The sequence below is a fragment of the Scyliorhinus torazame genome, chromosome 3 (genome assembly GCF_047496885.1).
Source record: "Scyliorhinus torazame isolate Kashiwa2021f chromosome 3, sScyTor2.1, whole genome shotgun sequence".
NCBI classification, from domain to species: domain Eukaryota; kingdom Metazoa; phylum Chordata; class Chondrichthyes; order Carcharhiniformes; family Scyliorhinidae; genus Scyliorhinus; species Scyliorhinus torazame.
This window is the reverse complement of record NC_092709.1, coordinates 45,864,052-46,008,230: the sequence shown is the minus strand read 5'-3', so window position 1 is coordinate 46,008,230 and position 144,179 is coordinate 45,864,052. Positions and strand designations below refer to the sequence as shown.

Below are 144,179 nucleotides of genomic sequence, written 5' to 3'. Positions count from 1 at the left end.
CCATCTCCACCTCCTGGGAAACAATCTGGTCTGAGAGTGCCACCTCCACCCTTCGTATCACCCCGCCTTGCTCCTTTACCTTCCGATCTGCCTTCCCCAAGGCCGCACGGATTGGAACTAGACTTGCCTTAGCAAGGTCCTCAGAGACCGCCTGCTGCTGCTTCTTGAATTCATCCGCCAAGAAGCTTGCCAGCATCCCGGCCATCTACAGAAAGGCCAAAGTCACAGCGGGAGCCTCTGCCATTTTCTCCACCAACAAGGCTTGAGGGACTTCTGAGTCCAATGACAATTCTTTGCCCCTCTGCTGCCTTGTATTATACTTACTGGGAATTGCTTTTCTGTGGGGACCTTATCCCATTGAACTACTCAAATCTGCTCCCAAACATCACCCATACACTTGGCAAAAATTATCCATAACTTCCCTGAATAACTTCGACATTTCTTTTGGTAGTCCGTATCTGGTAAAAAGAATTAGTTAACTCCTCTACAGCCCTCATTAGGTGTGATACTTAGTAATGGAATGGCCTCAGGAAATCTAGTAGACTCTTCTATTATGGTCAACAAAACTGATTCCCACTTTTCATTTTAGGAAGGGGTCCCACACAATCAATTAGGACCCTAGTAAAAGGTTCCTCAAATGCCGCAATGGCTATTAAGAGTGCTGGTTTGATTACCACTTGAGGTTTTCCTATTACCTGACAGTAGTGATAATTGCAGCAAAATTCAATGACATCTTTATGCCATCCAGGCTAATAAAAATGTTTTTTTTATTTTTGCTTTAAATGACCCACTACTGGAACCTCATGTACCATCTGAAAAACCTCCTTCTATCTCCACTGGTAATGCCACTTGATAAATTGCCCACTTCTCATTTGTCTGAATATGTAGATGTCTCTACTTCCTCATTAATACATCATTTCAAATGCAATAACATTCAGTAGTGTTACGACCCCCGGGGTAGTGAGTGGTCAATTCCAGTCCCATTTGACCTGGAGTCGCAACACAATTGAAATTAACAAATAATCCTTAGAAAAACACCTAAGTCTTTGGTCCTTGGCTGCCCAATAACTACAGTCACAGGCTTGTAAATTTAAACACAATTTTATTAATAACAATAACTTTAATTAAATATGTAGCAAATATGACTGGATAACTATTATCTAATTACTAACCCCCCACCCTTAACTCCCCACACCTTCTACACACATATAAACACGCAAGACAGACAAACAAACACAGAGGGGAAAAGAGTGTAACAATAATGATGAAAGTAAAAGAAGAAGAGTCTTTGTTTCAGATGGTTGTCTTCTGGCACTTCTTCTTTCAGTGTAGGTTTTCAATTCGAGGTTTCTGCTTTCTACCTGTAATGGTTTTCACTGTAGATTCATCTAGGTTCTCTGTAGATTTCGAAATACAGCAGCTACGCAGCTTTTCTGGAGAAAGATAGAGAGAGAGACTCACAGCTTCTTCTCTGAGAATCCAGGACCCGACTGTCCTTTCCTTGGCTCTCAGAGAACCATCCCAATTGGTCAGAACCCAATCACCATATGTCATCAGGCAGAATTCCGGCCTTTTGGCCAATTTATTGGCCACCAGCCAACCAATCGAATCAAATCCCTACAATCTCTCGGGTGCCAAAAAGCCTGAGTTCTGTAGTACGAAAGCTCGCACAATGTACTGTTTTGTAACTTTTGAGTTCCTCACTTCTCTGTTCGGCTTAAAGGTATATGTCTATTAAACATCCATGGATCAAAAATGGTAACAGCAAAATAAAAGAAATGGGAAATAAGGGAATCAACAGGAAGGGTCCTTACAGTATATTCTCAGATTCTACTTCTGTGTATGCTTTCTGATACAGATACTTTATCTCTGAATACTTCTGTTGTAATTCAATCACCTTTCTTGAACTAAATACATCCGCTTCATCCTCCAGTTGCTCTTATTCTTTATCAACTATCTGGTCAAAGATTCTTTTTGATAACTGAACCTAAGTTCTTTTAATAATATGACTGCAACAGACATATAATATAATATATGTAAAAGATTCCTGCATTCATCACAGACCCATCTTCTCTCCGTCAAACTAAATGTAAAATTCAATCATATTATGATCACTGTTACCAGGGGTGGCCTAATTAATCCTATCTCATTGGTTAATATCAGGTATGGTATAGCCTCTCTCTGGTTGTTGCCAGAACATGCCAAGAACCTATCCCAAAAACATTCAATAAATTTCTCATTTAGGCAGCCTTTGCACATCTGATTTTTCCAGTCTACATGTAGATTAAGATCCCCATGATAATCGCCATACCCTTCTGACAAGCTCCCAATATTTATTCTTTGATATACCATCCTACCATGTGGTTACTGTTAGGTGGCCTCTACCACCTCCACAAGTGACTTCTTGCCTTTATGTTCATTTTTACCCAACCCCTTTTATCTCCTGGTTTCTTGAACTTGGGTCATTCCTCTCCAATATGCTAATATCACCTTAAATTAACTGAACCACCCCTCCAAATTTCCTATCCTTCCTAAATGCCACTATAATAACTGTAAGGCTCAACAACTACTCAGCAGGGTAGGGCTAATACTATTTCTTGTGGCACTGTGGGTGGTGCTATGGTTCAAGACAATAAAAGTCGACTCAGGGCACCTGTGTTTGAGATTTAGGCATCTGGTCTGTGTTGGAACATGTAGTTGTAAGCTGCTAGAAGTAAAACCCACTGCTGGACTCTGACTGTTGCAATATGAGGAATAAACTTGTCCTCCCAAAATAACCCGAATAATGGCGTGTGATCGGTAATAATCACGAATTGCCACTCGTACAAATATTGGTGGAATTTTTAGCCCGTAAATGATGGCTAGGCCCTCTTCCTGAATTTGTGAGTATTTTCTCTTGGCATCAGTTAAGGTTCGTGACTTAAAAGTGTTGGGTCGTTTTATGCCATCTTCCATCCTATGAGATAACACTGCCCCCTATGCCAAAGGACAAAACACTGCATATTTTTCTCTTTGGGTTGAAATGGACTAGCAAGTCTGAAGATTGTTAACTCTCAAAGGCTTCTTTTCGTGGCTCGCTCCAATTAACTTTCATATTTCTTTAAAAGCAGGTGTAATGGTGCCAGTAATGTTGAGAGACTTGGTATAACAGGCTGTAGTAATTAACCATGCCCCAAAAATATTTCATTTCTGACACATTCCAAGGTGCTAATGCTTCCTTGATAGCTTTAACTTTTTCTTCGAGAGACTGTAGCCCCTTGGCGCGACGTTAAATAATAATAATCTTTTTTTATAATAAGGTAGTTACATCATGGGCATGAAAAGTACATTCCTCTCATTTAAGTTGCACCCCTGCCTCAATGAATCACTTAACCACCTCTTCAAGGTTGCCAAATGGGTATCAGGGGGGACAGAGGGGGCAGGGGGGGAAAGGGGAGTACAATGGGAATACAAGGATAAGAAAGGAATGGTTCTCAGATTGGCTTCAGTAGGTAAGGAGAAGGCTAAGGGAACAAGATGGCGCCACAAGCAGCCACTTTGGGGGGGTCTCTGGACAAAGGGAAACCCCAGAGTGCCGGGACACACCTACGTTGCTTACACACAGTTGGCGGCCATGTTGGGTGCCCCTTGAACAAATGGGAAACCCCGGAAAGCAGGAGGCACGTCCACCAGGTAAGTATGGTTGATCCCACAGGAAGGGGATCAAAACACCCCCACCAGGATTATCACCTGGAACGTCAGTGGATTTAACAGCCCAGTGAAAAGATTCAGAGTCTTTGCCCATTTGGGAAGTTTGAAAGCCGACAGTTTTCCTCCACGAGGTGCACCTGAGGGAGAAGGACTGACTGCGGGTAAGGAAGGGCTGGGTGGGACAGACGTACCTTTCATGTTATGGGACAAGGACTAGGGGGGTAGCTATCCTGATTAGCAAGAGGACGGTGTTTACGGTGAAAAGGACGGTCACCGACCCAGGGAGTTGGTACGTCATGGTCAGCGGTTTCCTGGATGGGGCACTGGTAGTCCTGATGAACGCGTATGCGCCCAAATGAGATGACACAGATTTTATGAAGAAAATCATGACAGATACCCCGACATCGACACCCACCGACTGATCATGGTGGGGAGTTTAACTGTGTACAGGACCCATTGACAGATCGATCAAACCCTCAGAACGGGGAAGTGACAGGCATGACTACGGGCTGCGCCTAACGTCCCGCATGGAGGTTGGACACGGACCTCAAGGTCTTCTGCCAGAAAACATCACAGGCTGTCAGCAGCAGCAGCAACCCAGGGAGGGAGGGGGAGGGAGGGGGGGGGGGGGGGGGTGGGGGGCACTTGAAAAAGGAAAAACATAAACATATGGGGGAGTCAATGTATGCGGGAGGAACCCATTGTACAAGTTCTGTATTATGTTGGATTGATATGTTTATGTTTTGTTCTGTTCCTTCTCTTTTTCTTTTCTGTTACGGTGGAGGGGGGGGTTTAATTGGTTTAAAATTTTTGTTGTAAAACTTTGAATAAACAAAATTTTTAAAAATTAAAAAAAACAAAAGAAAACATCACAGGCCGTAGGCAAGTACATCACTAACAGCCAAAATGGGGAAGTCTCACCGTCCACGTTCTGGGAGATACTGAAGGCAGTGATTAGGGGAGAATTTATAGCCTACAAGGTTCATAGAGACAGGGAAGAGAAGGCGGCTAGGCAGCAACTGATCAACTCCTGGAGGTCGACAGCAAGTATTCCGAAGCCCCAAACACAGAGCTTCTGGCGGAGAGGAAAAAGCTACAAATGGACTTTAACCTGCTATCCACCAGGCAGGCAGTGCACCAACTCCACCAGACACGGAGTACCTTGTATGAACACGAGAGAAGGCTAGCCGCTTGTTGGCTCACCAGCTGAGAAAGCAGGTAGTCATGAGGGAGATAATCCAAGTAAAGGATAACAGAGGCGGACTGGTAACTGAACCAAAAAAGGTCAACCATTTGAGTCCTTCTACCGGGGACAGTACATCTCTGAGCCCCCCGACTGGGGCTTGGGGTTGAAACGGATCCTCGATGGACTGGACAGTCCAGTTGCAAGGGACGATTGATGGAGGGACTGGAAGAGGTCATGGAGAACATCAACTTCATGCAGGCAGAGAAGGCACCGGGACCCGATGGGTTCCCGGCGGACCTCTATAAAAAATTTGCACCAGCTCTGGCCCCACACCTATGGGAGATATTCGCAGACTCGCCAGCAAGGGGCACTCTGCCTCATACGCGAACACAGGCCACCATATCGCTGATACCCAAGAACGACAAAGACTCAACGGAATGCGGATCTTGTAGACCCATTTCACTTCTTAACGTAGATGCAAAAATACTCGCAAAATTCCTGGCCAGGAGACTGGAAGACAGTGCAGCCGAAGTGGTTGCAGAAGACCAGACGGGCATTGTCGAGGGTTGACAGCTAATTGCAAACATCAGACGGCTGCTGAATGTGATACTGACCCCATCTGGGGACAGAACACCAGAAGTGATTGTCTCCCTGGATGCAGAAAAGGCCTTTGACAGAGTTAAATGGAAGTATCTCATATAGGTATTGGAGCGGTATGGGCTAGGGACGGGTTCAACTCGTGGGTGAAACTCCTGTACAACACCCCCAAGGCGAGCGTTCGGACCAACACTACGAGCTCTGAATACTTCCAGTTGCACAGAGGCACCAGGCAGGGATGCCCGCTGTCCCCGCTTCTGTTCCCCTTGACAATTGAACTCCTGGCGATCGCCCTGCGAGATGCGAGAGGCTGGAAGGATATCCGAAGAAGAGGCAGACAGCAGAGTCTTACTCTGTATGGGTGACCTGCTCTTCTACATCACGGACCCGCAGAATGGCTTGAAGGAAATCATGATGCTCCTGGAAGAGTTTGGGGCCTTCTCAACCTGAGCAGGACGACCAGTTACAACCCCCGGGGTAACGGACAGGTAGAGAGGGAGAACGGAACGGTCTGGAAGACCGTCCTACTGGCCCTATGGTCCAGGAATCTCCCAGTCTCCCACTGGCAGGAAGTCCTCCCGGATGCCCTCCACTCCATCCGGTCACTGCTTTGTACGACAACCAACCAAACACCTCACGAACGTCTCCTTGTCTTCCCCAGGAAGTCCTCCTCTGGGAACTTGGTCCCGACCCAGCTGGCAGCTCCCGGACCCATCCTGCTCCGAAAACACGTGCGGGCGCACAAGTCGGGCCCGTTGGTCGAGAGGGTCCATCTTCTCCACGCTAATCCCCAGTACGCCTACGTGGCGTACCCTGATGGCTGACAAGATACAGTCTCCCTACAAGACCTGGTGCCCGCTGGAGCCCCACGCACACCCCAGCCACCAGTCCCACCCTCCCTCCCACCAGTGCACCTTACAGGAGGATCGGTCCTTCCGCCGGCCCCGTCTAGGCCCCCCCACCCACCGACACACCCCGCAGACGCTCCCTTCCCAGGTCAACCGGCTTCCCCACCAGCGCGTCTCGGGGTGTCGAAGCTGCCACAGAGATCGAGGCCACGCCCACAGAGTCACAGACGCCCGAGCCTCCACCGGAGTCGCCACCGAAGCTTCGACGATCACAGAGGATGACCAGGGCTCCCTATCGACTGATTGCTGCATTTTAAAGTGTATCGTTAATAATGAATCATAAATTGTAAATAGTAAATAGAACTGTAAATAGTTACAAAACGCTGTACGGAGGTATTACGGTACCTCCATAACTATAATTTCTACCACGTTACCATGTTGTAATATCAGGCCACCACCCCCGCTGGACTTTATTTTAACAGGGGGTGAATGTGGTAGTCTGTGTAGTGGTATTACGGTACCTGGTAATGCTGGAACACCATTGGTAGATATTGTATGTTTCCTATTTATCAAGCTGTATGGTAGCTCCGCCCTGCAAGGCGGGGTATAAGAGCTCGTGCTGCCCCAGCAGCCTTCATTCTGTACCTGAGCTGCTGGGGGAAACATCTTGCTTATTAAAGCCTTCAGTTGGACTACAACCTCGCTTTAGTGGTCATTGATCGTGCATCAATCCCCAAGGTCTTTTTCCAAGGAATAAATGAAATGATTATGGCGTTTATGTGTGAGTGGGGGGAAGAAGCCAAGAATCCCCAAGACTACACTGTGGGAAAAGGAGCTTGTTTTTGCTTCCTTAATCGCATGCCTGAGAATCCTGCTCAGCTGGCGATCAACAGCACCACCAAGAGCTGTGGACTGGCTGGCAGACCTGTCGGAATTTCTCCACCAGGAGAAGATCAAATACACCATCCAAGGGTTGGATGAGGGCTTCCACAAAGCATGGGGGCTATTAATCAGCCTGTTCCAAGACCTGTTCAAGGCCAATAGCAGATAAGAAGGGAGGTGGGCCTCCCTTCTCTGGGAAGCTAGGGAGGAGATTGCTGAACCTTTGGCTTTGATCTTTAAGTCATCTTTGTCTACAGGAATAGTGCCAGAAGACTGGAGGATAGCAAATGTTGTCGCCTTGTTCAAGAAGGGAAGTAGAGACAACCCCAGTAACTATAGACCAGTGAGCCTTACTTCTGTTGTGGGCAAAATCTTGGAAAGGTTTATAAGAGATAGGATGTATAATCATCTGGAAAGGAATAATTTGATTAGAGATAGTCAACACGGTTTTGTGAAGGGTAGGTCGTGCCTCACAAACCTTATTGAGTTCTTTGAGAAGGTGACCAAACAGGTGGATGAGGGTAAAGCAGTTGATGTGGTGTATATGGATTTCAGTAAAGCGTTTGATAAGGTTCCCCACGGTAGGCTACTGCAGAAAATACGGAGGCATGGGATTCAGGGTGATTTAGCAGTTTGGATCAGAAATTGGCTAGCTGGAAAAAGACAAAGGGTGGTGGTTGATGGGAAATGTTCAGACTGGAGTCCAGTTACTAGTGGTGTACCACAAGGATCTGTTTTGGGGCCACTGCTGTTTGTCATTTTTATAAATGACCTGGACGAGGGCGTAGAAGGATGGGTGAGTAAATTTGCAGATGACACTAAAGTTGGTGGAGTTGTGGACAGTGCGGAAGGATGTTACAAGTTACAGAGGGACATAGATAAGCTGCAGCGCTGGGCTGAGAGGTGGCAAATGGAGTTTAATGCAGAAAAGTGTGAGGTGATACATTTTGAAAGGAATAACAGGAAGACAGAGTACTGGGCTAATGGTAAGATTCTTGGCAGTGTGGAGGAGCAGAGAGATCTCGGTGTCCATGTACATAGATCCCTGAAAGTTGCCACCCAGGTTGAGAGGGTTGTTAAGAAGGTGTACGGTGTGTTAGCTTTTATTGGCAGAGGGATTGAGTTTCAGAGCCATGAGGTCATGTTGCAGCTGTACAAAACTCTGGTGCGGCTGCATTTGGAGTATTGCATGCAATTCTGGTCGCCGCATTATAGGAAGGATGTGGAAGCATTGGAAAGGGTGCAGAGGAGATTTACCAGAATGTTGCCTGGTATGGAGGGAAGATCTTATGAGGAAAGGCTGAGGGACTTGAGGCTGTTTTCGTTAGAGAGAAGAAGGTTAAGAGGTGACTTAATTGAGGCATACAAGATGATCAGAGGATTGGATAGGGTGGACAGTGAGAGCCTTCTTCCTCGGATGGTGATGTCTAGAACGAGGGGACATAGCTTTAAATTGAGGGGAGATAGATATAGGACAGATGTCAGAGGTAGGTTCTTTACTCAGAGAGTAATAAGGGCGTGGAATGCCCTGCCTGCAACAGTAGTGGACTCACCAACACTAAGGACATTCAAATGGTCATTGGATAGACATATGGACGATAAGGGAATAGTGTAGATGGGCTTTAGATTGGTTTCACAGGTCGGCGCAACATCGAGGGCCGAAGGGCCTGTACTGCGCTGTAATGTTCTGTGTTCTATGGGCGGGGGGGGGGGGGGGGGGGGGGCGCAATAAGGGCAGACAGGACCACACAGAGCAAAAAGGAAAAAAGGGAGAGCAGCAAGCAAGGAACCCAGGTCAATATCAGGAGGGGACATGGGAAACGACCGAGGAGGGGGCCAGAAGACCCCCACCAACGAAACCATAGGGCAACAGCAACAAATGCAACTGAAGAAAGGACCCAAGCTGCAGCCTGAACAACAAAAAGGGGAGGAGAGGGGAAGATAGGGGGAGCAAGGGAGGGGGGGAAAGGCCGATGAAAGGGGAACATGTAAATTGTACATCAGAACCGTCTTACTCACCTGGTGTATTGTACAGATGTAAATGTCAATGAAAATATTTTTTTAAATAGAAACGCAAGACCTTTATGACTAATGCAATTGGACTAATAGAATGTAATTATTTTTTCCACTTTCTTTCTGTGAACACGTGTTGATGTATTTAAGAAAATTAACCTGATACAGTTTTAACAATATGGCTGAAAATGGGTTTAAGCATAAAAAGCGTTTTTGGCAAGTGTGCCAAATTCTCCACCAGTGAATAATTTGATTCAAAATCATTAACAACGATTTAAATTTTTTTAAAAAGCAGATGGCACTGCGATAAAAGGCGTGGAGGCAGCTCTCTAAAGGCAGATTGCCTATCTGGAAGCTGAGATGCCCCTGATGGCCAGTGTGAATAAAGAACTGAGTGCCAAAGTGTATGATCTGAAGAATCACTCCAGGAGGCAGGAACGTGTGGTTGCCAGAGAGAATGGAAAGCCTAACTCCCACAGAATATTTTCGAAGATGTTTGGGAAGATGGTGAGGGAAGGCAGATTCATGTCCCCTCCCGAGCTGGATTGGGCCCACCAGACACTCCAGCAGAAGCCCCATCTCAACAAACCATCACAAGCTGTTATTATGAAGTTCCACAGTTTCCAGGAAAATGAATGAGTCCTGAGGTAAGCTAAGGAAGATTGTGACTATAAATGGGAAAGCCACACTATCAGGATTTATCAGGGCGTTGGTGTGGAGCTGGCAAGGAAGTGGGCAACGTTTAATAAGGGTAAGGCCGCACTGTATAAGAGTGAAGTTCGATTTGGGGTGGTGGACCCGGCACAGCTCAGAGTGCCTTTTGAGTCAAAATACCTATGCGCCAGAGGATGCAGTAATGTTTGTAAAATACATGGGCTGGGTGCGAGTTGAAGTCTCTATGAGGCATTTGGATGTTGGGGATGGGGATGTGGATATGGGGAGTTGTTAGAGTTCTTTGTACATGTTCGCATTTCTTTGTTCTTGGGCAGGACGATAGTTTTGAAGGTTGGATTTGGGTGGGGGGGCTTAATTTTATGGAATGTTTTGTTATTTTTGCTGTAATTGTCATGGGAAATATATGGCTCCCTGTTGGAATACAATGTTTTGAGGGGCTTTGTTCTACTTTATGTCCCTTTTGTTGCTGTAGTTTTCTTCACTCTGGGCGGGGGCCACCCTGCTCGCCGAAAGGTTTGCTAACAGAGTAGAGAAGTTGATGTGGCTGCAACTCATTATATTAGTTTAGATTTGGATTAGTATTTTTGTTCTGTTTGGGGTTTGGGTTAGTAGAAGAAGGGTTTTGGGGTTTTGGTTCACCTTACTGTTATTTGAATGTACACTTGGGTGTGGTATTATTTGGGGTCAGGATAGTTTGCTGACGGTGACCACAGATTTTTCTTTGTTTTGCCTTGTCGTTGGGTTTGGCAGGCATCTTGGGTAAGCCTGGTGCCTATATTCTCTAAGTAGTTGTTGGATGACTCCTCTTGATGGAAATGGCTGACTCCGGTTTGAGGGAGAGTGGGAAGTCCCCAATTTGGTTGGTCAGCACACTGTAATTGGTCAACACAAGGTGTGGGTTCCAGAGGAGTAGCAAGACTCCATGATAATGTGCTCTGGATCAAATTGCCATCCTGCAGCATGAGACACAATAAAAGGATCTTGGTTTGGACAGGTCAAAGTGTTTGGTGAGTTCTTCGTAATAGTACAAGGGACCAAACACAACATGGTACCAGGTGTGCTGAAGATTTGAGGTTGGCAATGGCAGTGACAACGTTAGGCATTCGGCTTGAAGACCGGTCTGGTGAACTGGAACCTGAGGCGGCCCAACGCGTAAAAAAAGAATGTTGAAGTTCGGGATGGATGGACTGAAGCTTGCGATGGATGGACTGAGGCCACCCCCTCCCTCAAAAAGCTTCAGATTTACGGTAACATAGGTGAGAACTGGCGGCTATTCAAACTGCAGTTCGAACTTTATGTTTCGGCCTTGAGCCTGCAGGCCCAGCCTGATGAAAGATGAATCGCAGCCACACAAGCACTCAAACTATATAACTCATTTGTCTTTGAAAGTGAGGGGGATCAGAAGAACTTTGATGAAGTGATAAACGCTTCATGGCGGGGTTTTTGGATGGGTTATCATTTCCATTGGTGGAGAGGGAAAGGCAGGAGTTGAAATCTCTTTTGGGCCCTGAGGAAATTATGAAATGCATTGGACTATTGCAGATGGGTAATGCTATCAGCCCTGATGGATTCAAAATGGGTTTTACAAGAGGTTGCAGGGTATTTAAACCCGTTGACATTTGGATATGTTCAATGATTCTTTGTCCCGCGGTTTATTGCCCATTACACTTATGCAGGCCTCTATTTCTTTGATCCTGAAGGACAGGGATCTGACAGAATGTGGGTCATTTGCTACATTTCTCGCAAAGATGCTGCCGCTGCCGTTGGAGCCTACCTCCCCGAGATGATCGTGGAGGACCAGACAAGTTTCATCAAGGGTCGGCAATTGTCGGTCAATATACGACGGCTGTTAAATATTATCCTTTCCTCTTCTCCTGTGCCAGAACCGGAGGTAAATGTATCTATGGTCGCTTTAAAAGCGTTTAATAGGGTGGATAGGGAATATCTTTTTGAGATTCTCAGGTTTGGTTTTGGGCAAAAATTCATATCTTGCATTATTTACTATTTAGGGCCCCTACTGCTAGTGTTCGCACTAACGCCTTGAGCTTGGGTTATTTCCCGCTGAATAGGGGTACGAGGCAGGGATGTCCATTGTCTCCGCTTGTTTTTGGTTTAGCAATTGCACTGCTGGCCATAGCGTTAAGATCTTCCAGTAAGTGGAAGGTGATAAATTGGGAAGGGACGGAGCATACAGTGTCCTTGTGTGCAGATGATCTGCTTCTTTATATCACGGACCAAATTTCCACTATGGATGAGATAAATAAGCTGCTTAGGATATTTGGCTCCTTCTCTGGGTCTAAGTTGAATTTAGACAAGAGCGAATACTTTCTGATTAATTGTCCGGGTAGAGGAGTCTGTCTCGGGGTGTTGGTTTTTTGCCTGGTCAGATCTAGCCTTCGTTATTTGGGAATCCGGGTGGCCCACAATTGGGCCTTTCTCCATAAATTTAATTTTGCTGTTCTGGTGAATAGATTCAAATCTAACTTGCAGAAGGGAGATAACCTCCCATTGTCCTTGGCGGGCAGGGTTCAGACTATTGAAATGAATGTCCTCCTAAGGTTTTATTTCTCCCCATTTTTAATGTCTCCTCATTTTTCTCCCCAGATCCTTTTTTGTCAGTTAACAAATTAGTGTCCTCTTTTATTTGGGCGGGCAAGACCCCAAGGAATCCGTAGGGCGTTTCTCCAGAGGTTTGGACAATCAGGTGGTTTAGTTTTAATTTGTTATTTTATTATTGGGCAGCCAAAATTGAGAAAGTGCTGGGGTGGCTCAATGACCTGAGTTCCATGTGAGGGAAAATTGAGGTGAGTTCTTGTAGAGGCTCTAGTTTAGGTGTGTTAGTTACTGCCTCCCTTCCGTTCTCTCCTGTGAGATTTTCTTTGAATCCAGTGGTGGTGTCCACCGTGAGAATCTGGAAGCAGTTCAGACAGCACTTTAAATTTAGCTCCATGTCGATGTTGGCCCTTGTCAATTTTAATCATCCCTTTGTGCCGGCAGACTTGATGTTTCGATCGTGGGAGTTGAATGATCTGGAGAGGTTTGGGGACTTGTTCATGGAGGGAAAGTGGTGTCGGAAAAATTTCAACTCCCTGGGACTAATCTGTTTAGAAATTTCCAGATTCACGATTTTTTGCTGAAGGCTTTTCCTTCATTTCCTGTGGCACCACCGTCCTACCTGTTGGAAAGGATTTTATCTTTGCCTGGGTCTAGTGGGGGCAGTATTTCAAGCATTTATGACCAGATTCTGTTAGCGAAGTCGCTCCATTGAAGGAGGGGAAGGTAAAATAGGGGGCTGAATTGGCTCCTCAGGTTCTTTGAAGGCTAAACTCCATGTCCTCCTGTGCCCGTCTTAGTTTGATGCAGTTCAAGATGGTGCACAGGGCTCATCTGACCAAGACGAGTATGAGTGGGGGTTTTTCGGGGGTGGTGATGGCTGTGAGAGGTGTTCTCGGGGGCTGGCTAACCATATTCATATGTTCTGGTCGTGTCCCAGGTTGTTAAGCTTTTGAGTCTCCTTCTTCAACAGCATGGGCAGCACAGCAACACAGTGGTTAGCTGTTGCTTCACAGCTCCAGGGTCCCAGGTTCGATTCCCGGCTTAGGTCACTGTCTGTGCGGAGTCTGCACGTTCTCCCCGTGTCTGCGTGGGTTTCCTCCGGGTGCTCCGGTTTCCTTCCGCAGTCCAAAGATGTGTAGGTTAGGTGGATTGGCCATGCTATCATTCGCACCCGAGTCATATGCACCCTGTGCACCACCTTAAACTGTATCAGGCTCATCCTTGCACAGGAGGTCCCGTTTACCCTACGCAGTGCCTCACTCCATGCTCCCCAATTGATCTCCCCTCCCAACTCCGCTTCTCATTTCTCCTTGATCTTCACCACCCGCTCGCCTCCCTATCCCCCCCAGCCACTTGTATATATCCCCAATTCTTCCCTCCCCTTCCACATCCGGGAGCAGCAGTCGCTCCAGCAGGGCGTATCCCGGCAGCCGAGGGAACTCCCTCCAGACCTTACGCGCAAAGTCCCTAAACTGCAGATACTTGAATTCACTCCCCCTCAGCAGCTCTACCCTCTCCCTTTGTTCCTCCAGACAGGCGAACCCTTCCTCCAAATGCAGATCCCTCACCTTGGCCAGCCCCACTTCCTCCATCTCCTCTATACACTCTCCATCCCCCTACCCTGGACCAAACCCATGCTTCACGCACAGTGGCGTTAACACCGATATCCCTTCCACGCTAAATGCCTCTCAACTGATTCCATATCTTCACCGTGTACTGCACCACCGGGCTCCCCTAATACCTACTCAGAGTCATTGGCAACGCTGTCGTCACCATAGCCCTCAAACCCGACCCCTTACAAAATTCCTCCTCTATCCTAACTAATTCTACCCCTTCTCCTTCCCACCACCACCGCACCTTATCCACGTTTGCCGCCCAATAATAATGAAGCAGGTTCGACAACGCCAACCCCCCCTGCTGCCTCTCCCTCTGTAGCAGGATCCTCCTGACCCTCGGCACTTTCCCCGCCCATGCAAAGTCCAAAATGATCGTCTCCAATTTTTGAAAAAATGGCCTTTGGCATAAAGATCGGGAGAGCCTGAAAAATAAACAAGAACCTCAGCAGAATATTCATTTTCACCGCTTGGACCCTCCCGCCAACGTTAACTGCAGTGTATCCCACCTCGTAAGATCCTCCCTGGCTTTCTCCAGCAGCTTTGTTAAGTTCCACCTATGGAGCCCCGTCCATTCCCTCGCTCCCTTAATCCCCAAATACCTAAACCTATCCCTTGCTACCATAAAAGGCATCGCCCCTAGATTTGCCCGCGTCCCAGCTCATTCACCCCAAGAACCCTGCAAACCTCCCAGCAGGCCTTTAATCCTTCCCATACGCTCTCCCATACTATCCAGCAGATCCGAAACATACAGCAGCAGGTCATCAGCATAGAACGACACCCGATGTTCCCTTTGTCCCCTCATAATCCCCTGCCACTCCGCCGACCCCCTGACAGCCATCGCCAATGGCTCTATGATCAGCGTAAACAGTAAGGGCGACAGCGGGAACTCCTGCCTCGTATCCCTGTGTGAAGTGCCGCAAACTCATATTATTCGTCCTCACACTCGCCTTTGGTGCCACATACAGCAACCGCACCCATGTCACAAATCTCGGCCCAAACCCAAACCTTCCCAAAACCTCGAACAAATACCACCACTCCACCCGATCAAATGCTTTTCCGCATCTATGGACACCTCTGGTACCAGAACCCCCGATGGAATCATCACTACGTTCAAAAGCCGCCTTATATTACTCACGAGCTGCCTACTCTTCACGAAGGCGGTTTGATCTTCTGCAACCACCCCTGGAACATAATCATCCATCCACTCCACCAACAACTTAGCCAATACTTTCACATCCTTGTTCAATAGTGATATGGGCCTATACGACCCACATTCCACCAGGTCCTTCCCCTTTTTCGGGTTTAGAGTGATTACTGACTGTGTCATCATCTCCGGCAGCTCCCCCTTCTCCAACGCTTCATTAAATGCCCCCAACAGATGTGGTGCCAGGTCCGTAGCAAATTCCTTAGAAAATTCCGCCGGTTACCCTCCAGCCATGGGGCCTTTCCCGACTTCATACCCCTGATACTATCCAGCACCCACTCAGACCCAGGGGTTCCTCCAAAGCCTGCCTCTTTGCTTCCTCCACCTGGGGAAATTCCAGCTCGTCCAGAAACCGCCCCATGTTCCCCTCCTCTGTCCCCGGGTCCGCCTCGTACAGTACCTGGTAGTTCTCCCTAAATGCCTTGTTTATCTTCCCTGGCTCTGACACTACACCCCCAGCCCACATCTGCAATATTTCGCTGGACGTGGCCTGCCTCCGCAGCTGGTGCGCCAGCATGCAGCTTGCATTCTCCCCACTCATATTGCACCCTTCTTTCCCTACGCAGTTGCCCTACCACCCTCCCTGTTGTCAACCTGCCCCTGTAACTTTTTACTCGTCGTCAATCCCTCTGCAGTAGGCACCCTCGAATACTCCCTGTCCACCTCCACTATCTGGCTCACTAGACAGTCATGTACCTCCCTCATTTCCTTATCCGCACGAGCCTTAAAGAAAATAATTTCCCCCCCCTGGACCACTGCCTGCAGTGCTACCCAAAAAATGGCCGCCGACACCTCCCTATTCTGATTCAACTCCACATACTCCTTAATCGCCGCCCGCACCTCATCACAAAAACCTCCATCGCCCAACAACCCCGAATCAAACCTCCACCCCGGCCTCTGCTCTCGTCCCAACCGAACCCTAATCTCCAGCCAGTGGGGCGCATGGTCCGAGATAACTATCCCCGCATACTCTGCCGCCTCCACCCCAACCAAAATCTGCCGACTCACTACAAAGAAATCAATCCTCGAATACACCTTCTCGACGTGTGAAAAAGAGGAATACTCCCTTTCCCCGGGTTCTGAAAACGCCATGGATCCACCATACCTATGCTCTCCATGGACCCCCCCAGCTCCCTCGCCATTCGTACCCTACACATTGACCTGGGGCTCGACTTTCCACCTCGGTTCTAGGACACAGTTAAAATCTCCTCCCATGATTAACTGGTGCGTAGCCAAAACCGGGATCGCTGCCAGAACCCCCTCATAAAACCCACATCATCCCAATTTGGGACATACACATTTACCAACACCACCGGCTCCCCTTCCAATACCCCACTCACAATCACATATCTCCTACCTGGATCCCTCACCTCCTTCGCACTCACAAATCCCATGTTTTTGCTCATTAAAATCGCCACACCCCACGATTTCGAATGAAATCCCGAGTGGAAAACTTGCCCGACCCATCCCTTCCTAACCTAACCTGGTCCTTCATATTAATCTAACCTGGTCCTTTACACACTCCTGCCATTGCTGTCCCACTGTCTTCCCTGCTAGGGTCTCCTTCCAAACAACTCCAGAGTCTTGACAACATGCTCTCCAACCCTTCTCCACAAACTCCGTCTTCAATGTCTGGGGACGTCAGGCTACAGAATATGACAGACATGGATGATGTGGAGGCATACTTATCTATATCCAGATCTAAGGATGTGCTGGCCTTGGAAAGGGTCCAGAGGAGGTTCACAAGAATGATCCCTGGAATGAAGAACTTGTCGTATGAGGAACGTTCGAGGACTCTGGGTCTGTACTCTTTGGGGTTTGGAAGGATGAGAGGAATCTTATTGAAACGTACAAGATACTGAGAGGCCTGGATAGAGTGGACGTGGAGAGAATGTTTCCTCTTGCAAGAAAAACTAGAAACAGAGGACTCAGATTAAAGGGACGATCCTTTAAAACAGAGATGAGGAGTAATTTTTTCAGCCAGAGGGTGGTGAATCTGTGGAACTCTTTGCCGCAGAAGGCTGTGGAGGCCAATTCACTGAGTGTCTTTAAGGCAGAGATAGATAGGTTCTTGATTAATCAAGGGGATCAGGGGTTATGGGATGAAGGCAGGGGAATGGGGATGAGAAAAATATCAGCCATGATTGAATGACGGAGCAGACTCGATGGGCCAAGTGGCCTAATTCTGCTCCAATGTCTTATGGTCTTATGGCTTATACTTAAGGATCTTTGAGAGAACTGCTAACCGGAAAGCCTGGTTGAAAATAGTGTGCTGGCACCATTATTCCTTATCTGACTGGGAAGCACAGAAGGCCAACTAAGATTTGGAGGATGCTACTGCTGAAGATTACGCTGGGGGTTACCATGCTGTGAGAACTCAACACTTTCATGCTTGTGCCCATCATTCTGACCGATCTTCTCATTTGATTCATCTGGCTGACAAATGGCTCCAGCATGAGACCTTGAACTCAGCCCAGGTGGTGGAGGGGGTCTTGCTTGAATTTTTCCTGAGATGTCATCAGAGACATCAAACAGTGAGTCAGGGTAACCCCCAGATGGTGATCCAAGCAGTGGACAGATGGTGATCCAAGCAGTGGACTTTGTCGAGTGACATCTGGCTACCGAAGTGCTAATGAAGTTAGGGAAATCAGAGGGAATGACGCCAGAATGCACTTGAAGTAAACTTCACCCCCCCCCCCCCCCCCCCCACCACCACCACCACCACCACCATCAAACCCAGAGACCCCAAAAGGCTGAAGTTCCAAATTAGAAGTCCACCAATGGTACCTGTGCCGGAAAATGGGGCACCTTGCTTGACAATGCCCATACCAGAGAACAGAATATAGCAAGAGGGGACTACAACCTAATTTCTGTATTCAGCCAGGCAAAGGTTGGCGTACGTAGGGCCTGGAAGATCCAAGTGGAACATTAGAGCATGGATGTTTTACTGGATTCAGATAGTGTGGTCACATTGGCCACCTCAGTAATAGTTCCTGGAGATAAAATCTGTTTTCCTGGAATGAAAACTATATAGGCAACCTGCATACATGGGGATACCTAGTTACCCTGTTGCTTTACTCCAGTTCCATACCCCAAGAGGATGTTATCAGGCCAAGATGGGAGTCATTGAGCTTCTCCCATACCCAGTGCTGAGCCTGTCCATTGTTCCATGAGTTATTGGAGCAAGAGGCACCCAAACTGTGTTTGGGAGAGACAGAGGACTCCTGAGGAACCACTGAAGCTGAGACAAGTGGGGAGGAGGAAGGAGATGGTTTACCAGGAATTGAACTGCTGCAACTGGAGGCAAGGGAACGGCAGGGTGAATTTAGGACAGCACAGTTGGAGGACCCAAACCTTAACCAGGCTGGGGCGCTAATGCAAATGAGTGACACCTCTAACCCTCCCTTATTTTGAAATAAAGAACCAGTTACTACATAGAATTCAGAAGAAGGGAGAAAGAGAGGTGGAACATCTGTTGATACCCTGGTCTTACCAAAACACTGTGCTGAACCTCGCCCATAGTCATTTACGAGGGGGACACCTGGGAGTGCAGAAGGTAAAGTAGCGATTGTTGAACTGAGTTTACGGGCTAGGAGTGTGCAACAGTTTAGTAGAGCCTGTAGAGAATGCTAGACCACTGCCCGCCAGCCAGACTACCAGAGTCCATTCATTTCACTTCCCATTATAGACACCCCCTTTGACTGCTTGAATGCATCAGAATGGATCTGGTAGAACCCTCAATCAAGTCAGTCAAGGAATACCAACACATCTTAGTGACAGTCGGTTATGCCACAAGGTATCCTGAAGCAATCCTGCTTCATACTGCTACGACCAATAATATAACATGTGAACTTATCTCTTCTCCCTCCCCCACAAAGTAGGTCTACCAAAGGAGATCCAGGGGACCCTATTCACGCCTCAGATCATGAGAGAAGTGTGTCGTCTCTTCAGAATCCAGCAGGTGAGGACCTCTGTATGTCATCCATGGGCAGATGGCCTAGTGGAAAGATTTAATAAAACCGTGAAACAGGTGTAAAGGAAAGCATTGGAAAAGGTGAGAGAAATTTAGAATAGCTATTGCCATTTTTATTATTTGCTATACGTGAAGATGCTCAGACTTCTACAGGTTTCGCGCCATTTGAGCTTCGACATTCCAGAAGACCGCAAGGCCTACTGGACATCACTTAGGAGTCTTGGGAGAATCAGCCATATTCTCATAGCATGGTCATTGAACACGTTGATCAAATGAGAACACGGATAAATGCGATCCTCCCAAAATGAAAGGAATTTATGGAGAAAACCAGGCCAGGGCTTACAACAGAGGTGCCATACCCTGGGTGTTCCAGATGGAAAATCATGTTCTGGTGTCAACAACAGAGTGCAAGTTTCTCACGAAGTGGATGGGGCCTTATGAAATCCTTGAAAATGTAGGTCTGGTTACCTGCAAAATAAGACAACCAGATCACACAAAACCAGAGCTGATTTACCTTGTAAATTTACTGAAAAAATTGAATGAAGCTTTATTAGCCTCCCTGAACCCCGATCCAGTAGAGGTGGCGTGTGATAGAACTACTACTGGGGAATTTGACCCCACAATAGAAACAACAGGTGCGTGAATTCTTGTTGCAAAATAAAGATGTATTCTCTAATCTCCCTGGAAAAACGGCATGGTACAACCCAAAATCACGACCCAGCCCAAACCGAAAGCGAGACTCTGGCCTTATCAATTACCCGAAGACCAACGAGAGGTCATCGACAGGAAGTGCAGATAGCACAGGAGATAGGAATTATTGAGGAGTCTCAGAGTGAGTGGGCCAGTTCGATAGTCCTCATGCCAAAACCTGATGGGCCTATTCAGTGTTGCAATGGGTTTTGTAAACCCAGTGCCATCTCCTCTTTGATGCATACCACATGGCTCAGGTTGATGAACTATTGAGTGGCTAGGCACCTCTAGGTTCATCAGCACTCTGTATTTAACAAAAGGATATTGGCGGGTCGCTCTGGCAAAGAGGCCAGGAGGAAAACTGCCTTTGCGACCCCTGATGGCCTATACCAATACTGCATGCTACCCTTTGGTTTGCACTGAGCTCCTGCCACTTTCCAAACACTGATGGACCAGGTTCTATGTCCCCATCATCAGTTTGTCGCTACATACTTGGATGATCTGGTCATTCACGCTGCAATTTGAAAGGAACATATGCGACAGCTGAAGCGGGTGGTTGATGCCCTACAGGATACATAACTCACTGCCAACCCTAAGAAGGGTCATCTGGGGTTTTGTGAGGCAAACAGAACTCACTGCCAACCCTAAGAAGGGTCATCTGCGGTATGTGAGGCAAACAGAACTCACTGCCAACCCTAAGAAGGGTCACCGGGGGGTAAATGAGGCAAATTATTTAAGATACACCATTGGGAAGGGATTAATTATGCCACAGGATAAAAAAGTGAAAGCTTTTAGGGACTGGCCCACCCCACTGGGTGAGGAAATAGGGTGCTGGTGGGTGAGGGATGACAGTGGCAGGTAAGTGGGTGAGGAGTTTGTGTCGGTCTCCAGTAGAGAGTCAGGGCCGTCAGTAGTATAGTTACCCAGAGGTTACAATTGGTTTTAATCCTTATAATGTTTCCTGAGTATCTATTATGGTAAATAAGTCAGAACCATCTGAAGTCTCTGACTATAACTCAGAGATTTGGAGACTTCCAGATGGAGGGGAATTGCTCATCATAAATCCAATTCCAGTGTAGTCAGTGTGTGGGAACGTCCAAGGGATCCCCCAGTGAAATTTGGATGGGGAATCACCAGGTATGGCCATCTGGAGATCGAGGTTCTGAGCCAATGAATTACAGAGTGATGTAGTTTTACATTTAAAGAAGCCAATTACAGGAACATGGGGACAGGGAGCTGGAGTGGCTCAGTGGGTAGCTATCCTACCTCTGAGCTGGAAGGCCTTGGGTTCAGGTCCCACTCCAATATTTACTGGCTGTGAAAAAAACTCAGACCCTGATGCCAGCAAGTCAGTGTGCATCAGTGCCAGTTACCATCCCTGATAAATGGGGAGAGTTAGCAGCAGGAAGGGCATCCAACAGTAAAATCACCTGCCAAATCAAAAAAATGGTTGATAGGAAGGAGTGATTGCGGCAAAGGGCAAGGTAGTGCAAAGTAGATTGGGAAATTAGGCTTTAAAGGTTTTAACAGTAGAAAAACAATTTTGAATGTAAAAAAACACTTGCTGATCCTCTCTAAATGCCGTTGAGCAGATGACAGAGTGTCCTTTTTGAACTGGTATAGGTAGTTCCACAGGGTTTTTCGGAAGAGTTCCAGGATTTTGACCCAGCAAGATAATTCCAAGTCAGGATGGTGTCTGGCTTGGAGGGGAATTTGAAGTGGCCGTTCTCATGCATCTTCTGCTCTTGTTCTTCTCGATGGTAAAGGTTGCAGGTTTGGAAGGTACTGTCGATGGAGGCTTGGTAAGTTGCTGCAGTGCATCTTGTAGATGGTACCCACTGCTGACATTGTGCATCGATGATGGACTTACAATGGGCAGTGGGGTGTTGATCAAGCAGGCTGCTTTATCCTGGATGGCATTGAGTTTTGAGTATTGTTGGAGCTGCACTCATCCAGGTAAGTGGAGCGCATTCCATCATACTCCTAATTAACTCCTGTATATGGTGGACAAGTTTGGGGGGTCAGGAGATGAATTCTCAACCAGTGCCCTGCGGTTGTAGCCAAAGCATTTATATGGCTGGTCCAGTTAAATTGCTAGTCAATGGTGAATCCCCCTGTATGTTGATGGTGGGGGAATTCGACAATGGTGATGCCATTGAATATCTACAGGAAGACAGTTAGATTCTCTCTTGTTGGGGATGGAGAAGGTCATTTCCTGGAACTGAGTGCCACGAACGTTACTTGCCATATATCGGTTAAGTCTGAATGTTGCCCAAGTCTTGCTGCAATTGGATACAAACCGCTTCATGATCAGAGGATTCCCTCGGGATAACCAAAATATCCCCTATGGCCCCCATCTGCAGCAATCACAGATTCCCCCCAGCCATGTTAGATACCGCCTTCAAAAGATGGAGGCGGGACGGGGGCACATTGACGGTCGGGGACTTCTACGTAGGGCGCAGATTGGCGACACTGGACGAACTGACGAGGAAGTGGAAATTAGCAAAAGGACAGGAATTGAGACACCTCCAATTAAAGCACTTCCTCCGCAAAGAGACAGTAGGGGCCCCAGAAAGCACACTACGAGAGGAACTGATAGGCACCCTGCTTGTGCCTATGTGGGAAAATATGCGGACAGCTACTGGACAGAGCCCGAACACCACTGGATGGGACCAGACAAAAATGGGAGGACGAACTGGGGACAGAGATAGGATGGGGTCTCTGGAGCGAATCACTGAGCAGGGTGAACTCCATTTTGAGTGCTATAGTAAGAGTTTGGTGACCGAGGGAGTATCAGGCTTCATTTTTATCTAAAGTTTAGTCTTTCTTTTATTTGGTTAATTAACTTAAAAGTTGCTGTTTGGTTTAGAAGAAGGTGAATTTTCAATCAGCTTTAAACAGGCTTCTACTTGTAGGCACTTGCAGCTGGAGCTTGTTAATTAGTTAATTGGATTAGGCCAGTTTTCAGAGGCTAGATTCACAGTATAAAAGTGATCCCCTACAGTGCAGACTTTGTTTGCACTGAGTGCTGAATTTGGTGCATTTGAGTGCTATAGTGAGAGTTTGGTGACTGAGGGAGTGCTGAATTTGGTGCATTTGAGTGCTATAATAAGAGTTTGGTGACCGAGGGAGTGCTGAATTTGGTGCATTTGAGTGCTATAGTGAGAGTTTGGTGACTGAGGGAGTGCTGAATTTGGTGCATTTGAGTGCTATAGTGAGAGTTTGGTGACTGAGGGAGTGCTGGATTTGGTGCATTTTGAGTGCTATAGTAAGAGTTTGGTGACCGAGGGAGTGCTGAATTTGGTGCATTTTGAGTGCTATAGTATGAGTTTGGTGACTGAGGGAGTTAGGTGAGGGAGTAAGGTGCTCCTTTCATTTTGTTTCCGACATTTCCGCAAAGAGTGAGAAGAGAGCCAGGAGTTTACAGAAAGTGTAGCTGACTGGGAGCAGAGTCGGAGGGCGGAGATCTAGTTAGTCCACAGGGCAGCTATATTCTGTCAGGTAAGAGGGGATGGAGGCTAGGCCAGTTGCATGCTCCTCCTGTAGGATGTGGGTGGTGAGGGATACCACCGGTGTCCCCGCTGACTATACCTGCGGGAAGTGCACCCAACTTCAGCTCCTCAAAGACCGTGTTAGGGAACTGGAGCTGAAGATGGATGAACTTCGGATCATCCGGGAGGCAGAGGGGGTGATTGAGAAGAGTTACAGGGAGGTAACCACACCCAAGGTACAGGAGAAGAATAGCTGGGTGACCGTCAGGGGGAAAAAAACAAACAGGCAGACAGTGCAGGGATCCCTCGTGGCCATTCCCCTTCAAAACAAGTATACCGTTTTGGATGCTGTTGGGGGTGATGACCTACCGGGGGAAGGCCCTAGCGGCCAGGTCTCTGGCACTGAGTCTGGCTCTGGGGCTCAGAAGGGAAGGGGGGAGAATAGAAAAGCAATAGTTGTAGGAGATTCAATGGTTAGGGGAATAGATAGGAGATTCTGTGGTCGCGAGCGAGACTCCCGGAAGGTATGTTGCCGCCCGGGTGCCAGGGTCAGGGATGTCTCGGATCGTGTCTTCAGGATCCTTAAGGGGGAGGGGGAGCAGCCAGAAGTCGTGGTGCACATTGGTACCAACGACATAGGTAGGAAAAGGGGTGTGGAGGTAATAAACAAGTTTAGGGAGTTAGGCTGGAAGTTAAAAGCCAGGACAGACAGAGTTGTCATCTCTGGTTTGTTGCCGGTGCCACGTGATAGCGAGGCTAGGAATAGGGAGAGAGTGCAGTTGAACACGTGGCTGCAGGAATGGTGTAGGAGGGAGGACTTCAGGTATTTGGATAATTGGAGCGCATTCTGGGGAAGGTGGGACCTGTACAAGCAGGACGGGTTGCATCTGAACCAGAGGGGCACCAAGATCCTGGGAGGGAGGTTTTCTAGTACTCTTCGGGAGGGTTTAAACTAATTTGGCAGGGGAATGGGAACCGGATTTGTAGTCCAGCAACTAAGGTAGCCGATATTCAGGACGCCAAAGCGTGTAATGAGGCAGTGGGGAAGGGAACACTGACAAAGGAGAGTACTTGCAGGCACGGAGATGGGTTGAAGTGTGTATACTTCAACGCAAGAAGCATCAGGAATAAGGTGGGTGAACTTAAGGCATGGATCGGTACTTGGGACTACGATGTGGTGGCCATCACGGAAACTTGGATAGAAGAGGGGCAGAAATGGTTGTTGGAGGTCCCTGGTTATAGATGTTTCAATAAGATTAGGGAGGGTGGTAAAAGAGGTAGGGGGGTGGCATTGTTAATTAGAGATAGTATAACAGCTGCAGAAAGGCAGTTCGAGGAGTATCACCCTAATGAGGTATGGGTTGAAGTCAGAAATAGGAAAGGAGCAGTCACCTTGTTAGGAGTTTTCTATAGGCCCCCCAATAGTAGCAGAGATGCGGAGGAACAGATTGGGAAACAGATTTTGGAAAGGTGCAGAAGTCACAGGGTGACTTTAACTTCCCAAATATTGAGTGGAAACTCTTTTGATCAAATAGTTTGGATGGGGTGGTGTTTGTGCAGTGTGTCCAGGAAGCTTTTCTAACACAGTATGTAGATTGTCCGACCAGAGGAGGGGCAATATTGGATTTAGTACTGGGTAATGAACCAGGGCAAGTGATAGATTTGTTAGTGGGGGAGCATTTTGGAGATAGTGACCACAGTTCTGTGACTTTCACTTTAGTAATGGAGAGGGATAGGTGCGTGCAACAGGGCAAGGTTTACAATTGGGGGAAGGGTAAATACGATGTTGTCAGACAAGAATTGAAGTGCATAAGTTGGGAACATAGGCTGTCAGGGAAGGACACAAGTGAAATGTGGAACTTGTTCAAGGAACAGGTACTACGTGTCCTTGATATGTATGTCCCTGTCAGGCAGGGAAGAGATGGTCGAGTGAGGGAACCATGGTTGACAAGAGAGGTTGAATGTCTTGTTAAGAGGAAAAAGGAGACTTATGTAAGGCTGAGGAAACAAGGTTCAGACAGGGCATTGGAGGGATACAAGATAGCCAGGAGGGAACTGAAGAAAGGGATTAGGAGAGCTGAGAGAGGGCATGAACAATCTTTGGCGGGTAGGATCAAGGAAAACCCCAAGGCCTTTTACACATATGTGAGAAATATGAGAATGACTAGAGCGAGGGTAGGTCCAATCAAGAACAGTAGCGGGAGATTGTGTATTGAGTCTGAAGAGATAGGAGAGGTCTTGAACGAGTACTTTTCTTCTGTATTTACAAATGAGAGGGGCGATATTGTTGGAGAGGACAGTGCGAAACAGACTGGTAAGCTCGAGGAAATACTTGTTAGGAAGGAAGATGTGTTGGGCATTTTGAAAAACTTGAGGATAGACAAGTCCCCCGGGCCTGACGGGATATATCCAAGGATTCTATGGGAAGCAAGGGATGAAATTGCAGAGCCATTGTCAATGATCTTTTTGTCCTCACTGTCAACAGGGGTGGTACCAGGGGATTGGAGAGTGGCAAATGTCGTGCCCCTGTTAAAAAAAGGGACTAGGGATAACCCTGGGAATTACAGGCCAGTTAGTCTTACTTCAGTGGTAGGCAAAGTAATGGAAAGGGTACTGAAGGATAGGATTTCTGAGCATCTGGAAAGACACTGCTTGATTAGGGATAGTCAGCACGGATTTGTGAGGGGTAGGTCTTGCCTTACAAATCTTATTGAATTCTTTGAGGAGGTGACCAAGCATGTGGATGAAGGTAAAGCAGTGGATGTAGTGTACATGGATTTTAGTAAGGCATTTGATAAGGTTCCCCATGGTAGGCTCCTGCAGAAAGTAAGGAGGCATGGGATAGTGGGAAATTTGGCCAGTTGGATAACGAACTGGCTAACCGATAGAAGTCAGAGAGTGGTGGTGGATGGCAAATATTCAGCCTGGATCCCAGTTACCAGTGGCGTACCGCAGGGATCAGGTCTGGGTCCTCTGCTGTTTGTGATTTTCATTAATGACTTGGATGAGGGAGTTGAAGGGTGGGTCAGTAAATTTGCAGACGATACGAAGATTGGTGGAGTTGTGGATAGTAAGGAGGGCTGTTGTCGGCTGCAAAGAGACATAGATAGGATGCAGAGCTGGGCTGAGAAGTGGCAGATGGAGTTTAACCCTGAAAAGTGTGAGGTTGTCCATTTTGGAAGGACAAATATGAATGCGGAATACAGGGTTAACGGTAGAGTTCTTGGCAATGTGGAGGAGCAGAGAGATCTTGGGGTCTATGTTCATACATCTTTGAAAGTTGCCACTCAAGTGGATAGAGCTGTGAAGAAGGCCTATGGTGTGCTCGCGTTCATTAACAGAGGGATTGAATTTAAGAGCCGTGAGGTGATGATGCAGCTGTACAAAACTTTGGTAAGGCCACATTTGGAGTACTGTGTACAGTTCTGGTCACCTAATTTTAGGAAGGATGTGGAAGCTTTGGAAAAGGTGCAAAGAAGATTTACCAGGATGTTACCTGGAATGGAGAGTAGGTCTTACGAGGAAAGGTTGAGGGTGCTAGGCCTTTTCTCATTAGAACGGAGAAGGATGAGGGGCGACTTGATAGAGGTTTATAAGATGATCAGGGGAATAGATAGAGTAGACAGTCAGAGACTTTTTCCCCGGGTGGAACAAACCATTACAAGGCGACATAAATTTAAGGTGAAAGATGAAAGATATAGGAGGGATATCAGAGGTCGGTTCTTTACCCAGATCGTAGTGGGGGCATGGAATGCACTGCCTGTGGAAGTAGTTGAGTCGGAAACATTAGGGACCTTCAAGCAGCTATTGGATAGGTACATGGATTACGGTAAAATGATGTAGTGTAGATTTATTTGTTCTTAAGGGCAGCACGGTAGCATTGTGGATAGCACAATTGCTTCACAGCTCCAGGGTCCCAGGTTCGATTCCAGCTTGGGTCACTGTCTGTGCGGAGTCTGCACGTCCTCCCCGTGTCTGCGTGGGTTTCCTCCGGGTGCTCCGGTTTCCTCCCACAGTCCAAAGATGTGCAGGGTAGGTGGATTGGCCATGATAAATTGCCCTTCGTGTCCAAAATTGCCCTTGGTGTTGGGTGGAGGTGTTGAGTTTGGGTGGGGTGCTCTTTCCAAGAGCCGGTGCAGACTCAGGGGGCCGAATGGCCTCCTTCTGCACTGTAAATTCAATGATAATCTATGATTAATCTAGGACAAAGGTTCGGCACAACATCGTGGGCCGAAGGGCCTGTTTTGTGCTGTATTTTCTATGTTCTATGTTCTATGAAACCAATGGGGGGTGAGGGAAATGTAATTGATGAAGCAACTGATTCCCATTGACTTCAACTTTGCTAGGGCTCCTTGATGCCATGAGTCAAAGAACAAAGAAAAATACAGCACAGGAACAGATCTTTCGGCCCTCCAAGCCTGCGCCGATCACGTGTCCTAACTAGACCTGATTCCTTCTATACCCCATCTGTTCATGTATCCAGATCAGTCTTAAAGGTCGCTAACGTCTCTGCCTCAACCACCTTACCTGGCAGTGCATTCCAGACCACTACCACACTCTGTGTAAAAAAAACTTGCCTCGCATATCTCCACTGAACCTCCCCCCCCCCCCCTCCCCCCCCCCCCCTCCCCACACCTCACCATTAACTTGTGCCCCCTTGTCATTGTCATTTCCACCCTGGGAAAAAGCGTCAAACTGTCAAAAGCTGTCTTAATGTCAAGAGCAGTCACTCTCACCTCTTGAATTCAGCTCTTTTGCTCATGTTTGGAGCATAAGGTCATTGGCCAGATCGTCTTGGCAGAACCTAAATTGAGCTTCGTTGAGCAGCATGCTTACTGGGTAGATGCCACTTGATAGTACCGTCAACAACACCTTCCACCATCTTGCTGATGTTTGAGGGCAGACTGGTGGGGCAGTAATTGGCCAGATTTGATTTGTCTTGCTTTTTATGGACAGGACAACTTTCCACATTGTCAAGTAGAGGTCAGTGTTGTAGCTGTACTGGAACAATGTGGTGGATTCCGAAGCACATGTCTTCGGTACTACCCCACGGATATTGTCAGCATCCTTCGCCTTTGATGTATCCAGCGCTTTCTGCATTTCTTGATATCACACAGAGCGAATCTTATTGGCTGAAGCATAGCATCTGTGATTTTAGAAGGGTGAGACTGATCATTCACCCAGTAAAATATTTGTTTCAGTTCTTCTATTTCCTTACTCGCCATTAAGGGGCTGGTTTAGCACAGGGCTACATCGCTGGTTTTTAAAGCAGGCCAGCAGCACGGTTTAATTCCCGTACCAGCCTCCTCAAACAGGCGCCGGAATGTGGCGACTAGGGGCTTTTCACAGTAACTTCATTTGAAGCCTACTTGTGCCAATAAGCGATTTTCATTTCATCATTTCATAATTTTTCCTGTCCAAACATCTAAGACACCAATATCTACCTTTGCTACTTTCTTTTTTTCCATACTTGTAAAAACTCTTGTATTTCTTGCTAGTTTACTGTCATGTTCTGTGTTCTTCAGTTTTCTATTGTTTTCTCAATATTTTAGTCATCCACTGCTGGTTTGTAAAAATCACCCAATTTTCAGCTTTACTACTGTTGACAACATTTTAAGACTCTTCTTCTTTGAGTCAAATATTATCCTTAACTTCTTTTGTTAGCGACACTCACATCCCATGAAAGAATGTTTTCAAATTCTATTAATCGTAGGTAACACAAAAAAGCCAGAAGAACCAAGGATCTAATGAAATTGAGAACTTAAAAATATTTAAGAAAAAGTACTGGAGAAATTAATGGGACTAAAGGCCAACAAATCACCTGAACCAGATGGGCTGCATCCTAGAGCCTAACAGAGGTGGCTGCAGCGACAAGAGAATGCATCCATCGTGACATTCCAAAATGCCCTGGATTCTGGAACAGTCATAGTGGATTGGAAGGTAGCAAATGTAACATTATTCAAGAAAGTAGGGTGTAAACAGTCCAGTCATCAGGAAAATAGAATCTATTTTTAAATAAATTGAATAATGCATTAAGGACATCATAATATGATTAGGCTGAGTCAACATGTTTTATGAAAAGAAAACTACAAAGGAATATAGACACATTATATGAGTGGGCAAGAAGGTAGACGATGGTGCACAAGTAGGGAGATACGAGTTTATTCCATATAGCTGAATAGAAAATCAGATTTTTAAAAAATTGCGAGTAACTATTAAATATTGGTGTTCAGAGGGATGTTAGTGTCCTTGCACACAAAGAACAGAAACTTGGCTTTCCTTGAAGGGGGTTGGAGTACAAGAGGAAAGACGTCTTGTTGCAGTTGCAGAGGATTTTAGTGAGACAACTCCAGTGCTCAGTTTGGATCTCCATAAAGGAAAGATATACTTCTTAGATGCTGCAATGAAGGTTCATTAGACCGAGTCCTGGAAAAAGGGGATTGTCCCAAGAGGAAAGACTTAGCAGACTAAGCTAATGTTCCGTAGAGTTTAGAATAAGAAGTGATCTCATTGTAACATATGCAGTTCTTACGGGGATTGACTGAGTAGTTGCTTGGGAGAGGTTGTTTTCCTGGCTGGGGGGCATAGAACTAGCAATCATAGCCTTGGAATAAAGGGTTCCCTATTTAGCACTTAGATGAGAAGAAACGTATTTAACCAAAGGGCTGTGAATCTTTAGAATTCTCTACCTCAGAGAGATGTGGATGCTCAGTCGTGAGTGCTTTGAAGAAAGCAATCAATATTTTTGAATGCAAGGGGATCAAAAGATATATGTTTATTGTGGGAAGGTGAAGTTGGAGTACAGAATCAACCGTGATCTTTTTAAATAGTATAGCAAGCTCAAAGGACTGGATGGTCTACACTTGCATCTATTTTTATGTTCTCATATAATTTCCTCCACTGCCCATTCCATGTTATGTACCCTAACCACCCCCCGCACAGTCCATTATGAATTTTCCTCCTCTGCCCTGTTATGTGTCTTTCTCCTTTGACCATCCAATTATGAACTCTCCTACGTGATTGATCCAGATACTCTTCTGCTTCCTCCCTAGGTATCCTTTTCTGCCCAAGCTCTATCATATACCCACTTCTCCTGTCCAGTCCTTTATTTACTCCCGTGCCCTGCTGCCCACTCCATTATGTACCCTCATCACCTGTCCATTCCCTATTATATACCTTACACCCTTGTCCATTCCATTGTTTACCCTCCTCCCCTGCCCATTCCTTGTTATATATACCCTCCAACCATTCCCACTCCACAATGTACTCTCCTATTATTTTTTTTTTTTTTAAATTTAGAGTACCCTATTCTTATTTTTTTCCAATTAAGGGGCAATTTAGCATGACCAATCCACCTAATCTGCACATCTTTGGGCTGTGGGGGTGAAACGCACATAAGCATGGGGAGAATGTGCAAATTGCACACAGACAGTGACCCAGGGCCGGGATTCGAACCCAGGTCCTCAGCGCTATAGTCCCAGTGCTAACCACTGCACCACATGCCGCCCCTCCTCTCCTATTATTTACCCTTCCCATCTCCCTGGTGTCAGGGTCTGGGATATCACAGAGCGGCTGCAGGGCATTCTGGGGAGGGAAGGTGAATAACCAGTGGTCGTGGTACACATTAGTGCCACCAACATAGGTAAACTAAGGGATGAGGACCTGCAACATAGTGACAAGAGTTGATGAAGGTAGTGCAGTGGATGTTGTGTACATAGATTTTAGCAAGGCATTTGGCAAAGTCCTACATGGCATCAAGAAAATGAGAGCCCATGGGATACAGGCCAACGGGCGAACTGGATAAAAAGTTGGCTTAGTAACAGGAATCAAAATGTACAGGGCTCGGTATTGGGACCCTTACTGTTTGTGTTATTATATTAATGATTTGGAAGTAAATGTGGGGAGCACAATTGGGAAATTTGCAGGTGACACGAAGATTGGACAGTGTAGAGGATAGCTACAATCTCCAGAATGATATAGATGGATTTGTGGAGTGGTTAATAAAGTGGCAGATGGAATTTAACACAAAAGTGTGAGGTCATGCATTTAGGGAGGTCAAACAGTTGTAAGGATTACGCAATAAATGGGAATATATTAAGAGGGGTAGATGAAGTGAGAGATCTTGCATTGAAGTACACAAGTCCCTAGACAATAGTTCAAATAGACATGGTTAAGAAAGCATATGGAATAGTCTCCTTAATTGGCAGAGGTATAAAATATTAAAGTAAGGATATAATGTTGGAATTGTATAAAACACTGGTGAGGCCACAACTGGAGTATTGTGTACAGTTCTGGTCACATTACAGGAAAGGACATAATTGCTGTGGAGAGTGCAATGGGGGTTTACAGAAATGTTGCCAGGGCTAGAAAAGTGTAGCTATGAGGAGATTAGATAGATTGGGGTTATTTTCCTTGGAACTGGGAAGGCTGAGGGGTGACTGGACTAGGTGTATAAAATGATGAGAGGAAGAGATAGAATGGTCAGGATAAAACTGTTTCACTTGGTGGAGAATTCTAGAACCAGGGGACATAGATAGATTCAAGGTAAGTGGCAGAAGATGTAGAGGGACATGAGGAAAAACCTTTTTAGGCAGTGGGAATCTGGAATTCTCTGCCCGAATTGGTGATGGAAGCAGAGACCCTAACTAAACTCTTTTATACAGTAAGAAGTCTTATAACACCAGGTTAAAGTCCAACAGGTTTGTTTCGAAACACTAGCTTTCGGAGCACAGCTCCTTCCTCAGGTGAAAAAAAGTACCTGGGTCAGTACCTCAAGTGCTGTAAACTACAGGGCTATGGACCAGGTGCGGGAAGGTGGGATCAGAAAGGGCACCTGTGTGTCATGGAGCTAGAATGGACAAGATGGGCCGAGCGGCCTCCTTCTGTGCCGTAACCTTCCGATGATCCAACTTATTCCGCTCCTTCACCTCACACTCTTCCCGTTCAAACTCTCCTTATTCGATCTGCTGCTTCCCGTAACACTAAGTCTTCTCCATTACTCGCCTCCCTCCTCCATTTGCCGAGCCTCGAGCAACAATTACCATCACTCCGCGCCACACTGCCCGGCCTGGGAGTGACCCGCGCTTGCGCCCAGCCTCCTAACGGCAACCCCCCCACCCCCTCTTTGGGTACATAGAATTTACAGTGCAGAAGGAGGCCATTCGGCCCATCGACTCTTGGAAAGAGCACCCTACCCAAGGTCAACACCATCCACCCTATCCCCATAACCCAGTAACCCCACCCAGCACTAAGGGCAATTTTGGACACTAAGGGCAATTTAGCATGGCCAATCCACCTAACCTGCACATCTTTGGACTGTGGGAGGAAACCGGAGCACCCGGAGGAAACCCACGCAGACGCGGGGAGGATGTGCAGACTCCGCACAGACAGAGACCCAAGCCGGAATCGAACCTGGGACCCTGGAGCTGTGAAGCAATTGTGCTATCCACAATGCTACCGTGCTGCCCTCGAGCCGCCTCTTCGGCTGCCGATTCCACCCCAGCACCTCGCGCTCAGACCCCGCCCCCTCCCCACTTTGGGGGTGGCCGGAGTCGCTCGAGCTCCAGGTTCGGCCGCCGATTCCAATCTCCGCCCCCCCCCCCCCGCCCCCCAGTTGACGGTTTGAATCCTGACGGCCGGAGCACGTTGCGAGGCGACGCCGCCACCCGCTGCCCAGGCGTCGGCACGGCGCATGCGCAGACAGGTCTGGCGGTTATAAATGTGAGCCGGCGAGTATAACGGGAGGAAGGAGAGCAAGCGACCGAAGGGGGGTGAGAGAGGAAAAAAAGAGAACGGCGCAGGTCAGCCGGTGTCAGACGGTATAAGCTCCCAGACAATCCAACGCCAGACCGTGTGCGTAAAATAGGGAAGACCGGAGGACAATTAATAAAATCAACCCTGAGCAGAGGGGATCTTGAGGTAAATGGTCTCGCTGAGTATTTTCTGCAGTAGATCCGCAGTTACTCCATCTCCATTCATTACAGGACTGGATTGTGCAAAAGGTATAAGCTGAACTGTACAAAACAAATCCCATCGTGTTTAAGATCGCTTTTCCTCCTTGCACGGTTTTGAGATATTATAGTTGCAAGTAATATTGCTAATTCATTGTTAGTGATGTGCACGTTTTTAAAAAAAAAAATAATCCAGGTGTTGACTAGTGTTTATCATTTATTGCAGGGACATTTCTACACAATTCTAAGAATTTTTTCGAGTGAGGCCAGTGTAACCAGGGTAAAAGTTAATGTTACTCAATGTTTCATTAATGTAAAAACAGATCTTCAGGCGACTATTGTCAAAGGCCTTAGGCCTCTTTATGCTGTATTTCCTTTCGCAGCCTTCAGTAGCTCTATCTATATTAAAACAGAAATGCCAGGAAATACAAATTAAACGTGGTTTGTGATTAAGATTAAGACAGTAGAGTCAATATGATTGGTCAAATTATGTTCCTTCATCCTACTGGTGATTAAATCCAAGTGAGCTAGTTAATGTTTTTCATTAATCTGTGGGTGGTAATATTACCCATCAAATTGACAAAATTAACATTTTCAGTGCACTAATAAATTAATGGAAGACACTTTGTTAGGTATGCTTTAGTTTTTTGCTCTTGTATGCTTAACAAATGGCTGCTGTGATCTGTAAACAGAAAATGCTGGAAATACCCAGTCAAATCTGTTGAAAGAGAGAGTGAGAGAGAGACAAACCGTTAACATTTCAGGTCAAGACCACACTGTTTCTCTCTCCTGATGTTACCTGACCTGCTTAGTATTTCCAACATTTTCTGTTCGTACTTCAGATATTCTGCATCCCTGTATTTTGCCTTTGTGGTACTACGATCTATATATTTATTTTATGTATGAGACTTTTGAATCTACTTATTGGATTTGGTGTACTTGTTTATGTGCATTATTAATTGAACATTTTTGTTGAGACTTCTCATCAACCCTGATGCTAATTTAATGTTTCCTAGATTATGCATTCAAAGAATGGTCACCCCACTGGATTCGGTGTACTTGTTTATGTGCAATATTAATTTAAATTTTTTGTTCAAACTGCTCATCAACTCTGATGCTAATTTCATGTTTCCTGGATTATGCATTCGAAGAGTAAGAGCAGTAAGCAAAGCCGAAAAGTTTGGGGTTGTAGATGGTAAGACATGCTGAAGAATAGGAAGAAGATGGAAATGCAGGAGTATTTGGGGTGTGTGCAACTCTCAAACATGTGTTCCATATTGAAGATCTGACAATGGGAAGTTCTGAAGAACAAAGGGACCTTGGCGTGTTTGTCCGTAGATCTCTGAAGGCAGAAGGACAAGTGAATAGGGTGGTGAAAAAGGCATGAGGGACACTCGTTTTTATCAATCGGGGCATTGATTACAAAAGAAGGGAGGTCATGATGGAGCAGTGTAGAACTTTGGTGATGCCACAGCTGCAGTACTGTGTGTAATTCTGGTCACCACATTATAGGAAGGATGTAATTGCACTGGAGAGGGTACAGAGAAGATTCACCAGAATGTTGCCTGGGATGGAACATTTAAGTTATAAAAAGAGGTTGGATAAGCTTGGTTGTTTACAAGGGGTGGGAAAAACCTTTTAACCCAGAGAGTTGTGACAATGCACTGCCTGGTATGTTGGAAGAGGTGGGATGTCTCATCCTTTAAAAAGTACCTGGACGAATACCTGGCACGCCATAACATCGCTGGTGCCAGAGTAAAGAATATTGTGGAGAGGGTGCAAAATATTCTGGGAGTGAGTTAGAAGTTGTGGTGTACGTTGGTACCAACAACATAGAGAGTGTGGGTACCAACAACATAGAGAGTGTGGGTACTGAGGTCCAATGGTCATATGAGTTTGGGAGGAAGTTTAAAAAGTAGGACCTCCAGGTAATAATCTCTGGATTACTCAAAGTGGCATGCACTAATGAGGGTATTAAACAAAAGGTAGGGAGGATCAATGTGTGGCTTGAGACTTGGTACATGAGGGAGGACTTTAAATTTTTAGGGCATTGGGACCACTTCCAGGACAGGAGACATCTATTCAAAAGGGATGGGTTGCACTTAACAAGCCTACGGTTACTGACCTTGCTGAGAGGTTCACTAGTGTGCTTGGTTGGAGAGGGTTTAAATTAAATTTGTCAGTGGTTGGCTCCAGCCTACAGAAATTGAAGAGAGAAACTGGGTGTATCGAGGTGAGTATTGGGTATTAAGAGAGAAGGAAGAAGTACCATATTAGATAGGAGAAGGATTACAAGAAATGCAAGACAAGTTTAGAATAAATATACATATACATAACAGTGTAGTGAATAAGGATGCTGATCTGCAAGCCCAAATACCTGTGTACGAGTATGATGTAATGGTAACAACAGAAACAGGCTTAAAAATGGTGAGAACTGAACACTTAATATACAAGCATATAAAGTGTTCAAAAATGATGAGAAATGGAAAAAGGGAGGTGGAGTGGCATGACTGATTGGGAAGATATTTTAATGTTGAAAAGAGAGGGAGGTAGAGTGGAAATAATAATCTTTATTGTCACAAGTAGGCTTACATTAACACTGCAATGAAGTAACTGTGAAAAGGCCTTAGTCGCCACATTCCGGCACCTGTTCCGGTACACACACGGAGGATTCAGAATATCCAATTCACTTAACAGCACATCTTTCAGGACTTGTGGGAGGAAACCGGAGCACCCGGAGGAAACCCACGCAGACACACGGAGAACGTGTGGACTCCACAGAGACAGCGACCCAAGCCGGGAATCAAACCTGGAACCCTGGAGCTGTGAAGCAACCGTGGTACCCACTGTGCTATCAATCAGATGTGTAAGAGTGGTGTGATTAGAGGACTTTATCCCAGTCGATCTTTGGGTAATTAATTTTAGAGGGAGGAATTTTTGATGTGTTCGGAAAATCTCCATTGACCAGTATATTCAATCCGACTCAGAAGAGTGTATTGCTGGATCTAGTGTTGGGGAATGGGTGGTCCTATTGCCTGTGGGTAGAGTGATCACCTTATCATAAGGTTTAGATTAATAATTGAGAAGAACAAGGCACAAATTGAAGTTGAACGTCTAAATTAGAAGAGGGCTAACTCCAATAGCATGAGAGGGGATCTAGCCAGAGTAAAAAGGAACGGATATTTGATAGGAAAAACTGTAACAAGGAGTGATCTTTTAAGGAGAAGATGTTTCAGAAACAAGCTATGTACACTCCAACAAGAAGGGAAGGCAGGGGAGCAAAAGCTTATTGGATGATGAGGAAGAAACAAAATTAAGAGGGTAAATGAAGAATGTTAGATTAATTCTACAAGCTAGAGCCAGGCCAAACACAATACGTTGAGAGGAAGTGAAGAGGAAAATAGGACTGGTAAAGGAAAAATATAATATAAGAATGGCAGCTAATATAAAGAGAACCATAAGATTTAAAAATAGGAGCAGTAGATCATCGACCTGTCAAGCCTACACTGCCATTCAGTACGATCATGGCTGCTCATCGGCTTCAACTCTGCTTTCCTACTTGCTCCCCATATTCCTTGATTCAAAGCCAACCAAAAATCTGTCTATCGCAGCCTTGTATGTATTCAGTGGTGGAGCGTTCACAACCATCTTGGGTAGAGGATGCCAAAGATTCGCAACCCTTTGAGTGAAAAGATTCTCCTCATCAGTCCGAAGTGATCAGCCACTTTTATTGAGACTGTGCCCTCATGTTCTAGATTCCCTGCGTACTAGTTTTCTGCAATTCATTCACAAGGACACCCAGATCCACGAGGCCACCAAGATCCCTTTGCACCAAAGCACTCTGATGTTTCTCTTCACTTGGATAATAAGTTGCCTTTCTATTTTTCTGTGGTAACCTCGCACTTGCCCATGTGAAATTAAATCTGCCAAATTTTGGCCCACTTGCCTAACTTTACCATTTGTAAATTTCTTTATTGCAACTTATTATCCCAGTTATTTTAGTGCCATCTTCAAATTTGGCTAGTACCTTCTGTTCCTGCATGCAGGTCATGAATATATATTGTAAGTAGTTGGAGCCTGAGGACGGAACCTTGTGGCACCCCACTAGTTACATCTTGCCAACAATAAAAGGAGGAGGAGGTTTGGAGTGAGACACTGAGGAGGATGAACTCAATCTCGTCCTGTGCGAAGCTGCATCTCATCCAGCTGAAAGTGGTGTTCAAAGCACACTTTATAAAGACCAGAAGGAGTCAATTTTTTTGAAGGGATGGAACGATGCGATCAATGTCTGAGGGGGGCCAGGCACATCATGCACACGTTCGGGTTGTGCACAAAGCGGGCGGATTTCTGAAGGTGCTTTCTTGAGACTGTCAGCAACCCTGAACATTGGGTTGGACCCTTGCCCATTGATGCCGATATTTGGGGTTTCGGTCTCTGTCACTCTCGAGCGCTCTGTCACTCTCGAGCGCTCTGTCACTCTCGAGCGCTCTGTCACTCTCGAGCGCTCTGTCACTCTCGAGCGCTCTGTCACTCTCGAGCGCTCTGTCACTCTCGAGCGCTCTGTCACTCTCGAGCGCTCTGTCACTCTCGCGCGCTCTCACTCGCGCGCGCTCTGTCTCTCTGTCACTCGCGCGCTCTGTCTCTGTCGCGCGCGCGCTCTGTCTCTCTGTCACTCGCGCGCGTCCGCTCTGTCTCTCTGTCACTTGCGCGCGCGCGCTCTGTCTCTCTGTCACTCGCGCGCGCTCTCTCTCTGTCACTCGCGCGCGCGCGCTCTGTCTCTCTGTCACTCGCGCGCAGCGCGCGCTCTGTCTCTCTGTCACTCGCGCGCGCGCGCTCTGTCTCTCTGGCGCGCGCTCTCTGTCACTCTGGTGCGCGCGCGCGCTCTGTCACTCTGGTGCGCGCGCGCGCTCTGTCACTCTGGTGCGCGCGCGCGCTCTGTCACTGGTGCGCGCGCGCGCTCTGTCACTCTGGCGCGCGCGCGCGCTCTGTCACTCTGGCGCGCGCGCGCGCTCTGTCACTCTGGCGCGCGCTCGCGCGCGGTCTCTATGTCGCGCGCGCGCGCGCACTCTGTCTCTCTGTCGCGCGCGCGCTCTGTCTCTCTGTCGCGCACGCGCGCTCTGTCTCTCTGTCGCGCGCGCGCGCTCTGTCTGTCGCGCGCGCGCTCTGTCTCTCTGTCTGTCGCGCGCGCGCGCTCTGTCTCTCTGTCGCGCGCGCTCTGTCTCTCTGTCGCGCGCGCTCTGTCTCTCTGTCGCGTCGCGCGCGCGCTCTGTCTCTGTCGCGCGCGCGCGCGCTCTGTCTCTCTGTCGCGCGCGCGCGTGCGCTCTGTCTCTCTGTCGTGCGCGCGCGCTCTGTCTCTCTGTCGCGCGCGCGCGCTCTGTCTCTCTGTCGCGCGCGCGCTCTGTCTCTCTGTCGCGCGCGCGCGCGCTCTGTCTCTGTCGCGCGCACGCGCGCGCTCTGTCTCTCTGTCGCGCGCGCGCGCGCTCTGTCTCTCTGTCGCGCGCGCGCGCTCTGTCTCTCTGTCGCGCGCGCGCTCTGTCTCTCTGTCACGCGCGCTCGCGCTCTGTCTCTCTGTCACGCGCGCCGCGGCTCTGTCTCTCTCTGTCCGCGCGCGCTCTGTCTCTCTGTCGCGCGCGCGCGCGCTCTGTCTCTCTGTCGCGCGCGCTCTGTCTCTCTGTCGCGCGCGCGCGCGCTCTGTCTCTCTGTCGCGCGCGTGCGCGCGCTCTGTCTCTCTGTCGCGCGCGCGCGCTCTGTCTCTCTGTCGCGCGCGCGCGCGCTCTGTCTCTCTGTCGCGCGCGCGCGCGCTCTGTCTCTCTGTCGCGCGCGCGCGCGCGCTCTGTCTCTCTGTCGCGCGCGCGCGCTCTGTCTCTCTGTCGCGCGCGCGCTCTGTCTCTCTGTCACGCGCGCTCGCGCTCTGTCTCTCTGTCACGCGCGCGCGCGCTCTGTCTCTCTGTCACGCGCGGCGCGCTCTGTCTCTCTGTCACGCGCGCGCGCGCTCTGTCTCTCTGTCACGCGCGCTCGCGCGCTCTGTCTCTCTGTCGCGCGCGCGCGCGCTCTGTCTCTCTGTCGCGCGCGCGCGCTCTGTCTCTCTGTCGCGCGCGCGCTCTGTCTCTCTGTCGCGCGCCGCGCTCTGTCTCTCTGTCACGCGCGCTCGCGCTCTGTCTCTCTGTCACGCGCGCCCGCGCGCGCTCTGTCTCTCTGTCGCGCGCGCGCTCTGTCTCTCTGTCGCGCGCGCGCGCGGCTCTGTCTCTCTGTCGCGCGCGCTCTGTCTCTCTGTCGCGCGCGCGCGGCGCTCTGTCTCTCTGTCGCGCGCGTGCGCGCGCTCTGTCTCTCTGTCGCGCGCGCGCGCCTCTGTCTCTCTGTCGCGCGCGCGCGCGCTCTGTCTCTCTGTCGCGCGCGCAGCGCGCTCTGTCTCTCTGTCGCGCGCGGCGCGCGCTCTGTCTCTCTGTCGCGCGCTGCGCGCTCTGTCTCTCTGTCGCGCGCGCGAGCTCGCGGTCTGTCCGGCGAGGTGGCCTGTCGCCGCGCTCTGTCTCTCTGTCACGCGCGCTCGCGCTCTGTCTCTCTGTCACGCGCGCGCAGCGCTCTGTCTCTCTGTCACGCGCGCGCGCGCTCTGTCTCTCTGTCACGCGCGCGCGCGCTCTGTCTCTCTGTCACGCGCGCGCGCGCTCTGTCTCTCTGTCACGCTGCGCGCGCGCTCTGTCTCTCTGTCACGCGCGCGCGCGCTCTGTCTCTCTGTCACGCGCGCGCGCGCTCTGTCTCTCTGTCACGCGCGCTCTGTCGCGCGTGCGCGCTCTGTCTCTGTCGCGCGCGCGCGCTCTGTCTCTCTGTCGCGCGCGCGCGCTCTGTCTCTCTGTCGCGCGCGCGCGCTCTGTCTGTCGCGCGTGCGCGCTCTGTCTCTGTCGCGCGCGCGCGCTCTGTCTCTCTGTCGCGCGGCGCGCGTGCGCTCTGTCTCTCTGTCGTGCGCGCGCGCTCTGTCTCTCTGTCGCGCGCAGCGCGCCTCTGTCTCTCTGTCGCGCGCGCGCTCTGTCTCTCTGTCGCGCGCGCGCGCGCTCTGTCTCTGTCGCGCGCAGCGCGCGCTCTGTCTCTCTGTCGCGCGCTGCGCGCGCTCTGTCTCTCTGTCGCGCGCGCGCGCGCTCTGTCTCTCTGTCACGCGCGCTCGCGCTCTGTCTCTCTGTCACGCGCGCGCGCGCTCTGTCTCTCTGTCGCGCGCAGCGCTCTGTCTCTCTGTCGCGCGCAGCGCGCGCTCTGTCTCTCTGTCGCGCGCGCTCTGTCTCTCTGTCGCGCGCGCGCGCGCTCTGTCTCTCTGTCGCGCGCGTGCGCGCGCTCTGTCTCTCTGTCGCGCGCGCGCGCTCTGTCTCTCTGTCGCGCGCAGCGCGCGCTCTGTCTCTCTGTCGCGCGCGCAGCGCGCTCTGTCTCTCTGTCGCGCGCGCGCTGCGCGCTCTGTCTCTCTGTCGCGCGCGCGCGCTCTGTCTCTCTGTCGCGCGCGCGCTCTGTCTCTCTGTCACGCGCGCTCGCGCTCTGTCTCTCTGTCACGCGCGCGCGCGCTCTGTCTCTCTGTCACGCGCGCGCGCGCTCTGTCTCTCTGTCACGCGCGCGCGCGCTCTGTCTCTCTGTCACGCGCGCGCGCGCTCTGTCTCTCTGTCGCTGCGCGCGCGCGCTCTGTCTCTCTGTCTCGCGCTGCGCGCTCTGTCTCTCTGTCGCGCGCGCGCTCTGTCTCTCTGTCACGCGCGCTCGCGCTCTGTCCTCTCTGTCACGCGCGCGCGCGCTCTGTCTCTCTGTCGCGCGCGCGCTCTGTCTCTCCTGTCGCGCGCGCGCGCGCTCTGTCTCTCTGTCGCGCGCGCTCTGTCTCTCTGTCGCGCGCGCGCGCGTCTCTGTCTCTCTGTCGCGCGCGTGCGCGCGCTCTGTCTCTCTGTCGCGCGCGGCGCGCTCTGTCTCTCTGTCGCTGCGCGCGCGCGCTCTGTCTCTCTGTCGCGCGCGCGCGCGCTCTGTCTCTCTGTCGCGCGCGCGCGCGCGCTCTGTCTCTCTGTCGCGCGCCGCGCGCGCTCTGTCTCTCTGTCGCGCGCGCGCTCTGTCTCTCTGTCACGCGCGCCTCGCGCTCTGTCTCTCTGTCACGCGCGCGCGCGCTCTGTCTCTCTGTCACGCGCGCGCGCGCTCTGTCTCTCTGTCACGCGCGCGCGCGCTCTCTGTCTCTCTGTCACCAGCTCGCGCGCGCGCTCTGTCTCTCTGTCACACGGCGCGCGCAGCGCTCTGTCTCTCTGTCACGCGCGCGCGCGCGCTCTGTCTCTCTGTCACGCGCGCGCGCGCTCTGTCTCTCTGTCACGCGCGCTCTGTCGCGCGTGCGCGCTCTCTGCTCTGCGCGCGCGCGCGCTCTGTCTCTCTGTCCGCGCTGCGCGCGCTCTGTCTCTCTGGTCGCAGCGCGCGCTCTGTCTCTCTGTCGCGCGCGCGCTCTGTCTCTCAGTCGCGCGCGCGCTCTGTCTCTCTGTCGCGCGCGCGCGCTCTGTCTCTCTGTCGCGCGCGCGCTCTGTCTCTCTGTCGCGCGCGCGCTCTGTCTCTCTGTCGCGCGCGCGCTCTGTCTCTCTGTCGCGCGCTGCGCTCTGTCTCTCTGACGCGCGCGCGCTCTGTCTCTCTGTCGCGCGCGCGCTCTGTCTCTCTGTCGCGCGCGCGCTCTGTCTCTCGTCGCGCGCGCGCTCTGTCTCTCTGTCGCGCGCGCGCTCTGTCTCTCTGTCGCGCGCGCGCTCTGTCTCTCTGTCGCGCGCGCGCTCTGTCTCTCTGTCGCGCGCGCGCTCTGTCTCTCAGTCGCGCGCGCGCTCTGTCTCTCTGTCGCGCGGCGCCGCGCTCTGTCTCTCTGTCGCGCGCGGCGCGCGCTCTGTCTCTGTCGCGCGCGCGCGCGCAGGTCTCTGTCTCTGTCGCGCGCGCGCGCGCTCTGTCTCTGTCGCGCGCGCGCGCGCTCTGTCTCTCTGTCGCGCAGCGCGCTCTGTCTCTCTGTCGCGCGCGCGCGCTCTGTCTCTCTGTCGCGCGCGCGCCGCTCTGTCTCTCTGTCGCGCGCGGCGCGCTCTGTCTCTCTGTCGCGCAGCGCGCGCTCTGTCTCTCTGTCGCTGCGCGCGCGCTCTGTCTCTCTGTCGCGCGCGCGCCGCTCTGTCTCTCTGTCGCGCGCGCGGCGCTCTGTCTCTCTGTCGCGCGCGCGCGCTCTGTCTCTCTGTCGCGCGCGCGCGCTCTGTCTCTCTGTCGCGCGCCGCGCGCTCTGTCTCTCTGTCGCGCGCGCGCGCGCTCTGTCTCTCTGTCGCGCGCGCGCTCTGTCTCTCTGTCGCGCGCGCGCAGCGCGCTCTGTCTCTCTGTCGCGCGCGCTGCGCGCGCTCTGTCTCTCTGTCGCGCGCGCGCTCTGTCTCTCTGTCGCGCGCGCGCGCGCTCTGTCTCTCTGTCGCGCGCGCGCTCTGTCTCTCTGTCGCGCGCGCGCTCTGTCTCTCTGTCGCGCGCGCGCTCTGTCTCTCTGTCGCGCGCGCGCTCTGTCTCTCTGTCGCGCGCGCGCTCTGTCTCTCTGTCGCGCGCCGCGCTCTGTCTCTCTGTCGCGCGCGCGCTCTGTCTCTCTGTCGCGCGCGCGCTCTGTCTCTCTGTCGCGCGCGCGCTCTGTCTCTCTGTCGCGCGCGCGCTCTGTCTCTCTGTCGCGCGCGCGCGCTCTGTCGCTCTGCGCGCGCGCGCGCTCTGTCTCTCTGTCGCGCGCGCGCTCTGTCTCTCTGTCGCGCGCGCGCTCTGTCTCTCTGTCGCGCGCGCGCTCTGTCTCTCTGTCGCGCGCGCGCTCTGTCTCTCTGTCGCGCGCGCGCCTCCGCGCTCCTGTCCTCTCTGTCGCGCGCGCGCTCTGTCTCTCTGTCGCGCGCGCGCTCTGTCTCTCTGTCGCGCGCGCGCTCTGTCTCTCTGTCGCGCGCGCGCTCTGTCTCTCTGTCGCGCGCGCGCTCTGTCTCTCTGTCGCGCGCGCGCTCTGTCTCTCTGTCGCGCGCGCGCCTCTGTCTCTCTGTCGCGCGCGCGCCTCTGTCTCTCTGTCCGCGCGCTCTCTGTCTCTCTGTCGCGCGCGCGCGCGCTCTGTCTCTCTGTCGCGCGCGGCGCGCTCTCTGTCTCTCTGTCGCGCGCGCGCGCTCTCTGTCTCTCTTCGCGCGCGCGCGCTCTCTGTCTCTCTGTCGCGCGCGCGCGCGCTCTGTCGTCTCTCTGTCGCGCGCGCGCCGCGCTCTGTCTCTCTGTCGCGCGCGCGCGCGCTCTGTCTCTCTGTCGCGCGCGCGCGCGCTCTGTCTCTCTGTCGCGCGCCGCGCGCTCTGTCTCTCTGTCGCGCGCTCTGTCTCTCTGTCGCGCGCAGCTCGCGCTCTGTCTCTGTCGCGCGCGCGCGCGCTGTCTCTCTGTCGCTGCGCGCGCGCGCGCGCTGTCTCTCTGTCGCGCGCGCGCGCGCTCTGTCTCTCTGTCGCGCGCGCGCGCGCTCTGTCTCCTCTGTCGCGCGCGCGCGCGTGCTCTGTCTCTCTGTCGCGCGCGCGGCGCGCTCTGTCTCTCTGTCGCGCGCCGCGCTCTGTCTCTGTCGCGCGCGCGACAGCCGCTCTGTCTCTCTGTCGCGCGCGCGCGCGCGCTCTGTCTCTCTGTCGCGCGCGCGCCGCTCTGTCTCTCTGTCGGCGGCGCGCGCGCGCGCTCTCTCTCTGTCGCGCGCGCGCGCGCTCTGTCTCTTGTCGCGCGCGCGCGCGCTCTGTCTCTCTGTCGCGCGCGCGCGCGCTCGTCTCTCTGTCGCGCGCGTGCTCTGTCTCTCTGTCGCGCGCGCGCGCGCTCTGTCTCTCTGTCGCGCGCGCGCGCGCTCTGTCTCTCTGTCGCGCGCGCGCGCTCTGTCTCTCTGTCGCGCGCGCGCGCGCTCTGTCCTGTCGCGCGCGCGCCGCGCTCTGTCTCTCTGTCGCGCGCGCGCTCTGTCTCTCTGTCGCGCCGCCGCGCTGGCGCTCTGTCTCTCTGTCGCGCGCGGCGCGCGCTCTGTCTCTCTGTCGCGGCGCGCTGCGCTCTGTCGGCTCTGTCGGCGCGCTGGGCGGCTCTGTCTCTCTGTCGCGCGCGCGCTCTGTCTCTCTGTCGCGCGCGCGCGCGCTCTGTCTCTCTGTCGCGCGCGCGCGCGCTCTGTCTCTCTGTCGCGCGCAGCGCGCGCGCTCTGTCTCTCTGGTCGCGCGCGCGCGCGCTCTGTCTCTCTGTCGCGCGCGCGCGCGCGCTCTGTCTCTCTGTCGCCGCGCGCGCGCTCTGTCTCTCTGTCGCGCGCGCGCGCGCGCTCTGTCTCTCTGTCGCGCGCGCGCGCGCTCTGTCTCTCTGTCGCGCGCGGCGCTCTGTCTCTGTCGCGCGCGCGCGCGCTCTGTCTCTCTGTCGCGCGCGCGCGCGCTCTGTCTCTCTGTCGCGCGCGGCCGCTCTGTCTCTCTGTCGCGCGCGCGCGCTCTGTCTCTCTGTCGCGCGCGCGCGCGCTCTGTCTCTCTGTCGCGCGCGCGCTCTGTCTCTCTGTCGCGCGCGCGCTCTGTCTCTCTGTCGCGCGCGCGCTCTGTCTCTGTCGCGCGCGCGCTGTTCTCTGTCGGCGCGCGCTCTGTCTCTCTGTCGCGCCGCGCGCTCTGTCTCTCTGTCGCGCGCGCGCTCTGTCTCTCTGTCGCGCGCGCCGCTCTGTCTCTCTGTCGCGCGCACGCTCTGTCTCTCTGTCGCGCGCGCGCTCTGTCTCTCTGTCGCGCGGCGCTCTGTCTCTCTGTCGCGCGCGCGCTCTGTCTCTCTGTCGCGCGCGCGCTCTGTCTCTCTGTCGCGCGCCGCGCTCTGTCTCTCTGTCGCGCGCGCGCTCTGTCTCTCTGTCGCTGCGCGCGCTCGCGCTCTGTCTCTCTGTCGCGCGCGCGCGCGCTCTGTCTCTCTGTCGCGCGCGCGCGCTCTGTCTCTCTGTCGCGCGCGCGCTCTGTCTCTCTGTCGCGCGCGCGCGCGCTCTGTCTCTCTGTCGCGCGCTGCGCGCGCTCTGTCTCTCTGTCGCGCGCGCGCGCTCTGTCTCTCTGTCGCGCGCGCTCTGTCTCTCTGTCGCGCGGCGCTGTCTCTTGTCGCGCGCGCGCGTCTGTCTCTCTGTCGCGCGCGCGCGCGCTCTGTCTCTCTGTCGCTCGCGCGCAGCGCTCTGTCTCTCTGTCGCGCGCGCAGCGCGCTCTGTCTCTCTGTCGCGCGTCGCGCGCGCGCTCTGTCTCTCTGTCGCGCGCGCGCGCGCTCTGTCTCTCTGTCGCGCGCGCGCGCGCGCTCTGTCTCTCTGTCGCGCGCGCCGCGCGCGCTCTGTCTCTCTGTCGCGCGCCGCGCTCTGTCTCTCTGTCGCGCGCGCGCCGCTCTGTCTCTCTGTCGCGCGCGCGCGCTCTGTCTCTCTGTCGCGCGCGCGCGTCCGCTCTGTCGCGCGCGCGCGCGCGCTCTGTCTCTCTGTCGCGCGCGCGCGCGCGCTCTGTCTCTCTGTCGCGCGCGCGCGCGCGCTCTGTCTCTCGTGTCGCGCGCGCGCGCTCTGTCTCTCTGTCGCGCGCAGCGCGCTCTGTCTCTCTGTCGCGCCGCGCGCGCTCTGTCTCTGTCGCGCGCGCTGTCTCTCTGTCGCGCGCCGCGCTCTGTCTCTCTGTCGCGCGCGCGCGCGCTCTGTCTCTCTGTCGCGCGCAGCGCGCGCTCTGTCTCTCTGTCGCGCGCGCGCGCGCGCGCCTCTGTCTCTCTGTCGCGCGCGCTCTGTCTCTCTGTCGCACGCGCGCTCTGTCTCTCTGTCGCGCGCGCTCTGTCTCTCTGTCGCGCGGCGCGCTCTGTTCTCTCTGTCGCGCGCGCGCTCTGTCTCTCTGTCGCCGCGCGCGCTCTGTCTCTCTGTCGCGCGCGCGCTCTGTCCCCTCGTCTCTCTGTCGCGCGCGGCTCTGTCTCTCTGTCGCGCGCGCGCTCTGTCTCTCTGTCGCCTCGCGCAGCGCTCTGTCTCTCTGTCGCGCGACGCGCGTCTGTCTCTCTGTCGCGCGCAGCGCTCTGTCTCTCTGTCGCGCGCGCGCTCTGTCTCTGTGCGCGCGCGCTCTGTCTCTCTGTCGCGCGCGCGCTCTGTCTCTCTGTCGCGCGCAGCGCTCTGTCTCTCTGTCGCGCGCGCGCTCTGTCTCTCTGTCGCGCGCGCGCTCTGTCTCTCTGTCGCGCGCAGCGCTCTGTCTCTCTGTCGCGCGCGCGCTCTGTCTCTCTGTCGCGCGCGCGCTCTGTCTCTCTGTCGCGCGCGCGCTCTGTCTCTCTGTCGCGCGCGCGCTCTGTCCTCTCTGTCGCGCGCAGCGCTCTGTCTCTCTGTCGCGCGCGCGCTCTGTCTCTCTGTCGCGCGCGCGCTCTGTCTCTCTGTCGCGCGCGCGCTCTGTCTCTCTGTCGCGCTGCCGCGCTCTGTCTCTCTGTCGCGCGCGCGCTCTGTCTCTCTGTCGCGCGCGCGCTCTGTCTCTCTGTCGCGCGCGCGCTCTGTCTCTCTGTCGCGGCGCAGCGCTCTGTCTCTCTGTCGCGCGCGCGCTCTGTCTCTCTGTCGCGCGCGCGCTCTGTCTCTGTCGCGCGCGCGCGCTCTGTCTCTCTGCCCCGCGCCTGCGCGCCGCTCCTGTCTCTCTGTCGCGCGCGCGCGCTCTGTCTCTCTGTCGCGCGCGCGCGCTCTGTCTCTCTGTCGCGCGCGCGCTCTGTCTCTCTGTCGCGCTGCAGCGCGCTCTGTCTCTCTGTCGCGCGCGCGCGCGCGCTCTGTCTCTGTCGCGCGCGCGCTCTGTCTCTGTCGCGCGCCGCGCGCGCTCTGTCTCTCTGTCGCGCGCTGCGCGCGCTCTGTCTCTCTGTCGCGCGCGTGCGCGCTCTGTCTCTCTGTCGCGCGCGCGCGCGCTCTGTCTCTCTGTCGCGCGCGCGCGCGCGCGCTCTGTCTCTCTGTCGCGCGCGCGCGCGCGCTCTGTCTCTCTGTCGCGCGCGCGCGCGCGCTCTGTCTCTGTCGCGCGCGCGCGCGCTCTGTCTCTCTGTCGCCGCGCGCGCGCTCTGTCTCTCTGTCGCGCGCGCGCGCGCTCTGTCTCTCTGTCGCGCGCGCTCTGTCTCTCTGTCGCGCGCGCGCGCGCTCTGTCTCTCTGTCGCGCGCGCGCGCGCTCTGTCTCTCTGTCGCGCGCGCGCGCGCGCGCGCTCTGTCTCTCTGTCGCGCGCACGCGCGCTCTGTCGCGCGCGCGCGCGCGCTCTGTCTCTCTGTCGCGCGCGCGCTCTGTCTCTCTGTCGCGCGCCTGCGCGCGCTCTGTCTCTCTGTCGCGCGCGCGCGCGCTCTGTCTCTCTGTCGCGCGCGCTCTGTCTCTCTGTCGCGCGCGCGCGCGCGCGCGCGCTCTGTCTCTCTGTCGCGCGCGCGCGCTCTGTCTCTCTGTCGCGCGCGGCGCGCTCTGTCTCTCTGTCGCGCGCGCGCGCTCTGTCTCTCTGTCGCGCGGCGCTGCGCGCTCTGTCTCTCTGTCGCGCGCGCGCGCGCTCTGTCTCTCTGTCGCGCGCGCGCGCGCGCTCTGTCTCTCTGTCGCGCGCGCGCTCTGTCTCTCTGTCGCGCGCTCTGTCTCTCTGTCGCGCGCGCGCTCTGTCTCTCTGTCGCGCGCGCGCTCTGTCTCTCTGTCGCGCGCGAGCGCTCTGTCTCTCTGTCGCGCGCGCGCTCTGTCTCTCTGTCGCGCGCGCGCTCTGTCTCTCTGTCGCGCGCGCGCTCTGTCTCTCTGTCGCGCGCGCGCTCTGTCTCTCTGTCGCGCGCAGCGCTCTGTCTTCTCTGTCGCGCGCGCGCTCTGTCTCTCTGTCGCGCGCGCGCGCTCTGTCTCTCTGTCGCGCGCGCGCGCCTCTGTCTCTCTGTCGCGCGCGCGCGCGCTCTGTCTCTCTGTCGCGCGCGCGCGCGCTCTGTCTCTCTGTCGCGCGCGCGCTCTGTCTCTCTGTCGCGCGCGCGCTCTGTCTCTCTGTCGCGCGCGCTCTGTCTCTCTGTCGCGCGCGCGCTCTGTCTCTCTGTCGCGCGCGCGCGCTCTGTCTCTGTCGCGCGCGCGCGCTCTGTCTCTCTGTCGCGCGCGCGCGCTCTGTCTCTCTGTCGCGCGCGGCGCGCGCTCTGTCTCTCTGTCGCGCGCGCGCTCTGTCTCTCTGTCGCGCGCGCGCTCTGTCTCTCTGTCGCGCGCGCGCTCTGTCTCTCTGTCGCGCGCGCCTCTGGTCTCTCTGTCGCGCGCGCGCGCGCTCTGTCTCTCTGTCGCGCGCGGCGCGCGCTCTGTCTCTCTGTCGCGCGCGCGCTCTGTCTCTCTGTCGCGCGCGCGCTCTGTCTCTGTCGCCTGCGCGCGCTCTGTCTCTCTGTCGCGCGCGCGCTCTGTCTCTCTGTCGCGCGCGCGCTCTGTCTCTCTGTCGCGCGCGCGCTCTGTCTCTCTGTCGCGCGCGCGCTCTGTCTCTCTGTCGCGCGCGCGCTCTGTCTCTCTGTCGCGCGCGCGCTCTGTCTCTCTGTCGCGCGCGCGCTCTGTCTCTCTGTCGCGCGCGCGCTCTGTCTCTCTGTCGCGCCCGCGCTCTGTCTCTCTGTCGCGCGCAGCGCTCTGTCTCTCTGTCGCGCGCGCGCTCTGTCTCTCTGTCGCGCGCGCGCTCTGTCTCTCTGTCGCGCGCGCGCTCTGTCTCTCTGTCGCGCGCGCGCTCTGTCTCTCTGTCGCGCGCGCTCTGTCTCTCTGTCGCGCGCGCTCTGTCTCTCTGTCGCAGCGCGCGCGCGCTCTGTCTCTCTGTCGCTCGCGCTCTGTCTCTCTGTCGCGCGCCGCGCGCGCTCGGTCTCTCTGTCGCGCGCTGCGCGCGCTCTGTCTCTCTGTCGCGCGCGGCGCGCGCGCTCTGTCTCTCTGTCGCGCGCGCGCGCTCTGTCTCTCTGTCGCGCGCGCGCGCGCTCTGTCTCTCTGTCGCGCGCGCGCGCGCTCTGTCTCTCTGTCGCGCGCCGCGCGCTCTGTCTCTCTGTCGCGCGCGCGCGCGCTCTGTCTCTCTGTCGCGCGCGCGCGCGCTCTGTCTCTCTGTCGCGCGCGCGCGCGCTCTGTCTCTCTGTCGCTCGCGCGCGCGCTCTGTCTCTCTGTCGGCTAGGCGCGCGCTCTGTCTCTCTGTCGCGCGCGCGCGCGCTCTGTCTCTCTGTCGCGCGCGCCGCGCTCTGTCTCTCTGTCGCGCGCGCGCGCGCTCTGTCTCTCTGTCGCGCGCTCGCGCGCTCTGTCTCTCTGTCGCGCGCGCGCTCTGTCTCTCTGTCGCGCGCGCGCTCTGTCTCTCTGTCGCGCGCGCGCTCTGTCTCTCTGTCGCTCGCGCTCTGTCCAGTTTTTTTTAATGTGTCCCGTACAAGTGTATACCACTGCCCCACTCTTCCGATGGTGCTATCTCACACTTTTCTACTCCCCCCTCCTCACACACCCTACTCCCCCCAATGCCCTCTCGGTGATCCTCAATGTGCTTGGCCCTTCCTTGCTCTACCGCTGTGTCTAGGTGTGTCCCCAGGATGTACATCAGAGTGGAGGCAGCCAGCTGCTGACCACAATGCCCCTGGTGAGCATCCTGTGTGGCTGGGGGACCCCAGCGCACTTAGTGGCACATGCACAGCCACGCCACCCTGTTCCAGGAGCTGACTTCATGACACAGCCTCATCAGAGGAGTGGAACTCAGGAGAGCTAGTGGCTACTGTTGCCACTCCATAGGATGGCTCCAGGTTGTCCACCATCTCCCCCTCCACCCAGTATAAGGCCCTGGAGTTCACCTCGGAACGGAGGGGCAACTAACTTAAGCCCTGGCTGGCCCTCGCGCTCCCCAATGTCTGCACCATGTCGGCCCCGAGGCAATGTTCCTCAGTGACTGGATACACTCTGCAGTATCATGGCAATGCCCACCTACAACTGGGACAAGCTTTGCAGCGCTTTGGCCATTCCCACCTGAGATCGGGACATGTTCCGCAGTACCTCATCAAAGTTTGCCTGATGTGGGGCAGCACGGTGGCGCAGTGGGTTAGCACTGCAGCTTCATGGCGCCGAGGTCCCAGGTTCGATCCCGGCTCTGGGTCACTGTCCGTGTGGAGTTTGTACATTCTCCCCGTGTTTGCGTGGGTTTCGCCCCCATAACCCAAAAGATGTGCAAGCTAAGTGGATTGGCCACGCTAAATTGCCCCTTAATTGGAAAAAAATGAATTGGATACTCTAAATTTTTTTTTGTTTTAAATCTTTGCCTGATGCTAATCCATCCTAGCAGTGTTGGCATCGGTGCCATGTATTACTGACGACATCGCCTGCGCCCGCAGCCTCTGGAACTCCTCCAATCGGCTATGGACCTGCTGGAGTATCACTGATGTCTCCTCTGAATGTCCCGGTCACACCCTAAAGTCTGCATCCGCTCCGGGTAAACCTGGTCCAGAGGCTTGCATCCGACTGGGACCCAGCAGACCTTTGACTGTAGTCTCACGTGGGCATGACTGCCTCCACTTGATGTATATGAGCAACTGAGGTGCTCACCAGAATGTGCCCCAGGAGCCTGACCACTCTCGTTACCCACCAAGGTGCATGCCTCTGCACTGGTGGAGGGTGGGGATGACCGCTGTGACGCATCGATGGTTCCATCCTCTGAGCTCTCTGAAGTGTTCTCATGGGAGGCAGGGTGGGGGACAACCCCGGGTGGGCCAGCACTGTCGGCTGGAGGTCCTGCTGGACAGTGTGCATGTGGTCAGTGGGGGGGGGGGGGGGGGGGGGGGGGGGGGGGATGATTCAATCCGTATGACATTAACAACTCCTGCTTGACAGGTCCTCCGAGTGGAGACGGTGGATCTTCACCTCTGTGGCGTGCACCGACCTGTGCCTTGCGTTGGTGCCCACTTGGTCCTCTGCCACCCCGACACCTCCAGGGCCCATTACTCGAAGGGGAGTACCGGTGAAGGGAGGGTTGGCGGGTGCCGGTGAAGGGAGGGTTAGGGGGTGTCCGGTGAAGGGAGGGGTGAGTGAAGGGAGGGTGGGTGAACTGACAAGTCCGGCCCGGTGTAGGTCATTTAACCTCTTGTGGCACTGGAGGGCGTCATCCTGGTCACGCTTCCAGAGTCGACGGCCGCTGCACTTCATCCCAGGCGGCACTGGCTGCCCTGTGGCTCACCTTCTGGGACCTTCAGGGGAACAGGCCCATAGCACATCTAGGAGCCTCTCCAGATCTGCGTCACCAAATCTTGGGGTCTGCCATCTCGGTGCCATGGCTGGGAGCTCAATGGGGTTGGCTGTGCAAGAGCTGATAAGTGCTGCTTGACCTTGTTGGCGGGGGGCTGGCGAGCACAGTCCCGACAAAACGGCTGGCAAGCTTTTTTTGCTACGTGAAGCCTGTGGGGCTTCGTTAAGTGAACCAATTAATATTATGTTGTGCTGCCGGCCACACTGAGCCAAGTGCCGGGAAGCTCTTAGCAGTTCCCACTCACTACACCGTAGAAATCTTTCTGGAGAATCACGCCCAAAGGAAAAAAGCTTAGAATGGGTGCGGATTAGTGGCAAGCCAGAGGATTGGGATGCCTTTTTCAGCAAGCCAGAGGATTGGGGTGCCTTTATAAGCAAACAAGAGGACAACTAAAAAAGCAATAAGGGGGAGAAGATGAAATGCGAGTGTAAACTAGCTATTAATATAAAAGAAGATTGCAAGAGTTTTTTTTCGATTATATAAAAGTTAAGGGAGAGGCAAGAATGGACATTGGACCACTGGAGAAGTAGTAATAGGGGACAAAGAAATGGGGCAGAGGAACTGAATAGGTGCTTTGCATCACTCTTTGGAGGCCAAATCGCCTGAACAGCACGTCCTTTGGGACTTATGGCATCCGGCCACTGCATAATTTACTTGCAGATGTTCCTGACAATCCATACTCTTCTGCACTCTTCGTTTGGGGAGAATGTATTGTATTCTAGCATGTAGGATGTATGGGTAAACCTTCATTACATTTTGTTTATAGTATTTGTATTCCAAATTTTCAACATTTTACAATAAAAATAAACACACCGCCTGCACGCGTACGCGGCCTGCCAATGAAAGAGGAAAATTATCCCACCTCAACAAATCGATGTTCGTCCTCCCAACCAAACTAGAGAAATGTAACTTCCGAAGACCTCTCCAGTCAGGAGCCACATTCGCCTCTCGATACCTAAAATGAGACGCTGCCACGCAGAATGGCAACTCCCCTATCCCAACTCTCGACCCTGGAGAAGAAACCACAAAATACCCTCTTCCACAAATTCAGCTTATACCGCGAAAACATCCCAAATCACCTTTGAAACAAACCCATTATGTCCACCACTGAGGAGCCTGGCTCCAAAATGTATAACAGCAAATCATCTGTGTGCAAGGACACCCTATGCTCCATGCACCCCCCATCCCCTTCCACAACTCCGAGCTCCTCAGCGCAATGGCCGAGGGCTCAATTGCCAACATAAAGGGAATGGGGGACATGGGGCATGCCTGCTTCATTACCCGGTGCAATGAAAAATACCCTGAATTCATATCATTCATGTGCATTCTCGCCATCAGCTCCTTGTACATCAACTTCACCCATGCCACAAACTTAGGCCCAATCCCAAACTGATCTTAACACTACAATCAGATAACTCCAACTCACCTGATCAAGCGCCTTCTCAGCATCTAATGCCACCTCCAATTCCCCTCTGCCGGAGAAAACACCATGTTCAGCACCTGCCTGCCACGCATTCGATGACCACTGTCTGGCCCATAACAAACCCTGCCTGATCCTCGGAAGGCACACCTCCAACCTTGACACCAGCACCGTGCCAATATCTTGGCGTCCACATTCCGTAGAGATATGGGCCTATATAAACCCACATTCACCGGGTCCTTGTCCTTCTTTAGCAACAACGAGATAGACCCCCCATCGCGTCCACGGACATTTCCACTAGCAATGCCAGCAGCTTATCCTTCAATTTCTTGTACAATTCCACCGCAAATCCATCCGGCCACGCTGCCTTCCCTGTCTGTATCTTCCCAATTGCCGTCTTGCATTATGATTTGTAGTTGATGCATGTTATTTTTTAACTTGGTGACACTTTTTTCATAGCATCCAATACTGTAAAATAGTTTAAAACCTTGTTACGCCATTCTTGTATTCTTGCTTATTTGTAATATTGAAAATGTAGCATAACCTGAGAATCCTTTCTGAAAAATTGTGCTTCATAACATTATAGCTGATTTTGGCAACTCAGATGTTTGGGGGAGGGAGGAGAAAGACTGAAAAGTAAATGTTCCACTGCTCTTGGAGTGGCAGGTTAGCATATTATTCAAAACCTTTTTATATAATTTATCAAGCTATGGTGGAAAATGCAGTATTAAAATAAGAACTGTATTGCAATGCCTCTTTTAACCTGTGCTATAATTGACTCTGTCCTCTGTTGAGTTGTAAAACTGTTGCCTTACCAGACTGATCAGGGATAACACAGCTGCATGCTTGCTATGTTATCTAGTTTGCGTACTGATTTTTAAAAAACTTTTTTGCTTGGAGTGTTTCATTAGACTACACATTTCCTTTTGGACCTGTTCCATTTCAGCATTGGTACAATAGTAAAGTAATTCCAGCTAGCTATACAGACTGCCCAGGAAGGTCCTAAATTCAACCCTGGTCTGCATTGGATTATTTAATCTTCGGTATTGATAGTTGGGTGTAGAGCAAATCGTGTTCAATTCTCAATTTTCCCCACACTCCCTTTATAGTTGAATAGCCTACTCTGCTACTCAAACTTGAATAAGAGAGGGATCTATAAAGGACTTGGTGCTTTCTGGAGAAGAGGGAATAAATTGGTGCAATTCTCTAAGCAAACATATGTATGTGATGGTGATTTAGTCCTGTATCTTTCACACAGGTAAGCAACCAATATGAGGCTGAAATGGGAACCGTTTTTTCTTGGACTTTTGCTCATAATAGCAATAGTCTGGGCTGAAGATGATGATGATGAAGCAGATGTGGATGCCTTGGAGATGAAAGAAACCAACACTGGCAGTCAAACTACCAAGGATAGTAAATCTATGGTTCAGGTGAAGGTTTACTTTGAATACTTCACTGAATGTGATATTTTAATACTGCTTGTATTTAAGGGAGAGGAGAATGAAGAATATATTTGGTGGAGTTGCAGTTATTAAAATTAAGCCCTGTTTTTGAATTCAAAATTTCTGCCCTTCCTAATATCCAGACAACTTGGATGAAAGAAATCTGAGAATATTGGGCTAGCGGAAACTCTGGTGAATTAAACAGTTTTATATTTTCATTCTTGCATTTATCATGAGGATGGTTGACTGTGCAGAGGAATGAGGGTATTTCCCTATTGAGCATGCTTTAGCTTGGAGCAAGTTGGGCATTGCTTGGTAAAATGCAGAATGGCCCAACAGTAAGCCTCCGATAAAATCCTCAACTGTTAAGTTTCAGTTTTTCGTATCTTTAATGATCTCCGTGCGTCAATACATTTAGTGCAGTGGTAAGTCTATTGCAACCTGAATTAATGGTGGCCAGACTCGTACGGGATTTTTTTCAGCTGGTAGAAAGAAAGGTTTTGCATCCCATCAGTCTGGGCTAGCTTCCATCATCTCAAAAGGTTAAAAATCTGTTTGAACCTTTTGCCACTTATTCAAATCCTCTGTCTGACATCTCTTTCACAATGAAACCAATGTTTATGTTTATAGCATACAAATGTCAGTCATTAGTTCTATTTAGGATGAGTGTTAAGATTCAGGCAGTAAATGCATAATCTGGATCCAGCTTTTTAAGTCCACTTTCTGGTGAATTAAACATGAAATGAACTATTTTTAAAAACATATTACTTTCTGAATTGTTATGATTAGAAATTAGAAAATGCAATGATCAAACTTGACCTTTAAGGAAAGCATATTTCTAATATAAACAATTTTTTGTCCCTATAAATAAAGATTTTGTTTATTATATACAAGTTACTGAAATTTGCCTAAACTTGCAGGTAACATACAAGACACCAGTGCCCATTAAAGAGGTATATTTTGCTGATGCATTTGATCGTGGAAATTTAGATGGGTAAGGAGATCATTTTTGCTGCAGGATTACTGAGCAAGATGTAATTAATTTAAAGACATTTTTATCGTTATTTTGGCTAAGGTTGTTCCGTGATATTAGCATTGAATAAGACATCGTCATGGTCCAAATTATACTAAATGTTTTTCCCTTTCTCTTTAAAAGATGGGTTTTGTCCAAGACCAAGAAAGATGAAGCGGATGAAGATATTGCAAAATATGATGGTAAGAATTATTTAAACTGTAGTTTTTATTTTATCAATTCATGTAACTTATTATGAGTAATCATATTTTATCAATTCATGTAGCTGTTATTATGAGTAGTCATGAAATTCTATGTCCTGTCACTTTAAATTGTTTACTACTAATTGTTGAAACTATTGGAACATGGCTTGAACAGAGCTTGGCTCATCCAAAATTGGGAGCCAAGAGCTAACTACATTAACTGCTGGACAAATTTTTCCTTAAGTTGTCAAGGAGAGAACCGTGTATAATTCAGGCCTAATATTTGAACTAATCCTATCTTACATTGATTACTTGGAGTGATGGAAGCATTGGTCAGTGCATTGTAACTGGGACTATTGTATAGTACAGTGTTTTTCAAACTTCTTTTCTCGAGACCCACTTTTACAAACTGGATGACCTCCATGACCCACTACGACCGATCTTCTCGACAAACGCCACGCTTATCTTTAATGCAAAAGGGGGGGCTGCTTGACCCTCAACGATCTCCCTTGAATCAGATTCAAAGGCAGAAAGGGTAATGCATATTTGTGCCATCTTCATCTTTGTGAAATGGAAAATCCAACCTCTCATGTAGGTTGTCATGAAGGGCAATAGCAACAAAATGCTAGTTTTACTCCGCACTGGATACTTCTGAGATATACTATTCCAGCTGACAGCTTCATGGGGGTTTTTGGCATATTTTTAATGTGGTATCACAGGTCAGGCACATCAATAGACTTTTAATTTGGAGTCAGCTGAAGTTAATAACTGATTCAGGGGTCTCAACCTCAAAAGGAAGTTCGCACCAACCACTTCTCTTTCAAAATCGGAAACATATCTCATTTGCCAGCACTTGCCTGCATATACCAGACATGGGCTCTGCATCCTGATTTGCATTGGCACAATTGACAAAACCATACCTCAAGAAATCATCTTTTATATATTGCTTTGTTCCAGAGTTAAATTTCTTCTTTCTAGGCTGTTAACCAAGACCCTGGAGTTTGCAAGGGTCAATACTGGCACTGCTCTGTCCTGCCCTGGACTCTCCTGAGCATCTCTCTCCAGCAGATTCTGCTGTGAGACCCTGTCCAGTAGGTACACTATCTATTTGTGTCTCTGGCCGTCTCTTATTTGGAAGAGAACAATCCATCTTCACAGTTCTCGTGTCTTGCTTGCCAGCACCTAGAAAATGGTAGCAACTCTCTGTTGTGTTCGGTGTTTGATGTCTAGTAAGCAATGTACCAAACGACTGGAGTCTTGTCCAGGATCTTTATTGAATCTCGTATGGTAAGATAGTGATCTGACTCAGAGCAAGTTATCATGGAGTTTCTTTGTACTCCTCTGGAACTACCCTAGGCACGACCGACTGTCCACTTGTACATCTTATAACCACCTGCCTGTGACCAGATGTGCCCCCATTATATTGATCACTGTCTTGAGACCGCAAGGTGTGTCTGTAGTGCTACTTGCTGGTTGGAGGTTGTACCACCAGCCATCTGTGATATTGCGTACAGGCATTTTGCCACATCCCCCTTCCTCCTACAACCGCCATTGCTATTTTAACTTTATACATTCAAGATGTGTCTAACAGTGTGAATATGTTTAACTAGGGTGTCCATAAATATGATATGCCTGGCCAGTGTCCGTCTCGTTCGAACAGGTCATTGTGCATCCCTCACGGGATCATCTATGTGATCATTTGGACTTTTGCCACCCCTTTCAAAGACTGGCCTCTTACTGCCGGCCTCTTACTTTGTCTCCTCTTTGCTCTGTGCCTTTGGAAGGCATGCATTCATGATTGCCAGGCTTACAAGACCAGCTTCTTTCTTTTCCTCTTCTTGCCACAACACTGTTTGCTGCTTCTTTTTGGTTCTGGTTGGCCAGTCATGACCTCATCTTCTCCTTTTTTACCTTTGTCAGTGGATTGAGCTAGCTCTCCCAGTCTTCCCCTCTTTCTTCTTCTTGTTCTGACAATGGCTTGACAAAGTCAAGTCTTTTGTGTTTGTGTTTAGGCTTGGCAGCCTCTAGTTCGGTGCTGGTCTTCACCCTGTGCTCTGAGGTCTGCGGAGTTTCAGGTGGATCCTGAGGGGCCGATGCGTCATCACCAGGTTTTGTGACCATGCCCACTTCTGCGGCCTCACGGGATGTTGAAGTGCCTTGCTTTCTTGTGCCTTGGTGGAGGCTAGCACTACGGCAACGGGTGTCGCCCTCTTCTTGGCTCGCTGGAGCATCACTCAATTACTCTTCTTCACTAGAGATTACGATGCCCTCTGGTCGTGATGATCCAGGCGTTGGGTCATCATGGTCTAGTTCAAGAATGTATGAGTGATCCGTTGAGCTGCATAGTGAGATTGTCATCAGTTCCTCTGCTGTTTCACTCTTGAGTTGTCAATCTCTTCCACATCAGAGTTCCTAACATTGTATTCATCATCGATGTCTTTCCATTCATCCTCCGTGTTCCCGATGATCTGGGAGTCGACTACAAGAATTGTTTCAAAGGGCTGGAACGAGTCACCAAGTCCCTCTGGAGCAAGCTTCTTTAATGTTGGGACAATATCTTCTGTTTCAAACTTGGGTCAGTGGGTGGTCCTCCGTGGTATTAGCAGCTTCGATTTCAGTTTTGAGTGCGCCATCTTCTCCGTGTCCAGCACGGTCTGGGCATCACCCGTGACCACCTCGTCATTCCGTCAAAACCACCGGAGTAGTGCTTCTTGAGCCTTTTCATTGAGCCCATCTTTGCTCCTGCGAAAAAGATCTACAAGCAGTTCAGAGTAGTCTTCATCTGTCTCGCCTTTCATGCCATTGCTTTCTGCATCTTCTTTGAAATCTTCAGACATATATTCCTAATATTTTGAGTAGAGTGTACTGATTTGCTGTGCAGCAAACTCGCTCGCCTGGCAAATCTTTATTGCTTGTTCCAGTACCAAATCTTCCCCCGCAACAACTTTTCCTGAAGCTTATCATTAGCTACACCAAAGAAAATGTTGTCGCAGATGAGCAAGGATTTCAGGCTACTGCACCGGGCTTCACCTGGAATGTGGGGTGGCCCGCGATCGGTGCCCACCGATCGTCGGGCCGTCCTCTCTGAAGGAGGACCTCCTTCCTTCCGCGGCCCCGCAAGATCTGTCCCCCATCTTCTTGCGGGGTGGACTTGGAGAGGACGGCAACCACGCATGCGCGGTCATCTATGCGGCGCCGCGTTTACGCGGGCGACAAGGCCTGCCGCATGTAGATGACGTGGCCCCGATACTGGCCCATTGTCAGGGCCTGAATCGGTCGGGACCGGGGCCGTTCCGCGCCGTCGTGAACCTGGACGGCGTTCACGACGGCGCGGCCACTTCGGCGTGGGAGTGGAGAATCCCGCCCAAGGTGTTCTCCGAGCATTAAAAGTATCTATAGTGATGCTGAGGTTAGTAAGTGGCACTTGCACGATGTTTTTTTTAAAGATTGCATTTTAAATTGATAATGAAAATAACCTGTCAGCCTTTGCTTAGTTGGTAGCACTCTTGCCTCTACGGTCACAAGATTTTGGGTTCCAGTACCACTCCAGGGCTTGAACACAAAACTCTTAAGGCTGTCACTCCAGTGTCACACTGAGGTAGTGCTGCAGTATCAACTGTGCAGTGTTTCAGATGAGACCTCGGAAACCTGAGACCACATCTACCTGCTTGGATGGATGTAAAAGATCTGGGTACTATTTTGAAGTAGAGCAGGAGATTTTCGTGTTGTCCTATCCCTCAATCAGTGTCATAAAAACAGGTTTACTGGTGATTATCATATTGCTGTTTCTGGAAATTTGCTGTGCATGTACTGGCTGCCATGTGTCCTGTATTACAACAGTGACTATACTTCAGTTGTACTTCATTGGCTCTAAATTGTTTTGAGCCATCTGGTGGTTGTGAAAAAATCCAAATCTCTTGTAGTACCAGCTGTTTTAGTGTCTTAGAACAGGACCATAGAAAATGAGAACAGGAGTAGAACCAGCTGTTTTAGTGTCTCAGAATTGGAACGTAGGAAATAAGAACAGAAGTAGATTACTTGGCCTCTGGAGCCTGCTCTTCCATTCAACTAGTTCATGGCTGATCAATCTACCTCCACACCATTTTCCCATACTATCCCATTTCTCTTATGTATTTAATAACAAGAAATCGATGCGTCTCTTGTCTTCAACATACTCACTGATTGAGCCTCTACCCTTTGGGTAGAGAATTCTAAATATGAAATGCTTAAGTTCTCTGGCTCTCTTGGAAGATATGAAGACCTGGGAATAGAAGAGAAAACAGTTTATAATGAACAGATACTGGCTGGCATAATTAACGAATATTTGGAGACCTGTCTCTTGGCTTTTTCCAGCCCATGGGCAGCACGGTAGCATTGTGGATAGCACAATTGCTTCACAGCTCCAGGGTCCCAGGTTCGATTCCGGCTTGGGTCACTGTCTGTGCGGAGTCTGCACATCCTCCCCGTGTGTGCGTGGGTTTCCTCCGGGTGTTCCGGTTTCCTCCCACAGTCCAAAGATGTGCAGGTTAGGTGGATTGGCCATGATAAATTGCCCTTGGTGTCCAAAATTGCCCTTAGTGTTGGGTGGGGTTACTGGGTTATGGGGATAGGGTGGAGATGTTGACCTTGGGTAGGGTGCTTTTTACAAGAGCCGGTGCAGACTCGATGGGCCGAATGGCCTCCTTCTGCACTGTAAATTCTATGAAACCTAAAACAAAGGAATACAATAATTTCCAAATAAAAATACACATGTTGCTGCGTAGTACTCTAGTATCTAAAAGTATTTTCTATCTATCTTAAAACATCTGATCTCATGACCAGGCTACAATTTTTCTTTATTTAACCTTGAGACTTAATTTGTTCCACAAACCGTACACTGCTCAGTGTTTTTTGTGGAATGTCTAAAGCTCTTGGAGGGTTTGGCAGGGTAGATATTGAGAGGCTATTTTCCCTGATTGAAGAGAATGTGGGATCTTGGCTTCTGGATAAGAATTTGGCCAATTAGGGCTGGTATAAGGAGAAACCGCTTCACAAGGAGCCTTGTGTATCTTTGAAATTCTCTATCTGGGACTAGATGTTCAGTTAATGGGGAGTATGCTTAAGACTGAGGTTAATAGATGTGAGCAATTATGATGGGAAAGTTTAGCTATAATCCTATTAAATGATGGAATAGACTTGATTCTCCCTATAGCTTACACCTGTTCATATTATGGAGGGAACAGTCTTCATATATTATCTATTTTTAACTTTATAATTGTTTTATGGTATAAATGAAGATTACTATTAAAAATTAAATGTAAAATTGCTTTTGTTTTGATCATCCATGTGGTTTTGACGAACAGTGGTGGTTTTGAGTATCTGAAACTGCAGTTAATAATATTAAAAGAATAAAACGTAGTTTTTAAATGAAGTACATTGTTCGTTCAGAGAGTTTATATTGTATATTGACGGACTTTTGACACCAGAAAGTGAGGCTGGGGAATTGATGGAAACAAAGAAACGGCAGAGTGAATTGAACTGGTATTTTGCATCAGTCTTCACTTATAGAGGATACAAGTAACAGCCCAGAAGCAGCTATAAATCAGGAAATGGAAAAGGGAGGAATTGAGGAAAATTACAATCACCAGAGAAATGGTACTGAGTAAGTGCCTGGTCCTGATGGACTTCATCCTAGGGTCTTAAAATCAGTGATTCGTGAAATAGTTGATGCATTGGTTTTAATTTTTCAAAGCTCTCTAGATTCAGGGAAAGGCCTGCATGATTGGAAGTTAGTGGCCATGATCTTCCAGGCCCGTTTGTGGCAGATGCAAAAATAGGGGCTGTTTAGCACAGGGCTAAATCGCTGGCTTTGAAAGCAGACCAAGGCAGGCCAGCAGCACGGTTTGATTCCCGTAACAGCCTCCCCGAACAGGCGCCGGAATGTGGCGACTAGGGGCTTTTCACAGTAACTTCATTTGAAGCCTACTTGTGACAATAAGCGATTTTCATTTCAAATCCCATTATGGCTGCTAACTCTTGCGAGAGGGCCCTAACTGGATTTGCGCTGGAGAAATTTCAGAATGAGACCTTCCCTACCCCCACAGGTGAGTAAACCATATTCACACACACTGGGGTCATGAGTCTGATTACCATCCATTTGAATAAATTTAAATATGCCTAAATAACGTAACGGGCCCCAGCCGGCCTGGCATCACGCAGGCGGGAATCACTACTGTTCTCCAGGAGTCGAGATTATCACACCGGGGGCACGGAGGCCAGTTTAGCTCCCGGGTGGTGAAGGACATGATGGGGCAGTGCCCTGGGAATGCTAACTTGGCACTGCCAGTTTTCAGTCAGAATCTGACACTTGCCATTTTGGGGGAAAATTCCACCCAATAAATATAACTCCATATTTCAAAACGGGAGGTAGACAAAAAGTGGGAAGCTACAGGCTACCTAACTTAATATGTCATAGGGAAAATGTTGGAAGCTATTTTTAAAGAAGTTATAGCAGGACACTTGGATGAATCGCACTAGATTGAAGGGATGGTTGCGAAATTTGCTGGTGACTCAAAGAATGGTAGAGAGGAGAGGGGCATGAGGAAACTACAGAGAAAATACAGATTGGTTGGGTGATTGGGCAAAGATCTGGCAAATGGAGTACAATGTTGGAAAATAAAATTGCCCTGTTGGCAGGACAAGTTTTTAAAAAAAAGTTTATGAGAGATCACTGAGCTCTGATGCAGGGCTTTGGTGATAGCACACCTGAGGTATTGTGTGTTGTTTTGGTCAAAGGAAAGATATAGTTGCCTTGGCGGGGGAGCAATGAAAGTTCACTTCTGGTGTGTGGGGCTTGTACTGCAAGGAGAGATTGATTTAAATTGGGCCTATACCCTCGGGTTTAAAAGAATGAGAGGCAATCCAGGAAATATATTTGATTCTGAAGGGGCTTGAAATGTTAAGAGGCTGTTTTCCCTTAATGGAACTTTTTTAGATATAGGAGACCTGGTCAGCCATTTTGGGCTGAGATGAAAGAATTCTGGAATTCACTCCCCGCCAAGGGCTGTATATGTTCAGTTGCAGAGTATATTCAAGGCTGAGATGATCCAAGGGATTTGGGAATCGGTGGGAAAGTAGAGTTGAGGTGGAAGAACAACCATTTTGTATCTTATTAAATAATGAAGCAGGTTTGAGGGGCACTATGGTCTATCTCCCTATTTCTTATGTTCTTGGCTAGGTTACTGGCCATAGCTGTGCCCCCTCCGAAAGCGTAGAACAGGAAAAGATGGAAAATTGACAGGTAAATTCTGATTTCATGTGCCTTGGCTACAGCAGAGAACTTCAAGCAAATCATGTGCCAGTATGGCTGCAGCTTTCCTCTGTTCAGCACATCCCTTGAAGGTGCATCTTTCCTGTCTGAGCACTCATACCTCTGAATTTGCATTTAATCAATTTTCCCTTTAAAAAGAATTCATATTATGTAAAGAGAATTCATGTTCAATGTATTCTTTATTCACATGGCCCTTCTTTAGCTGAACATGATTTAAATTCAAGCCACCCATGTACTCCATACATATTATGTCACAACATCAGAACATTTGATGCTACATTTAAAGCTGATTTAAATATGAAGTATGTTTTAATTTATTATCTTCTAGCCTGTCATTTTGTTTGCCTTTTGTAGGAAAATGGGCAGTAGAGGAATTAGTGGAAAACACAGTGTCTGGTGACAAAGGTTTGGTGCTGAAGTCAAAAGCAAAACACCATGCAATTTCAGCTCTGCTGAAGAAACCGTTTCTGTTCCAAGGTGAACCTTTAATTATCCAGTAAGTATCTATTTGGTCGTCTTTGACAGGAATTACAAGCTCATTCATAAAGTTAACTGCATTATTATAGTTCTGATATTATTTGGTTTTCATTTATACAATTTGGAAAAGAAACATGAACTGAAACTGCAAAAAATATATTTGAAGGTTTTGTTTATACCTGACCAAAATGGAAAATATTCAAATCGTGCAAAATTATAAACCTAAAGATTTGGGGAAGAAAAAAATGTATCTATGACCGCTCATGTGTTCATCAATCAACTGAATCATATACTCAGCTGATCAAAGAATTATATGGAAGTGGACTGTGCTGTAGTTTGTGTAAACCATAAGAGATTTTGTATTGGCCTGAGAGGGGTCTTTGTGCTCCAATTCCTATGGTGCACACATCAGAAATTCCGATGTTAGTTTGACAATTATTAAAATAAATTGCTAAGATAAGACAGTCGCATAAATTTACATTGGAACTGTTGATAGATGCAAAAGTTTCCAAAGTCGGAATTTGCAGTGTAAGCACCCGTCTAAGATCAGCGTGAAAACTGATTAAGTTGTCAGCAACTAGAATTTCTGAAGGGTGAGGCAGTAGTTAGCACTGGTGCCGCACGGCGCCGAGGACCCGGGGTCACTGTCCATGTGGAGTTTGCACATTCTCCCCGTGTCGGTGTGGGTCTCGCCCCCCCACGACCCAAAGATGTGCAGGGTAGGTGGATTGGCCAAAATAAGTTGCCCCTTAATTGGGAAAAGTAGAACTGGGTGCTCTAGATTTATTTTTTTTAAAACAAGAATTTCTGAGTTTGCTTTTTAAATATATTTTTATTAGAGTTTTATCATTTTTACAGATAACGCAACAAACTTTCAAAACACAAACTGGTACAGTGCAGAACAATTTCTGCAAACATAACCAAGAAAGACTGGATAATTTCAGAACTATAGCCCTTAAGAACTTTTTTTAAAAACAGTTACAGGATGTGGGTGTCACTGGTTAGGCCAGCATTTATTGCGCATTCCTAGTTGCCTTTCAGAAGTTGCTGGTGAGTTGCCTTCTTGAACAGCTGCAGTCCCTGAGGTGTACATATACTCACAGTGCTGTTAGGATTTTGACCCAGCGACAGTGAAGAAACGGTGATATATTCCCAGGTCATGGTGGTGAATGACTTGGAGGGGAACTGGGGATCATAGGTATCTGCTGTTCTTGTCTTTCTAGATGGTAGCGGTCATGGGTTTGGTAGGTTCTGCCTAAGGAACCTTGGGCTAGTTCCTGCAGTGTACCTTGTAGATGGTACACACTTGTTCGTCAGCGGTGGAGGGATTGAATGTTTGTGGAAAGGGTTGCAATAAAGCAAGCTGCTTTGTCCTGGATGGTGTTGAGCATCTTGAGTATTGTTGGAGCTGCACTCATCAAGCAAGGAGAGAGTATTCCATTACACTCCTGACTTGTGTCTTGAAGATTGTGGACAGCCTTTGGCTTGGGGTCAGGAGGTGAGTTAATAGCCGTAGAATTCCTAGCCTTTTGCCTGCTCTGGTAGTCACAGTATTAATATGGCTAAACCAGTTCAGTAATGCCATTGAATGTCATAAGGAGATGGTTAGATCCTCTCTTGTAGGAGTTGGTCATTGTCTGGCACTTGTATGGCACAAATGTAACTTACCACTTGTTAGCCCAAGCCTTATCCAGGTCTTGCTGCATTTGGACATGGACTGCTTCGTTATCTGAGGAGTCGTGAATAGTGCTGAACATTGTGCAGTCATCTGCTAACATCCCCATTTCTGAACTTATGATAGAAAGGAGGTCATTGATAAAGCAGCTGAAGATGATTGGGCGTAGGACACTACCCTGATAACTCCTGTAGTGATATCCTGGAGCTGAGATGATTGACCTCCAACCATCACAACCATCTTCCTTTGTGCCTGGCATGACTCCAAGTAACGGAGGGTTTTCCCCCGATTCACATTGGCTCCAGTTTTACCAGGGCTCCATGATGCAATACTCGGTCAAATGCTGCCTTGATGTCAAGGGCAGTCGCTCTCACTTTCCCTCTAGCATTTTCCCTGACTGTATGGTAATCCGGTCTCTGGCCAGGCAAACTATCAGAGGAGACAGAAGTTTTGCTATTGACAGATGATCCTATTGTCTGCTTACCTGAAACTGGGTCCAGAGGACCTAAGGAGGTAGTAAGTGGGTCTTTCTTGTTTGTAAAACATTATCTCAAATTGTCGAAACTGAAGCTGAGGCAGAGGCAATCCTTCAATGCTGCAACATGAAGAATGAGGCGCTGATGAGAAAGTGGCTGAAGTCCTCAGCTGGTACCACCAGACCTTTAAAAGAATGATCCGGGCACACTGCCACCATAGATCATAAAATTTACAGTGCAGAAGGAGGCCATTCGGCCCATCGAGTCTGCACCGGCTCTTGGAAAGAGCACCTTACATAAGCCCACGCCTTCACCCTATCCCTGGAACCCAGTAACCTCAGCTGACGTTTTTTGGCGACACTAAGGGCAATTTATCATGGCTAATCCACCTAACCTGCATACCTTTGGACTGGGAGGAAACCGGAGCACCCGGAGGAAACCAACGCAGACACTGGGGAGAACGTGCAGACTCCACGCAGACAGTGACCCAAGCTGGGAATCGAACCTAGGACCCTGGAGCTGTGAAGCAACTGTGCTAACCACTGTGCTACCATGCTGCCCAGTACCTTCATGACTGGGATGAAGGACTCAATTTTCTGTTTGTTACTGGAGACTCACCCAAGAGTCCACTGTTTTTCCTCTTGTTTGACTTGTTTTATAGACAAGTGAGAGTTCCTCTGAAACTAATCAAGGAGAGATTTTTAGAACAGAAGGAGGACATTTCCATAATAAGCAAAATACTGCGGATGCTGGAATCAGAATCCCTACAGTGCAGAAGGAGGCCATTCAGCCCATCAAGTCTGCACCGAATCTCTGAAAGAGCAACCTATCTAAGCTTACTCTCCCGGAACCCCTCCTAACATTTGGACACTGAGGGGCAATTTAGCATGACCAATCCACCTAATCTGCACATCTTTTGACTGTGGGAGGAAACCAGAGCATCTGAGGAAGCCCATGCAGACATAATGTGTAAACTCCACACAGACAGTCACCCAAGGTCGGAATCGAACCCGAGTCTCTGGCGCTGTGAGGCAGCAGCGCTAACTACTGTGCCACCGTGCTGTGTCTGAAACAAGAACAAGAGAATACTGGAAAAACTCAGCAGGTGTGGCAGCATCTGTGAGGAGATGAGCCGAGTATGTTTTGAGTGTTTTTGTCTCTGCTAGAACTGGAGGGAGGGAGAATGTGTTAGATATTCAAGTGTAGATTGCAACAAAACATAGCAACTTTAAGAACAAAAGATAGATAACCTGGGGGGTCGGTTGCATTGCTGTATGTCTGGGATATTTTTTAAAAAGTGGTGTAAGATGGAGAAGAACGGTCACAATCTAAAGCTGCAAACTCAACGTTGAGTCTGGAGGGCTGCAAAGTAGCCAACTGGAAGATGAGATGCTGCTCCTCCAGGTTGTACCCGGCTTCACTGGAACATTGCAGCAGAACAAGGGCAGACACGTGAGACTGAGAGCAAGGTGCTGAGTTAAAATGGCAAGCAACAGGAATGTTGGAGTCATGCTTGCACACTGAATGAAGGTGTTCCGCAAATCTGTCTCCCAATCTGCGTTTAGTCTCTCGAATGTAGAGGAGACCACATTGGGAGTAGTGAATGCAATAAACCAAATTGAAGTAGGTGCAAATGAGATGCTGCTTAATCTGAAAGGAGTGTTTGGGGCCTTGAATGGTGCGGCGTTTGGGGCCTTGCACCTTCTGTGATTGCAAGGGAAGGCAGTGCGGGAACAGGAATTGGCATAATGAGGGGTGGATCAGCGTTTCACGGAGGAGGCCGACCCTGTGGAATGCTGACCGGGTAAGAGGGGAAAAGGTGTTTCATGGATTGTTCTGCTGCTATTGATGGAAATCGTCTTACAACACCAGGTTAAAGTCCAACAGGTTTGTTTCGATGTCACTAGCTTTCGGAGTGCTGCTCCTTCCTCAGGTGAACGCCGGCATCTCCACATCATTGATGGAAATGGCAAAGGATAATCCTTTGAATGTGGAGGCTAGTGGATTGAAAATGAGAACAATTAGGGGACCCTATCATGGTTCTCAGAAGGAGGGAAAGGAGTGAAAGAAGAGGTGCAGGAAATGCGTCGAACCCGGTTCAATGCCCTGTCAGCCACAAGTGGAGGGGAAACCTCAATTAAGGATATAAGCAGACCAGTCAGAAGCACCATTTTCAGGGCGAAACAATGGCATAGTGGTTAGCACTGCTGCCTCACCGCCGAGGACCCCGGTTCAATCCCAACCCCGGTTCAATGTCCATGTGGAGTTTGCACATTTTTCCAGCATCTGCGTTGGTCTCGTCCCCACAACCCAAAGATGTGCAGGGTAAGTAAATTCGCCAGGTTAAATTTCCCCTTAATTGGGAAAATAAATAAAAAAGAAGCACCATTTTCGAAGGTGGCATCATCAGAATAGTTGTGACGGAGGTGGAAAAACTGGGAGAATGGAATGGTGTCCTTAACAGGAAGTGGGGTCTACATAACCCCCAAAAAATGGGCATAACTGGGGCCCATGCAAGTACCCATAGCCACACCTTTTATTTTCAGGAAGTGAGAAATTATTTAGTGACACAACAAGTTCAGCCGGGCAGAGGAGTGTGGTGGTGGACGGGGATTGTTCGGGCCTCTGCTGGAGGAAGAAGCAGAGAGCCCTCTGAACCGTCCTGGTGGGGGGTGGAGGTTTGGAGGGATTGAACATTGTGCCAGCATGGCCCTTTAAAGGGATGAGCTCCATTGACCACATGACCAGCTTTGGGCCAATTGCACGGGAGCGTGTGAATCTCAGCCAATGGGGAATTTGCATAGGGCCCTGGGAGCAGGACCCCGAACAATGTGGATGAGGGAACTGGAAAATCAAGACCCATGGTAGTGTTCTGTGCCTGTTATCTAACTGCCTTTGTCTTTCACCAATAAAACCCTTTGTTACCACAGACTTCCATCGTGAAGAGGAGGCGGTTAGGGCCAGGAAGCAAAGGTATCGGGTGAATTACAAATGTAGGTGGGACGGGACTGGACAAGGAGAAAGAGGATAGAGTCAAGATAGAAAGAAATGTGGCAGGAACAAGCTATTGAAATGGGTGTACCAGGGCAGACCCTGTTTGTGGATTTTGGGAAGGAGGTAGAAGTGGACTGTGTAGTTGGGGGCTGAGGTTGGAGATTCTAAAGGGAAGAGCATCAGAGATGATGAGGTCAGTGACTGTCCTGGAAACAATGACTTTATGTTCATTGTTGGGGTCATAGTCCAGGGGAAGATGGAAGGAACTGTCTGGGAGTTGGCGCTCAGCCTGTGCGAAGTGCAGCACCACTCTTGTCAGCAGGTTTGTTCACAAGGGAGGGGTTAGACCATCATGTTCCGTGAGTACCTCAAGAGAGCCAGCGAACACTTAAAACATCTCCCAAACAGCCAAGAGGAACAGGTAGAAATGCATGACAGGGCCTGAATCTTTCAGCTAGGAGACTACTTACTAATGCTGCTACCAATACTGGGTGAACCCTTAAAAGCCTGGTTCAGTGGCTCTATTAGTTGGTGCTCCAGCATGTAATTAATTAATCTTCCAAAATCTGGGCAGCTTTTTTGGACTGAGGCAGTAGGGATATTGCCTTATGGCAGGAGCCTCTCCCACATCTACAGAAGTGGAGCGGCCTGGGTTGTCTCTGCAGATGCTTTTAAATGCAGTGAGCAGCCTGGTGAGGTCTCCTCACTGTTTTCCATTTAGATAAGTGAATATGCAGTCCAATTTTACTAGAGAAATTTGTGTCTGCTAGCTTGACTAGAGGGGGTTCAAAATGGGACTCGCCCATGTCTTCCTCCAATTCCTCTTCACCGTTTCTCTATTCTGCCAGGTCTGTTGTTATTGGGTGAGACCATTACCTGCTTGTCCTCCTTCCTGGCTGTGATATTGTTTTATTATGTTGATATGACATAGCCATTGCTTTTCTTGTGGACTGCGATGCAAGTTTACTTCCACAAGCTTCTTTGCTGTTCTGCACAGGCCACTGAACTAGGCTTTTAAGGGTTCACAGTAGATGAAGTGTTTTCAAAGCAAGGCTGGCCTGCCACTTGAGAGAGATTGCAAGTGACACAGGTGGTGTCAAGAAGGTCTTCAGCAGAGGAAATGGGCTTCTCTCTCTCGCTACTCCTCAAACGCTCTCTCCAACACTACCAGACACCTACCAGCAAATGAGATCTAATAATCGTTGCAACATCTACTTCTGACTGCATCCACGAAACCATTTAACCTAGATAGGCCACAGTGTTTAGAATTGTTGCCTCAAGGATACTAAAATGTATACTCTTTTTATTAGGCTAACTCCCCTTATTTCTAGTGGGTGTGGTGAGTGTCCAACCACCGAGGTTGAATACAGGGGAACCATTTCATCCCTTCTCACCTGATCATAACTCTCTCAGACGGGTACTAAAGTGTGGCCTGAGTACATGCTGGCAGAAGCTGTTGCTGCCTAGAACTGGAAATTGAAGGTCAGCAGCAATAGTAAAACATGCTGTAAAGTACAACGTAACAGAAATAGGGACCGGGCCTGACCAACAGGAACGGTATTGAGGAAAAATAATGTTTTAACCTTGCATTCTTGACTTACCACCCTGTAGCTTTGGGTGTGCTTGCTCCACAACAAAATTCAACATGATTTGTTTATCCAACAAAACGTTTGGCAAAACCATGAAACGGTGAGTCCGAATAAGAGATTTCTGGTTTAGCCACCTGAGGAGATGACTGATTATATGCACAATTGTTTTGTGTTTTTTTTTTCAGGTATGAAGTGAATTTTCAAAATGGCATTGACTGTGGTGGTGCATATCTAAAGTTGCTTTCACATACCGATGACCTGAATCTAGTAAGTATTCAATCACTATTGGAAAGGCTTTTTTTTCCCTGCCTGCATTGTATCGGTGGTGGGTCATATTGGAATACCCTGCTATTGTTACTAGCAATTATTGACTACTCTGTTCCTGCCTGTGCTTAATGGGCACATCACAGCTGAGTCTTACCCTCTGCTTTCTTGACTTTCAACAAGTTCATAATTAATGGTGACCAGCAAGAACCACAGTTTTTCGTTCAATTTTGCATCCTTCCTCAACTCTGCACCCTTTTTCCCTACACTGGGCTGAGATTAACCCAAGAGTAAAATATAGTAATGATATTGGACTACCGTGTTCTAGTTTGAGAATTTGAATTCAGTTAAAATAAATAAATCTGCATTTGGGCATCCATGAGGCGCTGTGAACCATCAGCAGCAGAGTTGTATTCACCACAATCTGCAACCCCCTGGCCCAGCATATCCCCCACTCTCTATCATTACTACCAAACTAAGGGATCATCCTGGTTTACTGAAGAGTGCATGAGGACATGTTAGGAGCAGCACCAGGCATAAGTAAAAATGAAGTGTCAATCTGATGAAGCTACTACTCAGGACTACTTGTGTGCCAAACAACATAAGCAGCATGTCATAGAGCTAAGCAGTCCCACAGCCAACAGATCAGATCTAAGCTCTTCAGTCCTGCCATATCCAGTCACTGGAGAAGGAGGCTCCACAAATAACCCCATCCTCAACAATGGGGCAAAACTCAGCACATCAGTGCTAACGATAAGGCTGAAGCATTTGTAACCACCTTCAGCCAGAAGTGCCTAGTGGGTTATCCATCTTGGCCTCCTCCTGAAGTCCCCAGCATCACAGATGCTAGACTTCAGCCAATTCGATGTGATATCATGAAACAGCATCTGGAGGTGAAGTGAGAATGACTGCCCGTGACATCAAGGCAACATTTGGCTGAGTATAGCATGCAGGAGCCTTCAAAGTGGGGGGGCGGCTTGGGCTAACAAGTGGCAAATAACATTCATGCCATAGAAGTACCAGGCAATGACCATTTCCAATAAGGGAGAATCTAACCATTGCCCCTTTTTTCAAGAAGATAGATATATTTTTGATTTTAAAAAATCAAGTTAAAGGGATATGGGCTACAGACAGGGAGGTGGATTTGAGACCAGGAAGAGATCAGCCATGATCTGGTTGAATGGTGGAGCAGGCTCGAAGGGCTGAATTGCCTACTTCTGCTCCTAGTTCCTATGCTCCCTTGACACACCTACTGCTGAATCCCCCACTATTATAGAATCATAGAATGTACAGTGCAGAAGGAGGCCATTCGGCCCATCGAGTCTGCACCGGCCCTTGGAAAGAGCACCCTACATAAGCCCACGCCTCCACCCTATCCCCATAACCCAGTAACCCCACCCAACCCTTTTGAACACTAGGGGCAATTTATCATGTCCAATCCACCTAACCTGCACATCTTTGGACTGTGGGAGGAAACCCACGCACACACTGGGAGAACGTGCAGACTTCACACAGACAGTGACCCAAACCGGAAATCGAACCTGGAACCCTGGAGCTGTGAAGCAACTGTGCTAAACACTATGCTACCGTACTGTCCGGTATCCTGGGGGTTACCCTTGACCAGAAATTGAACTGGACTAGCCATATAAATACTGTGGCTATAAGAGTCGGTCTGAGTGTCTGTGTGGAGTTTGCACATTCTCCCCGTGTTTCCGTGGGTTTCGCCCCCACAATCCAAAGATGTGCAGGTTAGGTGGATTGACCATGCTAAATTGTCCCTTAATTGGAAAAAATGAATTGGGTACTCTAAATTTAAAAATAAGTGCAGGTCTGAGGCCAGGAATTCTGCAGCGAGTGACTCTCCTCCAGGCTACTATGCTCAAAATCAAGTGTGATACAATGCTCTCCACTAGCTTGGAAGGGTGCAGCTCCAACAGCACACCATCCAGGACAAAGCAGTCCGCTGATTGGCACCCCTTCCACAAATATTCACTCCCTCCACCATTGATGCACAGTGGCAGCAGTGTGTACCAGCTACAAGATGCACTGTAGGAATTCACCAAGGTTCCTTAGAATATCCCTTCCACACCCATGACCACTTTTCCATCCAGAAGGACAAGGGCAACAGATGCATTGGAACACCACCATTTGCAAGTTACTCCAAACCACACCCCATCCTGACTTGGAAATATATTGTGGTAGTCACCACTGTTGTATTGTATATACCGCATACGAGGGTATTACGGTAAGGCCCCTGTACTACAGGTACGGGGGTAGATCTCTGCCTGCTGGCTCCGCCCAGTAGGTGGAGTATAAATGTGTGGGCTCTCCGAGCTGCAGCCATTTCGGCAGCAGCTGCAGGAGGCTACACATCTCTGCGTAATAAAGCCTCGATTACACTCTACTCTCGTCTCGTCGTAATTGATAGTGCATCAATTTATTACGCAGAGATTTTACAATGATGGATCTCCGCATCAAGCCTGATCGCCTGTAGCTGCACCCTCAAGCAGACAACGCCAAGTCGGCCTTCGCACGTTGGCTAGCTTGCTTTGAAGCATACTTCGGATCTGCGACAGAACCACCCTCAGGCACAGAAGCTCCAGATCCTTAACATGCGGCTGAGCTCCGATATCTTTCCCCTCATCCGTGACGCACCGACCTAGGCTGAGGCCATGGCGCTACTGAAGGAGAACTACACTCAGCAGACTAACAAAATCTACGCCAGACACCTCCTGTCCACGCGGCATCAACTCCCTGGTGAGTCTGTGGAAGATTTTTGGCGTGCCCTGCACGCCATGGTGGGAGACTGTGATTGCCTGGCCGTTGAACATTCTGACCTGCTAGTTAGACACTCGTTCGTTACGGGCGTAGGGTTGGCCTATATCCGCCAGTGCCTCTTAGAAGGGGCTACCCTCGACCTCGCGGCGACCAAGAAACTAGTGCTCTCGCTCAGAGTCGCCTCACGCAATGTACAGGCGTATGCCCCGACCGCACGGCCCACCTCTCCTGGGCATCGTGGACCCCACCAGCGAACACCTTATCGTGGACCCCATCAGCGATCGCTCCAGGCCTGCGCCATGCGGCAGCCAACCAACCCCGGGTGACCCAAGTGCTACTTCTGCAGACAGACAAAACGCCCATGGCAGCGCTGCCCGGCGCGCAGCGCTGCCCGGCGCGCAGCGCTGCCCGGCGCAGAGCGCGCTCTGCAAGGCCTGCGGGAAGAAAGAACATTTTGCTGCTGTGTGCCAGGCCCGCTCGATCGCCGCTATTCTCCCTGCACTCCCCACGTGCAACCCGTGGGCGCCGCCATCTTCCTCGCCTCAGACCACGTGGACGCCGCCATCATGCTCGCCTCACGACACGTGCGGCCCCTGGGCGCCGCCATCTTGCTCGCCTCACAACACATGCGGCCCATGGGCGCCGCCATCTTGCCTGCCTCAGGACACGTGCGTCCTGGGGGCGCTGCCATCTTCCCCGCCTCAGGACCCCTGCTCGTCGGCCACCTCATCGGGCCACTCATCACCTGCAACCGCCGCTGACCAGCCACGTCTCGCCTCTATCATGATCGACGAGTCCCGACCACACAACCTCGCGACCGCGTCGACGACAGTGAAGGTCGATGGGCACAAGATATCCTGCCTTCTGGACTCCGGGAGCACTGAGAGCTTCATCCACCCCGATACGGTAAGGCGCTGCTTCCTCACGGTACACCCCATCAACTAGAAAATCTCCCTGGCCTCCGGATCCCACTCTGTGGCGATCCGGAGGTACTGCACCGCCGCCCTCACCATCCAGGGCGTAGAGTTCAGCGGCTTCTGGCTCTATGTCCTCCCCGACCTCTGCGCCGCCTAGCCACTCGGCCTGGACTTCCAGTGCAACCTCCAGAGTCTAACCCTGAAATGTGGCGGGTCCCTACCACCCCTTACTGTCTGCGGTCTCACGACCCTTAAGGTCGACCGCCTTCTCTGTTTGCAAACCTCACCCCGGATTGCAGGACCTTCATCAGGTCTGAGGTCCAGCGGCTGCTACGGGAAGGTACTATCGAAGCCAGCAACAGCCCCTGGAGAGCCCATGTGGTAGTTGTGAAAACTGGGGAGAAAAACAGGATGGTCGTTAACTACAGTCAGACCATCAATCGGTACACTCAGCTCGACGCGTACTCCCTCCTACACATATCTGATATGGTCAATCAGATTGCACAGTGCGGGGTCTTCTCGACATTGGATCTGAAACCTGCCTACCACCAGCTCCCCATTCGCAAGTTGGACCCGCCCGCGCACAGCGTTTGAAGCGGACGGCCACTTTACCATTTCCTTAGGGTTCCCTTTGGCGTCACTAACGGGGTATCGGTCTTCCAACGGGAGATGGACCGAATGGTTGACAGGTACGGACTGCGGGCCACCTTCCCGTACCTGGATAACGTCACCATCTGCGGCCACGACCAGCAGGACCACGATGCTAACCTTTCCAAATTCGTCCACAACGCTAAACTCCACAACCTAACCTATAACAAGGAGAAGTGCGTGTTCAGCACAAACCGATTAGGCATCCTCGGCTGTGTGGTCCAGAACGGAGTGCTCGGGCCCTACCCCGATCGTATGCGCCCCCTCATGGAACTCCCTCTTCCCTACTGCCCCAAGGCCCTCAAACAATGCCTGGGCTTCTTCTCGTACTACGCCAAGTGCGTGGGTCCCTAACTATGCGGACAAGGCCCGCCCATTCATCCACTCCACCGTTTTCCCACTGACGGCCGTGGCTCACCAGGCCTTCAACCGTATCAAGGCTGACATCGCCACGGCCGCGATGCACGCGGTCGACGAGACGGTCCCCTTCCAAGTCGAGAGCAATGCATCCGACGTCGCTCTAGCTGCCACCCTCAACCAGGCAGGCAGGCCCGTGGCATTCTTTTCCCGCACCCTCCATGCCTCCGAAATTCAGCACTCCTCTGTCGAAAAGGAGGCCCAAGCTATCGTTGAAGCCATTTCAACAGCAGCTGCGGGAGGCTACTGATGCACTATCAATTACGACTAGACGAGAGTAGAGAGTAATCGAGGCTTTATTACGCAGTGATGTGGAGCCTCCTGCAGCTGCTGCCGAAATAGCTGCAGCTCGGAGAGCCCACACATTTATACTCCGCCTACTGGACGGAGCCAGCAGGCAGGGATATACCCCCATTCCTGTAGTGCAGGGGCCTTACCGTAATACCCTCGTATGCAGTATTTCCAATACAACAGTGGATCCAGTTCACGTGGAGTATCTGTACTCTCGACCAACGGGTCTGCCTTGTGGAGCCGCACGTGCTTGCGGAGGAGAACGGGTCCATGAGCTGCCAACCATGTTGGGAGCGAAACCCCGGAGGTGGACTTCATGGGGGAGGCAAAGAGACGTTCATGGGGAGTTTCGTTTGTCGCAGTGCACAGGAGCGACCGAATGGAGTGAAGGGCGTCGGGGAGGACCTCCTGCCAGCGGGAGGCCGGGAGATATCTGGACCATAGGGCCAACTGGATGGCCTTCCAGACTGTCCCATTCTCCCGCTCCATCTGCCCGTTTCCCCGGGGGTTGTAGCTGGTCGTCCTGCTTGAGGCAATGCCCCTGTTGAGCAGGTACTGGCGCAGCTAATCGCTCATAAATGAGGGCCCCCGGTCGCTGTGGACGTAGGTGGGGAAACCGAACAGAGCGAAGATGGTGTTGAGGGCTTTGATGACGGTGGCAGACGTCATATCGGAGCATGGGATGGCAAAGGGGAATCTTGAATATTCGTCGATCACATTAAGAAAGTACGTGTTGCGGTTGGTGGAGGGGAGGGGCCCTTTGAAGCCCATGCTGAGGCGTTCAAAGGGGCGGGAGGCCTTCACCAGGCATGCACAGTCTGGCCGGTAGAAGTGCAGTTTACACTCCGCGCAGACCTGGCAGTCTCTGGTGATAGCCCTGACTTCCTCGATGGAGTAGGGCAGATTGCGGGCCTTTATGAAGTGATAAAAGCGGGTGACCCCTGGGTGACAGAGATCGTCGTGCAGCATCCGGAGTCGGTCCACATGTGCGCTGGCACACGTGCCTCGGGATAGGGCATCGGGGGGCTCGTTGAGCTTACCAGGGCGATACAAAATCTCGTAATTGTAGGTGGAGAGCTCGATCCTCCGCCTCAAGATCTTAGCATTTTTGATCTTACCCCGCTGTGTGTTAAACATGAAGGCAACCGACCGTTGGTCAGTGAGGAGAGTGAATCTCCTGCCGACCAGGTAGTGCCTGCAATGCCGCACAGCTTCAACAATAGCTTGGGCCTCCTTTCCGACAGAGGAGTGCTGAATTTCGGAGGCATGGAGGGTGTGGGAAAAGAATGCCACAGGCTTGCCTGCCTGGTTGAGGGTGGTGGCCTGAGCGACGTCTGATGCATCACTCTCGACTTGGAAGGGGAGCGGCTCATCAACCGCGTGCTACGCGGCCGTGGCGATGTCGGCCTTTATACGGTTGAAGGCCTGGTGAGCCTCGGCCATCAGGGGAAAAATTGTGGAGTGGATGAGTGGGCGGGCCTTGTCCGCATAGTAGGGACCCACTGGGTGTAGTACAAGAATAACCCCAGGCATCGTTTGAGGGCCTTGGGGAAGGGGGAGTTCCATGAGGGGGTGCATGCGATCTGGGTAGGGCCCTTGAACTCCGTTCTGAACCACATAGCCGAGGATGGCTAATCGGTTTGTGCTGAACACTCACTTCTCCTTGTTGTAGGTTAGGTTGAGGAGTTTGGTGGTGTGGAGAAATTTGGAAAGGTTAGCGTTGTGTTCCTGCTGGTCGTGGCTGCAGGTGGTGATGTTATCCAGGTACGGGAAAGTGGCCCGCAGTCCGTACCGGTCAACTATTCGGTCCATCACCCGTTGGAAGACCGAGACCCTGTTAGTGACGCCGAAGGGAACCCTAAGGAATTGGTAAAGGCGACCGTCCGCTTCAAACGCGGTGTACTGGCGGTCCGCCTTGCAAATGGGGAGCTGGTGGTAGGCAAATTTCAGATCCACTTTCGAGAAGACCCGGTACTGTGCAATCTGATTGACCATATCAGATATGCGTGGGAGGGGGTACGCGTCGAGCTGCGATTGATGGTCTGACTGTAGCACGCGGTTGATGAGCCGCTCCCCTTCCAAGTCGAGAGTGATGCATCAGACGTCGCTCAGGCCACCACCCTCAACCAGGCAGGCAAGCCTGTGGCATTCTTTTCCCACACCCTCCATGCCTCACTCACAACCATCCTGTTTTTCTCCCCAATTTTCACCACTACCACTTGGGCTCTCCAGGGGCTATTGCTGGCCTCGATAATACCTTCCCGCAGCAGCCGCTGGACCTCCGACCTGATGAAGGTCCTGTCCTGGGCACTGTATCGTCTGCTCCTGGTGGCGACGGTTTTGCAATCCGGGGTGAGGTTCGCAAACCAGGAAGGTGGGTCGACCTTGAGGGTCGTGAGGCTGCATACAGTAAGGGGTGGTAGGGGTCCGCCAAATTTCAGGGTTAGGCTCTGGAGGTTGCACTGGAAGTCCAGGCCGAGTAGCAAGGCAGCACAGAGGTTGGGGAGGACGTAGAGCCGGAAGCCGCTGAACTACGCCCTGGATGGTGAGGGTGGCGGTGCAATATCCCCGATCGCCACAGAGTGGGATCCGGAGGCCAGGGAGATTCTCTGGTTGATGGGGTGTACCGTGAGGGAACAGCGCCTTACCCTATCGGGGTGGATGAAGCTCTCCGGAGTCCAGAAGGCAGGATATCTTGTGCCCGTCAACCTTCACTGTCGTCGACGCGGTCGCGAGGTTGTGCGGTCGGGACTGGTCGATTGTGATGGAGGCCAGACGTGGCTGGTTGGCGGCGGTTGCAGACAATGAGTCTCCCGATGAGCAGGGGTCCTGAGGCGGGGAAGATGGCGGCACCCACGGGTCGCACATGGGGGGGTGCCGGGACAATAGCGGCGACCAAACGGGCTTGGCACACAGCAGCAAAATGTCATTTCTTCCCGCAGACCTTGCAGAGCGCGCTCTGTGCCGGGCAGCGTTGTCGGGGGTGTTTTGAGTGTCCGCAGAAGTAGCACTTGGGTCCCCCGGGGTTGGTTGGCAGCCACACGGAGCAGGCCTGGGGTTGTCTGGGGGGAGGTCGCTGATGGTGTCCACGGTGGGGTGTTCGCTGGTGGGGTCCACGATGCCCAGGAGGGGTGGGCCATGCTGTTGGGGGCATAAGCCTGTATATTGCGTGAGGCAACTGTGAGCGAGAGAGCTAGTTCCTTGTTCGCCACGAGATCGAGGGTAGCCCCTTCTAAGAGACACGGGCAGATGTAGGCCGACCCTATGCCCATAACGAACACGTCTCTAAGTTGCAGATCAGAATGTTCAGCAGCCGAAACGGCCTGGCAATCACAGTCTCTCACCAGGATGTGCAGGGCACGCCAGAAATCTTCCACAGACTCACCGGGGAGTTGATGCCGCGTGGACAGGAGGTGCCTGGCGTAGATTTTGTTCGTCTGCTGAGTGTAGTTTCCTTCAGTAGCGCCATGGCCTCCGCGTAGGTCGGTGCGTCCCGGATGAGGGGAAAGATATCGGAGCTCCGCCGCGTGTAAAGGATCTGGAGCTTCTGTGCCTCTGAGGATCGGTCTGTCGCAGATCCAATGTATGCTTCAAAGCAAGCTCGCCAATGTGCGAAGGCCAACTTGGCATTGTCTGCTTGACGATGCAGCTGCAGGCGATCAGGCTTGATGCGGAAATCCATCGTTGTAAAATCTCTGCGTAATGAATTGATGCACTATCAATTACGACGAGACTAGAGTAGAGAGTAATCGAGACTTTATTAAGCAGAGATGTGGAGCCTCCCGCAGCTGATGTCAAAATGGCTGCAGTTCGGAGAGCCCACACATTTATACTCCGTCTACTGGGCGGAGCCAGCAGGCAGGGATCTACCCTCGTATGCAGTATATACAATACAACAGTGGTGACGACCACAGCTACATATCTCTGCTTAATAAAGCCTCGATTACACTCTACTCTTGTCTCGTCGTAATTGATAGTGCATCATATATCACCGTTCCTTTAATGTCAGTGGGTCAACATCTTGGCGCTCTGTCCCTAACAGCACTGTGGGTGTATGTAACACCACATGAACTGCAGCGGTTCTAGAAGACAGCTTCTCATCTTTTGAAGTGTAGTTAAGTATGGGCGTTAAATGCTGGCCTAGCCAGCAACACCCACATCCCATGAATTATTTTTTTGTTTTGTAAAAGCTAGTATCAGTATCGTTACCATTGAAGCTTCACAGATCATTGTAGAAACTTAACTGATCCACTAACATAAGTTTTACAGATGAAAGCCTGTTGTCCTTACCCAATCTGGTTGATACTGGAAATGTGTGTAGACTTTATATATAAAGTTGTTTGTTGCATTTTCAAAATAGTATATATATTTATTTTAATAAATGTTTTAATAGTCTTTCCAATGAGCGTTTTTACATAACAAAAATAGAAATACAGATAGTAATAAAAAATAACAATAATCATATCCCAAAGCTTACAGTGAAAGTACTTGCACAACAGAATTTTTTTTAAAAGACAGAACAAGGTGGGTTTTGTCTCCATGCCCAACTCACATTATATCAATCCACATTAGCAAGATCCGTCTCCGGGCTACCAGGGAGGCAAAGGCCAGTACCTCGGCCTCGTTCGCTTCCTGCACTCCCGAATCCTCTGACACTCCAAATATCGCTACTGTTGGACTCTCCTTCACCCGAGTGTCCAAAGTCCTAGACATAACCCTCGCAAACCCCTGCCAGAATTCTTTAAGCGCCAGGCATGCCCAAAACATATGGGCATGGTTCGCCGGACTCCCTGCACATCTCGGGCACCTGTCCTCCACCCCAAAAAACTTACTCATTCTTGCCGCCGTTATATGCGCCCGATGCGCCACCTTAAACTGAATTAAACTGAGCCTGGCACATGAGGAGGGGTTCACCCTGCCCAGGGCATCGGCCCACAGGCCCTCATCCAGCTCCTCACCCAGCTCCTTCCACTTGCCCTTCAACTCCTCCACTGAGGCTTCCTCCACCTCCTGCAGCTCCTGATATATGACCGACACCTTCCCCTCCCCTACCCAGATGCTAGACACCACCCTGTCCTGGATCCAAGCGGGGCAGCAGCGGAAATGTCCCCACCTGTTTTCTAAGAAAGTCCCGAACCTGGAGGTACCCTAAGGCATTCCCCGGGGGTAGGCCGAACTTCTCCAGCGCCTGCATGCTAGGGAAAGTCCCGTCTATAAACAGGTACCCCATCCTCCTAATACCTGCCCTATACCAGCCTTGGTATTTCCCCCATCCAACCTACCCGGAGCAAATCTGTGGTTATTCCGTATCGGGGTCCACACCGAGACCCCCTCCTCTCCCCTGTGTCTCCTCCACTGCCCCCAGATCCTCAGTGCTGCTGTCACCACCGTACTAGTGGTGTATCGCGCTGGCGCTCCAAGAATACCCTTTTGACTCGCAGGGTTTTATTCGCCCACACAAATCCTGTCACAATCCTATTCACCCGCTTAAAGAAGGACTTGGGGATGAAAATGGGGAGGCACTGAAATATGAAGAGGAACCTGGGGAGAACCGTCATCTTCACAGGCTGCACCCGTCCCGCCAAGGAAAGCAGGAGCATATCCCACCTTTTAAACTCTCCCGCCATCTGCTCCACTAGCCTGGTTAAGTTGAGCCTGTGCAGGGCATCCCAGTTCCTGGCCACTTGTATCCCCAAGTACCAAAAGCTCCTCTCCACTATCCTGAGTGGGAGCTCCCTCAGTCTCTCCCCCTGGCCCCTAGCGTGGACCACGAACAGCTCACTCTTCCCCACGTTCAACTTGTACCCTGAGAACCTCCCAAAGACCCCCAGGATCCGCATGACCTCCCCCATAACCTCTAGCGGGTCCGAAATATACAACAGCAGCGTAGAGGGAGACCCGGTGTTCCTCCCCTCCGCCCCCCCAAGGGCATCATGATAATATTCAGGAGCCTCCTCACATTCGCGTTCAGCTGCCTGCCCTTAACAAAGCCCGTCTGGTCCTCCCCAATCACTCCCTGGACACAGTCCTCTATTCTAGTGGTCAGAATTTTTGCCAACAGCTTGGCATCCACGTTCGGGTGCGATATCGGCCTGCAGGACCCACACTGAAGTGGATCCTTCTTCAGAACAAGCAAGATCAATGCCTGCGACATTGTCGGAGGGAGGATCCCTTTCTCCTTTGCCTCATTGAAGGTTCTCATCAGGAGCGGGCTCAACAGCTCCGAGAACTACTTATAAAATTCTACGGGGAAGCCGCCTGGGCCCGGGTCCTTGCCCGTCTGCATGCCTGCCAGCCCCCTGACTACCTCCTCCAACCCAATCGGGGCCCCCAGTCCCTGCACCCGTTCTGCTTCCACCCTTTGGTATCTCAACTGGTCCATGAACCACCTCATCCCTTCCCCCTCCCCGGGGGGGTTCCGACTCATATAACCTTCCGTAGAACTACCTGAAGACTTCATTGACCCTCTCTGGGCTTAGCACCATGTTGCCTTCCCTATCCCGCACTCCCCCAATCTCTCTGGCCGCCTCCCTCCTGCGCAGCTGGTGCGCCAGCATCCTACTCGCCTTCTCCCCATACTCCTAAACTGCCCCATTCGCTTTCCTCAGCTGCGCCTCCGCCTTCCCCATGGACAGCAGGTCAAATTCCGCCTGTAATTTCCGGCGCTCGTTCAACAGCACCGCCCTCTGGGGCCTTCGCGTACCTCCTATCTACCCTGAGTATCTCTCCCACCAGTCTCTCCCTCTCCGCCCTCTCCTCTCTATGGGACCTAATGGAGGTTAACTCTCCCCTAATGACCGCCTTCAGAGCTTCCCAAACCACTGCCACCGTCACCTCTCCTGTGTCATTCGCTCCCACATAATTCTCAATACTCCTCATTATCCGCCCGCACACCTCTTCGTCCGCCAGCAGCCCCACATCCAGTCGCCAGAGAGGGCGCTGACCCCGTTCCGCCCCCAGTCGCAGGTCCACCCAGTGCGGGGCATGGTCCGAGACCGCAATGGCCGAGTATTCTACCCCCTCCACCCTCGGGATTAACGCCCTTCTCAACACAAAGAAGTTTATTCGCGAATAGACTTTATGCACATGGGAGAAAAAGGAAAACGCCTTAGTCCTTGGCCGCGTAAACCTCCAGGGGTCCACCCCCCCCCCCCCCCCCCCCAAACCTGGCACATGAACTCCCACAAGGCCCTGGCCGCCGCTGGCCTCTTTCCCGTTCTGGACTTGGAACGATGCAAGCTCGGATCCAAGACCGTATTGAAGTCCCTTCCCATAATCAGGTGACTTATCTCCAAGTCTGGGATCCTACCCAACATGCGCCTCATAAAGTCTGCATTGTCCCAGTTCAGGACATATACATTCACTAACACCACCCGGGCCCCCTGCAGCTTGCCACTCACCATTATATACCTGCCCCCCTTATCCGCCACGATGCTCCCCGCCTCAAATGACACTCGTTTACTGACCAAAATAGCCACTCCTCTGGTCTTTGAGTCTAACCCCGAGTGAAACACCTGTCCCACCCATCCTTTCCTTAGCCTCGTCTGGTCCGCGAGCTTTAAGTGCGTCTCTTGCAACATGGCCACGCCCACCTTCAACCCCTTTAAATGCGAGAACACGCGGGACCGCTTGACCGGCCCATTCGGGCCCCTCCCGTTCCACGTGATCAGCCTGGTCGGGGGATAACCAACCCCCCATCCTGCCGACTAGCCATCTCCCTTTTTCGGCCAACCGCGTGCCCCCGCCTCACTCCTCCAGCTCTCCCCCTGGCGGCCCCCTCGCCCGACTCTCCATCCATACCCCTCACCTGGCTCCCCCTCTGTCAGCAAAGCAGCACCCCCCCCCCCACCCCCCCCCCACCCCCCCCCCCCCCTGCCGGCCAAGCATCCGCTTAGCTCTGGGTCCCCCCCCCCCCCCCCCCCATTGTGCTTCCGAGAGTCAGCTCACCCATGCTGACCCCGGCCGCTCCCGCCTCTATTTACCAACCCTTAACTTGTTGCCTCCTTCGGGCCGCCCTATCCCCCCTCCCCCGCAGGGTAGTGGGGCAAGCGCCATCTGGGATCTCCCAATGTGCCGAACAGCCCATCCCGGGCGTTTCCCACCCCCAAGCACCGAACACCTGGAAAACAAAATACCTGGAAAACATACAAAACAGACAACAAAACCCCCAACCAAACTAGGGCAGACATGCCCATAAACTTATGCTTTACCCGCCGTCCTCCCCTCGGTCCCTCCCCACCCGCACGTTTCACCCCCATACAACAGTCCCTTAGTTCAGGTCCAGCTTCTCCTGCCTGATGAACGACCACGCCTCATCTGGGGTATCAAAATAGAGGTGCCTGTCCTGGTATGTTACCCACAGTCTCGTCTGGTGCAGGAGCCCAAACTTTACCGTGGAGGACTGCCTTCGCCCGGTTAAAACCTGCACGCCTCCTCGCCAGCTCAGCTCCCAGGTCCTGGTAAATTCGGATCTCGCCATTCTCCCACTTACTGCTCCGCTCTTTCTTCGCCCACCGCAGGACTCGCTCCCGGTCTGCCAAGTGCTGAAACCGTACCACCATTGTCCTCGGTGGCTCGTTTACCCTCTGCTTTCTGGCGAGAACCCTGTGCGCCCCATCCAGCTCCAAGGGCCGCGGGAGGGCCCCAGCGCCCATCAGCGTCCCCAACATAGAACATAGTACATTACAGCGCAGTACAGGCCTTCGGTCCTCGATGTTGCGCTGACCTATGAAACCACTCTAAAGCCCATCTACACTATTCCCTTATCGTCCGTATGGCTATCCAATGACCATTTGAATGCCCTTAGTGTTGGCGAGTCCACTACTGTTGCAGGCAGGCATTCCACGCCCTTACTACTCTGAGTAAAGAACCTACCTCTGACATCTGTCTTGTATCTATCTCCCTTCAATTTAAAGCTATGTCCCCTCGTGCTAGACATCACCATCCGAGGAAAAAGGCTCTCACTGTTCACCCTATCCAATCCTCTGATCATCTTGTATGCCTCAATTAAGTCACTTCTTAATCTTCTCTCTAACGCAAACAGCCTCAAGTCCCTCAGTCTTTCCTCGTAAGATCTTCCCTCCATACCAGGCAACATTCTGGTAAATCTCCTCTGCACCCTTTCCAATGCTTCCACATCCTTCCTATAATGCGGCGACCAGAATTGCACGCAATACTCCAAATGCGGCCGCACCAGAGTTTTGTACAGCTGCAACATGACCTCATGGCTCCTAAACTCGATCCCTCTACCAATAAAAGCTAACACACGCCTTCTTAACAACCCTCTCAACCTGGGTGGCAACTTTCCGGGACCTATGTACATGGACACCGAGATCTCTCTGCTCATCCACACTGCCAAGAATCTTACCATTAGCCCAGTACTCTGTATTCCTGTTATTCCTTCCAAAATGAATCACCTCACACTTTTCTGCATTAAACTCCATTTGCCACCTCTCAGCCCAGCGCTACAGCTTATCTATGTCCCTCTGTAACTTGTAACATCCTTCCGCACTGTCCACAACTCCACCGACTTTAGTGTCATCTGCAAATTTACTCACCCATCCTTCTACGCCCTCCTCCAGGTCATTTATAAAAATGACAAACAGCAGTGGCCCCAAAACAGATCCTTGTGGTACACCACTAGCAACTGGACTCCAGTCTGAACATTTCCCATCAACCACCACCCTTTTGTCTTCCAGCTAGCCAATTTCTGATCCAAACTGCTAAATCACCCTGAATCCCATGCCTCCATATTTTCTGCAGTAGCCTACCATGGGGAACCTTATCAAACGCTTTACTGAAATCCATATACACCACATCAACTGCTTTACCCTCATCCACCTGTTTGGTCACCTTCTCAAAGAACTCAATAAGGTTTGTGAGGCACGACCTACCCTTCACAAAACCGTGTTGACTATCTCTAATCAAATTATTCCTTTCCAGATGATTATACATCCTATCTCTTATAAACCTTTCCAATATTTTGCCCACAACAGAAATAAGGCTCACTGGTCTGTAGTTACCGGGGTTGTCTCTACTCCCCTTCTTGAACAAGGGGTCAACATTTGCTATCCTCCAGTCTTCTGGCACTATTCCTGTAGACAAAGATGACTTAAAGATCAAAGCCAAAAGCTCAGCAATCTCCTCCCTAGCTTCCCAGAGTATCCTAGGATAAATCCCATCCGGCCCAGGGGACTTATCTATTTTCACACTTTCCAGAATTGCTAACACCTCCTCCTTATGAACCTCAAGCCCTTCTAGTCTAGTAGCCTGAATCTCAGTATTCCCCTCGACAGCATTGTCTTTTTCCTGTGTGAATACTGATGAAAAATATTCATTTAACACCTCTCCTATCTCCTCTGACTCCAAGCACAACTTCCCACTACTGTCCTTGACTGGCCCTACTCTTACCCTAGTCATTCGTTTATTCCTGACATATCTAGAGAAAGCTTTAGGGTTATCCTTGATCCTACCTGCCAAAGACTTCTCATGTCCCCTCCTGGCTCTTCTTGGCTCTCTCTTTAGGTCTTTCCTCGCTAACTTGTAACTCTTGAGCGCCCTAACTGAACCTTCATGTCTCATCTTGGGCAGCACGGTGGCATTGTGGATAGCACAATTGCTTCACAGCTCCAGGGTACCAGGTTCGATTCCGGCTTGGGTCACTGTCTGTGCGGAGTCTGCACATCCTCCCCGTGTGTGCGTGGGTTCCCTCCAGGTGCTCCGGTTTCCTCCCACAGTCCAAAGATGTGCAGGTTAGGTGAATTGGCCATGATAAATTGCCCTTGGTGTCCAAAATTGCCCTTAGTGTTGGGTGGGGTTACTGGGTTATGGGGATAAGGTGGAGGTGTTGACCTTGGGTAGGGTGTTCTTTCCAAGAGCCGGTGCAGACTCGATGGGCCGAATGGCCTCCTGCACTGTAAATTCTATGATAATCTTTACATAAGCCTCCTTCTTCCTCTTGACAAGTGTTTCGACTGCTTTAGTAAACCACGGTTCCCTTGCTCGACCACTTCCTCCCTGCCTGACAGGTACATACTTATCAAGGACACGCAGTAGCTGTTCCTTGAACAAGCTCCACATTTCTATTGTGCCCATCCCCTGCAGTTTTCCCCTCCATCCGATGCATCCTAAGTCATGCCTCATTGCATCATAATTGCCTTTCCCCCAGATATAACTCTTGCCCTGCGATTATATACCTATCCCTTTCCATCACTAAAGTAAACATAATCAAATTGTGGTCACTATCACCAAAGTGCTCACCTACCTCCAAATCTAACACCTGTCCTGGTTCATTACCCAGTACCAAATCCAATATGGCCTCGCCTCTCGTTGGCCTATCTACATACTGTGCCAGGAAACCCTCCTGCACACATTGGACAAAAACGGACCCATCTAAAGTACTCGAACTATAGCGTTTCCAGTCAATATTTGGAAAGTTAAAGTCCCCCATTAGCAACTACCCTGTTGCTTTCGCTCCTATCTAGAATCATCTTTGCAATCCTTTCCTCTACATCTCTGGAACTTTTCGGAGGCCTATAAAAAACCCCTAACAGGGTGACCTCTCCTTTCCTGTTTCTAACCTCAGCCCATGCTACCTCAGTAGACGAGTCCTCCTCAAATGTCCTTTCTGCCACCGTAATACTGTCCTTGACTAACAATGCCCCTCTTTTACCACCTTCCCTGAGCTTACTGAAATATCTAAACCCCGGCACCTGCAACAACCATTCCTGTCCCTGCTCTATCCATGTCTCCGAAATGGCCACAACATCGAAGTCCCAGGTACCAACCCATGCCGCAAGTTCACCCACCTTATTCCGGATGCTCCTGGCATTGAAGAAGACACACTTTAAACCACCTTCCTGCCTGCCGGTACACTCCTGCAACTTTGAAACCTTACTCATGACCTCACGACACTCATCCTCCTGTATACTGGACCTACAATTCAGGTTCCCAAGCCCTTGCTGAACATTGTGGCCACGTACGTGCTCGCGTCCGCCCCATCCGTTCCTTCAGGAAGGCCCAGGATCCGCAGATTGTGGCTCCGAGATCTGCACTCAAGGTCATCCAGCCTCTCCTGCCATCTCTTATGGAGCGCCTTGTGCGCCTCCACTTTCACCGCCAGGCCCAGGATCCCGTCCTCGTTCTCCGCCACCTTCCTCCTCACCTCCTTGATCTCCTTCTCCTGCGCCTTCTGGGTCACCACAATTCTCTCCATGGAGGCCAGCATCTCCTTTTTCAGCTCCATGAAGCAGTTTTTAAGGAGCACCTGCAGTTCTCTGGCCCACTGGGCCCACACCTCCCGATCCTCTCCGGCCGCCATTTTGTCCTCCTGGACCTTCTCGACCTTCTTCCCCGATCCCGGCGGGAGCTGCCGTTCGAGTGACCGAGCAGGTCATGGCCACTACTGGAAGTCAAAATAGTATATTAAATATAGAGAGGACATGGTGGCATAGTGGTCATGTCACAGGACTAATACGATGTCTTGGCCTTCGCCTCTCTGATTGCATGGCGACAAATTTTGCTGGAGTGACAGTCGGCATCGCCACCGGGGATAGCAGCGTGGTTGGGTGACCTGTATGACTTCCTGCGGTGTGAGAAGATAAAGTATGAGTTAAGGGGCCCAGCAGGGGGGTTTGAGAATAGGTGGGGGGATGTTTGTGACCGTGTTTAAGGAGCTGTTCGTCGCAGGGGGGGTGGGGGGCTGGGTGATGGGAAGGGGGGGGGCGGTGAAAAAGGACAAAAATCTGTACAAACTGTATAGTTGATTGTTAGGAAGAATGTTTCCCGGGGTGTTTATTTGCTGTAACCTACTTTGACACAAGTTTGACTAAAATGCGTTTTTTTTTTTAAATAGCACAGGACTAATAAATCATGTCCAAGCTATTGCTCTGGGTTCATGGGTTCAAATTCCACCACAGCAGCTCGTGGAATTTAAATTCAATTAATAAAAGTACAGAATTGAAAGCTGGTCACTGTAATGGTGACCATGACCACTGATATTAATTGTTGTAAAAGCCCACCTGGTTTACTGATGTCCTTTAGAGAAGGAAATCTGCCATCCTTATCTGGTCTGGCCCACATGTGACTCCAGACCCACAACAACGTGGTTGCCATTTAACAGCCACCTGAAATAGCCTAGCAAGGGACTCTGTTCAAGGACAGCAGGGGAACAAATGCTGGTCTTAACGCGATGTCCCATATCCCATGAAAGAATAACGGAAAAAAACCAACTGATGCCCTGTGCAAAATCCTTGTGGCCTTTGATAGTAATTGGGAAAGTCAGTTAAATGAAGATGGTTGTACTGGTTCTTTCTGAGCCCACTCTAATATTTGCATTGTCACTTTAAGATAATGGTCCCAATCGAACCAAATGGGAATAGCGAGCATGTTTAGTCGCGTGTTTCCCAGCGCTCGCACCGTGAGAAGCACCTCGCTGTCTAATGCCCATCTGGTTCGATACGGGCCTCATTGGGAACGTGCACCCGTCTCGCTCTCTCTCGTGCTCCTGATGCACTATAAGGGGGTTCCCGGCCCGGTCACTGCAGTGTGAAAAATGCCATCCTGCCATGCTGGTAGTGCCCATGTGGCTCCAGTGCCAGGGTGCCACCCTGCCCAGAGGGCAAGCTCTTCCAATTCCTTGGGAGACCCTCACGAGTGCCATTCTGTCTGGTCATCGTTTGTAAAGACCGGCACTGAACGGCGCTCACCTGAGGTCTCCAAGGCGAAGTGGATAGATCCCAACTCTTGATTACCTCGGGGAACTGCGTATGAGTGAGATTAGCTGGCTCGCTCTAATATGCAGATTTGCCAAAAAGTGATTCCGCCCACAATGGACAGGCTTCATATTGCGACATCTCGCGAGATTGTGTTAGATCTCACGAGGTGTAGCGAGCAGGGTAAATCCCAGTCTCCCGTCATTTACTGGCTACGTTGCGCCACTTTTCAGGTGCAGCATGGCCAGTAGATTACACCCAGTGTCATTAATGATGCATACAATATTCCAAATTTCACCTCACAATCACTATCAAGTTCTCACAACTCTGAACTGTTGATGCTGACACTGTACCATGATGCATTGTCTTTGCACTGCCCACAGATTGATGATTGGCTAAAGTGGATAATACAAGAGAAAAACAGGCTGAATCTTAAAGTGCAGAGAAATAAAAAAGAAATCTGGCAGGCAAAGGATGAGTACAAGAACAGATTTGTGGCTCACATAAAAGGGTTGTTAGGGGAGAGGAATTAATTAAGAAACAAAATGGAGATCTATTGGTAAAGATAGAAGGCGTGACTGAGTTACTAAGTGGATATTAAATATCTGTGTTTTCCAAAAAATGGTTAATTGCCAAAGCTGTGGTCAACAAAGAAGTTGCCGAGATACTGGATCAGGAGGAGGCATAACTAAAATACAAATGAAATGGGGTTTTCACCAAAACTAGATAAGTCACCTGAATGCAATGCTTCGCTTCCTAGATTGTATAAGGAAGAAAGGGTGGAAAATTGAGCTGCTAATCACAATCTCTCTAAATCATCCTTGGATGAGAGTGAACAGCAAATGGTAATGAATAGGAGGTTTCTTCCTTATTTCTCTATTTGCCACATTTCAGGGGCAGAATTCTCTGACCCCCCCCCCCCCCCGCCGGATGGGAGAATCGCCGGGGTTCGGCGTGAATCCCGCCCCCACCCCCAAAAATTGCCCCGCCATGAGTCGCACCGCCCGCCTTGGAGCATGGCGGGGTCTGGCGCGACTCAATGGGCCCCGGGGCTGACCGAATTCTCCGGCCCGCGATGGGCCGAAGTCCCGCCCGTTCTTTGCCAGTCCCGCCGGCGTAAATTAGAGTAGTTCCATTACCGGCGTCACCTGGCAGCACGGGCTGGCTCCGGAGTTCCTGGGGGTGTCGTGGGGGGGATCTGGCCCCAGGAGGTGCCCCCACGGTGGCCTGGCCCGCGGTCAGGGCCCACCGATCCGCGGGCGGGCCTGTGCTGTGGGGGCACTCTCTTGTTCCGCACTGGAAGCCGTGGTCCTCCGCCATTCCCGGTGCGGAAGTGAATCCCTCTGCGCATGCGCGTGAATGACGCCAGCACGTGCTGGCGCTGCCGCCGGCCGGCGGGGACCCTTAGGCGCCGGCTGGCGTGGCACCAAGCCCCTTTCCCGCCGGCCAGTGGGGCGCCAACCACGGGCCTAGCCCTTGAAGGTGCGGAGGATTCCGCACCTTTTGGGGCGGCCCGACGCCAGAGTGGTTCACGCCAATCCACCCCGCCGGGACCCCCCGCCCCTCCGGGCAGGGGAGAATCCCGTCCCTGGTTTATCCATTGCCCCTTTGTGGAGCAAGGATGTAATAATTGCAATCCTTCAGGCCTCTGGCACCACCACTGTATCCATATCCATGTTGAACACGACATGGAAGAAGCACTAAAGGTGGCAGGATACAGAATATACTCTGACTAGGGGACTTCAATGACGATCACCAAGTGCTTGCACCACTACTGACCAAACTGGCTTTAGTCCTGAGAAGCATATTTGTCAGACAGGGCCTGTGGCAGATGAGAGGGAACCAACAAGTGTGGAAAAATTTATTCAACCTGTCTTTGCCAACCTACCTGTTTTAACTACATCTGTCCAGGACAGTACAGGTAGGTGTGGTGACCACATAGTCCTTGTGACGGCCCTGTCCCATCTCGACACTGAGCCCACACTCTCTCATTGTGTTGCGTGGGACTGCCACTGCTAAATGGGATGTATCAATCCTAATTCAATGAATAGTTCAGGAGGGCATGCCAGAGAAGCAGCAGGTGTACCTAAAAACAAGGTGTCAACCTGGTTAAGCTACAACACAAGATTACTTTGATGACAAGTCACAGAAACAGAGGTAATCGATCCAACTATCAATGGATGGGACAAAGCTCTGCAGTCCTGCCACATCCAGTCATGAATGATAGTAGACAAGGGAAGGCGGGTCCACAATTATCTCCATCATCAATTAATGAGGCAGCCCAGCACATCAGTGCAAAAGACAGGTTTGAGACATTTGCAGGCCTCTTCAGCCGGAAGTGCTGAGTAAATCATAGAACTTACAGAGCAGAAGGAGGCCATTCGGCCCATCGAGTCTGCACCGGCCTTTGGAAAGAGCACTTTACTTAAGCCCACGCCTCCACCCTGTCCCCGTAATGCCACCTAACCTTTTTTTTTTTGGACACTAAATGGGCAATTTGGCATGTCCAATCCACCTAACCTGCACATCTTTTGGACTGTGGGATCCATCTCTGCCTCCTCCTGAGGTTCCCAGCATCACTGATGCCAATCTTCAGCCAATTCAATATCCAGAAACTACTGCAGATGCTGGGTACTGGGACTTCAGTGGCAACATGAAGTTGCATGTTGGGTGGCTCCTAGAGTCTTTGATTTTCGGATCTTTATGCCTGGTCTCGGATACTTTTTGGCTGAGCTGGTGTGGGAAGTTTTAAGAAATCTGTGGAATGTCAAAGTTCCAGAAGAAAGGTCACGGAAGGAACGGGGCGAGTGAAGTCCACTGACGAGTGCTGTTGAGTCCACCAGGAGGAAAGATGGAGGATGTTGGTTCATCAGGTGAGGCTGCTCTCATTACCGTTGAAACTCTGACGGAGGTGGTATTGGGGAGTTTAAAAGGCAGTTTGCCAAGCATTTAGAGGTGCATCGGAGGGAGATGATGACCTCACTCAAAGAGTGGGTGTAGAAGGCGCTTGCCTCGATAAAGGCTGCATTTACAAGGATGTCCATGGAGGTGCGGGAGCAAGGAGAGAAGATTAAGGGGCTGGAGGAGGCATTGTCGCAGGATAGCAACCAGTTCATGAGGGTGACTGAGGTCAATAAAGGGCCAAGAGCCGAAGTGGAGGACCTGGACCAGGTCAAGGAGACATCCTGGGCTTGCCCATGGAGGTGGAGAGTACTTTGCAGACATGTTCGCCAAGTTGATGGGGAAGGGAGAAGAGCCCTCTGAGTTGCACAGGGCCCATCAGTCGCTCCGGACGAAGCTTAAAACGAATGAGCCACCAAGAGCGGTTATAGTCTGCCATGTGAAGGAGAAGGTTTTGATTTGGGCAAAGCAGAAATGAGAGGTGAAGTGGGAAGGCGTTGGTATATGTATTTACCAAGATCTGACTGCGGAGCTGGCGAGCAGACAGGCAGCCTTTGGTTGGGTGAAAGCGGTACAGCAGTGGTGTGAGGTTTGGAGTGGTCTAAATGGAAGGGTTTGACCCGTGGAGGTTTTTACACCCGAGAAATCAGGAGTATTTGGTTTTTTTTGTTGGCGGACCAGAGTTTCTGTGATACGAGGGGAAGGTGATAGAGGAGTATTTTGTGGTTTCCATTCCAGGAACGGGGGTTGGGAGATGGATTCCATTTGTGTGACAGCGTCTCATTGCGGAACGGGGCTCCTCGATGGGGGACATAATGGGTTTGCTTCAAAGATTTGGGGCGTTTTCTGGGTACAAGCTGAATTTGGGGAACGTGAGTATTTTGTGGTTTCCGCTCCAAGGACGGGGGTTGGGGACGTGGGGGTTCCATTCTTGTGGCAGCGTCTCATTTTGGTATCTGGGGGTGCAGGTGGCTCGGGACTGGGCAGGTCTTCAGAAGTTCACTTTTTTAAGTTTGGAGGGAGGGTGAAGGCAGATTTGTTGAGGTGGGATAACCTTCCTCTTTCGTTGGTACAGGCGGTGAAGATGAACATTTTACCGCATTTTTGTTTTTATTTCAGTACCTCCTGGTCTTTCCCGGTCTTTTTGCCCAAGGTGCTTTTGAAAGGGGTGGATAGGCTGGTTTCTTTGTTTGTCTGGGCAGGGAAGGTGGCCAGGATAAGGAAAGTGGTACTGCAAAGGGGACAACAGTCGGAGGAATTAGGCCTCCCAAATTTGAGGTATTATTACTGGGCTAATGCAAAGAAGGTACGGGATTGGAATAGGGAGGCGGGGGCTTTGTGGGTAAGGATGGAGGCTGGTTCATGTAGGGGGTTGGGGCTGCGGACGCTGGCAACAGCACCGCTCCCTTTGGCTCCAGGGAAGTATTCGGGAAGTCCGGTGGTGGTAGCCACGCTGACAATTCTGAGGCAGTTCTGGCAGCACTTTAGGTTGGGATGCCGATTAGGGGGAATCACGGATTTGAGCCGGGGAGGATGGATGCAAGGTTCCAGGGAGGGGAGGAGAGGGGGATTAGGGAGACGAAGGATCTGTTTCTGGGAGGACAGTTTGTAAGCTTGGAGGAATGAGAAGTTTGGGCTGGAGTGGGAGGAGAGTTTCTGGTACATACAGGGGAGGGACTCAGGGATGTCCCATCTGAGGGTGGCGCAGTGATTAACACTGCTGCCATCACGGTGCTGAGAACCCGGGTTTGATCTCGGCCCCAGGTCACTGCCCGTGTGAAGATTGTACATTCCCCCAGTGTCTGTGTGGGTCTCATCCCCACAACCCAAAAAGATGTGCTGGGTAGGTGAACTGGCCATGCTAAATTGCCCTTTAATTGAAAGAAAATGAGAATTGGGTACTCTAAATTTATTTTTTAAAAAGGTATGTTCTGTCTACAAAATGCAGGACAAATCCACTCTGGTCAATTTCTGCCCCATCGTAAGAAATACGGAATAAGACAGCTCATTGATCCTGCTCCTCCATTCGATAAGGTTTTGGCTGATCTGATTGTGGCCTTGACTCCATCTACCTGCCCCCAATAACCCTTAACTCCTTTGTCGATCAAAAATCTGTCTAACTCAGCCGTGAATATAATTATATTCAGGGGTGTGATGGAATACTCTCCCCTTGCCTTATCGAGTGTGGCTGTAACAGCATTCAAGAAACTCAACACCATAAAAAGACAAAGCAGCCTACTTTTTTTGCACCCCATTTACCAACTTAAAGATTCATTCCACCCCACCACCAACGCATGGTGGTGGTATTGTGTACTTTATACAAGATGTACTGCAGCAGCTCAATGAGGCTTCTTCAACAGCACCTTCAAAACTGGTGACCTCCTAGATGAACAAGCAGCAGATGCACGTGAACACCACCACCTGTTAAGTTCCCCTCCAAGTTGCACACAATTCTAACTTGGAACTACATCGGTGTTCCTTCACTATTGTTGGACCAAAATCCTGAAAATCTCTTCCCAGCAGCACTGTGGGTGTACCTGAATCAGATGGACTGCAGCTCAAGAAGGTAGCTTACTATCGTCTTCCCCGGGGCAATTATGAATAGCCTTGCCAATGACACTCCGATCCCATGAAATATTTTTTTTTAAAAATAGGCCAGTTAAATGGGAAATCTTTCACAAACAATATCAGCCAAATAGACAAACATGGAATAAGAAAGGAGAGCTAGCACATTTGATTAACGTGATTTGAGTTTATTTTGAATGAAATTTAGACAGTGGTTGAGGGAAGTGCATGTGCACTTTCAGGCAGGTATGATAAGGTAAAGTCGCCATAATCCCAAATGACCATAGGCTGTTTCCCCCTTGAAGGGGAGAGCTGACTGCTGGTGATTTAACCTGAGGATCACCACACCTCAGGTGAGGGGCAAGGTTGAGAAGGTGGGGCCTTCATGAATAACCTCAGTCGGTACAGGAATTGAACCCACGCTGCTGGCCTTGCTCTGCATCATAAACTAGCTGTCTAATCAACTGAGCTAAACCAGCAAGCACCACATAATTGGGTTGTTATCAAAACTGAACCACATGGGGTAAAACGGGCAGCAGCAACATAGACACAAAATTAGCTAAAGGATAGAAAACAGTTGTGCTGAAGACAAGTTTTTCAGATAGGAAAGATATACAGTGGTGTACCCCAGTATTTACTAGATGGACCAGATATAAGATGGTTGTCAAAAGAACCAGATGTGACATCAAATTCTTTTTAATGCAAATATGTAATTGGTATTAGGAATGATAGGGTGGGGGAGATAGTTTCATTTAGTAATTTTCAAAAGGGAAATTGATAAAAGGAAGAATTGCAACAATTTGGAGAAAGAACCAGGATGTGAGATTAACTGGATTGCTCTTTGTTGCAGAGTTGATAGGCCGAATGCCTCCTTCTCTGCTGCTTCATTCTTTGATTCTATAGGGATTGAGCCAGGATGCTGGGGAGACCTCTGCTCTTAAAAATGTGTCATGGGATCTTTTATGTCTACCTGAGACTGAAGATGAAAGTGAAATGTCCACCTTAATAGAATTTTAAACTTCTTCAAATGTTGTATTCTCTTTGTAGAACTGGTACTGAATTTGTACACTGGTCCCGCCCTATCGCTTTCACGAAATCTCACGATTGTTTATCATTTTGCTTTTTGAATTGGGAATTTTAAATCGCGAAATTATAATTGAAACTAAGAAAGACTGACATGTTTGGAAAGGAAAAATTATTTGATGCCATGATGTGGCGATGCAGTGCTTTAAAAGAGGAATTTCTATTGATAATGTGGTTTTACTTTTTGTGCAATGTGTATACAGCTGTTCAAAGAAGATTTTACAAGTTGGTAAATTTTACTATTTGGAAAAAAGAGGTTTTACTCAGCAGCTGAGAGGCCATCAGCATAAGTAGTAAGATGTGAAGAGCATGAATTATTGCCATAAAGCCAGAAAGCTGCTTGTGTTGAGACTGTTCCGCAAGGGGACTCTTCACTTCCGTAAGTTTCTCTTGTAATTCGGTCTTCTGGCAGGATCATTTGCTTCCCCAGGAACCTGTGTACTGACAGGGGGTGCAGTGTGAATGCTGATCCATTGTCACTCAGATCCTTCCTGAGCACAATCTATCAGCAAACATCCTTTGGATCAAGGAATGGGAAACATGGGAAATCACTAACTAGTTCTTTGTGACAAACCCCATCTGCTGAATGGCAGGCTTTGAACGACCACTGCGAGCATGGTCCATGCTAAACAGGATCCGGAAAAGCCAAAGTCTCTTGTGTAGCCAGCAAACCTCCACTGCTCGGTACAAAACCCCTTATACACTTGTGGAGAGACATAAACAATGCTGCAGATTACTGAGAAAATTCCCTTTGATATATTTAAGTGGCAGACTAATCACCTTAAATTCAGCAAATGAGACTGTTGCTTGCCTTTGGAAATTTGCATTTGTTAATTTCTTTTTAAACCCAAAAAATTATGGAAATACTCTTGAGTCTGGCAGAATCTCTGAAAAGATAAAGCTTAGGGCTGTGTTTACTGGCCTCCACCTCCATTCCCATCACCACGGAACTGGTAAAATTACCTAAGATTGTGTTGAGCTGCCATCCTGGCATTGTCTAGCAGCTGACCAATTTTAGAAGATACGGAGAGTGGAGTAGATTAGTATTAGATACATCAGTTGTAAGCAAGTGATTAATGTGGTTAAACAGCCAATTGTCAGGTATTTGCTACCTTTTTCCAGCTTTACAAGTGGCGTATGGGGTGGACAGAGGAGTTTCACCCAGTGGAAGCAAGATCTGAGAAACAGTTGAATTGTGGAGTAACCTGGCAGTCATAATTCAAAGCTGTCTACAGGCTGTATATTGAAAAGCTTGGGGTAAAGTGAAGTTCATAAGTGGATCATGCAGATGTGTGCACTTTATGGCAAGCTGCCATTCTGACCCCTGTATGTATTCCCAACACATAGGCAGAGGACATACAACTTCTGCAGGGCCACCAACTAACCGGCCATTGACTTTCTGAAAATGAGGTTTGGATACCTCGATAAATCTGGGAAAGTCCTGCATTATGCACTCTCTAGGATATTTTTTGTTGATTGCTGTGCACAGCAAAACCTGGCATTCCAAAGGGTACTCATACTGCCAATAGGAAGTTATTGATCAAGCAACATCCTCAAAGGAGAATGAACATGATGTGCCTCACAACTGCTGATATCTGAAGATGGCTCATTGAGCTTGATATGCGAAACGGGTTGGGCAGTGATGTGTGAAACGGAGAGACTCAACTCTCTAATCAATAGATTCACAAAGTTCAATTCAAGGGGCCATTGAACCAAGACGTTCTCTCCTAGAGAACCTGCTGACCTTCAATAAGGGCCCTTGCCATCTCTACATCTGACAGCACAGGTGCTCACAAGTACAGACCATCCATATGTTCGATTCCATGTAAGGTTACTATCAACTGAAGCAGAAAAATAAATGAGTTGTTATGCGTTGCATATTAAGACATTTAACTCCCCTTAAAAATCACCCAATGAAACCTTGTGCTGGTCCATACATTGAGGCACTTGCTTCTTGTGGGTGCTGCCCCAAAAGATACAGTACTCTAAAGATAACCCTTGATAACTTTCCAAACAACATCGACAAGTTAAATCCTTTTTAAAATAAAGACAGCAGGTTTAAATGCTCGACAGAAACAGGTATTACTTTGAAATCATCAATGATCTGGAGACATTCCTTAGCTTGTAGAGAGATCATTATACAGCTGCTTGCTTTGAATACAGCTATCCACCTCTGAAAACGAAACCAAAAGCATACTGCAACTGGCAGCTCAAAACACGTCCAAAGACGTGCAGGTTAGGTGGATTGGCCATGCTAAATTACCCGTAGTGTCCATAAAGGTTGGGAGGGGTTATTGGGTTGCGGGGATAAGGTGGAAGTGAGGGATTAATGTGGGTCGGTGCAGACTCGATGGGCCGAATGGCCTCCTTCTGCACTGTATGTTCTATGTAATCTATGTAATCTATGGGGGTAAAATCTTGGCATGAATAGAAGATTTGTTGGCTAATGAGAAGCAGAGTCTGCATAGAACATAGAAAAATACAGCACAGAACAGACCCTTCGGCCCACAATGTTGTGCCGAACTTTTGTCCTAGATTAAGAACAAATTAATCTACATCCCATCATTCTACCGTAACCCATGTACCTATCCAATAGCCGCTTGAAGGTCCCTATAACTTATTTAATAATAGTTTCCTACTCAACTACTTCCACAGGCAGTGCATTCCATGCCCCCACTACTCTGAGTAAAGAACCTACCTCTGACATCCCCCCCTATATCTTCCACCATTCACCTTAAATTTATGTCCCCTTGTAATGGTTTGTTCCACCCGGGAAAAAAGTCTCTGACTATCTACTCTATCTATTCCCCTGATCATCTATTCCCCTAATCATCTTATAAACCTCTATCAAGTCACCCCTCATCCTTCTCCGTTCTAATGAGAAAAGGCCTAGCACCCTCAACCTTTCCTCGTAAGACCTACTCTCCATTCCAGGCAACATCCTGGTAAATCTCCTTTGCACCTTTTCCAAAGCTTCCACATCCTTCCTAAAATGAGGCGACCAGAACTGCACACACTACTCCAAATGTGGCCTTACCAAGGTTTTGCATAAATCGTTCTTTTTTCAGGTTGGCAAGATGTAACTAGTGGTGTGCCACAAGGATCAGTGCTGATTAACTGTTTATAATTTATATAAATGACTAATGAAGGGATGGTTGCCAAATGTTCTAATGGCACAAAGATAGGTACGAAAGTAAGTTATGAGGAGGACATAAGGTGGCTACAAAAGGATATAGATAGGTTAAGTGAGTGGGCAAAGAACTGTTAAGTGAGTGGGCAAAGAACAAATGAAGTATAATGTGGGAAAATGTGAAATTGTCAATTTTGAGTAGAATAAAAATTAAGCCTTATTATCTAAATGGTGAGAGATTGCAGAGCTCTCGTGATGCAGAGGGGCCTGGCTGTCTTAGTGCATGCATCATATAAGGTACAGCTACAGCAAGTGATTAGGTAAGCAAATAGAGTGTTGTCATTTATTGTGAGGGGAATTGAATACAAAAGTAGGTAAATATGCTTCAGTTGTACAGAGCACTAATGAGACACATTTGAGTACTGTGTACAATTTGGTCACCTTATTTAAGAAAGGATGTAAATGCGCTGGAAGCAGTTCAAAGAAGGTTTACCAGACTAATGCCTGTAATAGGTGGGGTGTCTTATGAAGAAAGGTTGGGCAGGCTAGGCTTGTATCTGCTGGAGTTTAGAAGAGGAAGGGGCAACTTGATTGAAACATTCAAGATCTGAGTGTTTATTACAGGGTGGAGAGGATGTTTCCTCTTGTGGGAGAACCAAGAACTAGGGGTAATTGTTTAAAAATAAGGGGTCACCCATTTACAAGGGAGATTAAGGAAACCTTTCTCACTTTTGAGGGTTGTGAGTCTTTGGAACTTTCTTCCCGAAAAGGTGGTGGAAGCAGAGTCTTTGAATATTTTTAAAGCACAGGTGAATAGATTCTTGGTAAGCAAGGGGGAAAGAATATCAGCAAAAAGTGGGATATAGATTTGAGGTTACTATCAGATTAGTCATGATCTTAATAAATGGTGGAACAGACTAGAAGGGCTGAATGCCCTGCTCCTTGTTTGCATGTTCATAAATGGCTGTTCCAGTTCAGTTTGTAGTTAATGGCACCCCCTGGTATGTCAATCAAGAGTTTTCATCTGCTTTAAAGGCCCACATAAGTGCCAAGCTCACACATAATCAAAAGAAGGATGAACATAACTATCACCTATACTCGTTCTCTATTGCTTCCACACCTGCCTCTCCTTCAGTGACAAGCTACCTTGCTGTGACTGATCTGATATCTGTGGCATCCTGCTCTATCAGTGTAGTGCATTGACACGGGCATTGAATGTGCTTCTCCAACAAGTGCTTTGTGCTGTCATTCCTGTCTCATGGCCCATCTATGCTGGTTATTGCACTGTAAACGTGCAGCATCATGCATTTGGATGGCATGGTGAGATTGCCATTCAGCAATATAGATACAGCTTTTGCCCATCACAGACTATGCGGTTCAGGTGCATTGAATTGGCCACCTAAATGTGGACATTGATGCCGAGTATTGCCCCATGCATTGGTCTACTACCTGGCCTCACATTTCATGGGAACCTTTTAATTCATGTTGATTTTTCTCTGTATAATTCTCAATGCCACTCACTTTCCAGACAGCACCAGGTCACTGAATCTCCTCCTGAAACCACCTCTCTGCTGCTGATTATTTCTACCACTTCCAACTAAGATGTATTCTTCATTAGGCTTGCTGACATCCTTCTCCTCCCATCTGCTGTAAATAGGATGTCTCTCCTTTGCCTTGCTGCCTGCAAAAGCATCTCCAGGAAGTCTGTCTGCAGACAGCTCAAATACTATACACATGCCATTAAAAATAGTGCTGGCAGCTCAATATTCCGTGCCATGATCCTCCCATGACTCATAATTGACTAGTTTTCCCTGATACCAGTCCTTAAGTGACACTTCCTCATGAAAGTCACCGAGGATGACCTGCTACCTGTCCATTTATGCCACTGACATCAGGCCATCTAGAATGGTGGTGTTGCTCCGTTTAGATTTCAAGGATGGGAAATACCCACCTTTTGGCAGAATTCCAGTTTTCGATCATGGGATTGATACTTTGAAATGTTTTTGTGACTGTTGCCTCCCTCTTTCTCTGTAGTCCTTTGCTAGATTATATACAAGCAAAGCTTTATCATGTTTTGTTGTTTGTATGGACTTCATCCTCTACATGTACTAACTGCATTGAATGCTGAAATGATGAGGTTACTTTGGTCATTTCATACAAGTACTTTGTTCCACACTCTCTGGATGGTAATAAAGAGTAAACAAAGAGAAAACATGAAGTCTAATAATCCCACCCATTTGAAGTGGACTAGAAGAATCTCACTACAGATCATAAACATGCTATAATTATCTGGCCCTTTTTACTATTTTGCATTATAATGTGTTCATGGTTTCTTGTCATTAAAAAAAAATTCAGACTTTTTTGTCTTCACCCACTCTCATCCCTGAGAATTATCAGCAGAATTATAATTTAGTCTACTTTTGTATCTTCCTCTTGCTGACTTAATTGTTACACTGTTCATATTGTATCCTGAAATTCTGGCAAAAGTGCTGTTATCAAGTTTTGCTGATCTAAGGTTTTGTGCCCTTCTGGTCTGTATCATACCTGAGGAATACATTTCCATTATCATAAGATCTGGTTACACTGTGTTCTAATTTTGACTATATGCAGTTGTTCAGTATAAAATGTATTAGGATGTCGGGCTGGAATTTGCTGAAACAGGAAATTAGACATATCCAGTTTATTTAGACTTTTTGCACCTTTCAGCTGAATTTTCTGTCACCAGACTGCCAGGTTATACCTGCAACAGCGAAGGTATAGAGCATCTGGGATCTTGGTGAATGATGAGACCAGCAATAGATTTCTTTAACCAGCGAGGTTTAAGAATTGATAAATAAACACAAAGCGCTGAGAAGGAGGTTGAATTAGAGTGGATGAATTCAATGTCAAATCAGGTTTAGAAAGAGAAATAGAGAACAGGAAAGATTAATTGGATTAGAACGGCACGGTGGCAAAGTGGTTAGCAATGCTGCCCCACAGCGCCAGGATGCGATTCCAGTCTTCGATGACTGTCTTTGCGTAGGTTTCCATTGGGTGCTCCAATTTCCTCCCACATTTCAAAGCGGTGCAGGTTAGGCTGCCATCCAAATTGCACCTTGGTGTCCAACGGTTAGGTGGGGTTACGAGGAGCGGGCCTAGGTGGAGTTCCTTTTTGGAAGTTGGTGCAGACTAAATGTGCTGAATGGCCTCTTTCACTGTAGGGATTCTATGGAAAGTGCCAAGTGAATGTACCTTTAAGAAATGGCTGTTTATCAAATAGCTGCAGTGATGTCAATGCGTGGGTGGAGCTGGGCTGGACTGTCTGTCTTTCACTTTTGTTTTGAGCTGCCAGTTGCAGTATGCTTTTGGTTTCGTTTTCAGAGGTGGATAGCTGTATTCAAAGCAAGCAGCTGTATAATGATCTCTCTACAAGCTAAGGAATGTCTCCAGATCATTGATGATTTCAAAGTAATACCTGTTTCTGTCGAGCATTTAAACCTGCTGTCTTTATTTTAAAAAGGATTTAACTTGTCGATGTTGTTTGGAAAGTTATCAAGGGTTATCTTTAGAGTACTGTATCTTTTGGGGAGTGGTCAGGATTGATAGTTGATAAACTGTTCACTGTGTGTTTATAAAATGTTAACTGGATTCATAGAATAAACATTGTTTTGTTTAAAACATACTTTAGCTCTCTGTTGCATCACACCTGTAAAGTGGGCCCCTGTGACCCCCTCCCCATAACCAAAATCTATTTAAAGTTGTGGATCAGGTGAACTCCATGATATACTTTGGTGTTCTCTAAACCCTGGCCCGTAACAAATGTAAGATAAAAAGATACCGAGGGAGGGAAAGAAATAAGGTTAAATTTTCACGTTTTTAAAAATCAACAGCAATTAATTATCTGATGGAATGTGACTCCATGGGCGACATTCTCTGACCCCCCCGCCGGGTCGGAGAATCGCCGGGGGCTGGCGTGACTCCCGCCGGTTGCCGAAGTCTCCGGCACCTGAGATTCGGCGGGGGCGGGAATCGCGCCGCGCCGGTTGGCGGGCCCCCCCCCGCTCGATTCTCCCGCCGATTAAATTGCCTGTCCCGCCGGCGTAAAGTAAATCACCTACCTTACCGGCGGGACAAAGCGCGGGCTGATCTGGCCCCGGGGGGTGCCCCCACGGTGGCCTGGCCCGCGATCGGGGCCCACCAATCCGCGGGCGGGCCTGTGCCGTGGGGGCACTCTTTCCCTTCCGCCTCCGCCACGGTCTCCACCATGGCGGAGGTGGAAGAGACTCCCTCCACTGCGCATGCGTGGGAAACTGTCAGCGGCCGCTGAAGCTCCCGCGCATGCGCCGCCCGGAGATGTCATTTCCGCGCCAGCTGGCGGGGCAACAAAGGCCGTTTCCGCCAGCTGGCGGGGCGGAAATTCCTCCGGCGTCGGCCTAGCCCCTCAATGTTGGGGCTCGGCCCCCCCAAAGATGCGGAGCATTCCGCACCTTTGGGGCGGCGCGATGCCCGTCTGATTGGCGCCGTTTTGGGCGCCAGTCGGCGGACATCGCGCCTTTTCCGGAGAATTTCGCCCCATAATTTTAATTGTTCACTTTCTAAGCCAGACTGGCTGAATTATAGTCATTAAAAATTATCGTGATGACTTCCGGAGGCAACATGCAAATGGAGATTGCATGTTGGATAGGTCATGCTCGAGCTTTTTTTTTTTTTTGTTCCTTTTCATCAGGTTTGGGGGGAAGATTTTGTATGATTAATTTCTGGGAAGGTTGTGGCAACTAAAGGATGTCAAAAAACCAGAAGAAAAATAAGGGAGGAAAAAGTGATTGGTGCGGAGTTCTCACCAGGTGGAGCTGCACCCATTATAGTGGACAAGGTGGCTGAGGTGATGGCGTTGGAGTTTGAACAGCGGTTCACCGAAAATGAGCAGCAGAAGGAGATGAGGCCTCGTTCAAGGAGTTAGTGGATGATACACTGGCCCCAATAAAGGAGGCTCTGGGAAAGACTTCAAAGGCAGTGCGGGAGCAAAGAGAGATTTTGAAGGGGGTTGTCGCGGCACAGCCGTCGGAACTTGTGTGGGCAGGTTTTGATGGACCTGCGAGGTGTGAATGGTAGGGGGGATGGGGAGTATGCAAGGAGAAGTGGTTTTGAGTGGAAGTGGTTGGGGGGATTTCTGAGAAGGAGGTGGGGGAGGGGTGGCTGGCTGACTGATTATGCTGGGGGTTTCTGGGAAGGGGGTAGGGCGGGGCAGGGAGGGGGGGGGGAATGGGTGTCTGGCTAACAGACTAGGGGGAGGGTTGGGTCCCGCTTGCTGGGTGGGGCAGGACCGGCAGCAGCAATCATGACTAATAGGAGGAAGGGTGAGAGAGAGACCCCGCCCCCCCCGGTCCAAATGATAAGGTGGAACGTGTGAGTGTTGAGTGGACCAGTGAAGCAAGCGAGAGTCTTCTCGCATTTGAAGAGTTTGAGGACATGCACCAATAGATTCAAAAACAGCATCTTCCCTGCTGTTACCAAAATCCTGAATGACACTCTTGGGGTCTGAACTGATCTAGAATAAAATCGTAGAATCCCTGCAGTGCACAAGACCCTCTGAAGAGCATCCTACCTAAGCCCCACCTATCCTAATGGCCAATCCACCTAAGCTAATAATAATATTTATTGTCACAAGTAGGCTTATTAAAGTTACTGGGTTTGGGATTCCGTGGGGGGAGGCCTTTAGGTATTTGCAGGTGCAGGATTTCGGCAGAAGGTTTACTTAACTTTCCTGGTGGCGTCACTCTCCTCGCTGTTGGCGGGGGTGCTGTCGGTGATGGGGCTGGGAGGGGGGGGCCATCTAAGCAATTTACGGGAGGATTTTGGTGGAGGATATGGCATCGTTGGAGGGGGGGGGTGGTTAAGGCCAAGTTTTAGCCTTTGAACAAGGCCAAAGGTATTTATAATGTGTGAATATCTTGATTCTAGTAATATCCTATATTCTGTGTATAATATTTACCAACTGTGGAAAAATAACGTGGAAGTCTTGTGGTGCAGTGGTCGCATCCCTATCTCTGGGCCAGAAGCTCTGGGTTCAGATCCTCTTTCAGGACTTGATGGCCATGGAAGATGCATTCATTAATAACAGTCTGTAAATCCTTCCAGTATGCCTGATGGCAGCTGGTGTAGCAGGAGAGTTCCTGGGCAACCACACTGCAGAAGGCAACAGCAAACCACTGCAGTACTTTGCCGAGCATAATCAGACACCAATCCAATGGATGTCCATCATTGTAGCACCGGCATAGAGGAGTAGGAAAAGCAGCCAGTTAATGTCTCTGGTTGTTAGTTTGGTTAGTCTGCAAACAAACAACAATAATATTGAACTTATTCCTTCACAATTCAAAGTTGTTCCTGATTTACTAACAGACTCCTAATTTCTTGGTATGATCTGGTTAGGGACCAGTAACTTTTTGTTTAAAGTAGATAAAAGTTTGAAATTCAAGACACTTGCTAAGGAAATAAAACTACAAGATTCCACGGCTTTTAAACAAACATAAAATAAACTTTTCTGTACAAACATAGAACATACAGTGCAGAAGGAGGCCATTCGACCCATCGAATCTGTACCGACCCACTTAAGCCCTCACTTCCACCCTATCTCCCTAACCGAATAACCCCTCCTAACCTTTTTGGTCACTAAGGGCAATTTATCATGGCCAATCCACCTAACCTGCACGTCTTTGGACTGTGGGAAGAAACCGGACCACCCGGAGGAAACCCACACAGACACGGGGAGAACGTGCAACCTCCGCACAGTCAGTGACCCAGCGGGGAATCGAACCAGGGACTCTGGCGCTGTGAAGCCACAGTGCTATCCACTTGTGCTGCCCATGCTGACCTTCACAAGGTCAGAAAGATATAACAATTTACAGCATATGTTAGAGTATGAGGTACATGTGAACAGGCAAACAGTTGTTGCACACCCCATAGTGCACAATAAATGATAGATCTGACCAAAACAGATTCCACAGATTTCTTAACACCTCCACTTCAATGTCAGTAAACACTGAGTCAATTAATCTCATTGAAACTCTGTCTCTTTCTCGAGGGATTCTAGTCTTCACTTTTGATGATCTCACTGTGAAATTCTCTCCAAATGTCACTCCAACTTGGGGGGCCTCAACAATGGCCTAACTTGCAGTGTTCAAATCTCCTCCCGTAAGACTGTTCCCCTGACTTCAACAATGCAAGTGTAGCTGGCTCCCGGTCTACACATGCACAAAACACCCGAGCCCTGTCGAGACTTGAGGTTCCTGCCCCCGCTTGCGCAATGCTAAAATTTTCTGAGGTTGATGGGGCTTTTGTAATATATGGGTCATCTCTGATGCAGTTGATGTCCTAAACCAACATGAAGACAGGGCTGCAATATTACTAGTGACTGTTTATAACATATATATCAATTGTTCTTCTCCAGGAAAAATTCTTTGACAAGACCCCTTACTCGATCATGTTTGGTCCAGACAAATGTGGTGAAGACTACAAACTGCACTTCATTTTCAGACACCAGAATCCTGTCACTGGAGACTATGAGGAAAAGCATGCCAAACGCCCTGATGTAGATCTAAAGAAGTTTTACACAGACAAGATCACACATTTGTATACTCTAGGTACTACGTGCAGCTTTGCTGACTTGCACTGATTATCTAAATATTTTCTTGATAATTTCTCCCTATCTTGTCTGATGATATTCAAAAAGTAGTGCAATTTAAATTCTGATCATTTAGAAATTGAATCGTCAGAGGTGTTCATCCAAACGTGAGTTTAGGAGAAAATTAAATTTGAATGAAACTTAACTATTGGCTTATTGCTTGAAACCTATAAATGATGTGTTATGGAGAGCATCCGTTTTATTAGATTCAGAATGACTTTTAACAATAATTGTCGATCCCTCCACAAATCATCCAGAATAATGAATAGCTAGCTGACCTTCTCATCTGAGTTGCTGAAATTTGACATTTTGTTAGTTTCTTGCTTCAGCAAATTATTCTCCTTTCGTCATTTGTAGCTGTGTATTTCAATGTGTATCGTGTTGTAATTGTGTCAAAATTAAGAACACTTGATGACAAAAAAACAGTAGAAATCCTTTGGAGGGGGTAGAAGATTTGTTGATTTTCTACATGTGACAAAATCATAATCCTTGCATTGTGCACGCCATACCAATTAGATCTTTTTCCATTATGAAACTTCAGATTCCAGTTGAAATCCACATGCTGGGTGATATTTTTTTAAATGTTACTGTGATGTACCTTCTGATACAACCTGTGTGGACCATGTTCCAATGAATTTAGCATGTTCTACATGTGCATAATTGCAATAGCAAAAAATAGAACATAGATTGTACAGTGCAGAAGGAGGCCATTCGACCCATCGAGTGCACCAACCCACTTAAGGCCTCACTTCAACCCTATCCCCTTAACCCAATAACCCCTCCTAACTGACACTAAGAGCAATTTATCATGGCCACTTCACCTAACCTGCACATCTTTGGACTGGGAGGAAACCTGAGCACCCGGAGGAAACCCACGCAGACACGGGGAGAACGAGCAGACTTCGCACAGACAGTGACCCAGCAGGGAATCGAACCTGGGACCCTGGCGCTGTGAAGCCACAGTGCTAACCACTATGCTACCATGCTTGCTCTGCAGGCTGATCGAATCATAGGGTGTGGTTCAGCAGACTGATGTTAAAGTCCACTGTACAGCGCGTTTAGTGGGGTGCTTCTCGGCTGCAGTGGCAAGAAATATCTCGCTACCCAACACCATTTGCAATTTTTGTTGGCCTTGGGGAGTTTCTCCCTGTCAAATGAGCATTTAGAGGGATTTCCTGCTGGCGAGTAAATCTCAGCAGATCGGGGTGTCATTTTGCCCAGCAGCCCTGATCTTTCCACTCCTCTCTCTTGCGCCCCAACCCTGGCCTCACCCTGGCAGTGCCAACCTGGCACATGGGCACCCTGGCAGTGCCATGGTACCATTCTATTGTTCCCGACCATGTGTGGGTCTCCAGAGGCCTGGGAGAACACCCCCTCCCCCACCAGGTGCCATTACGCTTGGTCCACATTAGTGTGGACCAGTCCTAAACGGCGGCCTGGGGTTGTCTCGCAGGTGGTGCTTGGTGAATCCGGCATCTGGGTATTTAAATGAGAAATTAGGCTCACTTAAATATTTGGATCTGGCAGAACAAGTCGGGTCACTTCCGGTTGACCTCACACGGAGCCCAATTGGGGCATGCGTGCGCGATCAACTAACGTGTCCGACTCCGCACTGGGCGCAATGGGCTCACTGAATTGCCCCCATTACCTACCTTTTGGATATACATTCTTTTTTAAAAATAAATGTAGGGTACCAAATCCATTTTTCCAATTAAGGGGCAATTTAGCGTGGCCAATCCACTTACCCTACACTTTTTGCGTTGTGGGGGCAAAACCCATGCAAACCCGGGGAGAATGTGCAAACTCCACAAGACAATGGGCGGGATTCTCCCAAATCCCAGCGATGGCCCGATGCCGGCGTAACAAACGGCGTGAACCACTCGGGCGTTGTGCCGACCGGAAGTTTCAGAATCCTCCGCACTTCCAGGGGCTAGGCCGGCGCCGGAGGGGCTGGCGCCGCGCAAGCCAACGGCGAAGGGCCAGCGCGAATTAGCGCATGCGCAGAACCGCCGGCGTGGTTCCGCGCATGCGCAGACCGGTAGGCGTATTCTAGCACGTGCGCAGGGGAGTGTCTTCTCCACGCCGTCCATGGCGGAGCCCTACAGTAGCTGGCACGGAAGGAAGAAGTGCCCACACGGGGACCGCACCAGCCGGACTACCAGCCAGGTCCCGTTGTGTGGGACCATGTCCAATGGACGTTGGCGGGACTGGCCAGAAACCGACGGCTGCTTGGCCCATCGGGGCCCAGAGAATTGCCGGGGGGATTGCTGCCAATGGCTCCCGACCGGCATAGCGTGATCCGCCGGCGGTGGGGCTGGATTCACGCAGCCCCCCCCCCCCAGGATTCTCCGACCCGGTGGGGGGTCGGTGAATCCTGCCCAGTGACTCGGAGCCGGATTGAACTGGTACCTTGCCACCGTGCTGCCCTTTGGATATACATTCTGACAACCTAAACATATGGATTTAATTCATTTGATGTGTCTCCAAATTTCCCAAAGCTGAAGTCATTTATTAGTTTACGATATGCATACTAAATGCATACTAATTATATTTAATGAGCTTATGATTTGAATTGTGTAGTTGAGATGGTCTGGAGAAACCTGTGCCTCAGAGGAGAAAGGACAAACTGAAGATAATTGTTTTTGTGCTTTCCCCTGTGGCCAAATCAAAACAATGGGCACTGGCAGTGAAGCGTTCACACATTTCAAAATACCATGGCTTTGAATAACTTTACATTGAAAGCTGTACCATACAATATCAGAAATAATACATAAAATAGTGTCCTTATCTGTAACGTATTCCTGAAGCATTTCTTTCGCATATGATTCTGAAATATTGACTGCAGCTTTGGAGAACAATGTGCATGATATTACATGATCATTGTTGAATGTGCCACGGTTACCATCTCCCCTGAATTAAAACCATTTTTTTTTTTTTACTTTCTGTCAGTGCTGAATCCAGATAATAGTTTTGAGATGCTGATTGATCAAACTGTTGTTAGTAAAGGGAATATGCTGTCGGATATGACTCCACCTATTAATCCACCTAAAGAAATAGATGATCCTAATGACAGGAAGCCTGAAGATTGGGATGAAAGACCAAAGATCCCAGATCCTGATGCACAGAAGCCTGAAGACTGGTGAGTAACATCATGAGGGGACTCTTCTATAATGTTTTCATTTCATGTTTACTTTGCTATGTTTAGTTTGATATATATGGTGTCATATGTTTTTCTGCATTTTACCGATGCGGACTTGTATTATATATTTCATAATTTTGAATACTTCTACAGTCACAACTACAAAATAAAGGATCTTCTTTCAGGGATGAAAAAGCTCCAGCAAAGATAATTGATCCAGATGCTGTTAAACCAGAGGGGTGGCTTAATGATGAAGCAGAGTATGTCCCCGATCCCAGTGCAGAGAAACCAGAGGATTGGTAACTTTTAAAAATTGTTTTGTTTGCATTATTAATTAAGTATATGTCCTATACAAATTATGAGCCTACAATGTTTTCCCAAGGTTTGGTTATTTTCTTTTAGGAACATAAGAGCATTCAGCCCATCGAACCAACTACATCATTAAATATGATCATGGCTGATCATCCTTTAGTGCCTTTTTCCCCACACTATCCCCTTAACCGTTCACGTTATTGGTATTTAGAAATCTGTCAATCTCTACCTTGAACACATTCAATGCCTGAGCTTCTACAGCCCTCTGGTATAGAGAAATCCAAAAATTTGCAACTTTTGAGTAAAATAAATTCTCCTTATTTTGGTTCTAAGTAGTTGCTCCCTTATTTTGAAATTGTGTCCCCTGGTTCTGGGCTCTCCAACCAGGGGAAGCATTTTATTTGCATCTACCCTATCTGTCCCTTTGGTTTCAATGAGATCACATCTCATTCTTCGAAATTCTAGAGGACTCAGGCCCAGTTTCCCCAATCTCTCTTCAGGGGACAGTCCTGTCATCCCTGTAATAAGTCTGGTGAACCTTTGCATTCCTTCTATGGCAATAGTATCCTTACTAAAGTAGGGGGACCAAAGCTGCACACACTACTCCTTGTGCAGTCCACCCAAGGTTCTATACAGTTGAAATAAGACTTCACTACTGTACTCAAACACTCTTGCGATAAAGGCCAACATATTATTAGATTCCTAATTGTTTGCTGCACCTGGATGTTAGCCTTCAGTACACCCAGGTCCTTTTGTACATCTACACTTTCTAATCTCTTACCGCTTAACAAATGCACCGCACATATGTTCCTCCTACCAAAGTAGATAACCTTAATTTTCCCTTTTAAACGAAGTTGGGACCCTTCCAATCCCATGTTTTGTTTGTTTAAAATAACTAGTTTATTGCTCATGTAGTATTTGTGAAAATATGAGTTGAACTTTCTGTATACAATTTATTGAAAAGTGATTGAGAGGAGCTACCATGGAAAACATGGAAGAAATCTTGATTTTAAACAGAATGGTCTGGATCCTCCAAGCAGCAGCAATGATGGTTGGATTGCCACTGTGCTCAAATTCCCTTGACTCTATGCTACTGCGCATTTCGTCTGGGGTCTTCCAACCCCGGCTTTCTCAAAAGCGCACAGGAATTCTCAAGTGCAGTCGAGTCAGGGGACAGGACACACCTCTTATGGCATTAATTGGCATATGGTAAATTTAAAGGTCCAGTCTTCATGTCAGTGAGTGGGTAAGCGGGGAGACGGGTAGAGTGGTTGAGTGGGTAGTCAGGTTGGGGTGGTCGGCTTGGTGAGGGTCTGGTCAGGGTGTTGTTTCAATCGGGTGGGCTCGTCGGTGGTTTAAGTGGATTAGTTGGGTGGTCAGTGGGGTAGTCATGGGATCGGGGGCATAGTCGGGTTGGGGAGGTGATGAAGGGTCAATTGTATAGTTAGCTAGGTGTTAGACTAGTTTTTTTTCTATCTATAACATTTCCTGGGTAACTATTCACCTAAACACGACATAAATTGTCCAAAGTCTACAACTAACTCTCATTGGAGACATTTACAGAGGGTCCCAGGGAGCAGAGTGGGTCCCAGGGAGCAGGGTCCCAGGGAGCAGAGAAGAGTTGCCCATCCTAAGTTTAAATATCCCAGGCAATTCCCACAGAAGTAGGCATGACAGGATTTTGATCGACAATCTTGCATCTGGTCTCCAATGATCCAGAGACTGGAATATTTTGCCGATGAATAAACATGCATGCTGAAGAGATGAGTGCCAGTTAAATATAGTTGACTGTCAATTAAATATGGCTGACTGGGATTAGAAGTACATGATACCCTGTCTGTTTTTGGGCAAATACTTTATCCAGCAGGTGTTTTCTGTTGATACCATTTTCAGACATTAAAAACAGTGCACAATAATAATTGAGTACTGCCAGTATACAGTAATATCAGGGGGAAAACATTTTTTTTCGAAGAAAATGACTAAGTGAACTAATTTTCTGCTGTCTCTAGAATCCAAGAATAGGATATTGTAGTGTAGGTTGATCCTATATTCACTGAGAAGGAAATGGCAGGAAAGTAGCACCCAAACATTGCAGTCCTCTCGTTATGTTTTCATATATAACTTTTTTAATGCAAAGACCTGTAAATTTTATTCAATCTTGTTTTTCTTGAAATTGGATAAATAACATGTATATATCAGTGTTCTGTATATAGGAAATGCATTCCGAATGTAATTTTGTTTTCAGGGATGAAGAAATGGATGGTGAGTGGGAAGCTCCCCAGATTCCTAATCCAAAGTGTGAAACTGCTCCTGGGTGTGGAGTTTGGGAACCATCTATGATGAACAACCCCAATTACAAAGGAAAATGGAAACCATCTACAATTGATAATCCCAACTACCAGGTACTCAACAAAATCTTAAGATTGTTATTTGTAATTATTAAACCTGAGTATCAAAGCTCCTAATGTAGCTGGGCACCCATTTGTATGGACACAATAGCATAGAAGAAGTGATGAAAAACTGAATTAAGATCGTAATGAATTAGGATATTGGATATATGCTCTTGGATGGTTGGCAGGATAGCTGCATCCTAATATGTGATCCTCTCATTCCTCTGGAATGCTTTAGCACCATCTGGAAATCATTCAGAGTACAAAATATAAACGGGAATAGAATAAATATTCTTTTTCCTTCTCAAACATGTATTTTATTTACTTTACTTTAATTCAGAATGGATACCTCTAATATAAAAGCTAGCTCTCACTTCGAGATGATGGATCCAATGGTGTCCTATGGTTTTAAGCTCACAGATATGCAGGTTTACATATTGTTTTCTACTTTCATAGTTTCTGAGGGAGCAGTGCTAAGTTAGACTTATTTTTAATAAGAACATAAGAACTAGGAGCAGGAGTAGGTCATCTGGCCCCTCGAGCCTGCTCCGCCATTCAATGAGATCATGGCTGATCTTTTGTGGATTCAGCTCCACTTTCCGGCCCGAACACCATAACCCTTAATCCCTTTATTCTTCAAAAAACTATCTATCTTTATCTTTAAAACATTTAATGAAGAAGCCTCTACTGCTTCACTGGGCAAGGAATTCCATAGATTCACAACCCTTTGGGTGAAGACGTTCCTCCTAAACTCAGTCCTAAATCTACTTCCCCTTATTTTGAGGCTATGCACCCTAGTTCTGCTTTCACCCGCCAGTGGAAACAACCTGCCTGCATCTATCCTATCTATTCCCTTCATAATTTTATATGTTTCTATAAGATCCCCCCTCATCCTTCTAAATTCCAATGAGTACAGTCCCAGTCTACTCGACGTCTCATCATAATCCAACCCCTTCAGCTCTGGGATTAACCTAGTGAATCTCCTCTGCACCCCTTCCAGTGCCAGTACATCCTTTCTCAAGAAAGGAGACCAAAACTGAACACAATACTCCCGTTGTGGCCTCACTAACACCTTATACAATTGCAGCATAACCTGCCTAGTCTCAAACTCCATCCCTCTAGCAAGGAAGGACAAAATTCCATTTGCCTTCTTAAATCACCTGTTGCACCTGTAAACCAACTTTTTGCGACTCATGCACTAGCACACCCAGGTCTCTCTGCACAGCAGCATGTTTTAATATTTTATCGTTTAAATAATAATCCCTTTTGCTGTTATTCCTACCAAAATGGATAACCTCACATTTGTCAACATTGTATTCCATCTGCCAGACCCTAGCCCATTCACTTAGCCTATCCAAATCCCTCTGCAGACTTCAGTATCCTCTGCACTTTTTGCTTTACCACTCATCTTAGTGTCGTCTGCAAACTTGGACACATTGCCCTTGGTCCCCAACTCCAAATCATCTATGTAAATTGTGAACAATTGTGGGCCCGACACTGATCCCTGAGGGACACCATTAGCTACTGATTGCCAACCAGAGAAACACCCATTAATCCCCACTCTTTGCTTTCTATTAATTAACCAATCCTCTATCCATGCTACTACTTTCCCCTTAATGCCATGCATCTTTATCTTATGCAGCAACCTTTTGTGTGGCACCTTGTCAAAGGCTTTCTGGAAATCCAGATATACCACATCCATTGGCTCCCCGTTATCTGCCGCACTGGTAATGTCCTCAAAAAATTCCACTAAATTAGTTAGGCACGACCTGCCCTTTATGAACCCATGCTGCGTCTGCCCAATGGGACAATTTCCATCCAGATGCCTCGCTATTTCTTCCTTGATGATAGATTCCAGCATCTGCCCTACTACCGAAGTTAAGCTCACTGGCCTATAATTACCCCCTTTCTGCCTACCTCCTTTTTTAAACAGTGGTGTCAATGTTGCCTAACTTTAATCCATGGTTCTTGAAGAGCCATCTATTGATTCTATGGAAGTGAATTTTGTTTATGGTGTTGTGGCTCTTCTCCCAAACTTCACCCATTTCAGTATAATGCATCATAATCATGTATCCAAGGCTGTAGTTGTAGAGCTACTTTTGTGTCAACGCAAAACAGATTATTTGTGTATTGGTACAAATTAATTCAGTCTCTTGGGATCAGACCAGGTATTTGACTTCTAGTCCTCTCAAAAACCAGTGAAAGTACTTCTAGAAGGCTGTTTCACATAATTTGGGATTTTGTATCTACTGAGTATAAGGGGGGGAGGTGGGATTGAGTTTTTAAGCCCTTTAGCTTCCCCAGTCACTTGTTTTTAATCCTTTAAGAAATTGATTACAGAGATCCTCAACGTTTACATGAACAATTTTTTTTAATGCTGCCGAGATCCCTGCAAAGCATCAACATTACACTTAGAGAAACTGTAGTTTGAAAATTTCTCATCTCCAATATTTTGGTCCTAGAGATTTAGTAGACCTCCATTTTATCGACACCTCCTCCCCACCATTGACAGCAAAGGGCTGGGTGGGGTTTAAAATGTTGAAATCTTGCCTTCTATCTGCCAAGTTCTAGAACACTAATATTGAAGGTAGCGATTCAAGTCTTTGATGAGGTTCCTGCTAAAAGCAGCGTGGGCTTACCGAAAGGCCTCACCAGCACCACAATGTAATTCTAACATGAGTACAGTGGGAGTACAGCATAACTGCTGCCAGTCAGCGACATATGGTGGAAGGAGGCAACTGGCCACAGTAAGTTTTAAAAACTTTCTTCACTTGGGCAAAGTGTTCCTTCCAGGGTTCTTGAGCAATCTGAGCCTCCCTGATCTAACTGATTTCCCTCAAATCCTTTCAATGATCGCTAGACAGCGTTTCCACAGTTCTCCAGCTACGGACAAATTCCAGTTTCCACCCCACAGCCAGACTTTATTTAAACAAAATGGCCAAACCAACACATGAAATGAAAATGGAAAATGAAATGAAAATTGCTTATTGTCACAAGTAGGCTTCAAATGAAGTTACTGTGAAAAGCCCCTAGTCGCCACATTCCGGCGCCTGTTCGGGGAGGCTATTACAGGAATTGAACCGTGCTGCTGGCCTGCCTTGGTCTGCTTTCAAAGCCAGCGAGTTAGCCCTGTGCTAAACATCCCTGACCTGTCCCAATGCACCACTCAGCATCAGGCTCACGTGCTTCTTTACTCTACCACACACCAAGGATGGCTTGGTGTTACAGTGGTTAGCACTGCTGCCTCACAGCCCCAGGGACCCGGGTTCAATTCCAGCTGGTGTCACTGTCTGTGTGGAGTTTGTATGTTCTCCACGTGTCTGCTTGGGTTTCTTCCAGTTGCTCCGGTTTCCTCTCACAGTCCAAAGCTGTGCAGGTTAGGTGGATTGGCATGCTAAATTTACCCTAGTGTCCAAAAGATATGGTGGTGTTACTGGGTTATGGGGATACGGTAGGGGTGTAGGGCTCTTTCAGAGGGTCGGTGAAGACTTGATGGGACGAATGGCCTCCTTCTCCACTGTAGTGATTCTGTGGTTCTATCCTATGATTCAAACGCATTCCTCTCAATAATAAGGCCACTGTTTCACTGCTGGAAGGCAGTTTGTGAAAGGACATTGTAAAATTCTTTGAATAAGATGTAAGAACAGAAGTAGGTCATTCAGTCCATCGAGTCTGCTCTGCCATTCAATGAAATCATAACTGATCAGATGTGCTAATACTCAACTCCACTTTCCCGCCTTATCCCCATAACCTTTTATTCCCTTACTAATGAACTATCTTTCAATAAATGTAGCTTGAAGGTGAGATCAATATATTAGTAGTGTGGGAAGAAGCCAAAACCAGGAATATAAACAGGATGAAAGAAGAGGGCAGTGATTGCTTGGAAGAGTTTCCCAGTTGAAAAGCTGTTTGTTTTAAATAGTATCCTACTTTAGGTATGGAATCCAACCTGGCACACGTAAAGACAAAGCATTTGGTCTCCTTCCTTCCCTTCTCAGCATCTGCAGAAATAGAAAGTTTCACCATTCTGAAGAATAAGGTGAAGGGAGGCAGACTGGTAACACCATGAGATAAATGTGAAAAAATACCTATTTGGAAAGCTTTTATTTTTATTTTTTATGCAGGGTGTATGGAATCCAAGGAAAATCCAAAATCCTAATTATTTTGAGGATTTGCAACCTTACAAGATGACTCCAATCATTGCTCTTGGTCTAGAGCTGTGGTCCATGACTTCTGACATCTTGTTTGATAACTTTATCATCTGTGGTGAGAAGGAAGTGTCTGAGCAGTGGGCAGCAGATGGTTGGAGGCTGAAGAAGACGGTGGCTACTGCAAATGAGGTGTGTAATATGTCAGAAATTGTGTTATTGTGAAGTGCATTTATTGTAAAATAATTACGTTTTTAATTTCTCTCCCATTTGGTGTACAACTACAGCTTTCCAAAACCTAATGTCATAGATTTATTCTCCATTTCAGGAAAGAGGTTAATGACTATTATGATGAAGGGATGGGGAATAAATGCTGGCCTAACCAGCGACGCCCACATCCTGTAAATGGATTTTTTAAAAATTGTGTCTTCATGCTGCCAGAAACTGTGCACTGCTGACTTTTGGATAGGTTGTCCTCAAGTACCAAACAGGGCAATCCTCCTCACAGATTATTTTTACAACCACAGTTCCATTTTGCTAAACATCAAATACATATTGGGTGCTTTCATGCACAGGATTTGTGCTTTAAAAGAACCCAATTTTGAGTATTCACGCTAAATTTTAACTGCTGCATCTTTTCTAGCACAAATTGGTCCTTGGCAAAAGCTGACTAACCCTTAAAATTCACACAGAAGTTTTGCAAAATGTGAAATAACATTAGTACCCATTATGATTTATTGTGCACATCCCTTTTAAATTTGAACTACTAGTCAGATTTATGATATTCCGTTAGACTAGTTCTCTGCCAATAGTCACGAAAAAGTACACAAATGATCTGACCCTGTAAAATTTCAGTCAGGCATTAAGCACACTGTTGTGAACTAGATTTGCACTAGCAGTTAGGTAGTAACACTTAGTTGATGCAGGAATTTTTTCATTTTTGGTCCATTTCTGTGTCTTATATGGGTGGTTTGATACTCTTTGTAAATATGTACCAGCTCATTTCGTGGTTAACAAAGAACACAAAAGAATCTTGACAATACAAAATGTAAATCTCCCAAAGAAATTGGAACACATCAATGGAGTAAATATTTTTTTGAAGTCTAACTGACATCAGTGGATTGTCACCTCACCTGAAAATGTGGTAAACTTTTTAAAGAATCCTGGGCGCGATTTTCCAACCCCCCCCACCGGGTTGGAGAATCGCCGGGGGCTGGCGTGAATCCCGCCCCCGCCGTGTCCCGAATTCTCCGCCACCAGAGATTCGGAGGGGCGGGAATCGCGCAGCGCCGGTCGGCGGGGGCGGGAATCGCGCCGGTCGGCGGGCCACCCCCCGCGATTCTCCAGCCCGCGATGGGTCGAAGTCCCGCCGCTGTCAACCCTCTCCCACCGGCGTGGATTAAACCACCTTTTGAACGGCGGGACAAGGCGGCGCGGCCAGGCTCAGGGGTCCTGGGGGGGGCGGGGCGATCTGGCCCCGGGGGGTGCCGCCACAGTGGCCTGGCCCGCGATCGGGGCCCACCGATCCGCGGGCGGGCCTGTGCCGTGATGGCACTCTTTTTCTTCCGCCTTCACCGTGGTCTTCACTATGGCGGAGGCGGAAGAGACCCCCTCCCCTGCGCATGCGCGGGGATGATACAGCTGACGCTCCCGCGCATGCGTCGCCTGGCGAAGACCTTTCGGCGCCGGCTGGCGTGGCGCCAAAGGCCTTTCCCGCCAGCCGGAGGAGCAGAAACCACTCCGGCGCTGGCCTAGCCCCTCAAGGTGAGGACTTGGCCCCTAAAGGTGTGGCCCGACGCCTGAGTGGTTCCCGCCACTCCATTACGCCAGAACCCCCCCGCCCCGCCGGGTAGGGGAGAATCCCGCCCCCTGTGTCTGGGAAAAACATTTAAATTACATTGAAAGGTTATCAACCTGAAAAGTTAACTCTGACCTGCTGAGATTTTTCCAGCATTTTCTGTTTTTAATTCAGACTTCCAGCATCCAGAATATTTTGCTTTTATTTTTGAAAAGCCAGAGAAAAAGCTTTTTTTTCTCACATTTAAAACAAAAACTTCATACTGTGTATTTTGTTTCATATTAAACAAATTTTCGTCGTTAGTTGTGATCTGTCTGCTTTAGTTTGCCTGATAACCACATTTCCACTACAAGTGCACATTTCCACTACAGGTAGGTATTTCTGGCCAGGAATACACAATTACATTAATCTACCATCTCATTTAAAAATACAGCTCAAGTGCTTCTTCACAGATTTCATACATTTAAACATATGGAATCAATAATTGACTAATATAGCAGATTTTTCAAAATATAATTGTAACATTTAAATATTTTATTTGTGGAGTTTTATTGGTTGCAGTATTCTTGTACAGGGTATTCATTTATGAGCTGTTGACTGCTTTTCAGGGACCCCCTCCCCCCCATTTCTTAATTGCATTAAATGTATTTTTCTGTTTAGTTTTTGTTTTATATGCATCACATTTTTAAACTTTTGTGATTGCTGATGGATCTGGGGAAATTCCTGTCTGAATTGACTGGTTTATTTATCTATTATTTACTTTTGTGTCCCATAGTATGAACTTGAAAACAAGAGTCTGGTGTTAAAGTTACTTTAATCAAGGGTAGTTTGATTACTCTTGTAACTAAACTAAGAATGGGCTGCACGGTGACACAATGGTTAGCGCTGCTGCCTCAGTGCTGAGGTCCCAGGTTCGATCCTGGCCCCAGGTCATTGTCCGTGTGGAGTTTGCACATTCTCCCCGTGTGTGCGTGGGTCTCACCCCTATAACCCAAAGATGTGCAGGATAGGTGGATTGACCATGCTATATTCACCCGTTAATTGGAAACAAAATAACTGGGTACTCTAAATTTGTTGTTAAAAAACTATAAAACTAAGAAGATACACTTGCATTTTAATTAAACAATGTTTATGATTTTTTTTCTTTTACTACTTTTACTTTCTCCCGCTGTCTAATCTAACATATTTTTACTTTTTTCTGTTTCTTCTGTCACCCACCATCCATTTCGGAGGTTAGTTGTTTTTTTTTTTAAAGAGCATTCCATTGATAAAATAAGTCAGTTTAAAAATGAGTTTTAGACCCAAGCTTAATTGACCTTATAGGATCACTGATGCAACTATGGTGGTGTAGTTTACCCACAGTGATCTTGAAATTTCCAGAGCAAACTAGTGTGTTAAATAAAGGTAATTGTTTGATCTGAATCAGGAGTTCATCTTTTTTCCTTTTCAGCCAGGTGTATTGGGTCAGTTGACAACTGCAGCAGAAGAGCGTCCTTGGCTCTGGATTATTTACATCCTGACAGCTATTTTACCTTTAGGGCTAATTGTGCTGTTCTGCTGGCCAAGCAAGGTAAGAAAAAGTCACACAACTTACCACCACTTGCCTGTGCCCACTTGGGCAAATACTAAAATGTGCCTGCCAAGTGTGGAATTACAACTTTTCAAGTGTAAAGTAGGCTTTACGGGTGTATGGGAGGAAGAATGCTGGCAGGTTTTGAGATTTTTATTTACTTTATTAGTCTAGAGGGAATCTTTGATCAGTTTGGACTATAAAGAGCCTTGAGGATTGACAACCTTCCAGGATTTTACTGGACTCAAAGACGTAATAAATGGTTTTTTTTAATTTTTCTTTGAATACTTAAGCTTATTGTTTCTTTAAGTATTGGTGATGTGCAGAAAGGAGGTTTTCTAAGGTGGCTGGAGGTAAGAAATCTTTTGCTGAAGTCTGGAGGAATATATCCAACCACAGTTGCAAACCCTGAAGTGGGAGGGAAAGCAGAGGGAGAGAGGAAGCAAAGGGAGGAGAGGGGGAATTTAAAGATGACTTTGAACTGGACTTCTCAAAAAAATACATGACTTTTTGAGTTTGACCTTAATGGAAGAAATATCAAACTGTAGCATAAATTATACAACTCTTTTTAGAAACCTGACGAGGCAGCTGAGTATAAGAAGACTGACGCTATGCAGCCTGATGTCAGAGGAGAACAGGATCAGGAGGATGAAGAGCAGGAGGACGTGATGGATGAGAAGAAACAATGTAACCTTACGAAAGGTAGAAGAACAGCATCTTGGATTTGTCTTCTGTTTTTATGCTGTGTGAAGGAATAATTTCCCATACGATTCCTAATGGGAATGTCATGTAGATTTGACATTAACAGTGGAACCTTCAAAATCAGCTTCTATATGTACAGGAGCACCACACCATTCTAACTTTCCACTGCCTTTGTGTTGTTAGATTGTTTATTTAGCATCCATTCTTGAATGAACTGCAGTTTCTTCCAATTGAAGGTTAGGATCACCAAAACTATTGTGTTTGGTTCATGCCATCAATTCTGTACCCTTCGCTGGCCATTGACTCGGGTTGAAATAGGCTACTCACAACTTCATTCTCCTGTTTACAATTCCTACTTCCTATTAGAGCTGACTCTCTGATGTATCCCCTGTATCACAAAGACCACGGCCGGGATTCTCCAATCCTGCGGCCAAGTTTTGACGCGGCGTGAAAAGTGGCGCGAGCCACTGGTATCAACGGGCCTCACCTGGCAGCTATCCACCCCTTCCCAGGGGGCTAGTATGGTGCCGGAGTGGTCTCTGCAACCTCGGCACCCGAAAGCCAGCGGCACAGTCTGCGCGGGTTTGCGCATGCACGCCACGGCTGGCGCGAGTTCACGCATGCATGTGGGTCCCCGTCTCCGCGCCAGCGTCAGATCCCCCCCGCCCCCCCACCAGGACGGCCCCCACAGACAGAACTCAGAGGTCCCGCCGAGTGGGACCATACGTAACCCGTGCCGGCGGGACTCGGCCGAACTCATCAGGCACTCTGCATGTTGAGGCTCGGAGAATCGCCGGGGAGTGCGCTTTCAACGCCCCCAACTGGTGCGGCGGCAATCCCGCGGGCGCCTGAAAATCGGCGCCGGAGAATCGGCGAGCCAGCGGCGGGGAGCAATTCCCACGTCCCCCCCGGGGATTCTCCGACCCAACGCGGGGTCCGAGAATCCCGGCCCACCTCTATAACATTGCCTGCCTCCACCATTGCTTCAACCTATCTGCTGCTGTATTGAATATCTGTACCTCTGTCAGATGTTCCAATGTTCTGGTCAGCTTTCAAACTTGCACCTTCCTTAAACTTTAAATTTATCTAAAACTCTGCTGCCCAGGTATAACAACCCTCAACACTTTCCACCCTCTCCCAAACACAAAACTCTGCATGCCTCTGTTTGGCCTTGTGCATACCATGTTCACTTTGCCCCACATTGGTGATTGTATTTTCACCCATCTAGGGCTTACATTCTGGCATTCCCTTCCTCAACCCCTCTCCATCTGCATCTACATTATGGGATGTATCTTTGTTCACTTTACAATTTTGTGACTAATTCAGACATCTACCCTTACATTTTGAACCTTTTTTCTGTTACTTACATTTTGTAATACACACTAACAAACTTCAGAAAGAGGAATCTGGGAATGGTTATAGCACAGGAAGCCATTCTGCCTGTCATTTCTGTGTCGACTGAAAGAACTATTCGCCTAGTTCCACTCCCCTGTTTTTTCCCTATGGCCTTGCAATTTTTTTACTTCTGATTATTAGCAAATTCTCTTTTTTTTGAGACCCTCAACTGAATCTGCCAGCAGCACACGCTGGGGCAGAGCATTTTCACCAGGTGAGATGAGAGTGAGTGCCCTTGACATTAAGGCAGCATTTGACCAAGTTATCATGGAGGCCTAGAAAAATTGGAGTCACTAGGAATGATGGGGGGAAATTCTCGGCTGGATGGAGACATACCTAGCTCAAAAGAAGATGGTTGTGGTTATTGGAGGTCTATCATCTCAGTTACTAGACATAACTGCAGGAGTTCCTCAAGATAATATCCTGGACTCAACCATCTTCAGCTACTTCACCAATGACCTTGCTTCCAACATTAGGTCAGAAGTGAGGATGTTCGACAATGGTTGCATAATTTTCAGCATATTCGCAACACCTCCAACACTGAAGCAGTCCCATGTCCAAATGCAGCAAGACCTGGACAATATCCAAACTTGAGTTAACTAGTGTCAAATAACATTTTCCCACACAAGTGCCATTTCCAACAAGCGGCAATCGTATTTTTTTATAAATTTAAAGTACCCAATTCATTTTTTCCAATTAAGAGCAATTTAGCATGGCCAATCCACTTAACCATCACATCTTTGAGTTGTGGGGGTGAGACCCACGCAGACACTGGGAGAATGTGCAAACTCCACGCGGACAGTGACCCAGGTCCTTGGTGCCGTGAGGCAGCAGTGCTAACCATTACGCCACCGTGCCGCCCACCAAGAGACAATCTAACCATTGCCCCTTGACATTCTATGGTATTACCATGACTGAATTGAAGGAGGGAGTTAACATTTACCAGAAACTGAACTGGACCAACCAGATATTGTGACTGCAACAGCAGGTCAGAGGCTCGGAATCTTGTGGCAAATAACTCACCTTCTGACTTCCCAAAACCTTTCCACCACCTACAAGGTACAAGTCAGGAAAACTCTTCACTTGCCTAGATGAGTGCAGCTCCACTCAAGAAGTTGACACCATCCAGGAAAAGCTGAATGCTTGATTGGCACCCCATCCACAAGCATTCATTCCCTCCATCACCGATCACAGTGGCAGCAGTGTATACCATGTGCAAGATGCACTGCAGGAACTCACCAAGCCTCCTTTGACAGCACCTCCAAATCCACGACCGCTACCATCGAGAAGGATGAGCAACAGATTCAAGGGAACACCACCACTTGGAAGTTTCCCTCCAAGCTACACCATCCTGACTTGGAAATATCATTGTTCTTTTACGGTCGCTGGGTCAAATCCTGGAACTCCCTCCCGAACTGCGCTGTGGGTATACCCATATCACAACCTACTGCAGATGTTCAAGAAGGCAGCTCACCATTAGCTCCTCAAAGGCAAAAGGAATGGGCAATAAATGCTGGCCTAGCCAGTGATGCCAGCATCTTATTAATTAATAAAAATTAATTCAGATCAACCACACGCTGCATAAAATGTTTTTGGCACTGTTGCTTCTTTTGCCAATCACCGTTAAATCAGTGTCCTTTGGTTCTCAAAGAAGACAGAGAGGCAGAAAGCAACATGACATAAGCAATAAAAATGTCAATAAAATGCCCCGCAAAGCAGTCACCCAGCCTGTGTTTAGTCTCCGAAACGTAAAGGAGACTACTTTGAAAGCAGCGAATATAGTTGGCAAACCTTCTTTGCACAGTCCACGAACATGACCCCAACCTTCCTGTCACTTCCATTTAAACTTACCATCTTGCTCTCGGGGGCAGCACGGTAGCACAAGGGGATAGAACTGTGGCTTCACAGCGCCACGGTCCCAGGTTTGATTCCCCGCTGGATCACTGTGCGGAGTCTGCACGTTCTCCCCGTGTGTGCGTGGGTCCAAAGACGTGCAGGTTAGGTGGATTGGCCATGATAAAATTGCCCTTAGTGACCAAAGAAAATGTTAGATGGGATTATTGGGTTACGGGGATAGGGTGGAAGTGAGGGCTTAAGTGGGTCGGTGCAGACTCAATGGGCCGAATGGCCTCCTTCTGCACTGTATGGTCTATGTTCTATACCCACATGTCTTTCCTTGACCTGCTGCAATGTTCCAGTGAAGCCCAACGCAAACTGGAGAAACAACACCTCTCCTTATGATTCGGCATGTTACAGTCTTCTGGACTCAACATTGAGTTCAACAACTTTAGACTGTGAACTTTCTCCTCCATCTTGAGTCCCTTTTTTTTGGTTGGCCCAATGCAAGCCGCTCCCAACTCTTCCCTCACAGGGCCATCTGCTGCTTGTTATTTAGTTTTGCTTTCACTGCGCACTGACGTTTGTTCTCCTGTTAATACATTCTGCTGTCTTACCTTTATCAACACCATTTTTAGTCTTTAATGCTACCATTAACACTCCCTTTGTTTTGTGTCCATGACATCATTGTCCATCTCTCCTTAGCTACCACCTATCCCTGATCTTATATCCTGCTCAACCTTCTCCACCCCCCTACAACTAGATAATCCATTACGTTCCTGTCCCTCTTCAGTTCTGAAGAGCCATATGGATTTGAAATGTTAACTCTGTGTATCTCGCCACAAAAGCAGCCAGATCTACTGAGATTATCCAGCATTTTGTATTTATATTTCAGATTTCCAGCATCCGCACTGTTTTACTTTTGCTTTTCTGTTAACTTTGTTTCTCTGTTCACAGATGGTGCCTGACATCCTGAGTCTTTCCAGCAGTTCCTCTTCCATATTTTAGTAATGTTTTTACCTAAAAAGCTGATAATTTGGTGCTGCGGCACTTTTGATTTGGATGATCAATTCTGATATGTTTTCACAATTAACTGGAACATTCAGAACAAGAAAGAAGCATCTGATTAGTTTCTAAGTTCCAAAACTAGCATGTTTCAGTTTTTGTTTGTGAAGAAGCAGCTATCTGATTTCTTTTTTGAATTTGTCAGCTGGACATCTTGATCTGCCTCCATTAACTCTCGAGGTATTGTAAAACAGTCCTGGACATCAGTTGTAGCATAGCAAAACAAAAAGGCTCTGAATAAAAATGTTTAATACGCTCAGCTGCAATGCTTCTTCATGGTTGTTTTAGTTAGGATGATAATTTAATTATTGTAAACTTTTTAAAGTGTCTTCTGATAGACTAATTTCAGACAAACACATGGAAGTGTTTATATACTAGTATCCCACTCATTCTGCAAGACTAATGGCTGAGTATTTTGGGGGGAGAAACACTTCGGCCATAGCACTTTGTCATTTTAGAGCTTGTTTTTGTGACTTTTCTGGATAATTTGTGGCTTTGTTAGAGGAGTAGGCCATGTGGGTGGCACGGTAGCACAGTTGGTAGCACTGTTGCTTCAGAGCTCCAGAGTCCCAGGTTCGATTCCCGGCTTGGGTCGCTGTCTGTGTGGAGTCTGTATCTTCTCCCTGTGTCTGCGTGGGTTTCCTCCGGGTGCCTTGGTTTCCTCCCACAAGTCCCAAAAGACGTGCTGTTAGGTAATTTGGACATTTTGAATTCCCCCTCAGTGTACCCGAACAGGTGCCAGAATGTGACGACGAGGAGCTTTTCACAGTAACTTCATTGCAGTGTTAATGTAAGGCAACTTGTGACAATAAGGATTATTATTATTATTATTCTGTCCCTCAGTCCCGTTCCATCATTTGGATCATAACTGATTATGGCTCCTTAACTCCGTTCTCCACCTTTGCTCCACATCCCATGATACCTATGCTTAGCATAATTTTGGTTGACTTGACACCAATTTCCCATACCATGAAGGTATCGAACAGTGCAGCACAGTATAGGCCCTTCAACCTACGATGTTGTGCCGACCATTTATCCTAATCTAAGATCAATCGAACCTACACCCCTTCAATTTACTGCTGTCCATGTGCCTGTCCAAGAGTTGCTTAAATGTCCCTAATGACTCTGACTCCACCACCTCCGCTGGCAGTGCATTCCACACACCCACCATTCTCTGTGTAAAGAACCTACCTCCGACATCTCCCCCATACCTTCCTCCAATCACCTTAGAATTATGTCCCCTCGTGACAGCCATTTCCGCCCTGGGAAAAAATCTCTGGCTATCCACTCTCTCCATGCCTCTCATCACCTTGTACACCTCTATCAAGTCACCTCTCTTCCTTCTTTGCTCCAGTGAGAAATGCCCTAGCTCCCTCAACCTTTCTTCATAAGCCATGCCCTCCAGTCCAGGCAGCATCCTGGTAAATCTCCTCTGCATCCTCTCCAAAGCATCCACATCCTTCCTATAATGAGGGACCAGAACTGGACACAATATTCCAAGTGTGGTCTAACCAGGGTTTTATAAAGCTGCAGCAAAACCTTATGGCTCTTAAACTCAATCCCCCTGTTAATGAAAGCCAACACACCATACGCCTTCTTAACGACCCTATCAACTTGGGTGGCAACTTTGAGGGATTTATGTACATGGACCCCAAGATCTCTCTGTTCCGCCACACTTCCAAGAATCCTGCCTTTAACCCTGTATTCAGCATTCAAATTCGATCTTCCAAAATTAATCACTTCACATTTATCTAGGTTGAACTCCATCTGCCACTTCTCAGCCCAGCTCTGCATCCTGTCAATGTCCTGTTGTAACCTGCAATAGCCCTCAACACTATCTACAACTCCACCATCCTTCGTGCCATTGGCAAACTTACTAACCCACCCTTCCACTTCCTCATCTGAGTAATTTATAAAAACCACAAAGAGCAGTGGTCCCAGAACAGATCCCTGCAGGACACCACTGGTCACCGACCTCCAGGCGGAATATCGTTTTCTCTTGCTATCTGCTTTAGCAGATACCTTTATCAGAACCCATCTCAAGTACCACATAGAAAGGGCAGTAGTAGTCTAAAATATTCTTTTTTCAACTGGCTGTGAAAGCTAGGTCAAAATAAATAATGTTTGAAGTACAGATGAACCTTGATCTAATAGAATGGCAGAACAGTGCCAAAGGTTGAATGGCATACTGCTGTTCTTATGTAACACACCTCTTCCGTCCAAGTGAAGTAGGTATTTCAAAAGAAAAGTCTTCATTACATAATTGACATGCTTTTCCGGAGTGAGCTGAATGTAAAGAAACACCACAGAGATGCATTTATTTGAAGTTGAAGTGCAGGTATTGATTTCTCCATGACTTGTGGTCCTGTATACAAAAAATGTATGTGTCCTGCAGCTTGATACAGGATTACAAGTAACAATTATATAATCTTGTTGAAAATGGGATAAGAATGAGCCAACAGAATTTTCATGTGTGAATCATAGAATCCCTACAGTGCAGAAGGAGGTAATTCGGCCCATCGAATCTGCACCAACCCTTCAAATGGCACTCCACCCACCCCGCACTATCACTGCAACCCCATAACGTAACTTGCACATCCCTGGACACCAAGGGACAATTTATCATGGCCAATCCACCTACACCGTACATCTTTGGACTGTGGGAGCAAACTGGAGCATTCGGAGGAAGCCCACGTAGACATGGAGAACATGCAGACTCCTCACAGACAGTGACGCAAGGCTTAAATTGAACCCGGGTCCCTGGCACTGTGAGGCAGCAGTGCTAACCACTGTGCGGCCGTTACGCCCTGATGTTCAGCCGCCATGCCACCCTGATGTTCAGCAGTTCCCAATAAAAGAGTCAGTCTTGGTAACCCAAAATTTCAGATAGGGTCTGATCATAGGATGAGATTTTCCACGAAACCCACTGCATGTTTCGCAGCTGAAGCGACAGCCCACCATTGGCCAGAGTGGGATCTTCTGCTTCCACCATTGTCAGTGGGGTTTCTTGTTGAATGCACTGTGACAGGGGTGCACTATCAGTGGGACTGGAAGATCCCACCGGTGTGAACGGCTGGAAAGTTGCAGCCATAATTTTCACCACTTTGTATTTCAGACCCCCTTAAGATAAGAACCAACAATCCATGAGCTTTTTTTGTATCATTGTACTGTCTTTTTAACATACCTATTCACTGGCTTTTAAATATTTTGTGTAGAAGATCAGAAAGCAAGTGGAGATGATGAAAACATTGGAGAAGGAAGTCAAGAAGAAGAAGAGGACGAGGACGATGAAGAGGTCAATAAATCCAAATCTGCTTCAGAGGATGAGGTTTGTGGTTTTTTTTTTTGTTCAAACGATTGCTGCCTTTTTAAGTATATAAAGCTCTGAAGAACAAATAACTTAATATTTTAATCTTACCAGATGAGCTTTAAAACTATGTATTATTTATATCTGCATCTGAATATTCAGGATGACTGTCTGGATTTTTACTGAGGTGGTTAGCTTGAGTTGAGAAATTTGCTGATTCGGCAGACCCATCTCAGTTTAAAGGACCTCGTTAGACCCAATTTTTTGTTCTGGGGAGGCAGAGACCGTATCAGCCCCACTGGCACCAGAAGCAGATTATAGGAAGACTTGGCGTACGATCAGTGCCAGGGCACATTGGTCAGATCATCCGCCTCGCTTTTCTGATATTTTGGACTGAATTCTCCGCTGTTGAGATTCTCTGTTTTGCCGGAAGCCTTGGGTGTTTCCCGATGGCGTGGGGCTGCCCCACAAGTTGGGGCAACCGGTCAAACGGAGAATCCCGACAGCGTGCCACACCAGAAAACCGGTGGGGCAGGACGGAGAAACCTGCCAGCGTCTCAGTCATTTTAGAAACAGTTAGGTAGTCCAGCTTTCACCCCTCATAACCACAGACCTTGGAAACCATGTGAAAATGGGGAGGGAAATTCAAACAATCTCATTCAGCTCTCACGCTTTCTTGATAGTGAAAAAAGCTCCCATTCATGAAACCCATTCAACACTTCAAACTTCTTCAAGTGTTAATCTTACAAATATTTCTGTTCAGAACCCCATGTCAGAAACAGCTAATCCTTTAATAATCTCTTTAAATTGTCCAACAGACCCCCATGTAAAATTGTAGCTTTTGGAACCCAGCCAAGCATTCACAGGAAGTTGATAATAGAACATTACAGGCCCTTAACCCTTGGGAAATGTCAACAAATAGTCCTATTGAACTGCATGACCATATAATAACATTTTTTTACTACACAATATGACCTGTCAAGCAAAGCAGTCCAGCAGAGGATGTTTTATAAATTCACTGTTGAATTTGTCAGTGAGAGTTAAAATAACAGACCTTATCTGCCCTTCAAGAGCATTTACATCTACTAGATAAGTTGTGACTCCCACACTGCAAGTCAAGGCTCTTGGACCAGCCAAAATGGGGTCTGTTTGAACTCAGCGCTAAGTTCAAATGGCTATGCTGAGTTCAAGTTTCTCTCCTGTGTAAGTCACATCCCATTACTTTCCCCCTGCCAGCAAAAATTTGATCTATCAGAAATGGGGTTGGAATTTCTGCAACTAGGTCCTGTCTGGCAGTTTTTTTTTTTTTTTGAAGGTCTAAGATTGTGAAAACCTGGTCCATTGCCTCGCGAAATGTGAAACAATACCAACTTTCTGGGTCAATTATTTGGATGCTAACAAAAGAAAGGAATAACTACTGTTGGTTGTAAAGCATGGTACAATCTTGGCTTGACTTGTGAGTCACGTCCCTCCTCCTACATATTTTCGACATGCATAACCTACTCATTTCAATGCATAGTACCTTTAAAAGGGGAAAGCTGGTAATTGGGTGCACGGTACTTTCCGGGGTGCTGCGCAGTGCATACATACAGTTTGGGAGGGGCAATGCTAGTGAGTGATCTTCAAGCACCGTGTCATGTTTATTACATTAATGGTGCTTTATTAAAGATGAGTTGCTGTTGTCACTGAGAATGGCAGTCGTGTGAGGATGTACTACAGTTGCCCACAGAGTCATAATTCAGTAGGTTCTACTGTAGGTTTGAGTTGCAATATAGAGTTACGGTGGAATGTTTTATGCTGCAAGGTGTTCTGACCAGTGACTGGGAGAAGGCCAGAAAGGAGAACCCAGTTGATTTCTTTAATTTTCCTCATTCAGTCTCTAACGAGTACATGATTTCCCAACACATTAAAAGGAAGCCGATTTGCCTCTTTTTCTTTTGTGTTAGAACCCATCTAAAGTACTGCATACAAAGAGCAGTGGAAATCTAAAATATTCTTTCCCTAAAAGGCTGTGGAAGCTGTGTCAAGGTAAATAATTTTGAGGTACACAAAACTATGGGAATAACAGGTCATTCCCCCCCCCCCACCACACATGCATGAGGATGATCCAGTCCCCATCGCCTGGCATTGCAACGGCGCACTTCCCCCAGCACCATGGCACTGATAACCCTGGCAATGACACCATAGCCTGGCGCACTAGTCCACAAATGGGGTCATGGGGGTTAGCCATCTGCTCAAGTGCGCCCCTGTCGCTGCCAGGCTGGAGCAGGAGGGCTCCCCAAGTGTCCTGGTGGTTGGGTGGGCTCGGGCTGTGTCTGGACTGCCATATCCAGATTTAGGCCACCTGAAGATCATTCTTATCATGGTGATCATCATCTCCATCTTTATCAGACCTGTTTAAACTCTGAAGTAACCTTCTCACTCCTGAATTGTTCTGCCTGACAACTGATGAAGATTCAAGCCAGGAAGAATTTTGCTTTCCTCAGATCTGCTCCCTCAGCCTTATGCTTTTAAAACTGCTGCTTTTTGAAGTGTCAGGACCTTCCCAGAGAGCCCACAACACTTGAAAAGCCTTGACATCCCATGAGATTGTTGGAAATGCTAAGCATTCATTCAATTTCACAGTGCAGTACCCTTAACTTGCCTTTGATTGACAGCCTAATGGTTTAAACACAACTGCCGGCAGGTTACCTTTCCCTTCATACTCAGGATGCATCTGAAGTACCCTCCATTGCAGGCATTTTCAAAGTCGGGGTCGCGGAGCCGTCCATCAAGGCGCTCCCGATTGCGCAAATCGGGATTGAAAATCACTGTTTATAAACATTTGTGTTATGATTGACAACATCGAGGGCAGCACGGTGGTGCAGTGGGTTAGCCCTGCTGCCTCACGGCGCCGAGGTCCCCGGTTCAATCCCGGCTCTGGGTCACTGCCCGTGTGAAGTTTGCACATTCTCCCTGTGTTTGCGTGGGTTTTGCCCACACAACCCAAAGATGTGCAGGCTAGGTGGATTGGCCACGTTAAATTGCCCCTTAATAACTTCTGGTGGCGGCCATGGAGGAGTAGGTCGCGCATTCGGTAGCTCCAGCCTGGAACGGACTCTCGGAGTTTTCATGGACTTTTTGGGACAGATCGGTTGGATTCCCTCTCTGTTGTATGGATAGCTGGACCAGGAGTGGCCGGGTGAAGCGTTTAAGTCCCAACAGACAGAAGCGTGCGGAGCGGGTGCCGAGGCACAGCATGACATCCGGTATAGATCAGGGAGCGTGGGCGCAGTGGTCACAGGAGCAACAGGAGTTCCTTAGGGGCTGCTTTGCTGATCTTATAAAGGACATGTGGTAGTATGTATTTGGGGTCATGTGGGACTGGAAGCCCTAATGTCATTGGCTGACAGATCCCGGGTCCTGGTTGGCCGTTGACCTCAAGCTCCGCCCTGAAGGCGGAGTATAAGAAGCCGGAGTCTTCCCCCGCAGGCCAGTTTACTATCGAGCTGCGGGGGAACAGACACGCTTAATAAAGCCTCATCGACTTCACTCTATTCGTCTCATGGAGTCTTTGTGCGCTACAGGACATGCTGGCCCCGATGAAGGCATCAATAGACCAAATGATCGCAACTCAGGCGACACAAGGGAAAGCGATAAAGGAGATGGAGATAAAGCTATCCGACCATGAGGACGAGTTGGTCTTACTGGCCCTTAAGGTGGAGGCGAAGGATGACCTCCACAAAAAGTGGCAGGAGAGGCTGGAGGACCTAGAAAACCGGTCCAGGGGGCAGAACTTGAGAGTTGTGGGCCTCCCCGAAGGTGTGGAGGGGTCGGATGTGGGAGCATTTGTGTCCAAAATGCTGGAGATGCTGATGGGAACGGGGATATTCTCTCGACCCCTGGAGCTGGACGGGGCGCATAGAGCCCTCGCAAGGAAGCCCAAGGCAAATGAACCGCCGAGGGCCTTGGTGGTTGAGATTTCATCACTTCTCGGACAAGGAACTTGTCTTTCGGTGGGCTAAAAAAGAACGGAGCAGCAGGTGGGAGAACAGCGTGATACGCATCTACCAGGACCTGGGTGCGGAGCTGGCCAAGAGATGTGCTGGATTCAACCGGGTGAAGGCGATCCTCTTCAGCAAAGGGGTGAAATTTGGGATGATACACCCAGCGAGGCTATGGGTCACGTACAAGGAACGGCATCACTATTTTGAGATGCCGGACGAGGCGTGGGCATTTGTCAAACAAGTAAAGCTGGACTCGAATTAAAGGACAGTTAAGCTTTGGTGGAATGCAGTGGTGGGGCTGGGTAACACCGTACCGTTTTAATATAAGATTGTATACAATGTTGGGTGCGTGTAAGGGCGGTGGCTGGAGGGTGCTGTGTTTTCGTAAAGTTTTGGGGAACCAATTGAGGGTCGGTGGCTCCCTGTGGGGACGCTCGAGGAAGCAAGGGGCGTGGACTCGAGGCTGGCCAAAAAAGGGTGATGGCTAGTCGGCGGGGGGCTGCCCCCCCCCCCCCCCCCCAGGCTGTTCACGTGGAGTGTGAGGGGTTTGAATGGGCCAGTCAAAAGAGCGCGCGTGTCCGTGCATTTAAAAGGGTTAAAGGCAGATGTAGCAATGCCTCAGGAGACGCGTTTAAAGCTTGCAGATCACACGAGATTGAGGAAGGGATGGGTAGGCCAGGTGTTTCATTCAGGGCTGGATTCGAAGACCAGGGGTAGCAATTCTGATCAGTAAGGGTGTGGCATTTGAGGCTGGGAGAATTGTGGCAGATAAGGGGGGCAGGTATATAATGGTGAGTGGAAAGCTGGAGGGGGTCCGGGTGGTGTTTGTGAGCGTCCACGCTCCAAATTGGGACGATGTGGAATTTATGAGACGCATGCTAGGCAAAATCCCGGACTTAGAGTCACACAACCTGATCATGGGGGGAGACTTTAACACAAGTCATTGACCCCGAACTGGACCGGTCGAAGTCCAGGACAGGGAAGCACCGGCAGCGGCTAAGGAACTGCAGGATTTTATGGGGGGGGGGGGGTGGATCCCTGGAGGTTTGCACAGGCGAGAGCGAAGGAGTTCTCTTTTTTCTCCCACGTTCATAAGTTTTACTCCCACATAGATTTCTTTGTCTTGAGCTGGGCGTTAATCCCAAAGGTGGCGGGGACAGAGTACTCGGCAGTCACAGTCTCGGACCATGTCCGCACTGGGTGGACCTGCGGCTTAGTGAGGAGAGAGGGCAGCGCCCGCTCTGGAGACTGGATGTGGGGCTGCTGGCGGACAAAGAGGTTTGCGGGCGGATTAACAGGAACATCCAGGATTATCTGGAAACAAACTATACGGGTGAGGTAGCAGCGGCAACAGTTTGGGAGGCTCTGAAGGCAGTTGACAGAGGGGAACTCATTTCAATTCGATCCCATAGGGAAAAGAGAGAAAGAGAGGAGAGGGAGAGACTGGTGGAGGAGATACTCCGAGTTGACAGGAGATAAACGGAGGCCCCCGAGATGGGGCTACTGAGAGAGCGGTGGAGTCTGCAGGTGGAGTTTGAACTGGTGACCACAGGGAAAGCGGTAGCACAGCTGAGGAAGGCAAGGGAGGCAGTCTATGAGTACGGGGAAAAGCGAGCAGAATGCTGGCACACCAACTGCGCAAGAGGAAGGCGGCCAGGGAAATCGGGGGAGTAAAGAATAAGGAGGATAACACTGACTTGGATCCGGGGGGGTGAATGGAGTCTTTAAGGAGTTCTACAGTAAACTATATGAGTCAGAGCCCCCGGCGGGAGCGGAAGGGATGAGGCAATTTTTGGACCAGTTGAGGTTTCCAAAGGTGGAAGAGGACCTGGTGGAGGGACTGGGTGCCCCAATTGAATTGGAGGAGATTGTCAAGGGTATAGAGGGCGTGCAATCGGGTAAAGCACCAGGGCCGGACGGTTACCAGGTGGAATTTATAAGAAATTTTCAGAAATACTGAGCCCACTCCTGATGAGGACCTTCAATGAGGCTAGAGAGAAAGGAACCCTCTCCCTAACAATGTCACAGGCCTTGATTTCACTCATTCTTAAACGAGAGAGGGACGCGGAACAATGCGGGCCATACAGGCCAATTTCGCTCTTAAACGTGGATGCCAAATTGCTAGCTAAGGTTCTGGCCACAAGAATTGAGGATTGCATCCCAGGGGTGATAGAGGAAGACCAGACTGGGTTTGTTAAAGGCAGGCAACTTAATACCAATGTTCAGAGACTTTTGAATATTATTATGATATCCTCAGAAGGAGGGGAGGCGGAGGTGGTAGCAGCAATGGACGCAGAGAAAGCCTTTGACTGGGTGAAGTGGGAGTACCTGTGGGAAACGCTGGGGAGGTTCGGGTTTGGTGAGAGCTTTATTGGCTGGGTGAAATTGCTGTACCAGGCACCTGTAGCAAGTGTATGTACAAACCGGCTGAGGTCTGGGTACTTCAAGCTTCACCGGGGAATGAGGCAGGGGTGTCCCCTCTGTCCGTTTCTATTTGCCCTACTATAGAACCGCTAGCTACGGCGCTGAGAGCCTTGAGGAACTGGCGGGGACTGGTTCGGGGGGGGGGGGGGGTGGAACATCGGGTCTCTCTACACGCGGATGATTTGCTCCTGTACATTTCGGACACTGTGGAGGGGATGGGGAGGTTCTGCGGATCCTGAGGGATTTTGGTAGTTTTTCAGGGTACAAACTGAACATGGGAAAGAGCGAGTTGTTCGTGATCCAGGCCAAGGGGCAGGAGAAGAGACTGAAAGAGCTGTCGCTCAGGATGGTAGAGAAAAGTTTTTGTTACCTGGGTATAGAGGTGGCCAGGAAATGGACCCCCTGCACAAGCTCAATCTGACCCGGCTGGTTGAGCAAATGGAAGGGGACTTCAAAAGGTGGGACATGCTCCCGCTCTCATTGGCAGGGAGGGTACAGACCGTGAAAATGACAGTACTCCCCAGATTTTTGTTTGTCTTTCAGTGCCTCCCCATCTTCATCCCTCAGGCCTTTTTCAAGCGGGTGAGTAGGGTCATTTCGGGTTTGTGTGGGCGAATAAGACCCCGCGAGTAAGGAGATTGCTGTTGGAGCGCAGTCGGGAGGGGGGGGCGGGTTGGCACTGCCGAACTTTCGCAGCTACTACTGGGCGGCTAATATAGCCATGATTAGGAAATGGCCGATTGGGGGGGGGGGGGGGGGGGGGGGGGGGGGGTCGGAGTGGCTGGAGGCGGCGTCATGTAAAGGTACTAGCCTGGGAGCTTTGATAACTGCTCCTTTGCCATTCTCGCCAACCCGCTACTCCACAAGTCCGGTGGTGGTGGCGACACTGAGGATCTGAGGGCAGTGGAGGAGGTACAAGAAGGTGGAGGGAGCGTCTGTCTGGACCCCGATATGTAACAACCACAGGTTTGTCCCGGGTAAGATGGATGGTGGGTTCCAGAGCTGGCAGAGGGCAGGCATCAGAAGGATGGGGGATCTGTTCATAGACGGAAGCTTTCCCAGTTTGAAGGCGTTAGAGGACAAATTTAATCTGTCGCCAGGAAATGCCTTTAAATATCTGCAAGTACGAGCCTTCCTGAAAAAAATAGGTGGTGGCCTTTCCAACGCTGCCGCCACTGAGGATACAGGACAGGGTGGTCTCCGGCACCTGGGTGGGGGAAGGGAAGGTGTTGGAAACCTACCAGGAGCTACAGGAGACGGAGGAAACCCCGGTGGAGGAACTCAAGGGCAAGTGGGAGGAGGAGCGAGGTGAGGAGTTGGAAGCGGGTCTGTGGGCAGAGGTCCTGGGCAGGGTTAATTCCTCCTCATCATGTGCCAGGCTCAGTCTAATTCAATTTAAGGTGGTCCACCGGGCACACATGACGGCAGCGAGAATGAGCACGTTTTTTTGGGTAGAAGAGTTTATAGAATGTATCCGCGATAGTTTCCCAGAACAGTATGTAATGGAACCAATGAGGGAACAAGCGGTCCTAGATCTGGTCCTGTGTAATGAGACAGGATTGATTAATGATCTCATAGTTAGGGATCCTCTTGGAAGGAGCGATCACAATATGGTGGAATTTAAAATACAGATGGAGGGTGAGAAGGTAAAATCAAATACCAGTGTTTTGTGCTTAAACAAAGGAGATTACAATGGGATGAGAGAAGAACTAGCTAAGGTAGACTGGGAGCAAAGACTTTATGGTGAAACAGTTGAGGAACAGTGGAGAACCTTCCAAGTGATTTTTCACAGTGCTCAGCAAAGGTTTATACCAACAAAAAGGAAGGACGGTAAAAAGAGGGAAAATCGACCGTGGATATCTAAGGAAATAAGGGAGAGTATCAAATTGAAGGAAAAAACATACAAAGTAGCAAAGATCAGTGGGAGACGAGAGGACTGGGAAATCTTTAGGGGGCAACAGAAAGCTACTAAAAAAGCTATAAAGAAGAGTAAGATAGATTATGAGAGTAAACTTGCCCAGAATATAAAAACAGATAGTAAAAGTTTCTACAAATACATAAAACAAAAAAGAGTGGCTAAGGTAAATATTGGTCCTTTAGAGGATGAGAAGGGAGATTTAATAATGGGAGATGAGGAAATGGCTGAGGAACTGAACAGGTTTTTTGGGTCCGTCTTCACAGTGGAAGACACAAATAACATGCCAGTGACTGATAGAAATGAGGCTATGACAGGTGAGGAGGACCTTGAGATGATTATCATTAAGGAGGTAGTGATGGGCAAGCTAATGGGGCTAAAGGTAGACAAGCCTCCTGGCCCTGATGGAATGCATTCCAGAGTGCTAAAAGAGATGGCTAGGGAAATTTCAAATGCACTAGTGATAATTTACCAAAATTCACGAGACTCTGGGGTGGTCCCAGAGGATTGGAAATTAGCAAACGTGACACCAATGTTTAAAAAAGGAGGTAGGCAGAAAATGGGTAATTATAGGCCAGTGAGCTTAACTTCGATAGTAGGGAAGATGCTAGAATCTATCATCAAGGAAGAAATAGGGAGGCATCTGGATGGCAATTGTCCCATTGGGCTGGCGCAGCATGGATTCATAAAGGGCAGGTCATGCCTAACTAATTTAGTGGAATTTTTTGAAGACATTACCAGTGCGGTAGATAATGGGGAACCAATGGATGTGGTATATCTGGATTTCCAGAAAGTCTTGGACAAGGTGCCACACAAAAGGTTGCTGCATAAGATAAAGATGCATGGCATTAAGGGGAAAGTAGTAGCATGGATAGAGGATTGGTTACTTAATAGAAAGCAAAGAGTGGGGATTAATGGGTGTTTCTCTGGTTGGCAATCAGTAGCTGGTGGTGTCCCTCAGGGATCAGTGTTGGGCCCACAATTGTTCACAATTTACATAGATGATTTGGAGTTGGGGACCAAGGGCACTGTGTCCCAAGTTTGCAGACGAACACTAAGATGAGTGGTAAAGCAAAAATGCAGAGGATACTGGAAGTCTGCAGAGGGATTTGGATAGGTTAAGTGAATGGACTAGGGTCTGGCAGATGGAATACAATGTTGACAAATGTGAGATTATCCATTTTGGTAGGAATAACAGCAAAAGGGATTATTATTTAAATAATAAAATATTAAAACATGCTGCTGTGCAGAGAGACCTGGGTGTGCTCGTGCAGGAGTTCCAAAAAGTTGATTTACAGGTGTAACAGGTGATTAAGAAGACGAATGGAATGTTGTCCTTCACTGCTAGAGGGATGGAGTTTAAGACTAGGGGGGTTATGCTGTAATTGTATAAGGTGTTAGTGAGGCCACACCTGGAGTATTGTGTTCAGTTTTGGTCTCCTTACCTGAGAAAGGACGTACTGGCGCTGGAGGGTGTGCAGAGGAGATTCACTAGGTTAATCCCAGAGCTGAAGGGGTTGGATTATGAGGAGAGGTTGAGTAGACTGAGACTGTACTCATTGGAATTTAGATGGATATGGGGGGATCTTATAGAAACATATAAAATTATGAAGGGAATAGATAGGAGAGATGCGGGCAGATTGTTTCCACTGGCGGGTGAAAGCAGAACTAGGGGGCATAGCCTCAAAATAAGGGGAAGTAGATTTAGGACTGAGTTTAGGAGGAATTTCTTCACCCAAAGGGTTGTGAATCTATGGAATTCCTTGCCCAGTGAAGCAGTTGAGGCTCCGTCATTAATGTTTTTAAGGTAAAGATAGATAGTTTTTTGAAGAATTAAGGGATTAAGGGTTATGGTGTTCGGGCCGGAAAGTGGAGCTGAGTCCACAAAAGATCAGCCATGATCTCATTGAATGGCGGAGCAGGCTCGAGGGGCCAGATGGCCTACTCCTCCTCCTAGTTCTTATGTTCTTAAGACGGGTGTACGAGGTGCAAGGGCAGCCCATCAAACCATGTCCACATTATTTGGGCATGCCCGGAGCTTAGAGAGTTCTGGCAGGGAATCGCAGGGGTAATGTTCAAGGTGCTTAACACACGGGTGGTGCCGAGTCCATAGATAACGATCTTTGGAGTGTCAAAAGACCCGGGAGTTCAGGGGGCGAAAGAGGCCGACGTCTTGGCCTTTGCCTCCCTAGTAGCCCGGAGACTGATTTTATTAATGTGGAGCGACTCGAAGCCCCCAAGTGTAGAGACTTGGGTTAACGACATGGCTGGGTTTCTCAGCCTCGAGAAAATAAAGTTTGCCTTAAGATGGTCTACGCTAGGGTTCTCTCGGAGGTGGCAGCCGTTCGTCGACTTTCTTGGGGAAAATTAAAATGTCAGCAGCAGCAATCCGTAGGGGGGGAGGTGAGTGCTTCATTGGGTTGGTGCGGGAAGACTGAGTCGCGTGGGGTCATGTCTATTTAATTGTTATTGTATATTCTCTTTTTGCACTGTTAACGTTCACTCTATTTTGTTTTGTTATTATTGTTACTACTGTTTTATTATGAAAAATTTTGCAAAACCTTAATAAAAATATACTTTTTAATTGCCCCTTAATTGGAAAAAATGAATTGGGTACTCTAAATTTTTAAAAAATGATTGGCAACATCTGGCCACTTCAATAATGCTAAGTGCTTTCAGCCCCTCTTAAAGAGCACCCTATCCAGGCCCAGTGCCCTGTCCCATCTCCAAAACCCCACCTAACCTGTGCATCCCTGGACACAAGTCACAATTTAGCATGGCCAATCCACCTAACCTGCACACCTTAGAGGGAGTGAAAGCATTTTGCTGCTTTGAAGTGACCAGCTGATGTGAAATTCTTCCTGGCTTGAATCTTCAATGAACTGTATGGTCTGCCCATCAGCTGTCAGGCAGAGCAGTTCAGAGTGAGACGGTCACTTCAGTGTTTAAACAAGTTACAGGGTTGATGATTTTGAACAGAAGATCACCATCTTCAGGTTGCCCAGGGCAGGAAGGGGCAATCCAGACATGGGATCCCCATCCCAAGCGAAGGTCCCAGGGTCAACCACCTACCGACGGTCAGAGCCTACCAAGGACCCTTGGGGCCCTCCTTCTCCAGGCAGTGGCAGAGGGACACATGAGCAATGGCCAAACTCCCCTGAACCCCCCTCAGGGTCCAGCGTGCCTGGATTGCTCTTAGCAATAATTGCACCAAAGCCTGCCCAATGGAGTTCCCACTGTGGGGGTGTTGGAGGCCAGGTGGACTGGGGACGAGTCTGCCATCTGGAACCTATCCTATTTTGGGGCCAATGAAAAAAAAGGAAATAAAAAGAAAATCGCTTATTGTCACAAGTAGGCTTCAAATGAAGTTACTGTGAAAAGCCCCTTGTTGCCACATTCCGGCGCATGTTCGGAGAGGCTGGTACGGGAATTATCTGGATGTGGGTTTATCTGCCCAATCGGGTTGTCAATGGGATTTTCCATTGACTGCACCCCTCGTCGCCGGGAAACCCGTGCGCTGGCATGGGACCAGACTATTCCGCCAGCGTGAACAGCCGGTAAATCCCGCCCTGTAACAGCACATCTGAGCTCTCTTCAAAAATAATGTGGGACAATTTGAAATCCATCACTATGGCTGCACTTGGGAGTAGGCTAGGTGGGTATGGCATGTGATTTGATGGAGGACTAGTGAAGGAAGAAAAATATGTAATTATTTCCTGTGTACGGTAAAAATTGAACGGCACAAACTCTGTTATCCGTACTAATTGATGTTCAACCAAGAGGAGTTGCACAATATAGATGATAATATCGCTACCAAACAAAATTGCTTCTTTTGTAATCTGTTTTGCGTTTACTTTTTAGATGAAAGAAGCTGATGAAGGTGCTGGCTCAGGTGACTGTCCCACAAAACTGATTCGTAAGAAAAAAGTGAGAAAGGAGTAAATACCTTATTAGCTATTGAATGGAGGCATTCTCATTTTCTCGATGGGCTTACCACCCTCTGTACTTCCTGACAGCATGCAGAAAACTCAGCTCATGGCTGAGATGATAAATCAACCTCTATTCCAAGTACCTATCTAACCTTAGCCTCCATACTTCTCTTCCCTGCTTCATTTACAAACCTCTTTAGTCTTCCTGGCAAGAAAAAAAATCGCTTTGAGGATGTTGTTGGTTTCTAACTTTAAGGAGTATCAGAATGCGTCCTAATACCAAATGACAAAGTTGTGAAGGCATATTCTACTATTGCAAGGAAAGTTGTAGCAAGTATTTGGTAACTTTTGTGAAAGAAGTGTTAACCAGGGTAAAAGTACAAATATTATAAAATGAAAGCTAATTACAGTTATATGGTGACATTTGTATTGAAAGGGGGGAAGCATTGGCATGTTTTATGACTGTGATATTTGATATTCAGTTCAAGTTTTCAGCTCAGTGTGAGGGGGAAGGGTAAATTAGTATAATAAAACACAATACTGAAGATAATTTCAATGTGTGTGTGTGTATATATATATATAAATTAATTGAAATGATGTCGCTTTTAGCACAGCTCCCAGTTTGTTTGCATTGGTGCCAATGCTTTCTTCCCTAAATAGATCTCTTATCGGATTGTATTGTTGTAGCAAAACAAAAAAGATGCACTGAATTTCTTTGTACATTATATATTGTTCAGGTACACACAAGGGTTGTGTGCTTTTTTTTGCCCTCTCCAATGTAGTACAAATAGATGTATTGCATTTTATGTTTACCACCAACTTAAAGCATCTCCTATGATATGCACTCCATATTATCAATTTAACTGAGAAATTTTCTCTTCCCTGATGGGATGGGATGTGTGTTTGTGTGTGCGCGCGTGCGTGTATGTTTGATGAATAATTTGTAACACAGTGCAATGACATTCCTAAATCATCTTCTGTCTCAGTTTCAATATTATGAATGCAGAAGTGAATGATTTTACAAACCAATTGGCTGCAATTCAGGAGATGAATGGTGTGGAGTGTACTGAATTTTCTGGAGTTTTATAGTTTTAATGTTACTCTGGGTTAGCATAATCCCTGTTTACACTGATGTTTGCAAAATGTACAATTGCTCTTTGAAATAAATATTTAATATAATGGAAGTGTCTGTGGTGACTAAGTATTAAACCCTCACGTATATGGAATGGCTAACTTGTATTTTGTGAATTTGACATTGTGTAATAAGAGCTGAGGCAGGAATTCAGTCATGTCGAATCCATATTAAGTATTTTTTTTCTTGCATTTCTAATCCTTCCTTGTTTGTTTGTTTTTTGCTGCATCCATTCCTATTGCCCTGTTACAATTCTCCTTCACATACCCGACCAGCTAATGTCTATCTAAAAGTTGCATTTGATTCCTTTAAGATGTATTTCCTCTAGTAAATGTGGTGAGTGAATTTTGAGTAGTAAAATAAGCCTTCCTTGCTGTGTTATAAAGCTGCACAGCAGTGAAGCTGAGGTGAATGTCTTTCATTGCAAGGTGGTTCTCCTAAACCTCTTCACTCATTATTTGTAATGATTCTATACAAATGTAATTTCAATGTCAACAAGGACCCTAGCTGACATCAGAAGAAGAAAGTATGTCGTTTTATTTCAGCAGTTTAACTAATGGGATTTTGCGCTCCTATTTCCGGGGGCACGGGAAATACGCAGGCTGGATTTCCCGTTCCGATTGTCTCTGCTATCTTCCAATGGTGATAAATACATTTAAATGTAATTGTCAGACCTTTATGCCTGATGGTACCATCACGTCAGCATGCCACGAATCATGACAGGTCCCCCACAATGTGCACCTGGCAAGCAGAACTTGCCTGGAAGTGTGCAGGTGAGTACATCCTGTTGCTAACTTTTGGTTGGTTCTTAACTTGGCTCTATTTAATCACGTTTGCTCAAGAGTCGCCAGGTATCTTTCGACACCGCCACAAGGTTCAGAACCGAATACTGATCAATGACTCGATACACCAGTTAGTAAGTCCAAAAGCAATGCTCATTTATTTACACACAGTCAAATCTACTCGTGCATAAACTCTACGAACTAAACTACCACTATTACTAAGGCCTATACTTGGCTTTGGGCACCCACTCAGTCAGAGGAACAATGGCCGTTGCTCGGTTCTGAGGCTGCTGGGTTGAGCTGTTTACAGGGTAGCAACTAGGAGCGTCTATCTCATAGTGTGCGTTGACTTGGGACTTGGTCTGATGCAGCTGCTAGTCTGGTCTCGCTCTTCAGTGAGAGCCAAAGGGCTTTGCGCTCTTTTGGGCGGGCCTTGAACTTGGCCTCATCTAATTGGGTCTTTCTCAATCAGTTGTATCGATTTTCCTCCAATAGAGGGGTGGTTCCCTGATCGCTGGGCGTGTCCTGGTGACTCAGTCTGCTTTGTCTTAGCTTCTTCTGGTGCCGGGGAGTCTGTCCTAACATTGTATATCTAACTGTTTCCCTTTTGTCCCCGGACATGGCTCATTAGTATGTAAATTGTTTGGTAGTTTCTGTCCTGCCTGAGCGTTTAAGGTTCTAATCAACAGACCGAGCTTGCACCTGCTTGTTTCTTAGCATTGTCCAATTTTCCCTGCATTCTTTGCGGGTGTCCATTTTGTAATTGGGACGTGGCCATCCCAGATGGCTACACACCCTCCTTGTGATCCTCAACGCAAAGCGTGAAGGATCACATTACCATGGCGTCTTCATCCTCTGATCCCCGGGGCACCCATGCTTAGGCTCTACACTGTCCTATCCTATGCAGCACAATTTTACCTAACCCACTTTAAATACATTCATTATCAAAAGATTCTACAGGGCGCTATGACATTAATACATGCATTACAGAAAAATTCAAAAACTGGAACCTCTAACTATTCTCAATAAACTATCCTCATTTAAACAATCCAAAAATACAAACAATCCAAAAATAATCTATACATCTTAAACTGTACAAAATAGCAGCACACAAATTTCTCTGGCCTAGCAGTCAGACACCGAGGTTTACATCTCTTTATTCCATAGAATACATTAAACAAAATGGATGCTCTTTAATCCGTCCCAATGGGTTCGGGGGTCTGGTGAAATCCGAAAATGGGGGACCTAATTCTGCATACCAGGGTGCGTGAGCGATATGCTCTGTTTTGCCACTTCCTGGCTCTAAACGTTTGCACGACACTGCAAAGTATCGCCAGCACTAAAGAGTGCTTTGACTACATATGAGAGTGAGTACCAGGTGATAAACCTATCACACCTGGTCGGGGTATTGCTAGCTATCGCTGGGCTAGTTATCTCAGGGTTCCGTGTATTGCAGCGGTGAGAGTCATTTACGGTTTGTGTGGTAGGGGTCGGGGGGGGGGGGGGGGGGGGGGTAGCGTCCGCGCGCAATTGAAGGGATCCTGCTAAGATCCATGTGAACACGAAGGCTGTCTTCATCTTGGTCGGACTTCTTTGTCTTCCTCTGGGGTTTCTGGAGTTCTGTGAACATGAGTATAATTTCTGTTATTATCTTGCTTAAGATCTCGTATGTCTGTCTGTCCTTTACTGCCAATTTCCCTTTATAATTGGTCACCAACTGTGACTCCCTCATTTTTTTTTTAAAAACGGAATATTTGGACAAGACTTCTAAGAAAAATATTGCCGTACTGCGAGCCGCCTCGCAGCCTGTGTGATTTACCATCCCAGTGTTTGAGGATGTAAATAGCATAGGGAAGCCAGCTAGGGGTTGCCAAAAC

General features: G+C 48.8%; 1 protein-coding gene across 3 annotated transcripts; it reads left to right on the top strand.

The window, feature by feature from the left end:
- Positions 1-33,109: 33,109 nt before the first annotated feature.
- LOC140408432 (calnexin-like) lies at positions 33,110-141,567 on the top strand. 3 transcript variants are annotated; one of them, XM_072495613.1, is made up of 16 exons: positions 33,110-33,339; positions 33,598-33,651; positions 54,188-54,359; positions 55,292-55,365; positions 55,528-55,586; positions 63,250-63,391; positions 70,292-70,373; positions 106,239-106,431; positions 109,422-109,611; positions 109,797-109,910; positions 112,169-112,325; positions 116,438-116,653; positions 119,710-119,829; positions 120,402-120,531; positions 128,043-128,155; positions 140,321-141,567. In XM_072495613.1, exons 3-16 carry the CDS (start codon positions 54,201-54,203, stop codon positions 140,399-140,401), a joined length of 1,830 nt encoding a protein of 609 aa, XP_072351714.1. In that variant the 5' UTR covers positions 33,110-33,339; positions 33,598-33,651; positions 54,188-54,200; the 3' UTR covers positions 140,402-141,567. The 3 variants fall into 3 exon arrangements, with proteins under 3 accessions (XP_072351714.1, XP_072351713.1, XP_072351712.1); XM_072495612.1 differs by lacking the exon at positions 33,598-33,651 and having other exon boundaries at positions 33,110-33,422; XM_072495611.1 differs by lacking the exon at positions 33,598-33,651 and having other exon boundaries at positions 33,111-33,339.
- The last annotated feature ends 2,612 nt before the right edge of the window (positions 141,568-144,179 follow it).

Bases quoted from the DNA above. Each gene is read 5' to 3' on its own strand.
- LOC140408432 (XM_072495613.1), top strand. From the start codon at position 54,201: ATGAGGCTGAAATGGGAACCGTTTTTTCTTGGACTTTTGCTCATAATA. The intron at 109,612-109,796 runs GTGAGTAACATC...ATCTTCTTTCAG, and splicing joins GCACAGAAGCCTGAAGACTG to GGATGAAAAAGCTCCAGCAA. The intron at 109,911-112,168 runs GTAACTTTTAAA...TTTTGTTTTCAG, and splicing joins GCAGAGAAACCAGAGGATTG to GGATGAAGAAATGGATGGTG.